Source organism: Rhinoraja longicauda, chromosome 14 (genome assembly GCF_053455715.1).
Source record: "Rhinoraja longicauda isolate Sanriku21f chromosome 14, sRhiLon1.1, whole genome shotgun sequence".
In the NCBI taxonomy this organism is placed as follows: domain Eukaryota; kingdom Metazoa; phylum Chordata; class Chondrichthyes; order Rajiformes; family Arhynchobatidae; genus Rhinoraja; species Rhinoraja longicauda.
In genome coordinates, this window is record NC_135966.1 from 39,433,649 (window position 1) to 39,577,827 (window position 144,179).

The window sequence follows — 144,179 nt, forward strand, 5'->3', positions numbered from 1 at the left end:
AGAAACAAACACTGTTCAAACTTCCCCCATTCTTGGTACCCCCTCCCCACCTATTCCCCCCCTCTCTTCCCTGTGCCCCCCCCCCCCCCCCCTCGGAACTTGCTCCACTTCCACCACCATTCCTTCCTCTGCCTTCACAATCCTTATCTCACACATTTTGTCTCTTCATCTCTGGCCATTGTCTAACCACTTGACTATCAACCCCTCCTCCCCCCCCCCCCCCCCCACCACCCTTCACCTTTCTCCAATTATCACTTGCCAGGCTTTGTCCTGCCCCTCTTCTCTTTCAGTTTAAATGTGGGTCTCGACCCGAAACGTTACCTGTCCATGTTCTTCAGCGATGCTGCCTGACCTACTGAGAAACTCCAGCATTTTGCAGCCTTTTTTTGTAAACCAGCATATGCAGTTTCTTGTTTTACATAATAATTCTATTAATCACTGTCAGAACATATTGGGCATACAGATATTTTACAATGTTGATAATATTTAGGAATCTTTTCTAGGACAAAACAAGTGTAAAAATTCAGGTAACAAAGTCAAAATAACTTTCATATATTAGATATATCAGAATATGTCCCACATTTATAAATTGCAATTGCAGATAGATATGTGTTCAACATTATTTAAGTTATTGACAATATTTCAAGCACATTCTGAATCATTCACATTTTCTGCCTTTAACATTGGATATGTGGTTTTTATTCCACATTGTAAAAGCTTCATCGAGAAACACTTTTCAGCTGGATTCAAAGATCAAAAGGCAGTTGAACCTTCTCCATTCTCCTACCAATGAGACAAATGTAATTGGAAATGAGAAAGGAGTACATGAGATGGGAGGCATGGCATGGTGATAGAGTTGTTGCCTTACAGCGCCAGAGACCCGGGTTTGATCCTGACTACGAGTGCTGTCTGTGTGGAGTTTGTACGTTCTCCCCATGACGGCATGGGTTTTCTCCTGGTGCTCCAGTTTCCTCCCACATTCCAAAGACATACAGGTTTGTAGGTTAATTAGCTTCGGTAAAATTTATAAATTGTCCCCAGTTTGTAGATAGTGCTGGTATATACGGATTGCTGGGTGGTGCGGATTCGGTGGGCCGATGGGCCTGTTTCCACATTGTATCTCTAAACTAAACTAAAGATTTACAGCTGCAGGTAGACTGATGTAGTTAGGTGGGGATGGTACATTGGTAGAGGTAACCAACCTTTATGCTGCAAATTTCTAGGGGTGAAAACCTTAGCCCACATTCAAACTGATGTTGGACTTACAGGCAGTTTCAGTTCTGATGTGAGATCTTCCATCTGAAGCATTAACTCTCTCCTTTCTAGGTAGGTACAGTGAAAAGCTTTTGTTTCGTGCAAACCAGTCAGCAGAAAAACAATACTTAAACATTTATCTGCAATTACCATTTCTACATAGTTAGCAATTGAATGGGATTAATATTTGTAGTTCGGGTCTTATAATGGGAGCGGGCTGAATTTTCTCAGCACATCAGTACGCTCCATGGTGCAGCCAGCATTGGAACAGGAGACCGAGTGGACTGGTACTGCTCGTTTTGGCCAAGAACATCCTGAAATCCAAGCTTATCTGAGTTGTGAGTGGCTAGTTGTGGGCGGCACCCAGAGAACTATTGGGTGACGATCATTCAGTTAATCTGGTCTACTGGTTAATCATTTCTAGAACATCCAGATAAGTTAAAAATACATTCCCATAAGATGTGCATGTAATGCTCTCATCCTACATTGTACTTGAGTAGGGGCAATCAGCTTATATTTGATCCAGTGAGTCTGTGTGTTGCAAAGGTACACTGATGGGAAATGAATACAATGTATTTTCCTATTTTAGAACATCTTTCTTTCTTCTGTGCAGTCAATAAGATTCCATTTTTATTTCCTGCACCTGCTCCTGCTCAAATCATACGAGTCAAGCTACAAGTTTAGGATGAATTTGGGTTCCAACATTTTGACGAGTATCAACTGCATTCAAAATGTACTGAAATGATCAAATGTGTGAAAGAGCCAGGAAGCCCACATGAGTGAACACTGCCATGCTGGCGGTCATTACAACTTCCCTGTGCAGGGAACGCAACCTGATTAATTTATTGCATGTGTAAATGTGTCATCACATCTTCCTTCTCTCCATAAATGAGAGACTAGGTAGACTGCTGTTGAATAAAGGTGCTCTCAACATTATCTCATGTATTATTCAAGCATAAGACGTTCAATGGCTATTTAAAGGAATTATTCCAGTATTGTACACAGGGAAAAGAATATCTGGCAAATACTGTACTTATCACACATGTTGGTTAATGCCTTTAATGTGGCACTTTTAAGGCAAGTTATAAATAAGTCCAAGCAAGCGAAAGAAAGCCCTAATGATTAGTTATTATCCCAGCTAAAAGAGTAGATGCTTTATCAGAAAGAATGGATGGATGGGACAGTGGCGTAGGTATAGAGCTGCTGTCTCACAGCATCAGAGACCTGGGTGTGATCCTGACCTTGGGTGCTCTCTATGTGAAGTTTGCACGTTCTCCCTACCGTGTGGTTTCCTCCAGGTACTCTGGTTTCCTTTGACATCTCAAAGACCTGTGGATTTGTAGGTTAATTATACTCTGTAAAATTGCCACGAATGTGTAGGAAATGGATAAGAAAGTGGGTTAACATAGAATTAGAGTAAATGGGTGATCGATGGTCAAAGTAGACTCAGTGGGCCGCCAGGGCCTATTTCCTTGCTGCATCTCTGAACTAAAATTGTCGGCCACGCAGGATAGACTCAGGCCAAACGCTGGCTGGTGGGACTAGTGCAGATGCAGCATCTTGGTCGGCCTGGGCAAGTTGGCCGAAGGGCCTATTTCTGTGCTGACTCTAACAGGATATAAATCAGGTAGAGTTGTGTAGATTATTGGCAGTTGGAATTTAATCCTGACAAGTGTGGGGTGATGCCTTTTGAAATGCAAACACAGTTAGCATATATACAGTAAATGCTAAGGTGCTAGTAAATATTGAAATGAAAGATCATAGATCCCTGAAAGTGAAAAGGACATATGGTATGCTGTCTTTGTAAGTCAGGGCTTAGAATATAAAAGTAAGGATGATATGCCACCATTTTGGAACCAAGACCTTGCCTGCTCTCAAGTGAAGGTAAATGATCTACCCTGCTTTCCCAGGTCAAAGGACAGGACAGTCCTTGGATATTTTAAAAACGGAGATTGGTAGGTTTGGTTCCAGCTCTGATCTGTTCTGTACATTTCCAACCCCCCAGTTTCCTACTCCCCTGACTCTCAGTCTGAAGAAGGGGCTCTGAAGAACGTTACCCATTCTTTTTCTGCAGAGATGCTGCATGACCCGCTGAGTTCCTCCAGCATTGTGTGCCTCGTCTTCAGTGTAAACCAGCATCTGCAGTTCCTTCCTACACATTTTGTCTCAATTTCCTTGATTAAGCAAATACATCAACTTAAATTAAATTACAATTGATGGGTTCTTGATTAGGAAGGGTGTGAAAGGTTACGGGTGCAAAGCAGGAAATGGGAAAAATATATCAGCTATGATCGGCTGGCGGAGCAGACGCGATGACCTAAAGCTGCTCCAATGTCTTGTGGACAGGTATCACATTTCAACAATTACACCAGTTGAAATATAATATCTGGTCCTGATCACGGTGCTGTTGCTGGGAATGCAGAACACCTTCCCGTACTCATTGTGGAGCCAGCCGGCCACTTTTTACACCTAAACCTCGGGATTAGCAGACGACCCGATGATGTCCTATCTCAGAATGGGGTACTGGTCGCAGTACAGGTAGGTACAGGTAGGTACTGGTCGCAGTACAGGTAGGTACAGGTAGGTACAGGTAGGTACTGGTCGCAGTACAGGTAGGTACAGGTAGGTACAGGTAGGTACTGGTCGCAGTACAGGTAGGTACAGGTAGGTACAGGTAGGTACTGGTCGCAGTACAGGTAGGTACAGGTAGGTACAGGTAGGTACAGGTAGGTACAATGGAAATGGAATATGCAGCGAGGCAGCGGAGACTTTTGAGGGGCTTAGCAGATGACAGTGCGGGAATCTTTCCAAGATTGCTGGGCGACTTGCTGAGCATTTCCAGAATGTTCTTTTCTTTTGAGTTCAGATGTCCCGCATCTGCAGTATTTTGCATGCACACATTTGTACATTGGCATAAGGAGTGAATTTTATTAAAGCACGCAAAATTGTCGAAGTAAACGTTTACTTTTAAGACTTTTAAGACTCGTGCAACGTAACATTTTGATGAGAGATTGGGAAGGGCTTTGAACATGGGGGTTTGCTTCCCAGCCCGGGTGTTGACCACTGCCTGTTTGTGCGGGCGTGCAGTGATACACGATTCTATGTCAAGCTAGTGAATAAAGCGGCTTTCTGCTACCGTAATGCATCGAAACGAACGGCCCATAATAATCAGACTTTTTTTGCAGTACAATTTTAACTTGGAAAAAAAAGTTAAAATGAAAGTATGGGAATTTCAACAGTCAATAGAATAATTTCCCACAATAGAGTTATACAGCATTTAAAAAAACAGGCCCATGTCAACTAAGCTTCCCCATCTACACTCATCCCACCTGCCTGCATTTGGCCAATATTCCGATAAACCTACCCTGTCCATGTACCGAAGATAGACACAAAAAGCCAGAGTAACTCAGCGAGACAGGCAGCATCTCTGGAGAGAAGGAAAGGGTGACGTTTCGGGTCGAGATTCTTCTTCAGACTGTCCATGTACCTGCCCAAATATCTTTTGAATGTCAATTAAGAATTTATATTAAGCACAGTCTAATTAACCATATCTTTGTTTTAGTAAAACACAATGAAACATGCAACCATGCAACCATACAGGAGTCTGAAGAAGGATTAGGCCTGTAACGTTGCAAGTGCGTTGCCTGACCCGCTGAGCTCCTACACCACTATATGTTTAGCAAAAATTATAGCTCAATCAATTTGTTGGAATTTGTTTCATTACAGAATTGTAGTGTATTGAACACGAGATAGTATAATTTTCCGTTTTCTTCTTCAAAGAGAGATAATTGAGAATCCATCTCAAATATAGCTATCCTCAAAAATCATCAACAAATTCATCACTGACTCCCATTTCTCGAAGCAGTGCTCCACCATCTGAGGATCCAGGCATCAAACCCAGCACCAAACCCATGGTCTAAGCTGTGGCAATGATTCCCATCCTCCTGCATGTACTGGAACACTATTACCCTACTGTTGGCACGTTAACATACCGGAGGTACTACAGGATAGGTGAACCAATATGTATTCTCTCCAAGACCAGTGTCCACAGCACAGGCACTTTAGCAGGGCGAGAAATGGGCAGCACAACGATGCCACTGGTAGAGCTGCTACCCCACAGCACCAGGGACCCGTTCAATCCAGACCTCAGGTCCTGTCTTTTTGGAGTCTGCACATTCTCCATGAAACCATGCAGATAGAGTTCCTCTGAGTGCTCTGGTTTCCTCACTCATCCTAAAGATGTGCGCACTGGGAGGTTAATTAGCCACTCTTCATTGACCCTGTGTGTACGTGAGTGTGCAGAGTTGATAAGCTCATTGATAAAGGGATAGGTTTTGGATCAGTTTGAATGGGTGTTTGATGGTCAGTGTGGCCTCAGTGGGCCAAAGAGACTGTTTCAGTGCTGCTTGCTTCTATGACTCCATAAGGAAAAATAATACACATATTTAATTTGTGGAAAGAATATCTTTCCAATGGTCTATTCAAACAAAGCCAACAGTTTCTGCAAAGGAGGCACAAGACTACAGATGATCGAATCTTGAGCAAAAAGCAGAACTCAGTGGGTCTCAATCGGACATACTTTGTTTTGACAGATTTCATCCCCTAATCTCACTCATAAACGTGTTTCCTCGCCACCCAAGAACAGGGTCACTGCAGTTGCACAGGGAGGAAGGGTTTATTAGGAGAAATGTGGCTTTGGAAAGGCGGATCACCACGTGGCAGCTGAGAGAGGTTGCTGGAGAATTTGGAAAGGCGAACAGAGAGCGAGAGGAGGCAGGCAGTGCAACATCCGAGCAGGAGCTTCAGAGTGTCCCGCCGAAGGTGAGAACAAGAAGATCTGGGGCAGAGAATCAGCCGTCTTAATTCCAGCATCCCTCCTTGATCGAGCCGCTGTTCTCGGTGGTTGAGTGTTGCTGACATGCTGTGCTGTGCATATTATCCTGAAGAAGGATCCCGGGGATTTCCTTTCCGCTGTCATGTTTCCCTTAGTTAAGAAGTATGCAAGTATTTACTAACCCTGGACTTGTTTCATCTTCGCAATATATATATACATGTATATATGTATGTGATTTTGCTGCGATTACGTCTTTTAAATATATATAAAGACGTAATCGTAGCAAAACATGTTCTATGGTGTTCGACTCGGTCTTAGGCGAGGCGTTGTTGCTCTGATGTTTTGCGAGTAGTTTGTTCCAGTGTGTGTTAGAGAGGGAGATGTTTTGCTGACTGCCTCCAGTAATCTGAAAGGGGTTTAACTGTTATACTGTAGCCCAAGGCGGCATAAATGTGCTGGTTTGAGGTTAGGTATGTGTGTGTGTGTGCATGTTTACATATTCTGTTGTGCTGCAGCAAGTCAGAATGTCATTGTCGTATCTGGGACATATGACAATAAAACACTCTTAACTATGTGGAGGCAACTGTGAGGATGCTTCCGGCACTTATTCAAGCTGTCTCCAGCTGTGCTGGTGTGGACATGTCATGGTATGAACTCGGTGAACACAGTTTTATCGTCAAATAAACAACGGCAGGTCTGGCGGCAGTTTCACTGCGCTTGAACTCTGAATTACCTACAGACCACAGCCAAGACATTTGGCCCATTCAGTTTGTGCCAGTTGGAGTAACTCGGGTTGTCTTGAACCCCTCAGCTCTTCCCCCACGTTCCCGAACTCTGCAATGTTCGCAGTTTCACCCCTTATTCCATCTCTCCCCATCCACCCCCCATCAGAGGGGTCAATAGGAGGCGCTGCCTCAAAAAGGCATCATCAAAGACCCTCAACACCCTGGCCATGTTCTCATTTCACTCCAACCATCGGGATAAAGGTGAGAACCATGACCACCAGTTCAAGAACTGCTTCTTCCCGATAACCACCAGGCTCTTGAGCACTACAAACACGAACTTGACTATGAATTATGACTGTCTTCATTGCACTAAGGACTTTGGGTTTTTTGCACTATTGGTGGTGGTTTTAATTTATTGATTTTGTTTTTGTTTATTATGTTAACTATGAGTAGTGTGTTTAATTGCCTGTTGTGCTGCAGCAAGTAAGAATTTCATGTTCTGTTGTTGGTACATATGACAATTAAACACTCTTGACTCTTAAAGTCAGAACTAGCAGAAGTACACCTACAAGGGTGAAGACCAAATCTATTGAGAATCAACTGCGGTTTCAAGTCTTTGTTTTTATTTGCGTGGATGGGAATGAGATGCTGCAGTCAGGTCTTTGTTCAGAGTATGAGCTCTTGCCTTCTCCTAAAAGGGATTTTGTGTAGTAACCCCTTGAGCATGGAAACGGCAGCAGTGGCTCGGATGGAAGTTTGGAAGTAACTTTATTATCCTCACTGTAGTAGAAATATGTGATGAATGGTTCGGGAAGCCCCTGACTGTCGCATCAGTTTCAGAGGTATGGCAGTGGCTTTTGAGACGATAGCATTTCAACCAAAGTAGATTAACATGCACCAACTTGTCGGGGAATGAATGGGAACCTGCCACCTGCCTGGAGCTTCTGGCTCCAGCTGATACGAGCCATTGCAGGTTATTCTGAAGAGAAGAGTGTTGCTGCTGCCAGTTGCACTGAGCAATAGGCTACTATGTACTTGCATGGATTACTAAGCACGATGCGGTAGGTGAGGCAGGCTGGAAGGAGGCACATGGCATTTAGCAATGGAGTAAGACGTGTCCTTGCACTGTAAATTCTGAGGCATTCCAAAGCTTTCTTTTTTCAAAGCACGACAGTGTATTAAATGCAAAGTCATTAAAATACGGCTAAATAAGAAGGGTCTCAACCCGAAACGTCACCCATTCAGATCCAGAGATGCTGCCTGTCTCACTGAGTTACTCCAGCATTTTGTGTCTGTCTTCGGTGTAAACCAGCATCTGCAGTTCCTTCCGACAAATCAGTTTTGAATATGCTGTATGTCAACACATTGGGAGTTGAGTAGGAGGATAATTGAAGTTGGGCAATGGTGGGGAAAGGGAAAGGTGAAGGTACATGACATTGTGCACTGGAGAGAGGGCCAGGATCTTCAACTGAGAGATCAGCTTGGTGGGGCCCACAAATTATTATACATTTAAGACCAGGTGTTATAGCAGTAAAGGATGGTTAGGAATTGATAAATGATCCCATAGTGCCTTGGTCAGTAGAGCTGTACAGCACAGGAATGGGCCCTTCGGCCCACAAGTACTTAAATATGAGTGTTCTGCCACTGCTGGACATCGAGGGGTAGGGACTGGTGCGGACACCTCTCAAACAAGGGGAGGGCTGAGCCACACAAGTGGCTAGTCTGCTTTGTGTAAAGATAGGTGCTAACACTACTGGGTATGACACTGGCAATACTGAATGTATACACATGAAGTGTGTAGGAAGGAACTGCAGATGGTGGTTTACAGCGAAGATAGGCTCAAAATGCTGGAGTAAATCAGCGGGTCAGGCAGCATCTCTGAAGGAAAGGAATAGATGACTTTTCAGGTACGAGACCCTTCTCCGAAGACAGGAAGGATGGATTAAGAGTTTTTGCATGGTGTTTGTTTTATGTCTTTATTATTACAAATAGTTTATTTTTAAGTTTAAAAAAAAAATACCTGCGTCAGGCTGTGCTTTCTCCCACTTTCTTCCCTTGTCCCAAGGTATCTGGCTTGGTTCAGTCGCTTGGCAGGCTGCAAAAGGCGATCTTGATCTTTGAGCTTCCCCTTTGGTCTTGTGCCTGGCCTGTGACCAAATGAGCCATTTGACCTCGATATCACCAAGAACTGCAAGTTTGCACTGTGTTACCAGGTCATCATGGACTGCAGCTTCATTCCGTTCCAGCCATAGATTTTGAAGAAGTTCCCCTCATGTGTTTGGCAAACATACCGATTCCTCAGTAGAAAATTGTGTTCTCTGGGTATGCCCTGCATTAAGTTGACTATTAAAAGCTAGCGCTCAGATTGGAAGGCACTTGAAAATAAATTGCTGCTTACGACCACAGCTGAAATGAAGCAATCCTGAAACACTGCAGTAAAGTGCTGATAACTGTGCCAAGCGTAGGTTGGGTTGAAGTGCAGCCGTGTGGTATTTGACAATCGGGAAAATGGGGCAAGACTCAACAGATTAGGTGCAGCTGCTAAGGAAACCAGACAAATTCTCCAGCAACCAGTGTTTGGATAATGTTAGTCATCTCTGTAAAACTTTGAGGATTGATGTCATATTTTGGCGTGACTTGGGAGTTGTGTTTCAGTTACATAAATAGTTCACGTAGGTCAAGGGAATTCTGAGACTGCACTGCAGATGCTGGTTTACACCAAAGATAGACACAAAATGCTGGAGTCACTCAGCGGGTCAGGCAGCTTCTCCGGGGAAAAAAATAGCTGATGTTTCAGTCTGTCTGAAGAAGGATCTCGACCTGAAATATCACCTAATCCTATTCTACAGAGATGCTGTCCGACCCACTGAGTTACTCCAGAGCATTGTATATACCTTCCCCCAATTTATGATCTCACTTTTCAAAACTCCCTGTCAATTAAGGGAAAGATTTACAATTGCAGAGCACACTTCCCAAACTTGCAGCATTCCAAAATGCTTACAGCCATTGAAGTTCATTTTAACGTATAATGAATTGGAAATTCCAGCAACCAAATTTTGCATGTTAAAAATTCTCAAGTAGCAACATGATATTGGGCAGGTTAAACATTTCTTTCAGGGATTATGGTTGAAAAGGTTTGAACAGGATATCGAAAGGAGCTTTGTCAAAATAATACTGTGCCGCCCAATGCTTGAAGTCTATTTGATAACTAAACAGGCAGTGCTTAATTATGCATCTGTGCGACAACCTTTCTGGGCAATATGGCTGCTCAGGTTGGGAGGTGAGATGGGGACAAGAGTAGGCGTCATGAGATGGGTGCGGATTATTTAGTTCTTCTAATCGGTCTGGGACGATTGGCCCAATATGTTTCTATCACAGTACAGTCATTAATAAGAAGATGATGGGTACTTGGGGAATGATTAAAGAGGATGTGGGAGGAGGTAGAGGGAATATTGGTGGTGACTCCATGGGGAATTTCACAGATTGGTTTCCTTAACCTAGAATGTCATTTGAGAACCATCTGTATTGAGAAGTTTCAGTAACAGCCAGCATTATATTTACACATAGCTAATCCCATTTGTTTACATTTGGCTCTGATTTCTATTCGCCCAAGGCTGGTGTGAATCAGAGGAAAAGCATTAAGTTTGGATCGTTGATGTACAGAGGAGAGAAAAAATAAGTTCAGTCACAGATTTTTATGGTTCTGCTGCTTCTTGTGATTTTGAGGAGTTGGTTTAAGGAAGTTCTGCCGCCCTGGTTGGAACATGCAGAACGTTACCAACCTCAGGCTCAGATGGGAGGAAGTGGCAACACCGTGGGGGGGTGGTGCAGCGTAGAGTTGCTGCCTTACAGAGCCAGAGACCCGCGTTCAATCGTGACTACAGGTGTTGTCTGTACAGAGTTTGTATGTTCTCCCTGTGACAGCGTGGGTTTTCTCCGGGTGCTCCCATTTCCTCCCACATTCCAAAGACGTGCAGGTTTGTAGGTTAATTGGCTTCTGTAAATTGTCCCTAGTTTGTAGGATAGTGCTAGTGTATGGCATGATCGATGGTCGGCGTGGACTCAGTGAGCCCAAGGACCTGTTTCCACTCTGTATCTCTAAATCTGAATCTAAAAGAAATCTACAATTCAGTTCAATCAATGGGCCTGCAGCAGTTTTATCTGATCACACTTCTGCACAAATGTAAATTGCTCAATCTGGACTGAGAAAGGGTCCCAACCTGAAACGTCATCTGTCCATTTCCTTCCACCAGCTGAGTTTGTTTTATATGCTTTTAATCTTCTCAGTGCCAGTACTATGGGACTCTCTTTTAATCTGTGCAACCAAACTCTGTTGAAGGAAGCTGTTATATAAAAAAAATACATGATGGTGTGGCCCATGAGTGTTTGTTTTAACCATAAGCATCAGGCTAACAACTAAACTTTGATGATCGAGAGCTTGGCTCCTTGCTGCAGCATAGACAAATGTTGATTCTTTTGCCAAAGCTTCCTCCCTAAATATTTGTTCCAAAGACATAGGGGAACGTGGCTTTCACATGCAATAATATTGTCTGACAGGAGAAGACAAACACATTTGGTTATTTGCTTCAGTGGAACTGAATAAAAGTAAATATAACCAATTTCCCCATTAGTTCTAGCGAGGCCAAAGATGAATTACACCCCTACAGAGTTAATACATGTGCGGGTATCAAACTGTTCAAGGGTGGTTGAAAAGAAATAAGGCTTAAAAATTAATCTCACAGACGTCAGAAGTGATAATTACGATATGCAATAATGTTGAGGGTACTTCTTTAGTATGCTCATCACAGGCGCAATTTATGATGAAAGTGGTTCAATATAATCCATGTTAGTGGTGTTTAGTTGGTAGCACTTTGATATAATACTGTGGACTTTGTGACTCCTTGTACTTTGCTAATGTCTCTGCTGTTTTGGATCATTTTGAAATGAATAAATGTGGCACTTTGTCTGAACTGTATTGACTACATGGTCCAAATCATTTCACCTCCACCAGTGTTGATGGGCCAAGCAAAATAAGCTTGTGTGGAAAAATCAATGGTCCGCTTCCACGCTGAGGGAAGGATCTACTGAGGAGGCATAATTTAAAGTAGCTTGCTTGCTTTGAGCTGCAGTTCTGATTTTAAACTTTGATTGATGTCAGCGTGGAAAAGTCTGCTGATCAAATCGGTTGCTGTTCAGTGTGGATCAGGGGTTAAATTCTTCAGATGTTGTAGCTGCAATTTAACGACCTACTTGTTGAGGAATGTGCTGTTATTTCTGCACCAATCTATCACTTGGAGAGCTGAGAAGGATGAACAATCAGTAAACTCTCTCTGCAGTACTGGTTGTACAACAGTTAGTTGACATTGGCCACTTGAGGGATATCGAAGCTGTCCGACAAAACTTTTAAAATAGCCGCTACAACCAGAGATTTGTCTCCAAACGGAGGAGATGAATGAAAACTAGAGTTTGACCATTTAGTTTATAAACACAACATTGAAACAGGCACTTCGGTCCTGTAGTCCTGAGTGCTATATCCTATACTTCAACAAATGTGAGTTTTGTGTTGTAGGATCTTTCACATTGATTTGATTTGTGAGGCAGCCCAAAGGCCAGCACAATGGCGCAGCAGTAGAGTTGCTGCATGACAGTGCCAGAGACCCGGGTTCGATGCTGGCCATGGGTGCTGTCTGTACGGAGTTTGTACGTTCTCCCTGTGACTGCGTGGGTTTTCTCCCAGTGCTCCGGTTTACCCCCACATACGAAAAACGTGCAGGTGTGTAGGTGAATTGGCTTCTATAAAATTGCCTCTAGTGTGTAAGATAGAACTGGTGTATGGATGAGTGCTGGTCGGTATGAACTCGATGGGCCAAGGGGCCTGTTTTCGCGCTGTGTTTCTAAACAAAACCAAAATATGACTCATATGGCCACCCATTACTATCACTCCTATCATCGGAAAGAAAGCAGGGGAGTCTGAAAATTGTGACCCAGTAAAATAGCTTCTTCGCAGCAACCATCAGGCTCTTGAACTGCACACACCACCAACCAATTAACTATGGACTGTCTTTGGTTGCACTTCGGGCTTTTGTTTTTGCGGTTATTAATTTTTAAATTTAAGAATTTTTGTTTATTATATATTATCTACGTTTATTGTGTTACAGGCCTGTTCTCTGTTGTCAGTACACATGACAATAAAACACTCTTAATCTTAACCAAGTAGCTTGGAATTCATGAGCTGGAACCGGGGTAAAGTGTCAGCAGTGATTACTGCTGAAATCTTAGAGCCGTACAATGTCACAACCTTCTAACCCTGAGGCAAGAGTGCCATTAAATTAGCAGGCTGACACTAATCCTGGCACACAAAATTCCACATGCTTTCTCCACAGCCTGCCCTTTTGCTTCCTTTTTCAGTGAATGTGAAACGTCGAACTCTGCTGGATGATCATCAACTCAGTGAAAGATGCACTTGAGTCTGCTTAAACCATGTTGGTCTTCTAGTACAACAAGAAGTCCATAAGCAAATGACCATAAGACGTAAGAGCAGAATTAGGCCATTCAGCCCATCGAGTCTGCTCTGCCATTCGATCATGGCCGATCTAATTTTCCCTCTCAAACCCATTCTCCTGCCTTTTCCCCATAACCTTTGATGGTTTTACTAATCAACAACCTATCAATATCTGCTTTAAACATGCCTAATGACTTGACTTCCACTGCCATCTGTATCAGTGAATTCCACAGGCTCACCACCCTCTGACTAATGAAATTCCTCCTCATCTGCATTCTAAAGGTATGTCCTTTTATTCTGAGGCTCCCCCATGACTGGTAACATCCTCTCCATGTCCACGCGACCTAGACCTTTCATTATCCAGTAGGTTTCAATGAGGTCCCTCCTCATCCTTCGGAAGCTTGGTGCAGTCAACTCAACTCAAAGCACTTTGTGAGGAAGGTCTGCAGTCTACGGTTCTTCTGTCACAGACACTGACGGGTGAAGCCCTGTGGAGAAGCTTTTCAAACGCTTGAAGATTTTACTGTACCAAGAGATGAGCGGTGCTCTGAACAAAGAATGTACTAACACGACAAATGTATCGAAGCAATAATGTGATGAATTTATAGACTGAACGACATTATGAATGTAAAGAAAACCATGCACTGCTTTTGTATTTCTTTATATTTTTACGAGGAAAGCTTTTGTTCAAAAAGAATATCATAGAAACAAATTAGAAATAAAAGGTGACATTGTAGCGACCATAGAGATTGGTCCTGGGTGTCGAACCCTCAGATTGGCCAGCAAGGTCACGTGTGGGTGCGACCGTAGGGATTGGTTCAGGGTGTGAGACCGCTGATTGGACAGCGTCGTCACGTGTGGTTTTGGCGCCCAAAAACCAGTAGTTGGGAGACTTCTTCGAAGTGAACAGTTAGAATTAATGGTTGTCTGTAAACTTAATGGTCGTTCAGTAAACTTTGTGATCGAATATTGCTGTCGCAATAAACTTCTTCAACAAAGAACGAGCCTCCAGACTCGCCATATTGGTGACCCCGACGTGATCCAGCCGATCATTTATCATGAGTGAACAAGATGCCTCGTCTTTGGCTCCTAAGCCCGGCACACCGCAGCTAAGCGCGGTCAGCGTTCACCTTCCGTCGTTTTGGGCACATCAACCACAATCTTGGTTTGTCCATGCCGAAGCCCAGTTTCACTTAAGAAACATATCAACGGACGCGACAAAGTACTACTACCTCTTCAGCGCTCTACCGCCGGAGACGACCGCGTGGGTGATGCGGTTCATCATCAACCCTCCGGCAGAAGACAAGTACGAGGCCATGAAGGCACTGTTGTTACGGACCTTCGGGTTCAATAGGCATGACCGAGCTAAGAAACTTATGCACCTACCGGTTCTCGGAGATCGGCTGCCGTCCGTTCTCATGGCTGAAATGTTAGCGCTAGCAGGTGAACCCACGAAGTGCCTCATGTTCGAGCAGGCATTCCGAGAGAAGCTTCCCGAAGAGGTCAAACTCATGCTCACGGATTGTTCTTTTAAGGACCCCGTGGCATATGCAGAAAAAGCTGATGCGCTCATGGCTTCCAAATCAAAAAGAAGCAGTTCGATCAACAAGGTCTCGGCATCAGTGGGTGAGCCACAGCGGCAGCAAAATGGCGCCGCGTCTCCCGCCATTTCTCCAAAAGCCCGCCGAAAGGATCCGCACAAGCGCGGCTGATGTTATTACCATCTACGATGGGGTGGAGAATCCCGCAACTGCCGCTCACCTTGTACCTTCTCGGGAAATGCCTCGGCCGATCGTACATAGAGGCGGTTGTGATGGGCCAGAACCGACGCCTCTACGTTCGAGATCGATTCACGGACACAGAGTTTTTGGTTGACACGGGAGCCATAGTCAGTATCGTACCGCCGACCGACCTCGAGACCAGATCGGGTAAGACAGGTCCTACCCTCATCGCGGTTAACGGCAGCCCCATCCGCACGTATGGTACGCGGACAATGTCCCTGGCTTTCGGCATCCGCATGTACGACTGGCCATTCATTATCGCGGACGTCAGCCAGGCGATCCTAGGCGCAGATTTCCTCTGGGCCTTTTCACTAGTCCCCGATGTCCGCGATAACGACCTCCGACCCTCCGCCAGCAGCGATGAGCCTGCCGCTCCGCCGGCCGCCACCCCGCCCAGGCCAACTGTCCAGGCCGTCGTCGCGGCCCCCGACCTGTATGCTGAGGTCCTGGCGGAGTTTCCAGAGCTGCTCGTCCAATGGTTCGACGCCCCTTCTGTCCGGCACGGCGTAGTCCACCACATCCGCACCGAGGGCCACCCCCGTTTTCGCTCGGGCCCGGAGGCTACCGCCCGACAAGCTGGTGGTGGCGCGGGCAGAATTCAGGAAGATGGAAGAAATGGGCATTGTCCGTCAGTCCGACAGCCCGTGGGCCTCTCCGTTGCATATGGTCTCCAAAGCATCTGGGGGGTGGAGACCATGCGGCGATTACCGGCGCCTCAATGCCGTCACCACGGCCGACCGCTACCCCAAACCGCACCTCCAGGACTTCTCGTCTGGACTGGACTGGAAGGTGCCGTGGTGTTCTCCAAGATCGATTTGGTGCGGGGCTACCACCAGATCCCTGTGCGTCCGGAGGACATACCAAAGACTGCCACGATCATTCCGTTCGGGTTGTTCGAATGGTTGTGTATGCCTTTCGTTTTAAAGAACGCGGCACAGGCCTTTCAGCGACTCATGGACCGTGTGGGTCGAGATTTGCCTTTTGTTTTCATTTATTTAGATGATATCCTGGTCGCCAGCCCCTCGGAGCAGGAACACCTGGCCCACTTGCGGACCGTATTCCGGCGGCTCCAAGACCACGGGCTCATCATCCAACCTTCCAAGTGTCAATTTGGCCTCCATTCTCTTGATTTCTTAGGGCACCGAATCACCCCAGCCGGGCATTTCCCAGGCCCACCACAGTGAAGGGTCTGCAAGAGTTTGTGGGCATGGTGAACTTCTACCATAGGTTCGTCCCGGCAGCAGCACGGGTCATGCGCCCGCTGTACTTTCAATTCAGCCAGTGGAGCAGCAACTTTTATTATTGATTTACAGTCCAAATTTAGTCTTGCTCAACTGATGATGTCGATTCCCCAGCAGACTTGTGCCTGGTGTTAATGCTTATGCAATGTGTTAATGGACAGGAGGCAACAGAGATGTTCAAAGGATGTGGAATCCTGGACTATGACTCCAGAGATGTGAGTTCAAATCCGGTCATGGCAGCTGTTGAATTAAAAATTTGACCAATTTAATAAATTGGGAATTAAATGCTGGTGTCAGTAATGTTGAACTTTTAAACTATTGAATATTTGTTTATAAAAAAACATTTGATTGACTTAACCCCAGAAGTATAGGAAGAGACCAGATGGAGTGGGGTTGTAATGCTTGGATCAAAGGAGAAATTTAATTGATGTATGTAAAATTAGGGAGGGTGAAAAAAATGATCAATACCCCACAGGGGAGAGGTCCATAATGAGGGGCCTTGATTAAAGTTGGCAGCATGACAGGGAAGTGAGAGTTGAGGAAAAAACATGTTTTTGTACTGTGTAACTCTGACCAGTTAGGTCCATGTAACTTGATTTAATACTTAGGGGGAAAAAAAACTGCAGATGCTGGTTTAAATCGAAGATAGACACAAAATGTTGGAGTAACTCAGCGGGTCAGGCACAATCTCTGGAGAGGAGGAATGGGTGACATTTCGGGTTGAGACCCTTCTTCAGACTGAAGGGTCTACCCGAAACCTCACCCATTCCTTCTCTCCAGAGATGCTGCCTGACCCGCCGAGTTACTTCAGCATTTTGTGTCTACCTTTCTTTTAATGCTTATTCATCATGTTTTTTAATATTTAAAAAAAGGCCACAGTCAGAATGAGAATGCAATTTTGAACTTATTCTAAAACACCTCTTTAAGGGCGTCTTACATTTATACCATTATACCTCGGAATGGTATGTGAGGAACTTAGTCATGACATTACCATTCAACTTGTTGGAACAAGTTCAGTCAAGAGCAAGTGCATTCCAGCTCTGTTTAAAGTTGCTGGAAGTGCCGTCACTGATTCGGATGAGCCGATGCTTAATTTACTCTGCATGCCCCAGTGCAGTGGGAGCAGCGAAGGATTGCTGGGAGCTGCTTGTGTTTCTTTTTTAATTTTCTCATTCATCTTCCATATATGTGGATATACCACTATGGATCTCTCTTCACATGTGGTTCTTGGCAAATCATCTTATTCCCGTGGGCTTTGTCCCCTTTGAATTTTGATGCCCATCGGTTTAGTTCTGCTGTCAGTGAGAGGGAGCAAGTTGTTATTGAATAAAGCATATGCAAGCTCGTGAACTTGCTTGTCAGCGGGACCATAAGAACATTTCTTCACGTCAAGACATATGTTAGGATCCGGAAAAGATAGGGAGTGACTTGTATATCTATAGTACCTTTCATACCCATCTTGTAATGTTCTCTAGTGCTTTGCAGACGTTGACGTACTTCTGAGTGTGGGCTCGCATGTAGAGGAAGAATTGGAAGCACCAATTGTCAACAAACACAATATTGAGCTATACCGAATAATCAGTTATGTTGTTTAGGGATAAATATTGGTTGGGATTCTAGGATAACTGCAGCATCTATAGTATGGACCCAGGAGGGATCTTGAATTTGTGTCCCTTCCAAAAGATGACATCATCAACAGTGCAACAGCCCATGAGTACTGTTCCGAACTAAAGTTTCTGAAGTGGAGTTTAAACCCACAACTTGATTAGGAAGCAAGAATGCAACTAACCCAATTTATTACTGGCTACATTTGCACCTATTAACAGAAGGCAGCACCCGTTGATTTAAACAATGTCAACGATGGACTCCTGGACCTTACTGTCATGGTAACAGGTTTTTCATATTAAAGATCAACTATTGGCAAATTTAGACACAAAGTGCTGGAATGACTCAGCGGGTCAGGCAGCATCTCTGGAGGACATGGAGTAGCCACGTTTTGTGTTGGGACCCTTCTTCAGACTGATTGTAGTAAGGAGGAGAAAGCTGGAAGAGAGGTGGGAGTGGGACAAAGTCTGGCAAGTGATAGATACATTTGAATGGCAGATGGCTGGGCAAAGGCTGCAGGTGAAAAACGGGTATCAGATAAGGAGAGGAGTGAAATGTGAAGCTAGAGGAAGGGATATTGTTGGAAGGGGACATGGGTGGAGGGGACGAGGGGAAAGGGGGTGGGATACTGGGTGAAATGGGTGTGCATCCAGGTGAGGCACAGGACAGTAGGGGGGGGGAAGGGGAAGAAAAGTTGGGGGGGAAGGGGGGGTTGTGGCAAATATTGCAGGTATTGTCTGGGCTTAATTTTGTTCTGCCCTTGTGAGTTTGAATGTTAGGACAGGTTTGTATTCTGCTCTGATTCTCTCTGCAGTTATTATCTTCTCCTAACTAACTCATTTTGGAAAGTTATGTGATAAACGGCATCCTTGGCAGCTTACTAAGCCAAGCGTTCCAAGAAAGAGAGGAACATTGGTCAAAACAACAATGTTGTTCCATGATCCATGATAATTTAATCCAATATGCTTCAAGAATTGTGTAACGTGCTGTTTTGACAGTGTACACTGTCTAACTCTGACGGTGTACAGTGATCTGTGTTTTGTCATCTTCTGAGGTCGGGGAGACACAAATATTTTCCCATGGCCACTGATTCACTGTGTGCTGAGACAGGCAATATTTGTGGTTTTCATTACTGTGGACAGTTGTTGTGCAAATTCCAGATTATTAACGGAAATTAAATTCCAGAGCAGCTATGGTGGGAGTTGAAATCTAATGGCTGGATTGTTAATCAGGACAAATTGGTTATAAATTGGACATCTGAACCACTTTGGCACAGTTGTATTTTAGCAATTGCATCAAGAGACTGAACAGTATATCAGAGTTGGGGTGAAGAAATAATGGCACAATGGAGTCTAGTTATATGGTGCCTTCCCTTGTTTGTAGAAACATGGAACTGCAGAAGTTGGTTTGCAGAAAACGATTAAATCAGACAAAGTTTTATTTCCGCATCTCCCCCCCCCCCCCCCCCACCCCACCCCTACAATCAACCTGAAAAAGGGTCCCGACCCAGTGTCAGAGGTTATGGGAAGAAGGCAGGAGAATAGGGTTAGGAGGGAGAGATAGATCAGCCATGATTGAATGGCGGAGAATTGAAGGGCTGAATGGCCTAATTCTACTATCACTTATGATCTGATGAAACGTCACCCATCCATGCTTTCCAGAAATGCTGTCTGTCCCGCTGAGTTACTCCAGTACTTTCGGGTCTGCCTTCTATGTGGGGATCTTGTCAAAGGCGTTATCTCTGCTCTGTATCTCGAAACCAAACTAAAGGGCCTGTCCCAGTTAGATGATTTTAAGCTGTAGCCGAACATTCGCCGGGGTGTCGTGGGCATGATCGTGAGGAGTCTTCAATGAATCGTAGCGGATCTTGGCGCGTCACGGAAAAATTTACCTGCTAGAAATTTCTCGGCGACAGCTGGGTTGTCGCCAGGTATCGTTGCTGATTGCGGGCGCTGTCGCATGCTGTCCCCAGGTTTGCTAGGTTGTCGCAGATGCATTTAGCAGCACGTAATATTAAATTAAGAAAAGGCTTTTGAAGATACCAGAAGATAGTTTTGTTTAACCAATTTATTTACCGTCAGGACATTTGACAGGTAGATTGGAGGCGACAGTTTGACGGTCAGGTAAGTGTGGGGATTTTGCGATGTTTCCAAAGACGGTGTAATCTCTTAGCCAGGTGCTAGTTTCACAAAAAAAAGTAACTTGTATCGACCTGACTCGGCATTGTCGTGGTCATTGTCATAGGGTAAAAGGAAATTTCGGCGATCTGCTACGACTTTGACAGTTGCCGGCAGTCGCCTTAAAAATCGTGTAACTGGGACAGGCTCTTAAAGTGTAGATTGGAAAGACCCATTTTCCTTTGCTGAAGGGAATGAAGGGTATGAAGGGAATGAAGATTTCAGGCAATAAGAAGGAGAGAAAAATGTATTTCATGCACGGGATGCCTTGCCTGAAGCTTCAATGGAGGCAGAAGCCTCCACTGCATTTTAAAACATGCTTAAATGTGCCCTCCAGCACTTTTTGTCCATGTGTCGCTTTAAGCATTACAAATTTACACATCTCTGCAGATTCCTCTGGCAGCCTGCTCCAAACACCCTCTGTGTGAAAGAGTTGCACTTAGGTCCTCTTTAAATCTTTCCCCGCTCGCCTATAGTTGAAACCCTCCAGTTTTGGATTTGCCCACTTTTGGAAAAAGACTGTGCCTATCATATATATATGCCCTTCAATTTTATATCCATCCATGCGATCACCCCTCAATATTTACACTCCAGGGGGAAAAAGGCCTCGGCTACTCCTAATAACGCGAGCCCTTCAGTTCTTGTGGATTGTTTCTGCATGTTTTCCCCTTAATCACATCCTTCCTCCAGTGGGCATCTGGAACTCTGCTCTCTCATCCACTTTATCACTTCAGTCCCGTTTCCCCCACTTGTATCCCTGGCCTAATACAAATGTGATGGCGACCTTACAGAATGAACACTCTCCAGAGAGTTCAGCTGCTCAGCTGGCCTTAAACTGGACCATCGAAGCACAACGTCAGTTCTCCGTGATGTCCTAGCCAATATTTATTCCTTAACCACCATTGCTAAATAAAAGTTTATTCAGTGTCACGTTACTATCGGAGGGTGGCTTGCTCCTGCAAATTGATTGCTGTTTATTCCGCGTTCCAGCAGTGGCCACACTTTTAAATAACTTTTGGCTTCCCAAAGCAGTTTGCTGCTAATTGAGGTTTTGAAGGATAGAGCCAAAATGGAGGATTGTTCTTTCAGTCATTGCCAGTGATCATTGTACCTCATCATGTCTTGTTTTCTGATGTAATAAGAGGCCATTTGGCCCATCCTATCTATTCTGGCTTGTCTTTAGTTTAGTTTGGAGATACAGTGCTGAAACAGGCCCTTCAGCCCACCGAGTCTGTGCCAACCAGCGAACCCCATTACACTAGCACACATTACACACTAAGAACAATTTACAATTTTAACCAATTAACCTACAAGCCTGTACATCTTTGGTGTGAGAGGAAACCGGAGCACCCAGGGAAAACCCACGTGGTCACATGGAGAACGTACAAACTTCCTACAGACAGCACCCATAGTCAGGATTGAAGTCTGGTCTCTGGCGCTGTAAGGCAGCAACTCTGCCGCTGTGACTTATGACTTATTATGCCATATTGAGTTGTGATAATTGCATCAGTCTTGTTTCCCCCCCCCTCCCCCACATTTTCTCCTGTGACCTATTCTCTCTCACCCAGCCATTAGTTCCCTCCGTGGCCCAACCCTGCTACCCCTGGTCTCCATCACCATGGTGTAGTGTGGGTAGCGCGCTGGATAAAGGGTTTAAGCACTGGTTGCATTGTACTGACTAGGAAATGGAGGACATCCAATTAATCATATCCTGCAGGAAGAACACGTCTATTGTAATGCCTCTTTACCGTAGCCTTTTCCTTCTCCCTACAACAGGAGCCTGTGTTTGGTTGTTTCTGATAAGAGACCCAGTTCCTGAGCACAGCTTGCCTCTCATCAGCCCATTGTCCCTTCCCTTTATTGCTGGCACTGTTATCAGAGGGTTAATCTTTTTGAAGTCCCTCAAACTCCTAATCCCTGATAAACAGTCCTCGGATCCCTCGACAGATGGTGCCTGAACTGTCGAGTTCCTCCAGCACTTTCTTTATCGCTCAAGATTCCAGCACCTGCAGTCCTGAGTCTCCCTGATAAATAGGCACGTACTTGAGTCATGACCTGCAGGGCGATGAGACTGCCGCAAAGTACTAGGTTGGTAGCTTGTTTTCAGATGTGATGGGTTAAATCATGGTACCATTTCCATGCTTCCATTTTGAATTTACCACTTGGGCTTATGAATTGAATCTCGGAAATTTCCTAAGACATTGAGATTTCAACTTTGCCTTGAATATGTTGGCTGCTTTCCTGAGGCATCATGAAGTATGTATGGAGTTGGTGAGGATGAGGGGGGGGGGGGGGGGGGGGTTGAGGCTGGTATGTGTGATGGACTGGGCTTCATCCACAACTTCCTGCAAATTGTTATGGTTTGGGACAAAGCATTTGTCAAACCAGGTCTGATGCATCCTGTGGTGCACTTTCTTGGCCATAGCGTCAATGTGGTTGTATCAGGACAAATTGTTGGTGATATTTAAGCCCTCGACCATCTCCACTTCAGCACCATTGAGGTAGACCGGGGTACCCCACCCTGCCACCTGAAGTCAGTAAGAAGTTTCTTCATTTTGCTGACATCCAGGGTAAGGTTTTTCTCTTGTCTATCTCCTTCCTGTACTTCATCTCATCGTTGTTTGAAGTCCTGTACTGTGGTGTCATCTGCAAACTTATAAACGGGGTGTATGGAGAGTCTTGTCAGGGGCTGCGAATGCAGCCTTGTGGGCACATGAAGGATGTTTTATCACCAATCCTTGTTGATTTGGACTCTGAATCCATTTGCAGAGGGGGGTGCTGACTCCTAGATCCAAGAGTTAGGAGATGTGTTTGTTTGGGCTTATGGTGTTGAAGGCAGAGCCATTGTCAACAATAGGAGTCTGGCGTAGGTGTCCTTGTTGTCTAGATGAATAAATTCCTTGGCATAAATAGTAAAAACAATCTGTCATAGATCAACCACATTGAAGTAACAGCTGATAATGCACACCAACATCTCAAAATCTTCAGGAGATGGAAAATTCAACATAGCTCACAACGACTCTTACAAACGTCCACAGATGCAAGGTAGAAAGCATGGTCAGGTAGCATTGGTGTTTGGATTGGGAACACCTTTGCCCAAAACCGTAAGAAATTGCAGAGAGTTGTGGAAGTAGCCCAGTCCATCAGACAGACTAGACTCCCCGCCGTTGACTCCGTCTACACTTCATGTTGCCTTGGAAAGGCAGTCAATATGATCAAGGACATTCTTCTCACCTTGGTCGTTCCTTCTCCCCACGCCCATTGGGCAGAAGAATCAGAAGCTTGAAAGCACATACCACTCTAGAACAGTCCTTCCATGAGCAAGGTTACAGTCCCGATTCCCCAACCTACCTCATTGCAAACATTGGACTTTTTCTCTGCAACTTTTATGCTACAATGTTGAGAAACTATATTCTGCTCTCTTTATCTTGCCTCTCTGCCTTTTGTATTTTGTTTGGCTTGATTGTATTCTTACAGAATTATCTGATTTGATTGGACAGCATTTCAATGTACCTTGGTACCTGTGATGATGATAATAAACCTAAGCCGAAGATGTGACAGGCTGGGTTTGCACGAAGCAATTAAAAAAAAAAAAAGTGTTCTTTCTTGTTAAGCTGTGTGATTATTCCATAACAAAAACCTCTTGGTTAATTTTCAATTATGTCAATTCCTTGTATAAACTGCCATGATTATTTGTCATACTTCTCTTTAAACTGCATTGTTTACCATGCTTCGAGACACATTTCCTAATATCTCTTTATGGTTCAGTGAGAAAAATGTTTGTTGAATTTCTAGTAGAGCCCCTTGGGATGCTTTACTGAATTGAAGATGCTGTACAAACTGTGCCTTGTTGCTGGAGCCAATGAAACAGATATCATTGCCGTATTTTCACCCAAAACCCCTGTGACATTTTGTAAGTGTGCTTCCCTCCTCTTGCTACATCCACCAGTTTAGATTCAAACGTGAAAATTGCCTCCCTTGAGTGGGTCCTCAGTACATCATTAAATTATATTGATCTTCTTGGGAGCGATGTTTGACTGTGTAAATTGCTGCTTTCCTGACCTCCTCGACATGATATCCTGAGTCCCTGGAGGTGTTCACACAGAGTCCTTGTACAAATCATTGTTTTTTACCCAGCTCAGACTTTGAAGCACTTGTAGTCAGGAAATTAGCCTTAACAGTCTGCAATAGATCCCTGGAAAATGGCAAGGTAACCCACTTGCAATCGCTTCGTGTTTGATTTAAATGAGCACTGTGCAGCCTGTGCATTATACCTTTCAGAATACATGGTTTCCACTGATGCTCTTGACATCTCACCAATGAAAAGACTTCTGTGCGTGAAATACAATGGGTAGCAAAAAACTTTCATGAAGCCCGTCTATTTACACTGTGACTGAATGTTCGATCAGCTAACAGTATTTTTGATGTTCCTGGGCATAATGGGAACTCAAATGAAGTAAAAAAAATATAAGTCGACTGAGAGTCGAGAGGATTTAATTGCCATAAGCACCGAAACGGAATAAGGACATTCTTACTTGCAGCTGCATAACAGGTCTGTACACACAGTACCTAATAGCAAATATAATAAACAAACAAAAAAGTTCAATAAATTTTAAAATATGCTTATTAGAACAGTGGAAATTTGGTTGTGTTAAACCAAGTTGGGGAATTAGAAGAGTTTGCTATTTAATTAATCGCACAATAAGAATGAAGTAGGATTAGAAATTAATTTACATGCTGTCCTTGCATAATGAACAGGTTCTGCTTTGATAGGCATCCATAGATTGGAAAATACACAACCATTTTTGATATAATAACCATACTGCTATCATTAAGACTGATAGACACAAAATGCTGGAGTGACATTAGCAGACAGGCAGCATCTCTGGAGAAAATTGACTCGGGTGACATTTCGGGTTGGAACCCTTCTTCACGCTGATTGTAGTAGGGTGAGTGGGGGAAAAATCTGGAAACAAAGAAGAAGGGTCCTGACCCGAAACATCACCTATCCATGTTCTCCAGAGAACTCCAAATTCATGTTCTCTGGAGATGCTGCTTGACCCACTAAGTTACTCCAGCATTTTGTGTCTATCTTTGGGATTGCAGTCACCACATCCAAACATTTGGTTTCTGTAACTTCCCTCTCAGACTTGCGCGGGCAGAAATGCTGCAGGGAAAAAAAGAAGTTCACTGGGTGCGAAATTAATTTAAAAATTAGGAAGAAATTCTGACAAAAAGCTGGTTCCAAAAGCTGTCTCCAGGCAGGCCTCGCGGGAATCACACTCTCCGACGTTTATTGTAGGGACATTGTTGGTCATTTCTCACTTGCATGTGTGACCTCTGAAAGCACTGACGTGAGCTGGCACTTGCAAAGTCAAAGGCAAGGTTGGGCTTCGACACCTGGCCTTGACACCCTGTGATTTGTTACTGTTGATATTTATCACCTCGGGCACTTTGCTGGCTGCTGTGTTACAGATGTAAAACAAAAGCTCAAATGCTGTGGTGGGGGACCCTTTGATGTTTGGAAAGTGCCCTTATTGTGACGAGAGTTGGGGGAAGCATTTGTCTGCTTTGCAGGTCTCCCCCAAGGCAGACATTTGAAGAGGACCCTCACATCCTTGCCAACTCCTCTCTCGCAACTCTCTGCTTGAAGGAAGCACAATGGTTCAATTAGTGCAGCTGCTGCTCATAGTGTCGGGAGCCACGACCGCCCCGACGTGCAGCGGCAGCGTCTTCGCCCGCCCCGAATCGTGGGGCTTGGGTCGGCCCGCTGCGGACCTTTCACCGTCCGGCGCGGCCTGGAACGTGGCAACTTCAACAGCCTGACCGCGGGAGAAGACGGCAGGGGAAGGGAAAAGACATTGTGGCCTTCCATCACAGTGAGGAGGTGACTGGAGGAGACTCACTGTGATGGATGTTTCTTTTTGTTTGTTTGTGTTGGTCTATATTAACTTTATTAACTTTATTTATATGCTGTAACTGTAATTCTTTTTTGTGCACAATCCGCAGGCATTGCCATTTTCATTTCACTGCACATCGTATATGTGTATGTGACAAATAAACTTGACTTTGACTTTGACTGTGTGTGTTATTGCTTATTTTTATTGCTCTTGTTGTTGGACTGGGTAATCTTTCATTTCACTGCACATTTATGTGTATGTGACAAATAAAATTGACTATTGACTATTGTAAGTTTAGTTCAGAGATACAATGTGGAAACAGGCCCTTTGGCCCACCGAATCCACGCCGACCAGCAATCACCCATGCACTAGTTCTAACCTACACACCAGCAACAATCAATCTGCATGCCTTGGAATGTGGGAGGAAACCAGAGCACCCAGAGATAACCCACAAGGTCCAAACAGACAGCACCCTGAAGTCGGGATTGAACCGGGGTCTCTAGCGCTGTAAGGTAGCAACTCTACCTCTGCGCCACTGTGCCGCCCACAAGTATAAAGTACCTTTAAAGTATAAAGTACCTTTATGTCATCCAAAAACATGTTTTTGGACGATATTACGTCACCCACAGTCAACAATGAGAGGCAATAAAAAGAAAGCACTAAAACACACAATCACAAAAACCAACATAAAACAAAAAACTTCCATCACAGTGAGTCTCCTCCAGTCACCTCCTCACTGTGATGGAAGGCCAGAATGTCTTCTCTCTTCCCTGCCGTCTTCTCCCGCGGTCAGGCAGTCGAAATTGTCACATCGGGGCTCCCGACATTGAAGCCCCCGCCGGGCAGTGGAAAATCCCGCGGCCTATTCCTCACCACGCCGGACGGTGAAAGGTCCGTAGCGGGCCGACCCAAGCTTCTCAATTCGGGGCGGATGAAGCCGCTGCCGGAGCCCCCGAAGTCGGCCCCCACCCGGGGACCTGCGAGCTTCAGACGTCCACATGGCCCGTGGCCAAAGCCTCTGAAAGCGAGTCGCAGTCGCACTCGCAGCGCCACCGCAGTCTCCAAAGACAGCCAGCTCCGCTGGTGGTGGGTACAGTCTGCGGGCTCTGCGAACCAGAGCCCCAGGTGGTCCCAGCTGGAGGCCGCCAGCTCCAGGTGTTTGGCCGATGGTAGGCCGCAGCTGGAACGGAGACATGACCCAGAAAAAGGTCGCATCGTTCGGAAGAGACAAATTTTATAGTCGTCGTCCCCCCCCCACACATAGTACACAACCACAAAAACGACCACATCACATCCAACACTGTGCCAGAGACCCAGATTCAATCATGACTTAGGTGCTGTCATTGTGGAGTTTACATGTTCCCACTGTGAGTGTTATCCTCTGGGTGCTCCAGTTTCCTTCCACATTCCAAAGAGTCAAGAGTGTTTTATTGTCATATATGTCCCAAAATGGAACAATGAAATTTTTACTTGCAGCAGCACACAAAACATGCAGGATAATTGGTTCATTGGCCTCTGTAAAATGTGTCCTCTATTGTGCAGGGAGTGGATGCAAAAATGGGATAACGGATAACTAGTGTGAAGAACACTTTGAAGAAGGCTTCCACAATGTGTTCACTGTTCCTTAGCTCCCTCTGCAGGTTCTAGTGTAAACCTCCACCTTTCTCTACCTTCTATGACACCACTGGAAGGACTAGAGCACTTGTTCATCCCACATCCATATTCCTCAGTCCTTGAAAGAGTGAATATTTCTGGATTTGAGTTCTGGAGGTCATGGGTTCTGGAAGCATGAGAAAAGTTGGTAATGACCACTGTTCCTCTATCTTCTTGGGGGATTTCAGTGTGGGATTAAGAAGTTTGCTCATGCCATTTTACCACCAGAAAGACTGCAGATTTATTTATATTTGGGCAGGGATTCTCATTTACTCTAAATGTTTGCTCCAGAGCAGTTGGATAGGATAGGTTTTAAATGGGTAGACTTCTAGCATGGAAACAGGCCCTTCAGCCCGCAATGTCCGCGTCGACCAGCGATCACCCTGTATACCTACACACTACAATTTTTACCAAAGCCCATTAATCTACAAACCCATATGTCTTTGGAGTGTAGGAAGAAGCCGGCGCACCTGGAGTAAACCCATGCGGTACAGCCGAAGGGCCTGTTTCCATGCTGTATGACTCGGACTATTGCAGTTTGTATTGTCAGTAAGTCTGAATCAAAATTTGCAAACAGCGAATGCATTTTCGATTATTCCAGATGACAGAAGTTTTGCTTTCTTTGTGTGGGGTTCTGTAATAGGATGTGCTGCTTATTGTTGGGTTAGTTACCTTTGGCCCAGAAGAGGAGTTGAGGCCATGGATCAGTCACGATCACGTTAAATGGTGGGACAGGCTTGATGGGTCTAATGGGCTTCTCCTGCTCCATTTTTCAAGTGTTGTTTGCAGGCTAGAACATGTGGAGCCAATCGATTCAAGAATGTTGTGGGCGGTAATGATAATTACATCATAATTCCCCAGCGCATGTTGGTTTAATTATTCTGTTTAAGTGAACTATTGAATTTGCTTTAGAAATAACCCAATAGACTTGTAATTATTGTACTTCAGGTTCATTTGTAATCAAGATCCATTCATTTGTAATCAAGAACCACTGATACCCAGGTCATTCTCTCTCTCTCTCTCTCCCCCCCCCCCCCCCCCCCCCCACCATCGAGAAGTAGATACAAAAGATTGAAACCACATGCAAGCAGATTTATGAACAGCTTCTTCCCTGCTGTTATCAGACTCTTGAACAGACCTGCTAAAGATGCATTTTCAATCTTCCAATCTACTTCATTGCAGCACTGGGACTTTTTTAATCCACCCTTTCTCTGTAACACTATCTTCTGCCCTCGTTTTTGCACTACCTGTTCTACTTATGTATGGTATGATCTGTCTCGATGACACGCAAAAAAACCCTTATTTTACCATATCTTGTTGCATGTGACGGTAATAAATCTGCTCTGATATGTGAGGTAAAACATGGCAGACTGTTGGTGTGACAGGAGTAAAATTAGGCCATTCGGACCATCAAGCCTACTCTGCCATTCAATCATGGCTGATCTACCTCTCCCTCCTAACCCCATTCTCCTGCCTTCTCCCCATAACCTCCGACACCCGTACTAATCAAGAATGTATCTATCTTTGACTTAAATATATCCACTGACTTTGCCTCCACAGCCTTCTGTGGCAAAAAATTCCACAGATTCACCACCCTCTGACGAAATAAATTCCTCCTCATCTCCTTCCTAAAAGAACGTCTTTTAATTCTGAAGCTATGTCCTCTAGTCCTAGACTCTCCCACAAGTGGAAACATCCTCTCCACATCCACTCTCTCCAAGCCTTTCACTATTCTGTACATTTCCAGAAGTTCCCCCCTCATTCTTCTAAACACCATTGAATATAGGCCCAGTGCTGCCAAACACTCATGGTTACAGTAGATCATGGTCTTCATTGAGAAGCTGTGCTCAGGTTTCCCTGAGAAACAACACCACTTCCATGGTCCTCAATGGTAACAGTGTGTAGCACTTGGCAAGGAAGCTAAGAACTCGAGGACCAGTCCACACGCGCCACCTACAAAAAACAACAGTATGTGAAGAATGACTGACGAAGGGAAGGGAGTGCGCATCCAAGTCCACTACCTCTACTCTGGGCTAAATCTAGAGAGCTATTTTTATTCTCTCTCCCCCTGCCCCTCCCCCTCCCCCCCCCACCTCCCCCAACCTTCCCATCCCCCAAATATTCTGAGAACAAATTTCAATGTCAAATTGACTATTTTTGGGACGTCCTTGAGTATGAATACAGATGTCTTATTTTGGCTTATTATTGTTACATGTACTGATATGAAAAGGGTTTGTTTGGGTGCCATCAAGCAAATCAGATAATACTATGCATTAATAAAATCAAGCCAAACGCAAATGGAAGGTACTGTTCAAATGTCTCATTTTATAAAAGGGGAAGAGGCTGTTCCTGAGTCTGGTGGTGCACACTTTAAAGCTTCTGTATCTTCTGCCCAACAGAAGGGGGAGAAGAAGCGATGATCACAGTGGGAAAAGTCTTTGATTATGTTGGCTGCTTTCCCGAGGCAGCATCAAGTGCAGATGGAGTCAATGGTCGGGAGTATGTTGTGTGTGATGGACTGGGCTACATCCGTAATACTCTCCAATTTCTGGCGGAATGGGCAGAGCTGTTCCCAAACGTTTTTGTATTCCACTGGGACAGGCAAATAAGGACAGTGCAGCATTCACTCCAGAGGCTGTATCGAGATGGTGGTGTAATTTATGCAGTTATTATTATAGGACAAGCCATGTGGAGCTAATTATTCAAGAACGCTACATGTGGTCACAATGACATACTTCCCAAAAGCAAGTTGTTTCAATTATTGACTCTACTTCAGTGAACTATATTTTTGTATTTGTGGTATAAATAATATCGACGCAATGAAATCATGGTACTTCTCATAAATTTGATTGATGATGAGAAATCAAAGCCTTAAAAATTTGTTTTGGGGAATGTTTAAAGGACGTGATGGGGCACGGTAACACTACCTTCCACAAGAGCCAAAGTGATTGTAATCGTCCTTTACATGTAGATTGGTGAGGCTTGTGAACAGAATATCCTTCTGACTTGGCTAACACTAAACATAATGCATAATGGCTAACATTGTATTTGGCCTTTGCTGGCAATGACTGTAGTACTGTTTGTGCAGCTTATTCACCATGTGATAGACACAAAGTGCTGGAGTAGGTGGTGCAGCAGTAGAGTTGCTGCCTTACAGCACTAGAGATCTGTCTGTACGGACCGCTTGGGTTTTCCCCGGGATCATCTGGTTTCCTCCCACACTCCAAAGGCGTACAGGTTTGTAGGTTAATTGGGTTTGGTACAATTGTAAATTGTCCCTCGTGTGTAGGTAGTGTTAATGTATGAGGATCACTGGTCAGTGCAGACGTGGTGAGCAAAAAGGCCTGTTTCTGCACTGTATCTCTAAGCTAAACTAAACTCAGTAGGTCAGGCAGAGTGAGGCCGCAAGCAGATTGGAGGAACAGCACCTCGTATTTCGCTTGGGCAGCTTACAACCCAGTGGTATGAACATTGATTTCTCCAATTTCAAGTAACCCCTGTAATCCCATTCCTCCCCCTCCTCCCTCCCCCAGCCTAGTCATCCTACTAGTTCCACTGTTCGCATCCTTGTATTTCTTCGCTTTCACTTCTTACCTAGCCAATAATGGGCCTTTGTGGGCCACCCTTCCCTTGGTCATCTGGTGCTCCCCTCTACTTTCAATCTGAAGAAGGGTCCTGACCTGAAATTTCGCCCATTCTTTTTCTCCGGAAATGCTGCCTGACCCGCTGAGTTACTCCAGCACTTTGTGTCTACTTTCGGTATGAACCAGCATTTGCAGTTTCTTTCTACACGTTACTAGAGATGTGGTTGATCTGTAATGAACCCTTGGCTAAGCTACATTTAAAATACTTTGTACAATGCTGGCTCCCTATTATCAAATCAGATATAGTGGCACTGGAAAGGATGCAACGATTCACATGGATGATATCAGGATTATCATCCATCTTAAAACTGAAGTGAGAAGAAATTTTTTCACCCAGAGAGTTGTGAATTTGTGGAATTCTCTGCCACAGAAGGCAGAGGAGGCCAATTCACTGGATGAATTTAAAAGAGAGTTAGATAAAGCTCTAGGGGCTAGTGGAATCAAGGGATATGGGGAGAAGGCAGGTACGGGTTACTGATTGTGGACGATCTGCCATGATCACAATGAATGGCGGTGCTGGCTCAAAGGGCCAAATGGCCTCCCCCTTCACCTATTTTCTATGATTGGGAGATCATGTATATCTGGCACAGGGGTCCAATGTTATGGTCATTATGGACAATAGAGTATCACTGCTGTGATCTCAAAACTCCTGTCACAATAAGGCAGCCTTTTAAGGCACTGAAGAACTCATAGGCTTGGGACTCGTAGAAAGGAGTGAAAGATGAATTAATAAATGTCTTTAAAGTTTTGGAGAGGTTTGATAGAGATGTTTTTTAATAGCAGGTGGTTCAGTGAATATAGGACAGTCAGTCAAGCATACTGTCTGGTTGCTTCACAGCTTGGTTTGGGAACAGCTTTGTCCAAGGCTGCAAGAAATTGCAGAGTTGTAGATGTAGCCCAGTCTATCTCACAGACCAGATTTCCCCACCATTGACTCCATCTATGCTTCACGCTACCACAGAAAAGCAGTTAACATAATCAAAGACTGGTTCCACCTCCTATCATTCCTTTTTTTCCCTGCTCCCATCAGGCAGAAGATACAGAAGCCTGAAACCACACACCACCAGACTCGGGGACAACTTCTTCTCCTCTGTTATCAGACTTCTGAATGGTCCATAAGCTGGGGTACTGTCCGGTTCACCTCAAATTCATTGCGGACATTGGACTTTGTCTCTGGGACTGGTGCACTACAATGCTGAGAACTATATTCTGCAGTCTGTATCTTGGCCTTTGCTCTGCCTATTGTACTTGAATTTGGCTTGATTGCATTTATGCACGGCGTTATCTGATTTGATTTGGGAGCATGCCAAACAAAGCCTTTCACAGTACATGTGACAATAAAAAAAACTAAATCTAATAAACCTCAAGGGATTTCAAAAGACCATTTATGGAGAGTGTAAGAATGTGGAACTTGGAGTAGTTTCTGTTCTTTGGCATTGATGCAGTGAAAGGGGACATGCAGGAGAACAGAGTGTGAGCTATTCATAGGATTAAAGCATGTTTTTTGGAGTTAAAAAGTCTGCCACAGACCACAATCAATAAGGCCTCTTTCCCTGCCATGGATTCTCCAGATCAGTTGAACAATTCTGCTTTATGACAATTTCTAAAGATGCAGTCTTATTCCCTTTTCCTCATTACATTTTAAGGTGATGGAGGAAAGATTTAATGAGAATCTGAGGGATAACTTTTTCACACAAAGGGTGGTGGGTGTATGGAACGAGCTGGCAGAGCAGGTAGTTGTGGCGGGGACTATCGCAACATTTAAGAAACAATTAGACAGGTACATGGATAGTGTGTGTAGGAAGGAACTTAAGAAGGGTCTCAACCTGAAACAACACCTATTCCTTTTCTCCAGAGATGCTGCCTGACCGACTGAGTTACTCCAGCATTTTGTGTCTATTTTAGGTATATGGATAGGACAGGTTTGGCAGGATATGGGCCAAACGCAGCCAGGTGGGACTAGTGTAGATGGGAAATGATGGTCGCTGTGGGCAAGTTGGGCTGAAGTGCCTGTTTCCCTGTGTATGATAGACTGTTTTTAGAAGCCATGTCATATGCAGACTAGGCAAATGGCTTGCCATCACAATGAGAAGAATGAACATTACCATTCCATCATGGAGATTTGGCTGTGATCCAAGACTTACATTTCACAACTGGGAGAAGTGGAGCGCCTTTGAATGCACCCTCTTTGCAAAGCTTGAGAATAAAGCTTGTTTCAGAATAAATTGTATCTTATATACAGGAAGAAACAAGTCTACTTTAAATTTCACTGATGGTAGCCAATCAGTTCTAAAACTACAATAACTGAATGATGATTATGAGGATCCTAAACTAAATTTAAACAACCAAATATTTTCAAGACCTATGAAAGTAAATCGCTGCATGTTTGGTAGTAAAACAGCCTGCAATTCTATACTGAGCAAGATTACAGGATGCTGATATAAATATAGTCCTCTACTGCTTTTTTTAGATGCAGGAAGTTACACAGGCTCTATTAAGATGAAAATAGCGTCAATGTGGTCCTCTGCAGCGGAAGGATGTAGAACACATGGAACAGTTAAGCAATGAAGTGGACCTTTTGGCCTAAGGTGTCCGTGCTGATTCTTTTAGTCACACTTGTCTGCATTTTCACTGCAGCCTTCCGAAGGAGAATGCATTGTGGAGATTTCTTTACAGTGCCACGTGTAAGAAGTTAGATGTTTTCCTCAATAAGTTGGAATGCAATTGCCATCTTTATCAGGATAAATCAGCACAGTGGCGCAGAGCCATAGCCTCACAGCTCCAGTGACCCAAGTTCAATTCTTACCTCCGGTGCTGTCTGTGTGGAGTTTGCATGTTCTTCCTGTGACCACGCAGGTTTTCCTCCAGGTGATGCGGTTTCCTCCCACATCCCAAAGACATGTGGGTTCATAGGTTAATTAGCCTCTGTAAATTGTCCCTGGTGTGTCGGGAGTGGATGTAAAAGTGGAATAACATAAAACTATTGTGAACAGGTGATCGATGGTCGTCGTGGGCTGAAGGGTGTGTTTCCATGTTGTATCGTTCAGTCAATCAATCAATCCCACTCCTCTGGAGAGAGAATTTAATTTAATTTGGGTTAGAACCCAAATTCTAGAAATTAAAGAGAAATATCAAACCCACCGAGCTCCATAATGGTTGATGATTAATGCCAAGTTTTGAAGATCATTTGTAAGGTAAATCTTGCAAATGAATGGGTGTCTGATTGAAGAGGTTTGGTGATGAAACAATTGGTTGAAACATTGTTGCCACATCTGTCCACCAACATTGGGGGCCCTTGATGTTCTTGGCATCTGTCCATCCCAACCTGCCAGTAAAAACCTAAAATAAAGTGATTAACCCTATGATGATTCCTGTGATATAAGAAAATAACTGCAGATGCTGGTACAAATCGATTTATTCACAAAATGCTGGAGTAACTCAGCAGGTCAGGCAGCATCTCGGGAGAGAAGGAATGGGTGACGTTTTGGGTCGAGACCCTTCTTCAGACTCCATGATTCCTGTGATGTTTGTTTGTTTGTCCTATCCATGTCAAGTGATGTTTGAGATCGAAGGACCACTTTTCCAGCCCTATCCTCCCCCTGAGGGTGGGTCCATATTGTTCATGCCATCGTTGGGAGATGTGACCGTATGTTATCAACTCCCCCTGGTGGGGACATCATGTCAGAACATTGAGGCGGATGGTTTAACCACTCAGTCCTGTTGTATCCAGTCTGATGAACGGTCCCGATTCGAAAGGTCACCTATCCACGTCCTTCGGTAATGCTGCCTGACCAGCTAGATTACTCCAGCACTTTGTGTTTTATTCACGATTCCAGCATTTGCAGTTCCTTGTGTCTTCTGTTGCACTTGACTCTTCAGAGAATTGATAACAGAGGATGAAAGAAGGTTTTTCCGGGGTGATGTTGCAAATAAGTCCCATAAAAACAGAAAACTCTGGAAACACATAGCAGATCAGATAGCATCCATGGGAAAAGAAACAGGAAACAGTCCAGATCAAAGGAATTGATTGGAATTGAGAAAGTGAGAAAATAAGTTAGTTTTAGATTGCAGGGAGGATGGGACAGGAGAGGGATGTACAGCACCTGCAGTTTTTGTTCTGTTTTCAATCTTAGGATAATTGTTACTTCCCTTTTATAAGTTATTGGTTCCATCTGGAGCTCTAGAGTGGCAAGGTACGATGAGGTTGGTTTACAGAATTGGCAGCTTGTCAATCCTCTAATTTAACAATTCAAAACACTCTAATCCCTTTGTCTCACATCTTTGTGTCCATCTCCGGCCTTTGTCTAACCATCTGCCCATCAACCCCCTCCCCCTCACCTGTGTTCATTTATGACCTGCCATGCTTTGTCTTGCCCTCCACTCTTCTAGCTTTCTTCCCCCCGCCCCTGCAATGTCTGAAGAAGGGTCATGACCCAAAAGGACACAACTACCCATGTTCCCCAGGGATGCTGTCTGATCCACTGAGTAACTCCAGCATTTTGTGTCTTTCCTAGGTAAACCAGCACCTGTAGTTCATAGTCATGGAGCGATACAGTGTGGAAAGAGGCCTCTCGGCCCAATTTGCCCACACCGGCCAACATGTCCCAGCTACACTAGTCCCACCTGCCCGCTTTTGGTCCATATCCCGCCAAACCTGTCCTATCTAAATCCCTTCCTTGTTTCTGCATCTTTACCGAGTTCTATTTCACTGCTTCTGCGTTTTTGAGCTTGTTGTCTTGGTATACTGCCAGTCAAAATGACCAAGAGTGATGACCTTTGATGACCATCGATAGTTCAATTGAAACTGGGATTAAACATATAGGAATAATATTAAACATGTAGGAATAATAAACTTCCATTCCACTGCAAATTGCATTGCAGAAGGGAGGAAATTATTTAGCCTTGCCTGAAGTGGAATGTTTGTAATGGATGATAGCTGATCCAGGCACGCAAGGAGTTGTCTGTAAACAGATAGAGGTTGACGGATTAACTAACAAGAGTCGTGTTGTAGACAAAGTAAATGTTGATAAGACAAGATTAACCCTTCTAAATAAATTACAATTCACACCATTTAATGAAAATTATAATTCAGGATTCTAAGAGTGACTCTAATGACAGGGTTTGCATATTGTCACTTAACTACAGTACTTGCATTCAATTAAAATTGGTCTGCTATTCAAAACAGCAATGAGCGGCAATAATGTTGCATCAATTTACTAATTAACTATGTGTTGTTAATTTGACACTGCAAGATCCCCTGAAAGGAGAGGTGTGGCACAGTGGTACAGCTAGGAGAGCCGCTACCTCACAGTGTCGGGCATCCAGGTTCAATTCTGACCCTTGGTGCTGTCTGTGTGAAGTTGACATTCTCCCTGTGACCATGTGGGTTTTCTCCAGGTGCTCCTGTTTTCTGCCATCTCCCAAAATCATGCGGTTTGTTAGGTGAATTGGGCATTGCAATGTGTGTTGGTGAGGACAGAATCTAAGAGAATTTGATTAAAATATGGGATGAATGTAGGATTAGTGTATGTGGGTTAGTAGTCGGGCATAGAGGTTCACCATCGATTTTCCAGCAACTGATTGTTCGGCGCCTTCTTTAATCCAAACAAAATAATGAGAGCACTTGAAATCCCTCGCGGAAGTCCCCATTAAAATGTGGCGCCTAGGCTGGGTGGATCTCAACCTCATCGAGAATTTAACGATGATCAGCGGGTGGAATTTGCTCTGGAACCTTGGCCCAGCCATAGCCGGCAGATACGTTCCCATAGCCAACTTCCAAGGCCGACTTTACGGGTGGGGTACATTAGCGACCTGGGCGGACTGTTTTGGTACCGTTGGACTACTCTCGGAGGCCTTGACCTCTGTTGGTCCGGCAAAATTGATAATTCTGAAATGTTCTTGAACCAATTATGTTTGAAAATCGGTGGTGGACCTGTACTCAGTGGCCTGAAGAACCTCTTTCTGTACTGTTTCTGCCTGTGGATAGGAGTTATCACCGTTTCACTTTCCTTGCATTCCTTTGCTTGACAGGAGAGTCAATGAGGATTTGGGCATGTACCCACTTGAGTATTATGATCAATTTGAACATAATGCCTAGCATTCAACATTCTTTTCACCAGCGCTCTATTCAGGAGGTTGAAAAGGACTAAATTCTGATTTTTCCAACATTGATATATTTTGCAGAGGAAAAATAATATTGTGTGCTTTGCAGATTTGCTACTTGCAAGTGCTTAATTTGCAAGTTTGCTTTCATTATTTTGTGATCGATTTGCTGTTTATATGATGGCTGGGTTGTTGACTGCAGTTTGCAGTGTCGTGAGATCCGTGATAGATGGCAATGCACTGCAGTATGGCACGGTTATCTACTAACTAATCAGTGTTAAGACTGGGTTTTGAAATCAATGCAACACTGACTCTCCGTACAGTTTATCAGAAATGCATCAAGTGCATTTATTCAGATTTTGAAGGTTTCTCTGCATTGGATGTCATTCACTTGCTTTGTCATTGTTGCTTATTTAGTGGTCTGGTGAAATTTGAGGGCTGCTTTTCTTCGCTTAATGACTTTACTGTAAGAAGTAGATGCAAATTGAGATTGCAACACTGCTTTACAGAAACATTCAAGGATAGAATCTTCATCGATGCTAATGGAAGCATAGATCAAAAATAAACCTTCAACATTACAAGACAGATCCTTCAAACCACACTGCTATTGGTTCTCAGTGGACCAACTGAATTTCAACAATAGTGCTGCTCTACATACGAGAACATGTTTTTTTTAATGCATTTAATGATTTGGGCGACGTTATTCACTCTGGGTATTTTACATGCAGCATGCTTTGTTGTGTTTTTCTATTCGAAGGCAAGTGCCAAAAATATGGAAGAAACATGCAGCTGTTTTTCTAACTGTTGAGTTTTGGAATTTGAACGTGTTTCAAAGCAGCAGTAATTGTGTCCAAACTTTGTGCAATCCTATTAAACACAGTGCTTTCAGTTCCCCTGTAACACAATGTTAAAAGCATGACTCACCCTGGCCAATTGCTGGTGTTGGGTTCTCTGATGAAAGTTGTGTTATTCATCTCATTACAGTGTTTCTTATTGATGTGTTGAAAGTTCTTGTCATTTTCGGTATTTAGTATAACAGGTGAAATCCCTGCAGTCAGTTATTAAAAAAACATGGCTCTTTGTATTCTGATATGAATGAATAGATGTTCCAGTGTTGGTACAAGGGTGCTCCAGGACATCTGAGGATCCTGAATAGGTTGGTAAGGATCACTACCCATTGCAGACATGTCCATTGTGGTAGAAAATTATGGAGATCCTCCAGGGTTTCAGAAAGATGCTCCTGACTTTCATTTCACAGAATTTCCTTATTCTGAGTACATATAACAATTAAATAGTCTTGACTGGACACTATCAGCGATGACTCTAAAGGACATGAGTGCAGTCTCCAAAAACCTTCATTTTGGGGGAGTGTATATGATCATTCCATTCCACATGTAGGCTGAATGCAAAGAGGGTGAAGTTTCTATGAGTATGGAGTCTAGTGACCTTCGCTAATGTGGCAGTGATCCACTGATTGTAAGTTGTAACTGAGTTCAGTTGTTGCAGCTTGGAACAATCGAAAGGCCATGAAGCTGAGAGTGAGACACAAGCAATAGCAGAAGCTGGAATCTAACAAGCAGTGGGTCAGGCAGCGGAGGGAATGACAATAGACAATAGGTGCAGGAGTAGGTCATTCGGCCCTTCGAGCCAGCACCACCATTCAATGTGATCATGGCTGATCATCCACAATCAGTACCCCGTTCCTGCCCTCTCCCCATACCCCCTGACTCCGCTATCATTAAGAACTCTATCTAGCTCTCTTGAAAGCATCCAGAGAATTGGTCTCCACTGCCTTCTGAGGCAGAGAATTCCACAGATTTACAACTCTCTGAGTGAAAAAGTTTTTCCTCATCTCTATTCTAAATGGCCTACCCCTTATTCTTGAACTGTGGCCCCTGGTTCTGTACTCCCCCAACATTGGGAACATGTTTCCTGCCTCTAGCGTGTCCAATCCCTTAATAATCTTATATGTTTCAATAAGATCCCCTTTCATCCTTTTAAATTCCAGTGTATACAAGACCAGTCGCTCCAGTCTTTCAACATACGACATTCCCGCCATTCTGGGAATTAACCTAGTGAACCTACGCTGCACTCCCTCAATGGATAGATGATGTTTTGAATCGGAACCCTTCTTCAGGCTGAAAATAACCTTGACCTTCTTGGGCAAACCAGCCTATTCGTGTGAGGTTGTACTTGAGGTCACAGAAGCTCAACAGATATTAATTTGGACACGCAATGTCATTTATAAATAACCTATTTTCAGGAGAACAGATTAACTGACTGACATTGAACTAAATACTAAAAATGCAGGAAATGCTCAGTGAGTCAGGTGGCATCTATGGAGAGGCAAACAAAGCTCTGATGATAAATCATCAATCTGAAAAGTTAACCCTGTTCCTGTATCTGCAGATGATATATGCTCTACAGCTCCATGCTGCTAAATGTTTCCCCATATCTATTCTTATTTCTGATTTCCTGCATCTGATATGTTCTCGCCTCTTAAGTTATTGGTAAAATATCATTGTTCTGTAAATAAAGGCCAACATGTTGTTCTCCAGACCAACAGATTAGGCTTGAAGTTCTGACCTAGTCTTGTTCCCATGGCCCTTTGAATAGATGTCGACAATCAGGATTAACTTTAAGGCAACATTGTTGATGGGATGAGGAAATCTCCTTGCAGACACATTTTGCACGTGGTATGACTGTTGATGTAATTTGGGGAAGATTTGTGCCAAAACAAACGAGCTCACCCAAGTAAAACACCATTGAGGAAATTCCGGGATACGTGGACACTCAGAAATGTGCTCAACATTTTTCTGAACTAATTTTCAACTCCATCTCCACAGCAAGATTACAAATGTTCCAAGGTCTTTTGAGGCCAATTAACAAAGTGTTTCCGAAGATAGACACAAAAAGCTGGAGTAACCTAGTGTCTCTGATCTTTGGACATCTCAACATGATTCACATTCAATTTTCAAGTATTAGAAAAATGGAATACAGTAAACCCTTACAATAACAGACTTCTATATAGCAGATTTTGGTAATAACAGGACATACTTCTGGATGCGGGAGCAGAGAGAGGGAGCAGCATGAAAGTGTTGAGTACCGGGCCTGGCCCTGACGCACTGCGTGAGGGGCTGGGTGCTCTGCAGCTCCCCACTCTCTGAATTCCTGCTTGTTGGAATTCCTCCTCCCCCCCCCCCCCCACCGAACCTCGGCCTTGGGTTAAACATCACCCCTTTCATTTGGTTGGAGTGAACAATCGCCAATGACAGACATTACAGACATCATGTGCGTGAAGGAATGGGTGACTTTTCGGATCGAGACCTTTCTTCACAGTCTGAAGAAGGGTCTCGACCCAAAACGTCACCCATTCCTTCTATCCAGGGATGCTGCCTGTCCTGCTAGGTTTTGTGTATATCTTTGGTGTAAACCAGCATCTACAGTTACTTCCTACACATGACAGATACCATCCTCCCAATCCCTCTCTGGTCCATTATTGCGAGGGTTTACTGCAATTACTTTTTGCAAATTGCTATTAGAAATTGCAAGGAAATAATCAGATATAGCCATTTAGTCCATATCGTTTTGTGAAATAGCTTGATGTTTCTTAAAAATCCCTGACAGGTAGAATCAAAGCTATTTATTAGCAGATTTAGCAGACTTGACCCATTACTAGTCTCAAACAGAATTGTTACTTTGATCCACGTGGAGATAGCTGGGTACACTGCTAAATTGAATAGTGATTGTCTAATAATGTGTTTTGTCTGAAGAAGGGTCTCGACCCGAAACGTCACCCATTCCTTCTCTCCTGAGATGCTGCCTGACCTGCTGAGTTACTCCAGCATTTTGTGATACCTAATAAGGTGTTTGTGTTTTAATTCTTTAGGAATATTCTACCGACTTTGAACATGAGAATCTCGGCATTCTCCTTTCTATGGATAAACTGTTGCTATGTGTGGCAAGTGAAAGCAGAATTCTTCACATCCATAGGTAAGATTTATTGGAATATTCATATTTTTGAGGAATTCAAAGTTTTCCTAACCTGTGGTGTCACTGGGAATTTCTGCAGTCATTTTTGTTCAAACCAGAAATAGTATAGTTGTACTGCTATCATTTTCAATTAAAATGCATTGTAATAGTTGAATTTAAATTTTTTTTATCATGAACTACTTATGGGTAAAGCCCAATCTTCACAGCCTCTTCTGTTGGTTTCAAGAGGCTTCGGAACTGCTGCATTGTATTCTTGGGGAAGTGTCTTGAATTTGGTATAAGGTTAGTAGAGAAGGCATATGGTACGCTTGCCTTCATTGGTTGGGGCATTGAGTATAAGAGTCAGGAAGTCATGATGCAGCTTTGTAGGACGTTGGTTAGGCTGCATATGGAGTATTGCATGCAGTTCTGGTCGCCCTAATACACGTAGCATGTGGAAGCTTTGGAAATGGTGCAGAGGAGGTTTACCAGAATAATGACTGGATTAGAGGGTATTAGCTACAGGGAGATGTTGGATAGATGGATTGTTTTCTCCAGAATGCTGGAAGTTATGAGGAGATCTGATAGAAATATATCACACCATGAAAGGCAATAGTAGGATAGAAAGCCAGAACCTATTTCCAGGTTGAAATATCAAATACTAGGGGGCATAGCTTTAAGGTGAGAGGGACAATTATGAAAAATAATATATTTGCCTTCTCTTTGATGGCCGAGAAGGGTCGGGTTTCTGCTTAACTACTTGAAAAGCTGAACTTGAATTCTGCAAGCTCTCCATTATTTTGAATAATTTTAAATTGACCTCCTTAAACACCCATTGAAATTAATCTGCCTACCATGAGTTCTGGGTCTACACTTATTGATAGTGACCACTGGGACACCTGAGTTCACTAAAGTTATCATAGCAAGACATGTTGTGTGGGAGATAACCACTTGAAAGTGGTCATCATTCATTTCATTTCACAGCCAGAAAATCGGTGTTGGTATCACCTTATCCTACTGAGAGTCCCAGATGTTATTGGATGAATGCTGTGAGCACTGTGAAAACATTCTGTTGTATTCCCAACTGCACCAGATCAAATTCTGAAATAACATCATGCTGTAAGATTATTGAGCTCCAAACACTTATCGATCGTGCCCTGTGTACTAGGCGTAGTGGAGATGAACTCTTTCTCTTCTCTTTCCCCCCACCTCTTCCCTCCCCCACTCCCTCCCCAATTAGTGCTTAGTTCAGTTCTGAAATGAAGGCCAGAATCTGAACATTCAGCCATTTTCCAAGACGTCCACAAAATGTGAGGACGTGCAAGCTTATTCTAAATTGCTTTCAGGTTCTGAATATTAATCCTCTCGCTGACCTAACAATAGTTGAATCTGCCTGAGATTTTGTTGCTTACACTTACAGGTGTCTCCAAGTCCCTTTCATTAAAGAGTAACTGGCAACAACTACAAATAAATCAGTTTCAATACTAGTATTTCACAGCCATTAAAAGTATTAAGCTAATGAAATCTCCAGCTAGGATGGAGCACCCATTAATGAAATGTGTTCCTTTTATAACTTTTTAATTAATTCACAGGACGTGTCCATTGCTGACTGGCCCCGCTTCACTATGATTGAGTGGCTAACTATGCCAGTTGAGGGCAGCTAAGATTCGGCTACATTGCTGTGCCCTGAATTCATGTTTAGCCAGCTGGGATGAGTTTGAGGATGGCAGATATTATTTTGGTGGCCCAACTGAGGTTTTCCAATCATCCATAAAAACATAGAAAATAGATGTAGGAGTTGGCCATTTGGCCCTTCGAGCCACCACCGCCATTCAATATGATCACGGCTGATCATCCTAAATCAGTACCCCTTTCCTGCTTTCCCCCCATATCCCGTGATTCTGTTGCTAACAGTGATTTGTAGTGATTCACAATGACCATATAGTGGCCAGAGGCTGGAAGGCAGGAGTGGTGGGCTGTGGAATGTAGAGGGAAGCGGCCGAGCCGGCCCCTGCTCTGCCCTCGAGGATGGGAAGGCTGGAGAGGAGGATGGAGCGAACCGGCGATGGCGGACGCGGGGATTGGGGGCCGATAAGAGAGTAAAACGGGATCCGACCTTCCGCACCCTCCAGGTCGGCTGTGGGAAGCACCCCCGGAGCACCATGGCTGGAGGTGGCCGGGCGAGGAGAGGGATGACAGTTCGCTGGACGATCCGGATAGTGGCGATGACTAGAGGCCCTGCAGCAGCCTGGGGCTCGCCTGGATCCGGCACTGCTCCTGAAGACCGAGTGCACAGACTGGACTGGACTTTGAAAATGTCACTAAAACTTGGCGACTCTTGCATGGACTATCTCTATGCTCTTTGTGCTAATCGGAGATTGTGCTGGGGTCTGATGATACTTTATTGAATTCGATGCAAAAAAAAAAGAATTTCACTGTATGTCTGTACTTGTGATAATAAACAACTATTGACACATATTGTCTCAGGAATACCTAACTCCTGGGACACCATGGTCCAAATTCTACTGCAGTGGTCCAAATCTTCCTGGCAATGTTCTAAAAATGTTCTAAAAAGTGCGTAATTCTCTGTGGGGGATGCAGTAGTGCAGGAGTAACTGGCGACAGGATGCCTGGTCAAATTTTCAAGATTATGTGAAATTCTTGGAAATTACTTTTATTAATATTTTGGGTGGTGGAAGGGAAGGAATTGATTTTTAATTTGCATAATAGTGAAACATAACATTATTTTGCAATTGAATTGACGAATTGTAAAGTCCAGTTTATATATTGTTTATGTGCGGGTGCACGTGAAGGATGTAGTATTCTGTGCACCAGTCAAGACATTAGTGAAATCCCCACCGCTGGTTTTCAGTATCCTGCATTGGGATCCTTTTACATCAACCTAATAGACAGTGTCACCAAGTGTGGCACTCCGCAGAGTGCACTGGAAGATTGGCCTGGATTTTTGTGCTCATCTTGCATATTGGATTGGATTGGATTCGAGACTACAGATCCACCATCGATTTTCCAGCAACTGGTGGTCCGGCACTTCCTTTACTCCGGACACAAATACAGGAGCGCATTTGGAATCCTCCTCACAAGTCCCCCGAAAGTGTGGCGCCCAGGCTGGCTGATCTCAACCTCATTGGGACTTCCGCACCGATCAGTGGGTTGAATTTGACCCCTCTGGAACTCCGGCCTGGTCCTTGCCGGCAGATCCGTTCCCATAGTCAACTTCCAAAGCCCCAACGTTAAGGGCCGGTATCTTGGCTTTTTGGCAGCATAGGTCGATCGTTCCAGTACCGTTGGAATCCTCTCACAGGCCGTGACCTCTGTTGGTCTGGCAATACAATACAATACAATACAATATATCTTTATTGTCATTGTACAGGGGTACAACGAGATTGGGAATGCGACTTTCATTCGATGCAATAAATTAATTAGCTAATCTTTGGACAGTCCAGAGAAACAAAATTAGAAACAGTTAAAACAGTATAAAGTGCAATTGTCGCTGTGCGACGTGACCATTCGAAGGAGACAGTTCATGGGGGGGGCGCCGGACCGGCTCAGAGCAGCTATAGCTCTGGGGATGAAGCTGTTCCTAAGTCTGGAGGTGCGGGCGTAGAAGGCCTTGTAACATCTTCCGGATGGTAATCCAGAAAGGCTCTGGAACAAAGGACGCTGGGAAAATTGGTGGTGGACTGTATTAGCTATGAGTGGAAGGCTGGACAAATTTGGATTGTTTACCACCTATTGAGCATTGCAGGTTGAAGGCAATCGGCTAGGAGTATAGAAGATTAAAAGCTTGGATTGGGTAGACACACTCTTTCTTCTTGCATTGAAATGCCAAAAATTACAGGATGTAGGTTCAAGTGGGGAAGTATAGGTGAAAAGCGTACAGTTTTTTAAAGGGGATTTGCGAGGCACGTTTTTTGACACCAGGAGTGGTATGTGTCTGGAATGAACTGCTGGGGAGAGGGTGGTAGAAACAGATGCGACAGCAACATTTAAGAGGCATTTGGAATGACAGATGTACAGGCAGGGAATAGAAGGATATAATTCTTCTTTGTGGTTTTCGAAGCAGAATGATTTGTGGCCATGTGGTGGTGAGGAACAGTGTGATTGGTTACATGTGGTGGGGAGAACAGTGATTGGTGGCGACATGGTGGGGAACAGTGATTGGTCAATATATGGTGTTGAGGAACAGAGTGATTGGTCACCGTGTGGTGGGGGAACAGTGATTGGTCACCGGGTGATGGGCAAACAGTGATTGGTGGGCATACGGTGGGAGGAACAATGATTGGTCACCATGTGGTGGGAGAAAGATGACTGGCCATGCAGTCACAGGCAGTTTTGGAATGATGGGGAATATAGGTTGATCATCACCTGACAACGTAGCTCCTCTATATTTATACCTCCTGCATACACTGCTTGCTAATCTGGTGGCATAATGTGGTTGGTTTTGCTGCAGCTTGCAGAGAAGGTCACGTGCATACCTGTTCAATATTTTGCACAAGGAGGCCATTCAGCACATCGAATCCTTGCTGGCCCCTCTGCTCCATTCCCCGCTTATTCTCTCTCACATGTCCATCGACTACCACCCAGCCACAGTCACCAATTAATCTGCCAGCCAGCACATCTTTGAAATGTGGCAAGAAGACCAAAGTACCCAGAGATACCCACATGGTCACAGGAGGAAAGTGAAATTCTACATAGATGGTACCCGAGGTCGGGTTCAGTCCTGGGTCACTGAAGCTCTGAGACAGCGGTACTAGCAGCTGTGTGACTATGCCATCCATCATGGTGGAGCATGTTGGAAAGCGGATTTGGCTTGCAATGGACAATTGTGTGACAATAACGTCAATTGCTTTGAGCCCAGTGAACATGTGTTACTCTACTAGCAAAGTCTTTAAGAGCTGAGAGCCTGGGTCCATAGGAATGGAAATTCCTGGTAAGCAGGATTTCCCCAACTCCAAGGGTTATTTTATCCCTTACTTTTCATTTAACTGTTGTGGTTTCAAAGCTCGACATTGTCTGGAATATTGCAGGTCCCTCTGAGCGTACACGAAAGTACAGACTTGGGAACCTGTCTGGCTGGCAGGCTGTCATCACTCCCCACAGTGAAAGAACATAAAGCTCATTTGTTTCACTTTTAATAGCAGTTGGCTTCCTGGTTCTTTCCACTAGTTTTGTTGCTCACGTGAAGTCCATTCCACTGATGACACAATGCAGGATTGACTCTGTGAGGTTGTCTTCAACTGAGAGTTTTTTAGTTTAGTTTATAGATATAGCATGGAAATGGGCCCTTCGGCCCACCAAGTCCACGCTAACCATCGATCACACTAGCATGTTTTCTAATTTTCTCATCCACTCACACCATTAGGGGCAATCTTACAGAGGTCAATTAACCTACAAACCTGCACATCTAGGGGATGTGGCCACACGGAGAACATGCAAACTGCACACTGACAGCACGAGGTCAGGATCGAGCCCAGGTTTTTGGTTCTGTGAGGCAGCGGCTTCACCAGATGCACACTGTGCCACCTGTTGTAAAGCTTTTCCTCTGTGACAAGGAAAGTTGGATTTCTGTATCTAGAATTCCAGGCTTTCCAATCATTTTGTTCAACGTGCAAAAAGTCTTAAGTTAAACGTGAAAATTAGTAACCGAAGCTTTGCCTCAACATGCAAACGCATGCACGCCTGGCTTAGGACCCGCAGAACAAATTAACTGCCAGCAGAGGTTCCACTAAATGTTTCTAGTAGAACCTTTGACGAGATTCCAAAAGTTAAACTGGATCTCTGCGTCACAAGGTTTCTGAATGTATTTTTAAACAAAATATTTGGTCTTCATTACAATGGAAATATTCCTGCATGGTTTTCTAAGTCGCTTTCGGTGATTTAAGATTGGCTCACTTCCAAGTGGAGTTTGAACTGCAAATTAAAAGCATTTTCTCTTTAAATCCACTTACACTTAAGTCAATCCAGCTACCAGGACTGCCAAGGTTTAAAAGAAAATTGCAAAATGAAAAATAAAAACAGAACCTATTGGGGGAAAAAAACAGGCTAGGCAGCCAGAGCAGATGTGTGGGGGTATTTTTTTTAGAGTGGTGAGTTCCTGGAATGTGCTTCTGGCAGTGGTGGTGGAAGCAGATTAAATAGTGGCATTTAAAAAGCTTGATGATTGGCACGTGGACATGCAGGGAGTGGAAGGATATGGATTATATGATTATATGCCGGCAGATAAACGTTGGTCTTGGCATCATGTTTGGTACAGACATTGTGGGCCGAAGGGCCTGTTCATGCACTGTACTGTTTTGTCTTCTGTTTTTTTCACTGGAGGAAGAAACGGAGTTGATGTTTTGCATCAAAAACCTTTCATCAGAGAGGTGGAGAATATTGAATAAAAGTTTGTTCTAGATTGCAGGACTGATAAATATCTCTTATTGGGTGAGGCTGGAGTTGCTCTGGGGATGAGCTGCAGATAAAGTCATTTGGTTGATGATTGAAGTTGGAGACAGGGATTTGGAATGTGGGAGGAAACCAAAGCACCCAGTAAAAAAAAACACACAGTCACAGGAAGAACATACGTACTCTGTACACACAACCCCCATAGTCAAGATCAAACCCGGGTCCTTGGCACTATAAGGCAGCAACTCTACCGTTGCGCCACTGTGCGGCCTCAGAAAGTTGTGCTTGCTGATTTATCCTAGTTCATGACAAGTTGTGTGAAGGGAAACACAAAATACAATCCAGTTAGAAATTCCGCCCCAGTGGTTTAGTTTTAACTCCGATTAGTAGCATTTTTCCAATAGGTGAATTGTAAAGGGTGTCGAAAATGTCACTTTGACTTTGGTATAGATGAGGGTAGGAGTACTTGGAGATACCTGTGAGGTATCGCATCCAATTTGTTTTTTTCGGATCTGTCTCAAGGCTTGATTCAAGATGCTAGTGTAGCTGACTCCTTGGTCTCGGGGGGACTGGAGTAGATTAGATGGCATCAATCACAATGGTAATCGAAAAGTGCAGTTTGTCAGCAGTGAAGATAATAAAGTACGTAAGTTTGGTTAATTGGAAAATAAGTAAATTTGCAGTTCCCTCAAAGGTATTTCCTTTCATTTGAAATGATTAGACGCATTGATCCTGTACTTGGTCTGACTTGCTGCAAATTCAGTGGGCAGCTTCGCCAATCAAAGACGGTAGTAGGCAGATTATAGGGGAATTGAAATAAATTAGTGTTCCACCGCAGAGGCACCAGTGTAGAGTATAATTGGTAAGATACCTTGCAACCATGGAGTTATACACCTCAACTTGTCCATGCTGATCAAGATGTCTATCAGAGTTAATCAGGATATTTGGGACATCTTGTGTCAATGCATGCTTGAGTGGATATCTCAACCTTTGTAATACTTGGGGGCAATGTTGGGAGTTCAGCACAGAAGTAACTGCAATGTTTCTCAGGAAAAATCCATGTCATTGTGCAAATGCAGAAGGCGTTGAATGAATTCCTCTCTGGTCTACGTTATATCAGGTGATCTGTGTTGTATTGTAATCAGAGTTAATTTAGACGTGGAACCTTACTAATTTATGGAATGGAAGAAAACCACTTTGCCCATCTTCTCCTTGCCATTCAACCAAAAGCAAATGAGGTTCATCTCGCCTCCAGCTCGTAGCCATATTAGCCATGTGTCTTCAAGTACTCTAGTAAATTTTGTGCCAAAGTAATGAAGATTTCTGCCTTCATGTTGCTTCTGTCTCCTTTTGTTACAACAGTAAGTACCATGTAACACAATGAAAACAATGTATGCTGTCAGTTTTGTACTGGAACACAACTCTAAATTTAACATGAAATAACTAAAACCTTTGGTGTAATCAGTATTGTCATGTAGTGATCTGCAGTTGTTATTTTCCACACAGCAAGATCGTACAACATCAGTGAGAAGAATTTCCAGTTAAAGTTAAATGTTGTCAAGGCTCTCTTCCACTCTTCATGTGGTGATGTAGCAGCTTGTAACATTGCCCGAGAGGAGAGACCGCTTTTTAATATCCTCCTCTAAATTACGACATCTTTTGAAGTGCATCCAAAAGGGCAAACATTTTGGTGAGGTCAGACTCGGGGTTTGCTGGATCTTGGTAGCTAGTGATGATATTCACTTCTTGTTTATCATTTTACTGGGTATTTTTTGCAGCAAGTTCTCTTTAGTAACTGCCTTGTATCACACCTACAGCCACAGTCTGCCTTATGTCATGGACAGCAAAGCGACCAGGTGGTGGATATTCAGAGAAGCTCGCCACACAAATGGGCCTATTGCTAGGAGTAAATATCACCAGCAACTTGTCCTGTTCCACCCATATTAAAGCAATGACCAGGAGAACATACTAATGCCCCTATTTCCTTAGAAGACTTAAGGGCCTGTCCCACTTAGGCGATTTTAAGGCGACTGCCGGCGTCTAGGCTGTCGCCGACAGCTCGCCGGGCATGATCCTGAGGAGTCTTCCAAAGATCGTACTGGATCTCGGCTCGGCGCATCGCTGAGAAAACATCCGGTTTGAAATTTCTCGGCGACAGCTGGCTTGTCGCCAGGTATCGTTGCTTATTGCGGGCGCTGTCGCATGCTGTCCCCAGGTTTGATTGGTTCTCTTAGATGCATTTAGAAGCACATAATATTAAAATAAGTAAAGTAATTTCAAAATACCATAAACTGCTTGTGTTTAACCAATTTATTTACCGTTCGAACATTTGAAAGGTAGATTGGAGGCGACAGTTTGACGGTCGGGTAAGCGTGGGAATTTTTGCGATGTTTATGGCCATCAGCCATCACATTTAAAGTGGGCTCCCAACCCAGATATGCAACCCAGAAACCAGATATGCATCTCCGTATATTTTCAAAGAATGCCCGCACTCCGCACACAAATCCACTTAACCACTTATAAAATTATTATTTTTAATACAGCTATTAGTAAACTGGAAGTAAATCCAGTTTATTCCTTGTTATCGTGAAGCTTGGTTTTCAAGTAACCCGTACAAGGTGTTATAGTTCAAAACTCTCAAGTACTTACCGACTTGTCAGTGATTTCAGCGAAAATCAGGACGCCGGAGAAGCATTGACAGCGTGGGAATTTTCGTGATGTTTCTGAAGACGCTGTAATCTCGACCTGACTCGGCATTGTCCGACTCGGCAAGAAAATTTTGCCGAACTGCTAAGACTTTGACAGTCGCCGGCTGTCGCCAAAAAAACCGCCTAAGTGGGACAGGCCCTTTAGGGGGTTTAGCATGTCCCCAACAACTCTCACCAACCTCTACAGGTGCACCGTAGAAACCATTTTATCGGTTTGCATCACAGCACGGTTTGGGAACAGCTCCATCCAAGACCACAAGAAATTGAAGAGAATTGTTGGATGCAGCCCAGACCATCACACAAATTAACCTCCCTTCCATTGACTCCATTTACACCTTGTGTTGCCTGGGCAAGGCCACCAGCATAATCAAAGATGAGTCCGAACCTGGACACTCCCTCTTCTCCCCTCTCCTATCAGGCAAGAGGTATAGAAGTGTGAAAACGCACACCTCCAACTTCAGGGACAGTATCTTCCCAGCTGTTATCAGGCAACTGAACCATCCTACCAACAACTAGATAGTAATCCTGAGCAACTGCCTACCCTCTGACTATATTTAATTCAATTTTACTGAACTTTTATCTTACACTAAACATCATGCCCTTCATCATGTATCTATACAATGTGGATCAATGTGGATGGCTCAATTGTAATCATGTATAGTCTTTTCGCTGACTGGTTAGCATGCAACCAAAACTTGTCACTGTACCTCGGTACACGTGACAATAAACTAAACTTATTTGGAACCATGATGACAATGGCTGCGTCTTTGGTTTTGCAACAGCAATGAAATAATGACAAGTAATGAATACACATTTGTTTCGGTGTGTGTGAAAATCTATCAACACAATTGAGCATTGAACTGAAGAAAAAGTATGCAGTGACTTGTAAGGTTTAATAGTCCAATACTGAATCTATCCCGTTATCCTTGCCGGCAATTTTAACACTCCTTTCCATTCCCATTCCCATACTGGCCTTTCTATCCTGGGCCTTCTCCATTCGCAGAGTGAGGCCATGAATGAACTGGAGGAACAGCACCTCATATTCCGCTCATGTAGCTTATAACCCAATGGTATAAACTTTGAATTCTCCACTTTTTAAGTACCCCACTGGGTACACACCCATTTCTCCCACTTCCGCGCTTACTTCCCACTTCCCCCATTCTCTCCCATTTCGATCCCTTCCTCTGGCTTCACATTTCACTCCTCCTTATCTTACACCCTTTTTAATCTCCATCCTTTGTCCATCTGTCTGCCAGTCTAACTCCCCCCCCCCCCCTCACCTATATCCACCTATCTATCACTTGTCAGGCTTCATCCTGCTCACAGCTTCACCTCCTCGTCCCCAACTACAATCAGTCTGAAGAGTCTTGACCCAAAACATAACTTAAGTCCACCTGCAATGCTGCCTGATGTGCTGAGTTACTCCACACATTGTGTTTTTTTGTGAACCAATTCAGCGGTTCTTTGTTTCATTGTCATCCAGCTATATGCTTGCACACATGGGCAGAGAGTGGATGGAGGGGGTAACACAGGGATGGACAGAGACACACGGATGGGGGGAGAGATAAGGATGGAGGGGGGGGATACAGATGGAGGGGTGGACATGGATGGAGAGAGAGAGAGACTCGTATGCAGATAGATGGAAAGACGTGGACAGAGAAATAAACCTGAATGGGTGTGGGGGACAGGGACGGAGAGGCACTCGTGGATGAAGGGGGGCATGGGCAGAGAGAGAGAGAGGGGGGGCAGAGAGAGGGAGAGAGAGGGGGGGGAGGGAGAGAGAGGGAGGAAGGCAGAGAGGGAGGCAGAGGGAGAGAGAGGGAGGGAGGCAGATGGAGAGGGAGGCAGGGGCAGAGAGAGAGAGAGGGGGGCAGAGAGAGAGAGAGGGGGGCAGAGTGGGGGGGGCAGAGAGAGGGGGCAGAGAGAGAGGGGGGGGCAGAGAGAGTGGGGGAGCAGAGAAGGAGAGAGAGGGAGGTGGAGAGAGAGAGAGAGGAGGGGGGGCAGAGAGAGGGAGAGGGGGAGCAGAGAGAGAGAGAGAGGGGCAGAGAGGGAGGGAGGCAGAAGGAGAGGGAGAGAGGGGCAGAGAGAGGGGCAGAGTGAAGAGACACTCAAGTCTTGATACTGCTTGAGTGTATTCGATACAACCCAGTGCTTGCAAGTGAGCCAGGACTACAATTTCTTGGTTAACAGCCTTCCAGGATTTGTGGATACAGAACACGGCTTCCATGTGCGGCCAACTCTTCACTTTAGCTGACCAAACATCAGTTAAGCCCTGGAACACTACTAAATGTCAAGCTTGGTTACTCAGTTGAGCACATTTGATTGTTGGTGGTTGGATTATATCTTCATTTTAGAGTCATGACCTGCTCAAAGCCAGCAGTGCATAAAATGCTGGTCACAGCATTCAATCTTAACCATGTGTGACAGTCACACATGATAGTCAAAGTCAAGACTGCTCCTGTGCAGCAGAAACTTGAAAGTACACGCCACCAGACTTGGGAACACATGATAAAGGTTGGTACTGTTATTCTAGATTACCACGAGTGTTCTTCATGCAATAAATTGTTCCTCAAAGTTGATTTAAGGCTATGCAATGGAAAGCAGCCAAAAATGATGCAAGTTTGGCGATTAATCTTTTCAGTTGGTGCAAATTCTTGACTGACACTATTTTTAGTTCTTGTTAATAGTCCACAGTCAAGAATATAACTTGATAGATTGATATTCTTCAACTTTTTTTTCAATAAAGTAAATTCCCTTTTCCTTTAAGGTCAAATGACGGACTTAATTTTCACGGAAAAAGACCTGGTCAAATCGCTGAAGGAATATATAACTGCAGAAGAGACAAAGTTGACAGCAATTAAAAGGTATTCATTGACAACATATATGGAATTTATTCTAGTAAATTTAAGTATAATGTAGTTATATAATGTAGTCATTTACTTGCAATCTGCTGTAGCTTTCCTATATTCAGGGTAACTATAGAGCTTTGATTGGTTACCTCCAGCATCTTCAGAAGGGAGAAGGAGAGACACACGGAAATACAGGTCTTAATACTCCTTGAGTATAATCAGTAAAACCAGGTGTTTACAAGTAAGCCAGGTCCACTATTCCCACCAGCCTTACAGGGTCCTTGATCACAGCGGGCCTCTGGAGAGTGGAAGTCACTGTGTTGGGCCCATAATTTATATAACTGCTACAAATAACCTAATACGGTTGATCATTTAAACTTAAGAGCGAAAACGCCTTGGCCAAGTGGTGTATATGCATCTTCTCCGTGCGTCAGATAATGCTCCCCCTCGCATGTTAGACCATAAGACGTAGAACCGATTTAGGCTATTTGGCCCATCGAGTCTACTCTGCCATTTGATTATGGCAGACCTATTTCACCCTTTTAACTCCATTCCCCTACATTCTCCCCATCACCGTTGACACCATTACTAATCAAGAACCTATCAATCTCAATTTAAAAAATACCCAATAACTATGCCTCCTGTTTGTGGCAATGAATTCCACAGATTCACCACCCACTGGCTGAAGAAACTTCTTCTCATCTCCATTCTAAAGGTATGTTTTTTTATTTTGAGGCTGTGCTCTCCAGTTCTAGACTCTCCCCACTACTGGAAACATCCTTTCTACATCCTATCTAGGTCTTTCACTGTTGAGTAGAGAATCCTTTGTTCTCCAATGCTGTTCTATTACTTTCACTCTGTTAAACACATATTAGTTCCAAACAGAAGTGAATTTGTCCACTTTATATCAAAGCAACACTTAGTTATAAAATCTTGCGTGGAAACAGGCCCTTTGGTCCAATTTTCCCACACCGGCCAACATGTCCCGTCTACATTAATCCAACCTGCCTGTGTTTGGTTCATATTCCTCTAAATCTGTCCAATCCATGTACCTGTCTAAATGTTTCTTAAACGTTGCGATAGTACCTGCCTCGACTACCTCCTCTGGCAGCTCGTTCCATTCACCCACCAGCCTTTGTGTGAAAACCCACTTCCCATAATTAAAACAAATGGCTCTCATTTTACTTTGCAATCCCCAAATCCCCTCGTAAATTATTCTGTGCCATCTACAAAGCTGTTTATACGAAGGCATTGACCACTTATCCACTCACCCAATCCTTTACATTTTTCCTTACTACATGGAACAAAACCATATGTGTCATCAAGCAATCCCATTCTCCCGCTAATTTCCCCTGTAGCTATCCCCATCAACTTCCTCCGACCTCCAATTAACCTATCAACCCACACCTCTTTTGGATGTGGAAGGAAACCCATGCGGTCACAGAAAGAATGTACAAACTCCACACGGACAGCACTCAAAGTCAAGACTGCTCCTGTGCAGCAGAAACTTGAAAGTACGCGCCACCAGACTCGGGAACGGCTGCTTCTCCTTTGTTATCAGGGCGTGCAGCGTAGGTTTACTAGGTTAATTCCCGGAATGGCGGGACTGTCAAATGTTGAAAGACTGGAGCGACTAGGCTTGTATACACTGGAATTTAGAGAGATGAGAGGGGATCTTATCGAAACGTATAAGATTATTAAGGGGTTGGACACGTTAGAGGCAGGAAACATGTTCCCAATGTTGGGGGAGTCCAGAACAAGGGGCCACAGTTTAAGAATAAGGGGTAGGCCATTTAGAACGGAGATGAGGAAAAACTTTTTCAGTCAGAGAGTGGTGAATCTGTGGAATTCTCTGCCTCGGAAGGCAGTGGAAGCCAATTCTCTGAATGCATTCAAGAGAGAGCTAGATAGAGCTCTTAAGGATAGCGGAGTCAGGGGGTAAGGGGAGAAGGCAGGAACGGAGTACTGATTGAGAATAATCAGCCATGATCACATTGAGTGGCGGTGCTGGCTCGAAGGGCCGAATGGCCTACTCCTGCATCTATTGTCTATTGTCTATCAGGCTTTGGAATGGTCCTTCCTTGAGCAAGAGTACTGTCCGATTCATCTCTACCTGAAAATGGACTTTAGACTTTGTCTATGTGACTGATGTGCTACAATGTTGAGAACTATATTCTGCACTCTGTATCTTCCCCTTTGAACTACCTATTGTACTTGAGTTTGACCTGATTGTATCTACCATTATAAATGGCAGTTCCTATCTGTTTGGAGAAAATGCAAATGTTTTTCACTGTACCTCAATATAAGTGACAATAATGAAGCTAAACCTAAACCCAGTTCATTTTGGCTTGGAAGCTGCCGGCCTACTGGCTGTGCCTCTGTGACATCCCTCGTTCCTTTTTAAAGCTACTGAGTTGAATAACGTAGACACAAGGAACTGCAGATGCTGGTTTACAAAAAAAGACACAAAGCGCTGGATGTCGACAGGTGATGTTTATGGTTGGGTCCGATCTTCAGACTGTCTAAAAAACTGTTCAGGCCCAAAATGTCTCCTAGCTAGGTTCTCCAGAGATGCTGCCTGACCCGTTGAGTTGTGCCAGCACATGGTGTCTTTTCTAGAGTTGAATAACTGTTCCAGAACACAGCAGGGCAGGGCTCTCAGACCCTCAATGTTGTACATGATGTTGTGATTACTTAAAGAATGCTCCCCCCCCCCCCCCCATTCTAATTACTACACTTCCTGCAACATTTGTAGCTGGGCTGAAAAGCTGGATGAACTGACACACACATCAACGTCTGACCCAGAAGGATATCTGGGCCATCCAGTAAATGCATACAAGCTAATGAAAAGGTTGAACACGGAATGGGTAAAGCTGGAAAGTTTGGTTCTGCAGCATACTTCTGATGGTAAGTGATGGAAAATGTCACCATTGTGATAAAGCGCCAGTGGTCGTTTCGAGTCTTGCCTTTAGCATTAATACCGGAATCCAGTGCAATCTTTGCTCTGATATCCCATGGTGGGCTCACTTGTGAAATCTGGTGTCGTGCAAAACCTTCACGATATAAAATACTTTCTGAAACTATCCTTGTGAACAACAAATGTAGAATACATTTTTTAGACCACAAAAGGGAAAACTTGGAACTCTTCCATTCCCTACCCCCTCACCTCTACATCCACACATCAAGCCATTGCCACTAGAACTCTTTTCCCTCCACTTCCTGTGTGACATAGTCATAGAGCATGGAAACAGGCCCGGCTAGCCCACACCAACCAAGGTGCCCAAGTATGCTAATCCCACCTGCCCGAGTTTGGCCTATATCCCTCTAAATCTTTGTATCTATCCAAATGTCTTTTAAATGGTGTTATAGTTTCTGCCTCAACTACCTGCTCTGGCAGCTCATTCCATGTAACCACCACTAAAAACATTGTTCCTCATATTCCTATTAAATCTCTCCTCTCTCATCTTAAACGTATGTCCTCTGGTTCTTGTTTCCCCATACTCTGGATAAACGTCTCTAAGCATCTACAATGCCTATGAGAAACTGAGTAATGCTACTCCAAGCGGTTCTGCTTCTGAAAGTAGTGGGATTGCATTGTGTTAAAGAAAACATTCTTCTCTTGGTTGTGCATTATGGACTGTTTGCATCGCCGCCTGGTTCGAGCACCTGAACATCCAGGAATGGAGGAGATTACAAAAAGTGGTGGACACTTCACGGTCCATCACGGGTTCTGACTTCCCCACCCATAGAAGGGATCTATAGGAGGTGCTGACTCACAAAAGCAGCCGGCATCATCAAAGACCCACTCAACCCTGGCCACGCTCTCATTTCACTCCTATCATCGGGAAGGTGGTACGGGAGTCTGAAAACCTTGACCACCAAGTTCAAGAACAGCTCCTTCCCAACAACCATCAGGAGCTTGAACACAACGCAACACTAACCTCGGCTATGAACTAAGGACTTCAAGCTTATTTTTGCACTAGTATTGGGGTTATTAATTTATTGAATTGGTGTTTATTATTTGTTATCCATTTGCCCGAAGTGGTGGTGGAGTAAGATTCAATAGTGGCATTTAAGAAACGTTTGGATAGGCAGTGAATGGTGGGATATGGATTATGTGCCGGCAATGAAGGGTTGGCCTTTGCATCACGTTCGGCACAGACATTGAGGGCAGAAGGGCCTCTCCCTGTGCTGTACAGTTCTGTGTTCTATTACCTGAGCATATTGTGTTGTAGACCTGCTATGCTGGTGCAAGTAAGAATTTCATTCTTCTGCTGTCGGTACATATGAGAATGAAACACTCTTGATAATTCTTGACATGCTTGTATTTGTTGCTGGCGTTTCTCATGAGTGCATTTTATTTCTATTCCTGGCCAGGCTTCATTGCCAATCTCTCGATTCAGCGGCAAAACTTCCCTACAGATGAAGATGAGAGTGGAGCAGCAAAAGCTCTCATGCGTTTGCAAGACACTTACAAGCTGGATTCGGACAGCATTTCCAAGGGCAGGCTGCCAGGTACCTAAAGCATCGGGTTTCCAGTTACTACAATTTAGTTGACACCCTGGACAACCCATATGTTATTAAATTTCTGCTGCTTGGCTTGAATCAGAAATTTGCTTCAACGCAGAGGTGAAGAAGTCTCCACCTTGGGTATTTTGATACAGTACCATAGTCATTTGGTATAACAATCAGGAAAAATGATCAGTCTGAAGAAGGGTCTCGACTCGAAACGTCACCCATTCCTTCTCTCCTGAGATGCTGCCTGACCCGCTGAGTTACTCCAGCATTTTGTGTCTACCTAGGAAAAATGATGAGTTATCTATCGTAGCAAAACCAGGCAGATGGGCTAAGAATGGCTTCCTTATAAGAGCAAAAGAAATTCAATGCCAAGTACGTTATTGAATCAGTGGTCACCTAAAGAGGGTAGTGATTTAAAAGACTGCATTTTTTTTTACAGCATATGATTGTACCCCTTTCCAACACTTATTCAGTTGAGACTCCAGTAATTGCGTGTATTTTGGCAGAGGTGTTGGGATGAAGGAAATATAAATGACTCTTCCCAGATGGCTGAGGTCTGATTGTATTTTTTGCTGAATACAAATGAAATCATCAGTTCGCTGCCTATTATACATTATCCACCATTCAGCCAAGTGTGCCTAAATCTAAGGATTACCGCTCGTTAATTTGCCATCCTACTTCCATTCTGACCTCGGCTCATACATTGTTCAAGTCAAGTACAAAGTAAGAATGGTCCTTTTCTGTTCAAGTTGGCCCATTCTGTAGGGTCTACATTACAAGATCCTAATCAGGAATTCCCTGTGTAAATGTTTTGACCTCTTTATGAGCAGTAGAGCTGCAGCCTCACGGCGCCAGAGACCCGGGTTTGATCCTGACCTCGGGTGCTGTCTGTGCGGAGTTTGTACGTTCTCCCTGTGATCGCATGGGTTTTCTCTGAGTGGTCCGGTTTCCCCCACATCCCAAGGACATGTGGGTTTGTAAATCAATTGACTTCTGCAAACTTGCCCCTATGGTGTTGGAAGTGGATGCAAAAATGGGATAACATAGAACTAGTATGAACAGGTGATTGATGGTCAAAGTGAATTGAAGGGCCTGTTTCCACGCTCTATCTTTAAACTAAACTAAACTCTATTGAAACTTTTAATCACTTCACTTCATATGACGCAAAGTCACATTTCCCTTGGTATTGCTCCTTTTGAAATTGCTTGATTGCAGTACATCAGATTAAAAGGTGGTCATTGTTGTCTACACTTCCCAACTGTGTCTTGTAGGTGTGGAGCACCTGGTCTATCTCACAGTCGAGGACTGCTTTGAGTTGGGGATTGTTGCTTATAACGATGGCGACTACTACCACACTGTTCTGTGGATGGAACAAACCCTGAAGCAGATGGAGGAAGGGGAGTCTGGAGCGGTGACAAAAGCTGATGCCTTGGACTATCTCAGCTACTCCGTGTATCAGATGGGAGACCTACAACGTGCCGTAGAACTGACGAAACAGTTGATAGCTGCTGGTAAGAGCAAGAATAACTCCCGCAACAACCTATTGTAGTGTTACTGGATTAATATAGGCATCTTGCGTTTTACGAGTGCTAGATTTACGCGTCTTTAGAATGACACCTTTTTCTAATTACTAACGAAGTTTCATTCACATATTCGGAATAACGTGCTCAAATTTGTGCCCGGCAGCGTTGTTGCACGCGTTGCCCGGCGTATGTTTGATTTACGTGCTTTTGATGTACACGCTGCTTTTGACGCATAATAATGAGGTGCCTGTCCTCCCAATGTATGATTCAGTAGTGTTACTGGGTTAGTAAGGCAGTGCCACATGTGGGATAGTGTTAGTGTATGGCTAATCCGGTATTAGTTGTACCATAATGTCACTGGATGTAATCCATTAGCAGGGTGGAGTCGTGCTATGGTATGCCTAACCCAGTAGTAAGGATGCACCTAATATCCCTAATGAAATAAGGGATCGGGTGGTGGGTGGTGTTGGACTAATTATCCATTAGCATGGGTAGAGGAGTGCTTCCAAACTCAACACTGGTCTTCTTTCATATATGACATTGTTGATATTTGTCCAATAATTTAAAACTAGTTAAATATTTCAACATATTTAAAAATGCTGGATCATAGGACTGTGCCGCACAAGAACAGGCCCTTCACCAACAGTTTCTGTACCAAACATAATGTCAAGACCAACTCTCATCTGCCTGCACATAATCCATATCCCTCCATTTCTCTGCACATCCATATTCCTCTCCAAAAGTCTCTTAAAACACCACTATCGTATCTGCTTCCACGTTTGAAAGTTCAAATATATCCCATGAGCCAGCAATCACGTGGTGAGATGTGGCTTTATTATAATATTAAAACCATGTGAGTAAAAAAGGCCGAAACAAACCTCTCAAGAACCTAGGACACGGTTTAAGGTGATAGGGGAAAGATTTGTTAGGAACCTGAGGGGCAACTTCTTCACACAAAGGTTGGTAGGTATATTGATTAAGTTGCCAAAGGAGGTAGACAAATGCTGGAATAACTCAGTGGTATGAAATGGTTCAGAACAAATCACTGATGACCATGGAAAGGTGGAGCCCACAATGATCAACTGTTGGCTGTGGAAAAGGTGGTAATGAAGGGATATATGTAAGCAAACAGTGGAGCTAGCAGCATGATTAGGGTGGGGGAGGGGCAGAGAGAGAGAGGGAATGCAAAGGTTACTAGTAATTAGAGAAATCAATGGGTTGTAAGCATCCCAAACAAAATATGAGGTGCTGTTCCTCCAATTTGCTTGTGGTGGAGGTACCAGAGGAGTTAGAAGAGTGAGTTGATGCAGGTACTATTACAACATTTAAAAGACATTTGGACAGGTACATGAATAGGAAAGGTTTAGAAGGATCTGGGCCAAACAGAGGTAGGTGGGACGAGTGGAGATGGGGCATCTTTGATCAGTGTGGGCAAGTTGGGAGATAGGCCTTGTTTCTGTGCTGTATAACTCTGTGACTTTTAATATCCACTTGTCTGTAGAGAAGTGAATCGATAAAGCTATCAAGTGAGACTGCCAATAAAACCTTGGCCTCTCGTGGCCATTGTAAATTGAGAAGTTTACTTTTGGGTGAGGAAATAGGAAATGAGATCATGTTTTACAGATGTGCCCTTGCCTGCGGAAAGGCCAGTTTGAAAGCCTGGGACTTGGACATACAACAACCTGTACACACTGCCCTTCGGTAGACACACTGCACGTGTGACAATATTGACAGCTAAAAGTTTATGTGAGGCTGTCAACTCTCTAGCTTTGCCCTGAGGCTACCTGATTTATGAACTGATTTCCAAAAGCAGCCACAAAAATATATGATGTGCGCTTTTAAAATTGTCTTTGTATCATTTCTTATGAGGTAATTCTTTTTCCCCCTCCTCTTAGAACCTGGCTGACCTTGCACCAATTTCTTCCCTCTCCCTCACCCTCCACCTGTATCATTTACAACGGATACACAATTCACACAATTCACAGGAACTTTTCTATCCCTGAGCTTAACAATTCACAACTTTTTATCCTCTCAAACTGACACCTACATCTCTGGCGTTTGTTCAACCATCTGTCTATCAATTAACCCCCTTGCCTCTGTACACCTATTACCGGCTGCGCTCTGTCCTGCCTCTCCTCTCTTCCAGCTTTCTTTCCCATCCCCTACAACCCGTTCAAAGAAGGGTTCCGACCCAAAACATCACCTATCCATGTTATCCAGGGATACTGCTTGACTCGCGTGTTACTCACGCATTTTTTGTCTGACTTTGGAATAAAATGACATTTGACTGAGAGAGTAGGGCCATTCATTTTGCTGCCACAGTACTTTGTATGTATGTGTTCCAAAAGGTTGAGGATAGGCTGTGTTCTCTGAGGAAGAATGCTAATATTGGGAGGATGGGGCACAGGGTAGATGGAGGACCTGGTCCTGGGATAGAACACGAATGTACAGAGTAGGAAAACTGAATTTTCAACAATGTTTGAATAGATACAACAGCCTTATCATATTTTTGCTACCCAGCAGTAATTTCCTGTATGACAAGCAGGCAAACATGCATTGCTGGCAAAGGTGGATTAAGCCTTGTTTGCAAAGAGACCGAACAAATGCTTCATTAATGAGCTGTTTGCCATCGGGCTTGGAGGCACAGGACACAGTGCTGGCTACATGGCTGCCTTGCCATCTATTCCTTTTCTCTGGAGATGCTGCTTAACCCACTGTTACTCCAGCTTTTAGTGTCTTATTCAATCAAAGGCCTGTTGTTTGAGTTCTTCACCAAAGGAAATCGAGCAAAGCGGCGCTCAAGTTGGGGGCTCGTGAGGGTTACAGGATTTGAGATGGAGTAAGAGCGCATTAGTTTGATTTAAATAAAAGGGGTCAGTGTTGGAAATTTGTAGTCTGGGGAAATGAGTAATGGGATGCAATTTGTGCCCAGGATCTGGGCTGTTGTAGCGACCATAGAGAATGGTCCAGGTAGTCGAACCCTCGGATTGGCCAGCGAGGTCACGTGGGAACGCGACCATGGGGATTGGTCCAGGAAACGACATCGCTGATTGGCCAGCGATGTCAGGTGCGCGTTTGGCGCCCGTTTTAGCCAGTTCGGCGAAGTCTTCAAGGAAGACAGTAAGTTTATATTGGTTGTCCTGTAACTTGTTGTTTTGACTCTGTATTCGTGTATTGCGGCTGCAATAAACTTCGTCTACAACTAGCAAGTTTCGGACTCGCCATATTGGTGACCCCGAACGTGATCTGGACGATCACCAACTGAACAGGAATCAACGCCTCGTTGACGATGACCGAGCAGGGCGCACCGGAGTCAAGCGCGGGAGGCGTGCATCTTCCGTTATTTTGGACGTACGCACCGCAAGCTTGGTTTATCCACGCCGAGGCTCAATTCCACATAAAGAAGGTGTCGGACGATGCAACGAAGTACTTCTACCTCGTCAGCGCTCTATCGCCGGACACAACCAAGCGCATGATGCGGTTTATCATAACTTCACCTGCGGAAGACAAATATGAAACCATGAAGAAGGCATTACTGCGAACCTTCGGGTTAAATAAGCATGGTGGTGCGGCAAAACTTCTGCACCTACCGGAGCTTGGAGACCAACTGCCTTCCGTCCGCATGGCCGAAATGATGGTGCTAGCCGGTGAGCACACGGATTGCCCGATGTTTGAACAGGCATTCCGCGAGAAACTTCCCGAGGATGTCCGACTGCTGCTTACGGATTGTTCTTTTAAGGACCCCGAAGCATATGCAGCGAAAGCGGACGCGCTCATAGCGGCAAAAAACAAGGCAGGGGATTCCATCAACAAAGTCTCGACATCAGTGACCACGCCACAGCGACGGCAAGATGGCGCCACGTCTCCCGCCAATTCTCCGAAAGCCCGCCAAAAAGATCCGCACAAGCGCGGCTGGTGCTACTATCACCTACGATGGGGGTAACGAATCCCGCAACTGTCGTTTGCCTTGTACCTTCGCGGGAAATGCCTCGGCCGATCGTACATAGGGGCAGTTACGATTGGCCAGAACCGGCGCCTCTATGTCCATGATCGATTCACGGACACAGAATTTTTGGTAGACACCGGAGCCATCGTCAGCATAGTGCCGCCGACCGACCTCGAAACCAGATCGGGTAAGACAGGTCCCACCCTCATCGCGGTTAATGGCAGCCCTATTCGCACTTTCGGCACACGGAAGATGTCCCTTGCGTTAGGCCTCCGCACGTACGAATGGCCATTCATCATAGCCGACGTCAAACAAGCGATCCTGGGCGCAGATTTTCTCTGGGCTTTTTCACTGGTTCCTGATGTCCGCGGTAACGACCTCCGACCCGCTGCTGAAGACGAGCACGTCGCTCCGGCAATCGCCTCCTCGCCCAGCCCTACTGTCCAGGCCGTCGTCGCGGCCCCCGACTCGTATGCTGCGATTCTGGCAGAGTTCCCAGAGCTGCTCGTCCAACGTTTTGACGCACCTTCAGCTAAGCACGGTGTGGTCCATCACATCCGCACCGAAGGCCCTCCCGTTTTCGCTCGGGCCAGGAGACTACCGCCAGACAAACTGGTGGTGGCACGGGCGGAGTTCAGGAAGATGGAGGAAATGGGAATTGTTCGTCAGTCTGACAGCCCGTGGGCCTCGCCGTTACACATGGTCTCCAAGGCATCTGGGGGGTGGAGGCCATGTGGCGATTATCGGCGTCTCAATGCTGTCACCACGGCTGATCGCTACCCCATACCGCACCTACAGGACTTTTCATCTGGACTGGAAGGAGCGGTAGTGTTTTCCAAAATCGATTTGGTGCGAGGATACCATCAGATTCCGGTGCGACCGGAGGACATACAAAAAACTGCAACTATTACTCCGTTCGGGTTGTTTGAATGGTTGCGTATGCCTTTCGGTTTAAAGAACGCGGCACAGGCTTTCCAGCGACTGATGGACCGCGTGGGCAGGGGTTTACCCTTTGTGTTTATTTATTTAGACGACATCCTGGTAGCCAGCCCCTCAGTGCAAGAGCACCAGGCCCATTTGCGGACCGTGTTCCAGCGGCTCCAAGACCACGGGCTCATTATTCAACCCTCCAAATGTCAATTCGGCCTGCCTGCTCTCGATTTTCTAGGACATAGAATTACCCCTGCCGGCGCTGTCCCTTTGCCAGAGAAGGTGGAGGCTATCCGGGCTTTCCCCAGGCCTACCACAGTAAAAGGGCTGCAGGAGTTCGTTGGCATGGTTAATTTCTACCATAGATTCGTTCCGGCAGCGGCGCGAGTCCTGCGCCCGCTTTTCCAATGCCTTGCAGGTAATCCGGTAGAGTTGTTGTGGTCCCCGGCCGCAGAGTCGGCTTTTACGGCAGCTAAAGCAGCCTTGGCAGACGCCACCATGTTGGTCCATCCGAGCCCCTCCGCCCCCACGGCCCTGACGGTTGACGCCTCTGACGTGGCGGTGGGTGGAGTTCTGGAGCAGCAGGTTGGTGGCCGTTGGCAGCCTTTAGCGTTTTTCAGCCGGCAACTAAATTCGGCCGAGCTAAAATATAGCGCATTTGACCGAGAGCTTCTAGCTCTCCATTTAGCTGTCCGTCATTTCAGGTATTTCCTCGAGGGCCGCCCATTTGTGGCATTTACAGACCACAAGCCATTAACATTTGCTTTTTTGAAATTGTCTGACCCATGGTCGGCCCGCCAGCAGCGGCACCTGACTGCTATCTCAGAATTTACCACAGATGTCCGTCATATCGCGGGTAAGCTGAATGCCGTTGCTGACGCCCTGTCTAGACCTGCTTTTCCCCCTATTTCGGCGGTGGACTGCGAAGTGGATCCCCAGGAGCTTGTGGAGGCACAGCTCCTGGCGGATACCGTTTCGACGTACCAGTCCACCACTTCGGGATTGAAGTTGGCCCAGGTAGCTTGTGGGTCGGAGGGCACGAAAGTCTGGTGCGATGTTTCTCTTCCTCGCCCCAGGCCGGTAGTACCGCCCTCCCTTCAGCGCCGGGTTTTCGATGCCATTCATGGGCTGGCGCACCCGTCCATCCGCTCCACCTCTGCCTTGGTGGCAGCGAGGTTTGTCTGGCATGGCCTGCGGAAACAGGTAGCGGGGTGGGCACGTTCCTGCGTGCCCTGTCAGACCGCTAAGGTCCAGCCCCACGTCCAGCCCCCCGTACAGGATTTCGAAGTCCCGGCTTTTCGTTTTTTCCACATTCACGTGGATTTGGTCGGGCCTTTGCCTTCCTCCCGGGGCTACACCCACCTCCTCACGGTGGTGGATCGGTTCACCCGGTGGCCAGAGGCTTTCCCATTGTTTGACATCTCGTCAGCGTCTTGTGCTAGGACTTTGGCCCTTCATTGGGTAGCTCGTTTCGGGGTCCCGGCAGTTATTACAACTGACAGAGGACCACAGTTCACTTCGTCCCTCTGGGCCGCGCTGGCGGAACTGTACGGGTCCAAATTACAACCCACAACTGCATATCACCCCCAGGCAAATGGTCTCGTAGAGAGGTTCCACCGCCAACTTAAGGCGTCCCTCAGTGCAAGGCTTGAAGGCCCGGACTGGGTAGACCAACTCCCTTGGGTTCTTTTGGGCATCCGGACGGCTCCTAAGCCAGATCTCGGTGCGTCGTCCGCAGAGCTGGTATATGGCTCGACCCTTCGAGTACCTGGAGATCTGTTTCCGGACACTTCAGCACTGCTCCCTACAGTCCCAGCAGCGTTAGCAGCTCTCCGGGAACGGGTGGGTTCCCTGGCTCCAGTGCCGACTTCACGTCATGGGTGTTCCATGGTACATGAACCGTCTTCCCTGAAGGACTGTGAGTTTGTTTTTTTGCGTAAAGATGCCCATCGCGCCCCGTTGCAGAGGGTCTATCAAGGGCCGTTTCGGGTTTTACGTAAGGGAACGGCTACTTTCACCTTAGACATGGGCGGCAAGAGTGAACTCGTCTCGGTGTCCCGGCTCAAACCTGCCCATTTGGACCCGGATCAACCAGTCCTGGTCGGTCAAACCCCTAGAAGAGGCCGACCTCCGTTAGTTCCGCCCAGTCCACAAACCCCCATTCCGACAGTTCCTCCGGGACCCCCAGTTTCGGCAGTTCCCCTAGGACCCCCCGTTTCGGCAGTTCCTCCAGGACCCCCCGTTCCGGTAGTTCCTCCAGAACCTCCCGTTCCGGCTGTTCCACCAAGTCCGGAACCTCCGGCTCCTGTGGTTCAGGCTGTCCCTCTCCGTACTCGTTATGGTCGCGAAATCCGGCTCCCTGCTAGGTTCCGCACCTCGGGTTCTGGGGGGGGTCATGTAGCGACCATAGAGAATGGTCCAGGTAGTCGAACCCTCGGATTGGCCAGCGAGGTCACGTGGGAACGCGACCATGGGGATTGGTCCAGGAAACGACATCGCTGATTGGCCAGCGATGTCAGGTGCGCGTTTGGCGCCCGTTTTAGCCAGTTCGGCGAAGTCTTCAAGGAAGACAGTAAGTTTATATTGGTTGTCCTGTAACTTGTTGTTTTGACTCTGTATTCGTGTATTGCGGCTGCAATAAACTTCGTCTACAACTAGCAAGTTTCGGACTCGCCATACTGTAATGTTAGATTACTAGACGAGTGGGGGAAGAGGGTTCAGATAATAATCGTACAAATGGGAGAGGAGTGCTGTGGCCACTGTAGTTGGGAGGGAGAGTTACAGGGACTGAAGGAGAGCCAGGTAATTTGTAAAGAGCATCACTGTGAATCAAAGTCTCAGCCACAGCTAAGTTTCCATGCGGGGAAAACACCCTTTTAAGAGGCACAGTCACTAGCCTCTGGTGCAATAAAGACTCTGGCCCCGCTGAATGGATTGTGGTCAGTGCAAGCAAACAATTAGAGAGGAACACAAGGAACTGCATATATTGGAATGTTGCATAAAACACAAAGTGCTGAAGTAACTCGGTGGGTCAGGCAGCATCTCTGGAAAACCTAGATAGGCAACATTTTGGGCCAGGACCCTTCTTCAGATTCTTACTCATTATTCAAAATTATAGAGAGGCATTTGCACATCTGTGGACAAGAATGCACAGATAATGATTACTTTGGGAGTTGACACTATGATTGTGTGGCTGCACTGACCAGAGGCGATTCAGCAGAGCCAGAATTTTCATTGTGGCAGAAGTTTTCAAACTTTGCCTGGAGATCATGGAAAGAAAATTGCAGGCTTCCTGCTGCTTCCATGAAGGCCCCGCTTGCCAATAACATTCTTATTTTTCTGTCAGCAGAATTGATTTGCATATAAAGCGGTAATGTGATGCCATGCAGGCTTATCTCTCAACAATAACAGATAATTCTTTCATCCTTTATTACTGGAACATTTTGACCATGTACCTGTCCAAGATATATGACTTAATATAGCACAGTGCTGGGAGTTTGTACAACATTTTGACAGCAAACATCTGTGAAGGAAGTATGGTTCTATTTGGAAGCAGTCCAAAAAGTGTGTCACGTGTAAATGTTGAACCCACACACTCGGGTCTCATCGAAGAAATGTTCCTGTTATGTTCTGTGTTTAGTGGGTAATCTTTTAACCATTAGCAAAAAACTTTCATCACATTTCTACATTTTACCTGTTTGTATTATCAGCAACGATTTGATTTCTTGTTTATATTTGTCACTTTATTTAGAGAGTCATACAGGAGGGAAACAGGCCCTTCGGACTAACGTATCCATGCCGACCAGATGCCCCATTTAGATTCTGGCTGAGGATTGCTGGGAATGTTATGGCTGAATGTTTGCATTTGTTAAAACTACTTTGTAGTTGTTTAGTGTTATTTAAAAAAAACTTTTTAGTGTTATTGTTTGCTAACACTACATGCTAGTAGTGTCTAATCCAAAGTGGTTTGCCATTCCAACTTCATTTGCTGAAGAGAATTTGAAAAAAAAGAAATTGTTTTTAATAAGATCTCATTGCCTCCCTCCATGTTTAGATCCAACACACTTGAGAGCAAAGTCTAACCTCCACTACTTTAATAACTTGCTGAGAGAAGAGGCGCAAGCAGATCAAAGGACAGATGAAAAATCCTCTGAACATTCGGCAGGGGGGAGCTATGAACGGCCAAAAGATTACTTGCCCGAGCGGGATACCTATGAAGGTCTGTGTCGAGGGGAAGGAATTAAGATGGTAAGTACACTAGAGCATAAGGTCATAAGGAATAGGAGTAAAATTAGGCCACTCGGCCCATCAAGTCTACTCCGCCATTCAATCATTGCTGATCTATCTCTCCCTCCTAACCCCATTCTCCTGCCTTCTCCCCATAACCCCTGACACCTGCACTAATTAAGAATCTATCTCTGCCCTAAAAATATCCACTGACGGCCTCTACAGCCTTCTGTGGTAAAGAATTCCACAGATTCACCACTCTCTGACTAAAGAAATTTCTCCATTCCTCTTCATCTCCTTCCTAAAAGAACATCCTTTAATTCTGAGGCTACGACCTCTAGTTGCAGACTCCCCCACTAATGGAAACATCCTCTCCACATCCACTTTATGAAAGCCTTTCACTATTCTGTACGATTCAATGAGGTACCCGCTCATTCTTCTAAACTCCAGCGAGTACAAGCCCAGTGCCGACAAACGCCGGGCAATGACAAAGTACTGAAAGAAATGAACTATTTAATGTTGTATAATAGAATTATTTTGCTGTGTGTTGAGTGGGTAATGAAAGGGATGGATCTACGCCTTGCAAATGCCTTGTACATAAAATCATAGATGGTTAACAGCATAGAAGGTGTCAAGGTGTGGTTGTCAAGTCTATGCTAGCATTCGGTAAGACCAATCCAGAAGGATACACTTCCCCCGTTACCTTTTTTCCCTTTCAAGTATTGATCCTGTTCCTTTCTTGAAACCCCCATTTAATTTGCTTCCATCATCTTATTAGTCAATGTATTCCAGGCGCTAACAATATGGGTGCATTTTACACTTCCTCCTCACACCCCTCTGGTTCTTTTATCAGTCTCCACAAATTATTCTTGCTTGGTTGTTGACACTTCCACCAAAGGGAACAGGCTTCCTACTGTGTAGACCCCAAATGTTTTGGTTGCTTCGAAATATTTCATCTCAACCGTCTCTTTCACAAGTCACCACAGTCTGATCTTTTCCCTTGTGCAGAAAGTTTAATTGTGCAGATAGGAATTTCCGCCATTCCGATTTCACCTCACATTTTTCCGCAAAACAGCCGGTAATTGCAATTTGTCAATTCGGCCACTAGAGGTCGCTAGGGGTTCCGCGAGAAATCACCCCGCACTGGAAGTCTCCCCGAAAATGTGCCACCTAGGCTGGGCAAGGCAGCCAAACTCGACCTCATCGAGACTTCCAGGCCAAACGGTGGGTTGAATTTGCAACCTGCGGCCGGGGCTCTGGAACTCCAGCCCAGCTGGAGCCAGCACATCTACACATCTATCCCCATAGCCGACTTCCGGCTGGGTAAACTAGCAAATCTCTGCAACCAAGAGTGCCAGAAAATCTGTGGTGGAACTGTAATGAGTAAATATTAAATTTAAGTGCTAGATTATATAACATATTAATTAATTAAGAGGGGATTAAAATATAAAACACATCAGGAAAGCCAGTTACCACCTTTTTGGGCTGATTGTCAATTAATGTACAAATCAAGTTCTTCCATATGCTTAGTCGAGTCGCATATATCAACTCTTTTGTCATAACTTAGTCATTCATTTTATGACCATTGATCTTTTAATCAATATCAAGAGAATTGGAATGTGTAAGGAAAAAGCAAAATAGAAAAAACAATACAAAACACTTTTTTCTTTGTGTTGCAAAAAGTATCTCTGTTCAATAACTTTTCTATAAATAGCAGAATAGACTCATGATAGGCCTGACATTGTACATGTAGTCCAAGAACTACAGACTGTTGGAATTAATAGTCGTTTTCACACATGAATGTAGGGCAATGCGTATGAATGCGCATCTTGCGTGCATATCTTTTCTTTTGCTGGAAAAACTGCATTAAGCACCCTATTATGAATTGTGATGTAAAATTCTGAATTTTTGACATCAAAATTACGAATTTATAAAATCAAATGTTGGGAGGTCTTTACTTTAGAGTAAACTACAGAAAATGTTAGGCACAAAATAGGTGATGCTTCGGGTCAGAAACCTTCTTCAGACCCACATTTAATTTTGATAGCAGTTCTTCTGCACAAAACAAAGAATGACCATGTTCGGTTGTTAATGGTTAAGTCTTACATCCAGAAATCAAAAGGTCAAATTTTTAGACAGGAGTTAAATTTTCACCACAGCAACTGCCGATATTTTTTGGGGAAGGATAAATAAAAACATAGAAACATAGAAAATAGGTGCAGGGGGAGGCCATTTGGCCCTTCAAGCCAGCACCGCCATTCATTGTGATCATGGCTGATCATCCACAGTCAGTAACCCGTGCCTGGCTTCTCCCCATATCCCTTGATTCCGCTAGCTCCATGAGCCCTAACGAATTCTGGAATTTAGGAGCTTCTATCAGTAATAATTACTATGTATACTGATTAAAGTGGAAAATCAACACATCTACTAATGTACTTTAGGGATGGAAATTTGCTGCATCAAGAATATAAGTGACTCTTAACAAGATGAATGCTTATTTGCCTTCTGAAAAGGCTGGGCAAACCCTGTCAATTCAAGGGTAGTTGGGGCCAATCTATATGTAACTTTTAAGGTAGAGATTGATGGGTTCTTGATTAGCAAGGGCATCAAAAGTTATGGGGAGAAGGTAGACACAAAATGCTGGAGTAACTCAGTGGGACAGGCAGTATCTCTGGAGCGAAGGAATGGGTGACATTTTGCGTCGAGACCCTTCTTCAGACTGAGAGGTTACGGGGAGAAGGCAGGAGAATGGGGTTGAGAGGGAAAAATAGATCAGCCATAATTGAGTGGGGGTGTAGACTCAATGGGCTAAATGACTTAATTCTGCTCCTATATCTTCTGGTCTTATAGAGACTTTTGATTTTTGTAACCAGCTATTTTGAAAAAGAAGAACCATCTGATGTTAGTGCATATAGATTCTCAATAAGCAACCAGTAAGGTGCTGCACAGGAGGTTATTACAGGAAGACACGAGGAACTGCAGATGCTGGAACCTTGAGCAAAACACAAAGTGCTGGAGTAACTCAGCGGGTCAGTCAGCATCTGTGGAGGAAATGGACAGACAATGTTTTGGTTCAGACCTTCAGATTAATTGTAGAAGGGGGGAGGAAGTTGGAAATGAGGTTGGGGCAGGGAAAAACCTGCAAGTGACACGTGGACACAAATAAGGGGGGTTTAATTGGGTATACACTGGGGTGGGGTGAATCATAAGATAGAGGGAGGATGAGGAGGGGTGTTAGTGAAAATTGGAGGATTTAATATTCATACTATTGGTTGTAAGGTAACTAGGTGCAATATGAGATGCTGTTCCTCCAGTTTGTGTGAAATTAGAGTTCATGGGATTACAGTAGAGAAAGGATTTGAGGTGGATGGACAAAGACTGGAAATGGAAAGGAGAACAAGAGGGTGTCAGATAAGAACAGAAATGGAATGAAATGTAAAGCCACGTGGAGGAAAAGGTGGAAGGGAACAGAAGGTGAAGGGAGGGGGTGGATAGTGGGAGAAATGGGCGTGCACTGGGCTGGGGATGGGGAGTCATAGGAAAGAGCTGTGGACCTGTTGTGGCGAACTGAGTCAAGGTTGCTTGGTAGACTGGATTTACTGTGTTCCATAACCAATCAACCTCTCAAAGAACATTCATGATGGTGGAAGTCCTGGTGACTGGAAGGTAGTTGTTAAAGCATGAGATCTTGCTTTTCTTGATAGTGGTTATAGTGGTCTTCTTGAATTGAATCAAAGAGTTGCAGAGATGAGAGATTGAATGGACTTCTATGTGCTGTATCATTCATTAATCCATCGTGCATTTTGGCAGGATGTTCGGAAGTGTTCCTGTCAGCAACTGATGAGACCAATCACCACATAATACAGAAAAGAGTGTGTTGAATCTGCATTGGATTTGGCAAGGAATTTTTCATTCAACTTTTTACTCTTCTGCAGACTACTCGACGGCAGAAGCGATTGTCCTGTCGTTACCACAACAACCACAACCATCCACGTTTACTTTTGGCCCCCATCAAAGAGGAAGATGAGTGGGACAGTCCGCACATAGTTCGATACTATGAGGTGTTGTCTGATGCAGAAATCAAAAGGGTTAAAGAATTAGCCAAGCCCCGGGTGAGTGAACTATATCATAGAAACATAGAAAATGGGTGCAGGAGTAGGCCATTTGGCCCTTTGAGCCAGCACCGCCATTCAATATGATCATAGCTGATCATCCAAAACTAGTACCCTGTTCCTGCTTCCCCCCCTCCTCCCCATACCCTTGATTCAATTAGCCCTAAGAACTATATCTAACTCTCCCTATCATTTGAACTCCAAAATGTACCTAAGTACTAGTTTGTATATCTCATTGCAAAATACAGTTCGTCACAATTGTTTGACGGCTTGACCTTGGGGCTGTGTTATGGAGGGCCTTTTCCTCAACAAGGAAAACTGTGTTCGTTTTCTATTGCACAGCTCTCACTGTGATGTTGGGCTTCACTTTGACCTTGCTGTGAATGATGCTTTCATTGGTTCTGTATTAATTTACGTCCATAAATAATCAAATGGAAAATACTGCACAAAGTTCCAACCAGTCAATAGACAATAGACAATAGACAATAGGTGCAGGAGTAGGCCATTCAGCCCTTCGAGCCAGCACCGCCATTCAATGCGATCATGGCTGATCACTCTCAATCAGTACCCCGTTCCTGCCTTCTCCCCATACCCCCTCACTCCGCTATCCTTAAGAGCTCTATCCAGCTCTCTCTTGAAAGCTGTCATTAGATAATTGTGAAACCCGATTAATCCACTTGGAAGAAATTTATAAAATTGGCAACCAACAGTTATTATTGGGAAAGAGAATTTTATTCTAATCAAATGGTTCAACAGCAAATTCCTTGGCTTCCTTCCAACACCAAACATTTATTACGCAGATTATTGTGCAATTCTGGCCCTAAAGCCGAGAGACAAAGCCAATCATTTGCAACTTAGCTGAAAATGCATTGTGCTTTGTTATTAATATTTGTTTGGAGGAGAATGAAGACCATATAATCTTTGTGCTTACTTTACAGAGCTGCCCCTTCAGGTTTGTTGTGCTGATCCCACTATTGACAATGTCTTGACGTATTATCTGCCATTTTGTGATTGGCTTTGGAAGGGAGCACTGGCCCAAGCACTCTCAGAAATCTTCTCGAATAATGGCAATAAGGACAAAAATTCCATCATCAAGGATCAGCTCCCATGCTTCTACCAACTCCACTTCCCAGCTTTATAAATCGCTGAACAGTTTAATATTTGACTATTATTAATAATAATACAAGAGCAAAGGGTAAATGGAGATGAGGTTTGAATAGTTGACTGAGGCCTAAGGTAATGCTTGAAGAGAAACAGAGGTAATGTTTCAGGTTGTGGGCCTTTCATTAGAAATGGGATGGAGAGAGGAAAGGCTCGTTAAACTGCAGGGAGAATGCGGAGATGTCTCTGATAAGGGTGCCCCCATGCTGAGCAGTTCCAGCATTTTCTGCTTTTATTTTAGATTTCTAGCATCTATAGTTTTTTAAAAATTATTGTTGAATATTTAACTAGAACAAATTATGAATTACATAACCACATAACCACAGCAACAGTTTCTGGCATTCAAGCTTTGTGCCAGAAAATTTGATCCAATTCCATCGGTGTGTCGAAACGAAATGCAGATGCTGGTTTATACTGAAGATAGACTCCAAGTGCGGGAGTAATGCTGAAATCGAAAGGGTTAAAGAATTAGCCAAGCCAAGGGCGAGTGAACTATATCATAGAAACATAGAAAATAGGTGCAGTAGTAGGCCATTCGGCCCTTTGAGCCAACACCGCCATTTAATATGATCATGGCTGATCATCCAAAATCAGCACCCTGTCCCTGTTTTCTCCCAATGTCCCTTGATTCCGTTAGCCCTAAGAGCTATATCTAACTCTTAGATGTAAGAAAATAACTGCAGATGCTGGTACAAATCGAAGGTATTTATTCACAAAATGCTGGAGTAACTCAGCAGGTCAGGCAGCATCTCGGGAGAGAAGGAATGGGTGACGTTTCGGGTCGCGACCCTTCTTCAGACTCCTAGATGATGCTGGCTGCCTTTTTGTGGCAGAGTCTCCTTTAGATCTCTTCGATAGTCTGGAGGATAGTACCCGAGGACCGTGTTCACCACCTTTTATAATTAAGTACATAAAGAGTTAAAATAAGCGATGCTCATTTCACTGCACATCTTGTATATGTATGTGACAAATAAACTTGACTTGACTTGACTTGGCTAGAAATCTGAATCCAAACTGAAAATGCTGGTAATAATTAAACAGATCAGTCGGAATACATGTTGTGAAATGATGAGTTTAATTGTACTCTGTACCTAAAGTGTAAGAAAAGTCTGAAGAAGGGTCTCGACCCGAAACGTTACCCATTCCTTCTCTCCTGAGATGCTGCCTGACCCGCTGAGTTACTCCAGCATTTTGTGAATAAATACCTTCGATCTGTACCTAAAGTAGTTGCCTCACTGTTCACATTGAAATACCTGACGTAAGTCAGGGATCAGTGAGAATTCAGCACCTTTTAATGGATGTGTTATTCATGCATTAATAAAATGTTGGCATGATGGAACAAATGGTGCATTTGAGTCCCGATTCCAGTTGATCATTAACCCTCTGTTCTCTGTCACTCCTCATATTTTTAGCCTGTGTCAATGCAAGATGAAAAATAATGATCTTAAGGCAAGTAGTCAAGGTGACTTGTACATTGGTGTCCTGTTTTTTGCTCTTAATGAGAATTAACTAGCTGCAGAATCAATCGTGAGGCAGTGCCAAAACCTATAGGCGAAGGAATCGTGATAAACCACGCATGCGGCCATTTAATTGGTAGTCATTATGGAGCCCTGGTCAGATGATGTGTAGGTTGGAGCTTTGCCTTTGATCAGTTCAAATGTATTTAATTGTGAATCAATTGTTTGTGTGCAGAGAGCCAACTTACCTTCTGATCTTTCAATCTCACAGTTGGCCAGAGCCACAGTTAGGAACTCAGTCACTGGGATCCTAGAGACAGCAAACTATAGAATCAGTAAGAGGTAAGAGTGATTGCCATGGCAACCAAAGCAGCCAAGGTTTTTGATTGGCTTCGTAGCCCCTTTAAAATCTCTGCTGCCTAAACGGAAGACCAATCAAAAGTAAAACCTGGAAGCTTTGTTTGTTGTCTTTGTTTTGTGTGTGTCCTGTGATTTATTGCATTTTATTTCCTTAACACAGCTGGCTCGAGCAACAGTGCGTGACCCTCAAACGGGTATTCTAACTGTAGCCCATTACAGAGTCTCTAAAAGGTAAGCTTTGAACAAACAGCCAGGGGTCTCTGCGGGTCAACGCACAGACTACCCTTAAGGCCACCTCTGTGGTGGGAGAAGAAAAATGGCATGCAACATTTCAGTAACCGCATGTGAAGATGTCAAGATGAAAAGCTTAATGCTAGCATTCGAAGCTGCTTTCAAAATTCTTCTCTGTTTCAACCTGGCATTGTTTCAGTGGCAAACAGAGCTGTTTTCCCCACTTGCATCCTGGATACACGCATGTGCAAATGCATTCACGCACGCTGCTTGTAAAATCTCAATATACATTTTGAAGTCCTTGGAAAAATGAAGCAGCTACAGGATCTTCAGCACATTAAGACTAAAGATGATTTTTGTCCATTTGCCTTCACAAATGTTTTCACGTTCCTCTTTCTCAAGCAACTGCAATAATTCCCTATTTAATGGATGTTTCTTCAAAGGCAATGGCCATCGCTGAGCTTCATGGTTACTATGTTGTGTGGCAGAGTTCTCACCAGGTGATTCTAAGAAAGAGAACAGTTACGGTGCTGTTAAGATGAAAGATCAAAGTCCAGGTGCCGGCGCCAGAGTTTGTTGAGCCTCAGACAAAACAGCTTCACTTCTGAAAGGGAAAGATTATATCGAGAAATATAAAGTGGAGCCAAAGGAACTGCTGCAAGGTTGAGCAAAGTGGGAAGATAAATGAGTTTAGCAGTTGAATTCAGATTCTGGGTTTTGAAAGAAAGGACTCACGGAGAGTCCAAGCATTCCATATGGTGACACACCTTGCAAGTTAATAAGTACAACAGGTAGTATGCTGGCTGACATATACAGTGCATTCAGAAAGTATTCAGACCCCTTCACTTTTTCCACATTTTGTTACGTTACAGCCTTATTTTAAAATGGATTAAAAAAATTTTTTTTATCATCAATCTACACACAATACCCCATAATAAAAAAAGTGAAAACAGGTGTTTAGAAAAATTTGCAAAGTAATTAAAAAGAAATAACGGAAATATCACATTTACATAAGTATTCAGACCCTTTGAGATGACACTCAAAATTGAACTTAGGTTCATCCTGTTTCCATTGATTATCCTTGAGATGTTTCTACAACTTGATTGGAGTCCACCAGTGGTAAATTCAATTGATTGGACATGATTTGTAAAGGCACCACCTGTTTATATAAGGTCCCACAGTTGACAGTGCATGTCAGAGCAAAAACCAAGCCATGAAGTCGAAGGAATTCCCCGTAGACCTCCGAGACAGGATTGTGTCGAGACACAGATCTGGGGAAGGGTATAAAACAATTTCTGCAGCATTACAGGTCCCAAAGAGCACTGTAGCCTCTGTCATTCTTAAATGGAAGAACTTTGGAACCACCAGGACTCTTCATAAAGGTGGCTGCCCGGCCAAACTGAACAATCGGGAGAGAAGGGCCATAGTAAGGGAGGTGACCAAGAACCCGATGGTCACTCTGACAGAGCTCCAGAGTTCCTCTGTAAAGATGGGAGAACCTTCCAGAAGGACAACTATATCTGTAGCTCCACCAATCAGGGCTTTATGGTAGAGTAGCCAGACAGAAGCCACCCCTCAGTAAAAGGCACATGACAGCCCACTTGGAGTTTTCAAAATGGCACCTTAAGGGCTCTCAGACCATGAGAAACAAGATTCTCTGGTCTGATGAAACCAAGATTGAACTCATTGGCCTGAATGTCAAGCGTCAAGTCTGGAGGAAACCAGGCACTGCTCATCACCTGGCCAATACCATACCTATGGTGAAGCATGGTGGTGGCAGCATCATGCTGTGGGGATGTTTTTCAGCGGCAGGAACTGAGAGACTGGTCAGGATCGAGGGAAAGATGAACGGAGCAAAGTACAGAGAGATCCTTGATGAAAACCTGCTCCAGAGCGTTCTGGACCTCAGACTGGGGCGGAGGTTCACCTTCCAACAGGACAAAGACCCTAAGCACGCAGCTGAGACAACGCAGGAGTGGCTTCGTGACAAGTCTGTGAATGTCCTTGTGTGGCCCATCCAGAGCCTGGACTTGAACCCAATCGAACATGTCGGGAGGAACCTGAAAATAACTGTGCATCGACGCTCTCCATCCAACCTGACAGAGCTTGAGAAGATCTGCAGAGTAGAATGGGAGAAATTACCCAAACACAGGTGTGCCAAGCTTGTAGCGTCATACCCAAGAAGACTTGAAGCTGTAATCACTGCCAAAGGTGCCTCAACAAAGTACTGAGTAAAGGGTCTGAATACTTATGTAAATGTGATATTTCAGTTATTTCTTTTAAATTACTTCGCAAAAATTTCTAAATACCTGTTTTCGCTTTTTTATTATGGGGTATTGTGTCCAGGTTGATGATAAAAAAAAAGATTTTAATCCATTTTAAAATAAGGCTGTAACGTAACAAAATGTGGAAAAAGCGAAAGGCTCTGAATACTTTCTGAGTGCACTGTATAAGATTTTATGATGACAGATTGGATCATTGATAGTTTCAAATCAAATTAGCTGCCTTAAAACGTACATTTATGTCACTTGAGCATTTAATTAAAGTGCAGAAATTAAAAATAAAAGTCAATTGAAAAATGGGGATTTTGTTTTCGCTACACAAATAGATTTATCTGGCATGCACAGTCCAAATGAGAGTTGGAAGCAAATTTTACAATGAATTGGAGAAGTTCCTAAATCTGGTGGTACATACTTTCATGATAATGTACCTTCTGCCCCCCCGAGAAAGAGGAGAAGAGGTAAATATCCAGGGTAACAGTGGATTATGATTAGGTTGAATGCTTCCCACAGGCATGTTAATGGAGTCAATGGGGAGGAGATTGGTTTGTGTGATGAATGGGCTGCATCTACAACTCTACAATTTTTTGCGGTACTGGATTGACTAACATGAAGCATCGTGATAGCATGGTTTCTATGGTGCTTCTGTAGAAATTGGTAAGAGTCATTGAAAACATGCCAAATTTCCCAAGTCGCCTGAGGAACAAGAGCCAGTGGTGTTTCTTTGGCTTTCTTGGCCATAGCATCACTGTGGTTGAACCAGGACAGATTGCTGGTGATAATTAAACCTGGATACTTGAAGCTCTCGATCATCTGCACCTCACACCGTTGATGCTGATTGGTGCGTGTACACCATCCCATTGTCTGAAGTCAATGACTAGCTCTTTCATCTTGCCAACATTGAGGGAGAGGTCGTTCTCAACACCATGTTACTAAGCTTTTTATCTTTTTCCTGTTTTGGGTCTCGCCATTGTTTGAGATCCAGCCCTCTCTGGTGATGTCATCTGCCAACCTGTAAATGGAATTGAAGCAGAATTTGTTTGTGAGCACACGGAGAGTAAGTATAGTCAGAGTCTGAGAGCACATCCTCACGGGGCACCCTTGTTCAGTTATTGTGGAAGGTGTCTTGTTGCCTAAGCTGATTGATTGCGCTCTTTGGGTCAGGAAGTCAAGGATCCAGTTGCCGAGGTGGGTACTGAGTCCTAGGTCCAGGAGTTTTGGGATGAGTTTGGCTGAGATTATGATGTTGAAGGCAGAGCTATAGTTAATGAATAGGAATCTGGGAGAAAAGATGAGAATGTAGGAAAAAAATGGAATTAATATAAATGCTTGATGGTTGGTGTGGACTTGGGCTTGTTTCCATGCTGTATCTTTCTAAAACTATATGAGTATTTGCTGCCAGCATTCCCTGAACAAATGGACTTGCACCAAACAGTTTATGGAGAATAAGATTAATTGATTTAATTTTAAGAGGAGAAGGAACAGAAACTGCAATAACTTTTCCCAATAACGACAGACTAATTGCTCAGGAAATTGGCAGTGAATGAAGGACAAAAACAAATCTCAGTCATTTAAACCAATGTTTTTACCAAATATGGTTAACAGAGGAGTTTAGTATGCCATCAACACTGCCCAGCTGTGGAATGTTATATGCCACTGATTTGGAAGAGAAATTCTGCTTGGTGCTGAGAAAAAGCAAGAATGTGTTTTTAAATGGTTAAATTTCTCCAGTGTAAGCACAAGCATGTTGGACCCCATAACCACCACCACCTGTTGCATGATATGTTTCTCCGGTGTGATAAATGTTTCAATTAGCTGCCTCAGCATTAAACTTCCTCAGCATACTGAAAGTCAAATAGAGTTTGCAGCACAGTAGATAATTTGCAGCAGTGGGCTTTGATTTTCACCAGGTGGCAACCTAAAGCTATTCAGTTGTGAGATGTTATTGTTGGACAAAAGTACAAAGGTTTTCAGCATTGATACTTGAGCATCAATGTGCACAAGTATTGATGTCCTGGCTGCTCAGGTTAAATTAACAGACATGAGTGAGGTATGATGCTTGTGAATCCTTGTTCCTGAGATATCTTGCGTGTCTGTCAGCTTAATTGTCCATGCACATAAGCTACACGAGGCCTCCTTTGTTTCTTCAGATCTTGGCATGAGAATATCGCTACAAGGCCAGCATTTATTGCCATCCCAAGCACCTTTTTGACTTGTTGTGTTCAATATGTTTCCAAAATGCTTTTGATCAGGATTTCCAGGAGTTAGTCAGAGCAATGACGAATTTTCAAGTCCAGTATTGTGTGTGAACTTGAAGGTAACTTGGTAAGGTTGACAATCACGTGTGCCTCCTGTCCTTGCCCTTCTTGCTGATATTTGCCTTTTGAGAGATGATATTGGCATAGTCTAGGTTACTAGAACATGATATTGGCAGAGTCTAGGTAACTGCTGTGCATAAGGTAGGTGATAATACAGACATTGTGAGATGGAGGTGGGGGGAATGAATGTTTCGAGTGGTTGGCAGGGTGTCGGTTAAGGGGGCTGCTTTGTCCTGGGTGCTGTTGAAATGTTTAAACCTTGGGTCAGCACTCAACCAGGATAGGAGGGAATGCTCCTGAGTTATGCTTTGACTGTAAGAATACTTGCACAACAGAATATGTAAACATAGCACATAGGCTTCCCTTTGACTTAGAAAAAGCAGGTGATTGTAAATTGGCAGCATGTTTTACACAATGAAGTCAATGGAAAATGGCTTAGTTTTTTTTTGTGTTTTTCATAATTTTCTCTTCCTCGCGGTGTACAACATGAGAGGTCTCAGTGAAGTTGTTAAGCAGCTGTGATGGCATTGGGCACTTGCGGGCACATTAATGAGAACAAAATGTTTGGCCCTTTTTATCTGACCACCTTATGTTTGCTACAGAAACAGCTCTCAATTCAGCCTGGAACTTCATTAACATGCCTCCTCTCTGCTAACATGCAATTGGCAATCTGTTGTTTTGCTTGGCTTTTCTGAAAACAAACCTAAAAGAGGATAATGTTGAACCAAATAACTTGCTGGCTTGAGATGATGTCACTGGTCAGTGTGTTGCTGTCACTCGGTCAAAGTGATCATTTTACAGCCTGTCCTTGTAATTTATTCTGTCACATTTCCAGACTCCTTTGTAACTCTATTAAAGTCCTGCTACGTTCTATTTCCAGTGATGCAGTCCAGATGTTACTGCATGTGTTCTGAGTCTGAATCCATAATATTAATCAAGCCTACCATTGAGGATGGGAGCAGCTTTTAACCATCATCAAATTGTTTGGTCCAACATTAGAGTCTGGATTCCAGCAGACAATTGATTGTGTACTTTTTTTGCTTTATCAGCATGGTCCATCCAGTAACTGCAGGATGAAGGTTATTCATTCCTGTTTTGATTGTGCACTGTTTCCCAGATGGCAGCATCTAGACAGGCGCCTAGTGCCTTGTTCAGCTTTGTTTTGTTTGTCACTTCCTCTCCAGTGCCTGGTTGGATGATGAAGCAGATCCTGTCGTGCACCGGATCAACCAGCGGATAGCCGACATCACGGGCCTGGATGTGGAGACAGCCGAGTTACTTCAGGTACTCTACCCAAGGCTCTGAGTCTGTGGAGCAAGATGGTGAGGACGTCATGGAGTTGGATTAGTCCCACCCCGGTCACTCCCTCTTCTCCCCTCTCCCATCAAGCACGAGGCACAGAATTTTTGAAAACAGCTACTTCCAGATTCAGGGAACAGTTTCTTCCCAGCTGTAACGGTCCTCTCTTCAACTAGAGTGCGGCCCCATCTATTAGAGACCTTTGAACTATCTTTAATTGTACTTTATCGGATTTCGATGTTATATCTTGCACTAAATGTTGTTCCTTCATCCTTTACCTGTGGATGGCTTGTTGGTATTCATGTGCATTCATTTGACTGGATAGCATACAAACAAAAGGTTTTCATGTGACAATAATAAAGTAAAGTGAACATTTATTTCACACAAGGAGGCCATGCAGCCTCTCATATCCATATCGAGGTTTGAGACAATAGGTCGGAAATGGCCAGGGCAGTAAGGGCTCACAGAAAAAGCACAAGGACTGAGGCTTACCCAAAATTAGAATGCCAAAATTAGGCGTTTGGTATGCTTGCCTTTATAAATCAGAGCATCGAGTATAGAAGTTGGGATGTAATGTTGAAATTGTACAGGGCATTGGTGAGGCCGAATCTGGAGTATGGTGTGCAGTTCTGGTCGCCAAATTATAGGAAGGATGTCGACAAAATGGAGAGGGTACAGAGGAGATTTACTAGAATGTTGCCTGGGTTTCAGCACTTAGGCTACAGGGAGAGGTTGAACAGGTTGGGTCTTTATTCTTTGGAGCGTAGAAGGTTGAGGGGGGACTTGATAGAGGTTTTTAAAATTTTGAGAGGGATGGACAGAGTTGACGTGGGTAGGCTTTTCCCTTTGAGAGTGGGGAAGATTCCAACAAGGGGACATAGCTTCAGAATTGAGGGACAAAGGTTTAGGGGTAACATGAGGGGGAACTTCTTTACTCAGAGGGTTGTGGCTGTATGGAATGGGCTTCCGGTGGAAGTGGTGGAGGCTGGCTCGATTTTATTATTTAAGAGTAAATTGGATAGGTATATGGATAGGAGGGGATTGGAGGGTTATGGTCTGAGTGCAGGTAGATGAGACTAGGTCAGGGAGAATGGTCGGCGTGGACTGGTAGGGCCGGACAGGCCTGTTTCCATGCTGTAGTTGTTATATGTTATATGTTATATGGGAGCAGATAATGTGGGATTGCAGCTCCTTGCATTTGGGCTCTGTAGCCAATAAAAATGACTCTTGATTCTATAGAAGAGCATCAAAATAAATATGTAAGTCCGTTTTTATTGGTGATCTTTGGTTAGGCACCAAATTCTGAAAAGCCCAAGTAGCTAGGGCACTTTTAGTTTCATCAGTCCATAAACTGTTGGTCATTGAGATATGAGTATCTATTATGGGATTGTAGTAGATGGCCTCTATTACGCAGCTAAATTATTAGTCTGCCATCATGGATGCCAGAACTTATAAAAAGAATATGTTAAGGGCAGCACAGTGGTGTAGCTGGTAGATCTGCCACTCACAGCACCTGAGCCCTAGGTTCGATCCTGACCTCGGGTGCTGTCTGTGTAGATTTTCCACGTTCTCCCAGTGACCACATGGGTTTCCTCCGGATTCCTCTCACATCCCAGAGACATGTGGGTTTGTAGGTTTATTGGCCTTTGTAAAATTGCCCCAAGAATGTAGGGAGTGGATGAGAAAGTGGGATAACATAGAACAAGTGTAAATGGGTAATTAATGGTTGACATGGACTCAATGGGCCGAAGGCCAGTTTGCATGCTGTATCTCTAAAACTAAAACTCAACTAAATACCTGTGTTAGAGCCATGTATATTAAAACATGTGCCAAGAATCGGTATCTGCTACAAGAGTACTTCAGATATTTATTATGGCTTGAAGTCAGCAGGGATGGGAGGAGGTTTTCTTATTATCATGGGGATAAACAACTCCATTAAATTTGTCAACGAGGCAGAAAACTTCTACTGACTTCTTCATTCAGGCTTATCCTGTCCCACATTTCCTGTTGTTGGGGAGAAAAATGTACCTGAATATTTTTTTCCAAAAGGAAGTTGGTAATTCAGAGAACAAATAAGACTGCAGACGTTGGAATCTGAAACAAAAACAGAAATGCTGGAAGAACGTAGGCAGTCAAACAACCTCTGGCAAGAGAAACCAGTCAAAGTTTCAGGACCGCAGCCTTTCTTAGAACTGGTGGTCCTCCCAAACCAAAGAATGGCAGGAGCCACTGTTGGGGGTCAGAGCTGTCTATTTTAAGTTGATTTCATCTACAACAGCATGCCAAGAAAAATAAGTGTCCAATTATCAAAGTTGGCAAGGCCATGGTGGAGAGGTGTGGGTGCGATAGAGTACGGACTGGGGCTTGCTTTCACGGCACAACTATTGTGGGGTTAACAGCTTCCGTGCTCATGGTTAGGATTCCGAAATCTCCAAACTATCCATTCAGGGAGGAGGTGAGAACCATGGTTAGGATTCCGAAATCTCCAAACTATCCATTCAAGGAGGAGGTGAGAACCAAGGATGAGCTATCTGCCCCCTGGTGTCCACACCTGGAAAACATCCTGGACATGGAGGGCCAGCCCTGGCCAGTTAGTGAGAGAACAAAGAAATGCTCATAGACATGACTAACAAGGAGAGGGAAAAGAAAGCCTGCCTTACCATGAATATATGCTTGCCATTTCTTCAATGCAGGTGCAGGTGACTTGGGAAATCTTTGCTATCTTGGTAGAGTTTGATCCCAACCTCGGGCGCTGTCTGTGTGGAGATTGCATATTCCCTGTGACTGTGTAGGTTTCATTCCTGGTGCTGCTGTTTCCTCCCACATCCCTAAGATGGGGTAACCCCTGCAGATTTGTAGCTTAATTGGTCTCTATAAATTGCTCCTAGTGTCTAGGGAGTGAATGTGAAAGTGGGTTAACCTAGAATTAGTGTGAACGGGCGATCTTTGGATGACTTGGACTCGGTAGGCCTGAAGGACCTGTTTCCATGCTGTATATTTCCAAATCAATTCAAAGAACTTGAAGAAAAACCAAAGAGCTAGATGAACTCAGCGGATTAGGCAGCACTTGTGGACGGAAATGGACAGATGATGTCTCAGGTCGGGACACTTCTTCAGCAGTTTTTTGCGAAAAATTCCAGCATCCGCAGTTTTTTGTGTCTCTTCAATGGAACTTGTATTTCACAGGTAATTGCGCATGTTATCTTAACCTACAACAGAATCAGCCCAGTGATATTCTATTTTGTGCACTGACTTTTAAACTGTATCTGAGATGTGCTGATACTGAGTTGCTGGCTGTGCATTTTTTCATCTCTTGCTGATGTTTTATCTTTGTTGCAGGTGGCAAATTATGGAGTTGGAGGGCAGTACGAACCACACTTTGACTTCTCCAGAGTAAGTGGTGACAATATCCATTCCAGACTTGACTCCTAAATTCTTCTCCACAACTAATCCTAAAGCTCTTCTGGAATGCAACTGTTGGGACTCGGGGGCCTTAAGCTAAAAACCTTAATCATTTCATCAAAATCTGTAACTCTACCCATGATGAGTACAGTGGGAGTTAAATTAAATTATGGGCCTTTTTATTCCAAACGGAACAATGTGCTGAAATTGGCTCCAGCTGTCATAGAAATGATATTAGCTTCAACCCTCAAAACACTGATTCAATCAATTATTGTTAATTTAAAATAAAGCAGAAGGTGATGGATATATTCAGCTGGTCAGGCAGCATCACTGGAGAGGGAGCCTGAGTTAATGTTTCAGGTTGATCACCTAGAGTGGGGAAAAACAATGAGCATTAAGATCTTGGGAAAGGGGAGAGAATTGAAGGAACCATAAATATGTCTGATGGAGAATGGTCTGTTTTCCATTCATCTCCTCCCCCCTCAGCCTTTCCGCATTGTCAAACTTGTAACATCTCCAATTCGTCATCAGAATCAATAAATGTTCATTGCAAATGTTAACTGTTCTTCTCTTCACCAATGCTGCCTGGCCTGCAAAGTATTCCTAACATTTAGAAACAAGGAACTGCAGACGCTGGTCCACAAAAAAGACACAAAGTGCTGGAATAACTCAATGGGTAAGGCAGTATCTGTGGAGAACATGGATAGGTGACCTTTTGGGTCCAAACCCGAACCGTTGCCCTCCATGTTCTCCAGAGATGCTGCCTGACCCGCCGAGTTACTCCAGCACTTTGTGTTTTATTTTATTGCTAATATTTTCTACTTTTGTTTTAATATCGTGCATTTACAGTTTATTTCTGCTTTTATGTATTATTCTGTACTTCCCTTTGACCAATGCTCACACAGATCATTTATACTGCTTCACTATCTTATGGTATCAGTGGCCTTATGGCCAAAATGTCTGGTACCCCTCCCCTCTTTAGTCAGGCTTGAGCCAACCCTCCAGGATTTCTTCAGGGATTGAACTTTAACCTTTTGAAGTACGACTGTGAACAATGACTAGGAGGGCAATAATTTTTTTAACTTTTTTATTTATTGTTAATCAAAATATTAGAGGGAGAAACTGGAGGTGTATAGCTTGGTAGAATGTTTAGAGCTACTCAGCCTCCTGCACTCCAGGGAAAAAACATTCCGGCCTCTTCTTATAACTCAAGCTTTCAAGTCTTGGCAATGACACCAGGTTAATGACATCTTTCCCATAGCCAGACGAGCAGAACTGCACGCAATGCTCCAAATGTGGTTTCACAGCACTGGCGTTGAGTCCTGGTCCAAACTGTGATTACGTGCAAAAGTTAAGTTGAAACTCACTTGACATGAATATGAACAAGCTGTGGTCCCACTTAATATTTTATAGCAGCTGTTCTTGCTGAGCAATTAATTTAACTCTTGTTGTCTCATCATTGACATAGGTTTTAAAGATAGCTCACTCAAACTTAAACACTGCAACCACAAATATTGGGTGATATTCTCTCCATTACTTGAGCAAAAATTGACCATAGGCATCTTTACATTAAATACAGGTACTGATTTTGGGTTTGGACAACTGTGGATTTAAACTAACTTGCAATAAACCATTACGGAAAATGAATATTATTTAGCGGGAGCGATCGGTTCAGCCCGAAATAAGGCTAGACGCCAGGTTAGTCCAGTCGGGATGGCTTTATTAATACAGCAAGCTGCCAACACACATGTTCACTCTCCTCTCTGTCCACAACCCCTGCTGGAGAAACCCCATGGACCGGGCAGTGCCCAGACCCTGTCAGTCTCGGTGCTGAGGGTTCGACCAAGGAGTGGCCTAACTCTCAGGAGTTGCCACAGGACCCCCCCCCCCCCCCCCCCACAGAACCGAAGGCACGAAACGAACCGGCGGACGAACGAGGCGGCAGACCTCGTACGCACATCCACTCGGGCCAGCGTAAGCACAGGCAGGAGCGGCCGGGATTGAGGACGCCCCCGACGACGAGGTTGGGCCACCTGCTTGGGTTGACTGATGTCCAAATGGGCCGGCTTAAGGCGAGCCACTGACACAGTCTCGCGCCGGCCCCCTATGTCCAAAACGAATGTGGTAGGCCCAGTCTGCAGTACCCGGAAAGGGCCCTCGGAACGGCCGCTGCAGCGGTGTCTGGTGAGCGTCACAACGCAGGAACACGTACGGATAGTCCTGGAGAGCTGACGGGACGTGGGGATAAATCACCCCATGGTGAGACGTCGCGACAGGAGAGAGCGTGCCGATGACGTAGTAGAAACGGGTCTCGTCGACCGTGATCCCGCGGACATGGAACTGGGCCTCAGACTGCTGAAACCATACGTGCGGCTTGGAGCTCCAAAAGGTCGGTAGCTTCAGGGCGACCATGTTCAGCTGGGCCTGGTCGGCCAGAGCAGCGGGGAGCTGGTTGCCGTCTTGCATGTTGTGCTCCAAAATGACGAGTTTGGAGCGTCGGGGTCACTAATGTAGTGGGAGTGATCGGTTTTGCCCGAAATAAGGCTAGACGCCAGGTTAGTCCAGTCGGGATGCTTTATTAACATAAAGCATGCTGCCAGCACACTTGTTCACTCTCCTCTCTCTCCACAACCCCTGCTGGAGAAACCCCGTGGACTGCGCAGTGCCCAGACCCTGTCAGTCGCAGTGTCGAGGGTTCGGCCAATGAGTGGCCTAACTCTCAGGAGTTGCCACAATTGACTTGAAATTACCTCAAACTGCAGGTTAACATTCCATGACCCTTTCTAACCTTTTTTTTTCTAATTTTGCAGAATGGCCCCAAAATCATTGTTCAAAGCGACTTTTCAGTTGAGAAATTGGAGTAATGAATGCAGAGTAGATGATCATGCCTCTTCCCAAATTGAATTCTGGGACGTACAATTTTGCTTCCTCCCTTCATCCAAAAATGTCCCTTTGTCTCTTGTGCTTCCATCTCTACTGTGCTACCAAACAGTGCCAATGGCAAACTTGGATATAATCCTTTTGTTCTCCAGTAAAGAAGTTGGAGTGTTTCTTTGCTGTTATTTCCTTTCAGTCCTTCATAATCTAAAGTACACATAAGAAGCGGATGATTCCATCATGGAATACCAAAAATAAAATTAAAAAACTGTTTGTATACAGCTGCGGCTCCTGTGCAATCTTGTAGTGCTGATCTCTTTGTTGTTTGGCCATATGTTAGAAAGTAAGACTACTTTCCAGCATACTACATCAGCTGATTCACCCTTGAATTCTGGTAGCTGCACCATAGAACATAGAACATTTCAGAGCAGGAACTGGCCTTGGGCCTACAATGTTTGTGCCGGACATGATGCCAAGTGAAAATGAAGTCTGAACAAGGGTCTCGACCCGGAACGTCACCCATTCCTGGAGGTGTATGGCTTGGTAGAATGTTTAGAGCCAACATCAAAGGACAAAATGTCCAAGAAGGCTGGAACTGTGGATGCTGGAATCTTGAGCAAAACACAAAGTGCTGGTGTAACTTAGCAGGTCCGGCAGCATCTGTGGCAGGGAAAGAATAAGAAGGAAATGTAATTTGTTCATTCCCTTCACAGATACTGCTTATCCCACTGCATTGCTCCAGCACTTTGTGTTTTGCTCAAAGGAAGCTTCTGTCCAGAGTTTATCCCAGATGAAACGAGGGGAGTGCAGACAAACCCATCATTTGCTACCATCGCCTGGAAATGAGAGCCTTGCAAGGATATTTCACAGGATTGTTAAGAGTCGAACTTTGGGTTGGAAAAGAATTTCAGCCAAACCCAGTGAGGCAACCAGATTTCCTTCACTGAACACATTGGTGAACCAGACAAGTTTTTACAATGGTTTAATGGACGTCCTTAATTGGCGGCACGAGAGAAGGAAGATGCCACAATCTAGAGCAAAAAGCTTGTGACATCTGCCTTTTAGCAGATATAGGAAATAGAGGGATACAAACTAGGTTGGGTTGACTTAAAATGGCAGCATGGTTGTGTAGACATGGTGGGCCAAAGCTTCAGGTGGACTGAGTCCAGAAGTAGGGTCCATACTCAAAATGTTGTCTGTCCATTTCCCTCCTCAGATGCTGCCTGGGTCGCTGAGTTCATCCAGCAGCTTTCCTTTTTTGTTGACCCTTATTGGTGCCACATTATGTTTTGGAATGATTTAATTGAAACTGATTTCCTTAGCTGCCATTTTGGGATTTGAAATGTTATCTCCAGATCATTGATGAAGACTAGTGAGATTTTTATGTGCCAACATTTTTTTTATAGCCAAACTTGTGGCCTATTGCCCTGTTCTCCATCTAATTGGTAACTTTGAGTTCAAAGGAGAATTGCCCTAAAATGATTGGAAAGGGATCAATATTCTTGCATCTGTGGATTAAGTGATGAGTTCTCATCTCTAATACACCAAAGGGTGAGCAGACAGTCTCGTCGGTAACGTTTCTCTGGAATCCCAGAGGTTGTGGGAAGAGACCTGAAGTATATGAAATTATGAGAAGTATTGTTAAGGTAATTTTTGTGAATGTCAGAGACTAGAAGAGCATAGCTTTTATGTGAGAGGGGCAAAGTTTAAAGGAGATGTGCTGGGCAAGTTTTTTCTATATACATAGAATGGTGGGGGCCTGGAGACACCCTCAACGACACCATGCGGATCGTCACTGGCTGCCTACGCCCTACTCCGACGGATCTCCTGCCTTTGCTCGCAGGTATCGCACCCGCCAAGCTTCGCAGAGAGTTCTTCACTCATCAGCTGGTGTGCAAGGCCCCATCGGACGCCAAACATCCTTTGCACCACCTCACCCAGGATTCACAGCAACAGGGGCCTCAACGCCTGTCATCTCGTCACCCTTTCTCCCATCACACAGCGACCCTCTGTGGCTCTGGTTTCAACATACTAGGAGCAGGGAGAACAGACATCACGACCTCCTCAATTCACTGTCGCACCGAACACCACAGCCCCACCTGGCTCGGACGTGCCCCGCAATGAGTGGGTCGCCCTGAACCGGCTCCGCACAGGGGTCGGCCGGTTCAACGCCAACATGCATCATTGGGGATTGCGTTCATTAGCAGCCTGCATGTGTGGAGCGGACCAGCAAACAGCGCAGCACGGCATTTTCGACTGCACTGTCCTCCGCCCCCCTGGTGGAGGGGTAGACCTTACGGCCCTCGACAACAGCACATTGCACTGGCTACAACGCCTGGAGGGCGTCACATAATTTCGGCTGCCTCAAACGCGAAGAAAAAGATTTCTAATACATGGAGCTCCTCGGTCATTGTTTGGTTTGTTTCTGTGGCATTTACTTTTTTTTTAGCAAACTTGGTTTCCCTAAATCAATTGTACAGAATGGGCTTGATTTAATTGCCCATGTACTATGTTTCTCCATGTAACCATTACCTAACCATCAATAAACCAGTAGCAAAGTACAACACAGGACCAGGCCCTTCGGCCCACAATGTATGTGCCAAACATGATGCCATGTTAAACTAATCTCATCTTTCTGCACATGATTCATATACTTCCATTCCAGGCATAACAATGTACCTATCTAAAAGACTTTTAGATGCCACTATTACATCTACCTCCACCACCACCTCTGGCAGCATGTTCCAGGCCCCCACCATTCTATGTATATAGAAAAAACTTGCCCAGCACATCTATATACTAAAGCTCTCGTTTGTTATCTTGTTTATGACTGAACTTCAGCCAAAACGGTACACGATAGTGGGACAATTTTAGGCCCACCTTAATCATCATTGTCACTTTAGTGATAATGCAAGTAGTTTTATTGAAATCGGTCTGATATTTTTAAAGTTATTCACATTTTAAAGTTTAAAAGGAGGGGAGGGGAAGGGGAGGAGGGAAGGAGAGGGGAGTGGGCGAGAAGGGAGAGGGGAGTTGAGGAGAGAGGGGAGGGAGGGAGGACAGGGTGCTGCACCAATTCACATTTTAAAGTTAAATCTATATCCTAAGGAGGGAGAGGGGAGGGGTGGGAGGGAGGAAGGAGGATATGGGGGGGTTGAGGGGGATGGAGTGGGGGGATGGGGAAGGGGAAGGGGAGGAGAGGGGAGGAGAAGAGGGGAGGGGGAGGGGGGAGAGGGGAGGGGGGGAGGAGAGGGTGCTGCACCAATGCAGGAGAAGTTTGGGCCCAATGGGTCCACTTGGTCTAGTCTCCTTTAAACTTTGCCCCTCCCACCTAAAAGCTATGCTCCTCCAGTCTTTGACATTCCCAAAAATTACCCTAGCAATACCCCTCATAATTTCATATACTTCTATCAGGTCTCTTCCCACAACCTCTGGGATTCCAGAGAAACGTTATAGACGAGACTGCCTGCTCACCGTCTGTTCACCCACTGCTTTCCAACCCCTCCATTGCCTGGAGTATATCTCTCTGCATCACGAGCAGAGCCTGGGTTTGACATGGACATATTCCTGACAAGATGCTTGTTGAATTTGGACATGATACCAAAGGATTGCACAGCTGTAACACGCACCCATCAGTAGAGCAAGACTTCCAAAAAGCTGCTCTGTTACTTCAGATGTTTGTGTCAGTTTTTATTGGTAGGCACAGAAAAAAAAAGAAAATATTTGCAGAAGATAAAAATAAATCGGCATGAAAGACCCATTGATGATTGGAAGTACTGTTTGGTTATGGGCTCGGAAGCAGTTTCAATGCTTTGAACCAGCCAAGTGCTAAATATGTACCAAGTGCTCTTTCAGACCGGATTTGGACTTCTTCACTCATACATATCGTAACATGATCCTGTTAAGAATTCTCGTGTAATGCATTTTACTGCAATTCTTGACCTCTGTGTTAAAAGGGGCACAGTAATGAAGTAAAGTACTTACACATAGTTAATTATCACAGGAATTAATGGTAATAGAATTGTACAACATTAAAACATGCCTTTCTGCTCAACATGTCCAATCAGACCAGGTTTTATAACCGTGCTTGACACATTTGCCTCATTTGGCACATATCCCCTTAAATCTTTCCTATCCATGTTCTTGTCTAAATGTCTTTGAAACACTGCCATTGTACCCCTCTCTGCAGTTTCTGTCAGCTCATTCTGTTATCGCACCACACTCTGTGTGAAGAAATTACTCCATGGGTCTCTTTTAAATCCTCCTCTCTCACATTAAATCTATGTCCTCCAGTTGTCCTCTCCAACCCTGGGAAATAGACAGTGGCCAATCAGCTTATCCTTGCCTCTCTTGATTTTGTATACCTCTGTAAGGACGCTACTCAGCCTCCTGCACCCCAGGGAAAAAACATTCCGGCCTCTTCTTATAACTCAAGCTTTCAAGTCTTGGCAATGACACCAGGTTACTGACATCTTTCCAATAGCCAGACGAGCAGAACTGCACGCAATGCTCCAAATGTGGTTTCACAGCACTGGCGTTGAGTCCTGGTCCAAACTGTGATTACGTGCAAAAGTTAAGTTGAAACTCACTTGACATGAATATGAACAAGCTGTGGTCCCACTTAATATTTTATAGCAGCTGTTCTTGCTGAGCAATTAATTTAACTCTTGTTGTCTCATCATTGACATAGGTTTTAAAGATAGCTCACTCAAACTTAAACACTGCAACCACAAATATTGGGTGATATTCTCTCCATTACTTGAGCAAAAATTGACCATAGGCATCTTTACATTAAATACAGGTACTGATTTTGGGTTTGGACAACTGTGGATTTAAACTAACTTGCAATAAACCATTACGGAAAATGAATATTGTTTAGCGGGAGCGATCGGTTCAGCCCGAAATAAGGCTAGACGCCAGGTTAGTCCAGTCGGAATGGCTTTATTAATACAGCAAGCTGCCAACACACATGTTCACTCTCCTCTCTGTCCACAACCCCTGCTGGAGAAACCCCATGGACCGGGCAGTGCCCAGACCCTGTCAGTCTCGGTGCTGAGGGTTCGACCAAGGAGTGGCCTAACTCTCAGGAGTTGCCACAGGACCCCCCCCCCCCCCCCACAGAACCGAAGGCACGAAACGAACCGGCGGACGAACGAGGCGGCAGACCTCGTACGCACATCCACTCGGGCCAGCGTAAGCACAGGCGGGAGCGGCCGGGATTGAGGACGCCCCCGACAACGAGGTTGGGCCACCTGCTTGGGTTGACTGATGTCCAAATGGGCCAGCTTAAGGCGAGCCACTGACACAGTCTCGTGCCGGCCCCCTATGTCCAAAACTAATGTGGTAGGCCCAGTCTGCAGTACCCGGAAAGGGCCCTCAGAACGGCCGCTGCAGCGGTGTCTGGTGAGCGTCACAACGCAGGAACACGTACGGATAGTCCTGGAGAGCTGACGGGACGTGGGGATAAATCACCCCATGGTGAGACGTCGCGACAGGAGAGAGCGTGCCGATGACGTAGTAGAAACAGGTCTCATCGACCGTGATCCCGCGGACGTGGAACTGGGCCTCAGACTGCTGAAACCATACGTGTGGCTTGGAGCTCCAAAAGGTCGGTAGCTTCAGGGCGACCATGTTCAGCTGGGCCTGGTCGGCCAGAGCAGCGGGGAGCTGGTTGCCGTCTTGCATGTTGTGCTCCAAAATGACGAGTTTGGAGCGTCGGGGTCACCAATGTAGTGGGAGTGATCGGTTTTGCCCGAAATAAGGCTAGACGCCAGGTTAGTCCAGTCGGGATGCTTTATTAACATAAAGCATGCTGCCAGTACACTTGTTCACTCTCCTCTCTCTCCACAACCCCTGCTGGAGAAACCCTGTGGACTGCGCAGTGCCCAGACCCTGTCAGTCGCAGTGTCGAGGGTTCGGCCAAGGAGTGGCCTAACTCTCAGGAGTTGCCACAATTGACTTGAAATTACCTCAAACTGCAGGTTAACATTCCATGACCCTTTCTAACCTTTTTTTCTAATTTTGCAGAATGGCCCCAAAATCATTGTTCAAAGCGACTTTTCAGTTGAGAAATTGGAGTAAAGAATGCAGAGTAGATGACCATGCCTCTTCCCAAATTGAATTTTGCTTCCTCCCTTCATCCAAAAATGTCCCTTTGTCTCTTGTGCTTCCATCTCTACTGTGCCACCAAACAGTGCCAATGGCAAACTTGGATATAATCCTTTTGTTCTCCAGTAAAGAAGTTGGAGTGTTTCTTTGCTGTTATTTCCTTTCAGTCCTTCATAATCTAAAGTACACATAAGAAGCGGATGATTCCATCATGGAATCCCAAAAATAAAATTAAAAAACTGTTTGTATACAGCTGCGGCTCTTGTGCAATCTTATCGTGCTGATCTCTTTGTTGTTTGGCCATATGTTAGAAAGTAAGACTACTTTCCAGCATACTACATCAGCTGATTCACCCTTGAATTCTGGTAGCTGCACCATAGAACATAGAACATTTCAGAACAGTAACTGGCCTTGGGCCTACAATGTTTGTGCCGGACATGATGCCAAGTGAAAATGAAGTCTGAACAAGGGTCTCGACCCGGAACGTCACCCATTCCTTCTCTCCTGAGATGCAGCCTGACCCGCTGAGTTACTCCAGCATTTTGTGTCTACCTCCTAGTGAAACTGATCTCATCTCCCTGTACAAGATCCATATCTCTCTATTCCTTGCACTAAAAGCTATCTAAAAGCTGCTTAAGCGCCACTATTGTATCTCCTTTTAACACCAGGCCTGGCAAGGCATCCCAATGGCAATTCAAAAGTCATCGATACTGATCCCTGATAATGTAACATTGTGTTACTTATCCAGTAACAGATTACTTGCAGCCGAGCTTTAATAGATTTCACCATCACTTGTATCCAGTTCCAACAACAGCCCCATTCTGCGCTTGGAAAAGAAAGGATGATCTCATGACTTCACTATTGGAGCCTTTCATGGACACTCTTCATTTGGACTTCCTCCAACAGAAAGTAGCAGATGTGCATCTATTGAACACAAATTTTATCCACTCTTGTCAGCAGCTGGGAAGTGGAGAAGTCTGTGAAAGATTATGTTCACTCTTTAAAAATATAAAGGAAGAAAGGAACTAAAATATTCAGACTCGCATCAGTCTGAAGGGTCTCGACCCAAAACGTCACCTATACATTTTCTCCACTCAGTTACTCCAGCATTTTGTGTCTATCTTTGGTATAAACCAGCATCTGCAGTTCCTTTTTTATTACATATTATCTGTAACTTTCTCATTTCTCCATGTAATTCTCCATGTAATCCTCATACATGGAGGGAGGAGCCAGCGCTGCCGTCGCAGCTGCGGCTTGCCTACAGTCCGTCTGTCTTTTGTGTTTTTTGTTGGTTTTGTATGAATTGTAGTTTTAATATGGTGTAGTGTTTGTATGTTATGTGTGTGTGTGTGTGTGTGGGGGGGGGGTGGGGGGAACGAGAACTGTAAAATTCTCTCTCCCGAACGGAGACGCGACCTTTGTTTCTGTGTCGTGTCTCCGTTCCCGCTGCGGCCTACCATCGGCCATGCACCTGGGACCACCTGGGGCTCTGGTTTGCAGAGCCCGCGGCCCGGACTCGCCACCTGCGGCGCTGGCTGCCTGCGGATGCTGCGGGAGCGGCTGCGACTCATCTCCGGAGGCTCCGGCGCGGGCCGCGTGGATGTCGGAAGCCTGCAGGCCCCTGGATGGGGGCCGACATCGGGAGCAGCAGCAGCGGCAGAGGCAGCGTGTTCGCCCACCCCGAATCGCGGGGATTGGGTCGGCCCGCCGCGGACCTTTCACCGTCTGGCGCGGCCTGGAATAGGCCGCGGGAGTTTCACCACCCGGCGGGGGCTTCAATGTCGGGAGCCCCGACCGCCCCGACGTGGCAACGACAACAGCCTGACCGCGGGAGAAAACGGCAGGGGAAGAGAAAAGACATTGTGGCCTTGCATCACAGTGAGGAGGGACTGGAGGAGACTCACTGTGATGGATGTTTCTTTTTGTTTGGTGTTAGTTTGTGATTGTATGTGTTATTGCATTTTTATTGATTATTCTTATTGGTCTTATTGTTCAACTGCGGGTAATGTTTCATTTCACTACACATTTATGTGTATGTGACAAATAAACGACTATTGACTATTGATATTGACCCCTTATTTCCATCATCGGTGCCCTGCACCTTCAGATATCCTATTTCTGTACTTGAATGTATTTGCCTGACGTACACTGCCGTTTGCCAGCAAGAACCCAAATGCTTACAAGTGCTTGTTCCTGCAAATAATTTTAGAGAATGTCTTCAACAATCTAAATTCCAGATTGAATGGAACAACTCCTAATAAAAATGGAATCTAATTGCTGGCCAGCAAAGTAGTGCAGTGGTGGTGCTGCTGTCTTACTTTGCGAGAGTCCCTGGTTTGATCCTGATAATGGTGCGGTCTGTATGGAATTTGTATGTTCTCCTTTGACCGTATGGGTTTTCTCCTGATGCTCCCACACTCCTCCCACACTCTAAAGACGTACAGGTTTGTAGGTTAATTGGTTTCAGTAAAATTGTAAATTGTCCCTAGTGTGTAGGATAGTGTTTGTGTACGGCGTGATCGCTGGTCAGCACGGGCCTCGGTTGGCTCTTAGCTCTGTACTATATCTCTAAAGTATAAAGTAAAGCTTGTCCTTACAAAGATTCCTTTTCCATAGTCAAAGATTGGCTTCGCCACAGCAAATGTAATCAATTGTTGCACATTAAGATGACATGCGCTGTTTGTTTTCAGCTGTGCTGGCATGGTATCCTGAATGCATCCAGATTCTCGCCAAAATACCCCAAAGACAAATCTCCTTTTGTTATCCAATAAAACTATCCAAGTTGTTTTTTTTTGCCTGAGCTCTATGGCTACGAAATTATATCGGGGAAGCTATCTAAGTCTGTTTAGCTTTATTTATCACAAGGATATAATCAATCAAGAAAGCTTTCAAACTACATGTGTTCCAGCACAGGAGACATTGGAAAATTGGAGTAAAGAAATCTCGAGAGATCTTGAAACTAATTTGCTCATATTGTAGGAAAAACATGAATTTTATTCCATTGCACTTGTGTCCAGGAGATGGCAGGGAATTATAAAGGGAAGATATATCATCCATGTTTTAGCTATCTTGACTATTATTGAGTTGAATAAGGAGTTTTACAAAACCACAACTGCCTTCATTGTTGTCAAACTATGGTGGAATAATGATTTTAAACATTGTGCTAGGAGATTGAGGGGGGTCATTGTATTTGTAGGGTCAGTCTTGAGTGCCTTTGACTTCATCCTGTCCAGCTGCTTGTCATCAGCTTTTAAATAATGGTTCATGTTCTGTTACTAACAAAAAAATACAAAATGCTGAAGGGGCTCAGCGGGTCAAGCTGGGAGACATTAATACGTGACATTTTGAACCGGGACCCTTCCTCCATCTGAAGAAGGGTCTCGACCCGAAACATTACATATCCGTGCCTTCCAGTGAAACTGCTTGACCTGCTAAGTTACTCCAGCACTTTGTTTTCTTTTTGTAAACCAGCATCTGCAGTTCCTTGTGTCTATGTTCCTAACAGATGGTTGAGGAAAACCTTTGGCTATGATTGGCTGGCATCCATGTAATCTTGATGCTGGTGTTCAAAATCCTAAAACATTCTGAAGAATTCGATGGAAAAGAAAATCTGTTCAAACAAATTGTAGATATTAACCCAGAATAAACGAGTGTTCTCAACCATCTGGTCTGGTTCATTACCTGAGTGATTCATAGTATAGAATAGGGGTCTTTGATGCCCTCTGTAGCCCCCATGTGATCTCCTATTACTAAGCTGTGGTGCTCCAGACACATGGTCTTAAACCAATGCTTAATTCCATCACCTATTTACATACTTTGGTTAACCATGTCATCCGCTCAAATCCCTGTGAAAGTTGCAATGAAACATCTCTTCAGGTCAATTTGAGTCTCATGACTTTATTATTCTGAGTGCCCCCAAAGTTATTCCTTCTTTAACATCCATCCATCTATCAAGAAATATGTGTCTGTGTTGTATGTCAGAGGCAAATTAAAAATTGAAGGGGTATTTCAAAATTGAAGGATGAAAATTCAAATACAACTTTGATGGGATTTGTGTGGTGTAAGCAGCTGACATGGACTTCAACCATTTACAGAAGAAACCTCAGATAAATGTATCTTTTAAATAAAATCTGTTGCAGCGTCCATTCGACCGCAACCTTGCGACGGAGGGGAATAGACTAGCCACGTATTTAAATTATGTAAGTACCCATTAGTGCTCGCCCATAGTGCGGGCTCTTGGTGTGTGTGTGCATTCATTCTCATTTCGTTTTATAGAAAGATGAACAAGATGCTTTCAGAGAATTAGGCACTGGAAATCGCCTTGCTACTTTTTTAAATTACGTAAGTATATGAGATGGTCAATTGGGTAGGAAGGATGGTTGATAGTGGAATGGGTCAGCATGTAAGCCTTATTACCCTTTATTGCCCAACCTGCCGAGTTTACCTTTCTGATTTCTTGTGCTGTTCAACGTGAAAGGAGCCAAATGTGAGGACAATTTCTTTCTGTTTTGTGTTTGAACATATTGGAACATCTGGGTGCAGTGCTGAGAGAGAAAGCAGTCATACCAAGAGGAGTGCCTGTCCATATTTCTGTTAATCCATTTGAATGAGGAAAATTCATCCCATTGTGTTGCACGCAATTTAATTTAATTCCTCCCCTCCACCTCCTGCTTATTTTCCTCTGAAGCAACGTACTCTATGCATTCCAATATAAACGTATTCAAAGTATTATCTGTTCCTGTATTACTTTGTTTCATCTAATATTAATGGTAGTATTTTCTATGTTGTATTAATCTAGTACATAGTTGCGCATCCAATTTTCCCTGGCTAGCTTTCCAATGCCCATTGTGTGACTTGTCCATTTATGCATGTGTTTACAGCACTCTTCTCATTTCAGAGTACTTTACAAGTGGGGTAGGTAGATATCAAATCAAAAAGTTTTAAAAAAAGGATTTACCAGGCAGAGTAGGAATTCTAGGAATTTTTGAAAATCTCGGGAAAAGAAAATACCTGCAGTGGAGCAGAGTAAACAAGGATTGAGGGTCAAAGGAAGGTATGGAGCACCCTGCTGTTTCAGACCAGAAGGGATTTCCAGCACAGAATAGAGTATGGTTGTCAAAATACAATTTGTTTTAATTGCAATTTCAGTTGCAGTTGAAGCATTAAAATTTACATTGATGAGGGATGGGTTGTAATCATGAAGAAGACCTTTGTTCATGTTTCAGCAGCAGATGGGGTTCAGCGCATTTTCTACTCCCTCAGATTCATACACTCTTTTGAAGTGCTCACTGCGACTTGATCTTAACTATCCACCAATTGCATCTGCTTAGGACAGCAAACGATCAAAGGCATAATTGATATGTTTTACATCTGATAGTACGAGGGCTTCGGATTCTGCTCGGTACTAGCATGAATAGGTAGAATGGATATGAATTTCCATGGCTATTTGGTCTTCAGCTAATTCAGCAGCGATGGCTGCATGTTTGGGTACTAAGAGAGAATGCATGCTCACCTGCTTTGTTGGGCTGTATTTTCCTCCATCCTTCACTTACTTTAACTCGAAGGAAAAAGAGCTCCACTGCGATGGTTGACAAGTGCAGGGATCATGTTAGAACTCCATTCAGATCAGGGAATATGTATTAGTAATTCTGTTAATCAAATAAATGTGCCAATTGGTGTCAATACATGGATATATTAATATTGATAAATAATGAATTTTGTAAGTGGTTTACGTCCGGAATGCAGCCAGGCAGTATTATCAGTGGAAAGGACATTAATAATTCATTGAATTAACTTTGAATTGTTCCAGGCTCTCTGGTATCCGCATGCTTTCATTTTCATTGACCGATATTATTCTGAGAAAAAGTCCTTTCATTAATAAGTTACTTGTTATATATATATATACCAAACACTCAGGAAACTGAGTGTTTGGTGTATATATATAAAAATATTATCTTCGCCAATGCTTATTTAAACTTTCATATTTCAACAAAATTCAGTCTGTCATTGATCCAAAGCAACATTGTATACCATATCGCAAACTATGTGTTATAAGGTTTCACAGCTAATGCGCAAAATGTGCTATGCTGACTTTATTATACCATTATTGGATGTATAAAATTATGGATCGGATCCTTATATTGCGATATGCTAAATTGTATTTACTTGAGAGTAACTGCCTTAAGAAATAGACATTCTGTCTGCAGTTTTACCTCTGCTTATGCAAAGGCACAAAGAAGCCCACAGACATTGCATTGGCAAGGGATGGCATATTGCTGCTTGAGTGAACAGCAGGATAATGGTCTGGTGATCAAAGCAGAAAGTTTTTGTAAAGAGGAGTAGTGATGGCAGGTGGTACACATGGGAATAATGTTGAGGAGCTCAACACATAAGAGTGGACCGTGCTGTTCACCTGTGTGCGGGATGATTTGAGGTGTTTCTCAAGGTGAACAATAACATCCCAGCAGAGGACCCGGAACAAATGAACATGATGTAGAGATGTGGAAAGTGATCCTTTTTGCTGGTAGTAGGGTTGGAGGTGCATGAAACCGCAAGTCTATTATCGCCCAGAACTACGAAGGATGAAATGCTGATCTTGAAGGGACGTTCCAAGTTGAGCCCATGAGAAATTATTGAAAGAATTATTTTAAAGTCCAGAAACGTAATGGATGAGAAAATTGAAAGATTAGTGCTGGAGGGCGAAATGTATTTGAAGGTATGCGCTAATTTCATCGTGGGCATGTAAAGGACTGCAAAAGAAGGTGGTTTGAACTCCACCATGAACAAAGGAGAAGTTGATGGACCCAGAACAGAGAGGACAACCCAGGGAGTTGTGGCAGAACAATGTTTGTCCTGAAGTTTATTTATGCAAAATGACATTGGTTGACCTCAAGGAAGTTACCTAAAGAAGGATCCCAACACGAAACATCGCCTATCCATGTTCGCCTGACCCGCTGCGTTACTCCAGCATTTTCTGTTTGTTGCTCAGGAATCCAGCTTCTGCAGTTCCTTATCTCTACCTCTGTGGGATAATGCAAGCAATTGAAATTCTGGTGTCCTGACTGCAGAGAATCTCAGCAGGTTGTATTTATTGAATCTGAATATGAAAGAGCTGTGGAAATAATATTGGAGCAAAGCCAAGTTAGAAGAGAAGAGTGTATGAGAAGAGTCAGAAGATGGGTCCCGACTCAAAATGATCACCCATCTTTTTCTCCAGAGATGCTGCCTGACCCGCTGAGTCATTTCAGCACTTAGTATCTATCCAAGATATAAGAATTCGTTCTGAAGAAGGGTCTCGACCTGACACGTCACCTATCCATGTTCTCTAGACATGCTGCCTGACCTGCTGAGTTACTCCAACACATTTATCCATTTTTTGTAAACCAGCATCTGAAGTTTGTTGTTTCTACTATAGGAGTTTAAAAATAGCTTCCATATTTTTTCAACATAGGAGGAGGCCTCACAGATCATTAAGTCTGTGCTACATCACAGAGCAAACCTATTTCCTCAGTAATGTTTCTCTGTGATCTATTCTCTCCTCTGGTTATCCAGATTGTGGGCATTAAAATGAATGACACAAGGAAGAGTTGTAATCAAAGTCTCATCTTCCAGGTGGGCACAGGATGTAATCGTTATCTGTGTGGGACATCATCAGTGCCTGAGTAATTGAGAGGAGCATCTTTTCAGGAATTGGCTGAGGAACTAGCCTGAATTACATTGCAAGACTCCTATGTTAGAGTCATGGAGGTCTACAGCACAGAAGCCAGCCCTATGGGCTGTTGTTGACGCTGACCATCAACGACCCATGTACCCTAATCTGACATTAATCCCAATTATCATTCTTATTTTTTTATTTTTAATGTTTATTTTTTAAGTTTTAATTTAATTAATCACAGTGCATATAACAACAACAGTAAACCCCATCCCTCCCCTTCCCTACATAGTCATGAAAACAAACAAACAAAAACAAACAACTAAATAAATAAAAATAAATTAAAAAAAAAACATAACTACAATGTGACAAAAAAGACAAAAGCACAAAAACATGAGTCAAAGTAATTTTTACAAGTCAAATATTTCAGTATCATTCACAAGTCAATTATCATTCTTATTAACTGTCCCCTAATTTTAATACTCACCTTGGTACAATTTCTGGTAGCCAATTAACCCATCAAAGTGGCAAGTTTCACTTACTTTAGAGATACAGCATGGAAAAGGACCCTTTGGCCTACCGAGTCCACACCGACCATCGATCACCCGAGTTCTATATTATCTCATTTTTTGAATTCTTTACAAACGAGGGGCAATTCACAGAGGCCAATAAACCTACAAACCACCACATCTTTGTGATGTGGGTGGAAATCCAGGGCATCCTGAGGAAACCAGAGGGTCGCAAGGAGAATGAGCAAATTCCACATAGATAGCACCCAAGTTTGTAATCGAACCCGGGTCTCTGGCAGCAGCTCTACCAGCTAGGCCACAGTGCCAGAATGCAATTGAAGTCAAGGATGATCTCTTTACAGCTCTACATTTGCTTATTTGCTTATGCAAGTGGAACAGAGGGCCCGACCGATAAGATGTGTTAAATTCGAACCTGTGGGTTTCCTGGAAAAAGCAGGCTCCGTTCAGCACAGCTGCTGCCACTTTGAACTGCAGCAACCTGGTAATCAGCCCTCAAAGACATTCACACTAGTTCTATATTATCCCACTTTCTCATCCACTCCCTTAGGGGCAGTTTTACAGAGGGCCAATCAGCCTACAAACCCGCACGTCTTTGGGATGTTGGAGGACACCGGAGGAAACCCACACAAACCTGCAAACTCCATCTGGATATCTTCCGAGGTCAGGGTCGAACCCAGGTCTCTGTTGCTGAGAGGCAGTAACTGTGCCAGCTGCGCCTCTGTGCAGACCCAGTGTAGTTGTTTTGCACTGCTGGGCCTCTGGATGAATACAGGCAACAGAAACTCATTCTGAGGAGACTTATGATTTTTTGCTCTTCTATCCTAGTACTACTCATTATATCTCAGCCGACTATAGAAGTTGGGAGGTCATGTTGCAGTTATGTTAGATGCTGGTGAAGCCGCATTTAGAGTATTGTGTTCAGTTCTGAGCACCATGTTATAGGAAAGATGTTGTCAAGCTGTAAAAGGTGCAGAGAATATTTAGATGTTACCAGGACTCGAGGGTCTGAACTATAAGGAGAGGTTGAGCAGGCTGGGACTCCATTGCTTGGAGTGCAGGAAGATGAGGGGTGATCACATAGAGGTGTACAAAATCATGAGAGGAATAGATCAGTCTCTTACCTGGAGTAGGGGAATCAACAACCAGAGGACATGGGTTTATGGTGAGCGGGGAACGATTTAATAGGAACCTGAGGGGTAACTTTTTCATACAAAGGGTGGTGGGTGTTGCCGGAGGAGGTAATTAAGGCAGGTACTATCGCAACGCTTAAGAAACATTTGAATAGGTACAACGAAAGGACAGATTTTGAGATGGTATGGGCCAAATGCAGGCAGGTGGGACTAGCGTAGATGGGACATGTTGGTCGTTGCAGACTGGTTGGGATGAAGGGCCTTTTTCCACGTTGCATGGCTCCATGGTGTGATTGGAGATTACACTGGTGGGTGTAGCTAGCAAAGTACAGGGGAACCTTTTATCTCATGATCCATGACTCAGACAGTGCTGACGTTATCCAGCAGTGTAGACTTCGTCAGAGTGAAAGACTCAATTGTGCTTCTTGAAAACAACATTCACCGTCAGGAAATCCTTCATCTGATTTACATCAACCTGCATATTAAGGGAGTAGAAAACTTTCCTGTTCATAAGCAGAGCTGTGCTTTAACCCTTAAAGAGCACATGAGTGCAGTCAGTGGCTGCCTCCCTCACAAGAAGCCAGCAATTTCACAAATCAGAGTGCTTGAGTTGTCGCTTTTTCTTACGGAAATCGAAGTGGGTGAAATAGTTTCTCCAGGAATGCAGTGTCTCATGATCTCTCTGAAGGCAGGGAGAGCAGCAGATTGGGAGACCACTTGGAATGATCCTGCAGCGTGGAACTTTGGTGTCCATGAGACCTCGACCAACAAGGGGATAGCAGTCCAGGCCCAGACATAGTGGGCCGAAGGACCTGTTCCTGTGCTGTACTGTTCTATATTCTAAGAGCATGGTCATAGGGCTTCTAACAAAACTTTTCTCAACAAAAGTTTTGGAAAACGTGAGTCTGGCAGGACATTGTTCACCTGAGGAATTCAGGTAGAATGTGGTATCTCTTTAGATTCTGTGGAAGAAAGCTTGTTGTAGATGGGCAAGTCTTTGCCTCCTGTTATAAGTTCCTTCTGCCCATGCAAGTGGGTAGTCATGGTCATAGTGTCGGTGTGCTGTCCACGACATTACTACCTCGGCACTAACTTTTGTGGGTATCTTAGTAGCTATGTGCTGGAGACAAAGCTCACTGTTGCTTGTAATGTGCACTGTGTACCTTGGATGGTGTTGACCAGCCTGTAGTCGGTTCTGAAGCTACCCAGTTAGTTGACGTAAGGTAAACAGAGTATCTTTTTAAATTGCAAGGGACAAATCAGCCTGATGTGATCTGAAATTCTCTGAGCCTGTTCCCGAGCAGTTGTAATGTGGAAGCTGGTGTTTCATTCCTGTCAGTATGGGCAGAAATAGGCAATGCATGAAAAGTGCAGTCAATAGTTGTAACTCTGACACCAAAACTAGATCACGTCCACCACCATGCGGCACGGTGGCGCAGCGGTAGAGTTGCTGCCTTACAGCGAATGCAGCGCCGGAGACTCAGGTTCGATCCTGACTACAGGCGCCGTCTGTACGGAGTTTGTACGTTCTCCCCGTGACCTGCGTGGGTTTTCTCCGAGATCTTCGGTTTCCTCCCACACTCCAAAGACGTACAGGTATGTAGGTTAATTGACTGGGTAAATGTAAAAATTGTTCCTAGTGTGTGTAGGATAGTGTTAATGGGCGGGGATCGCTGGGCGGCGCGGACTCGGTGGGCTGAAGGGCCTGTTTCCGCGCTGTATCTCTAAATCTAAATACAGCACGGAAACTGTCCCTTTGGCCCACGGAATCCGCACCAACCCGCGATCCCCGCACACTAACGCTATCCTACACACACTAGGGGCAATTTACAATTATACAAAGCCAATCAATCGACAAACCTATACTTCCTTGGAGTGTGGGAGGAAACCAAGAGATTCCAGAGAAAACGCGCGCAGGTCACGGGGAGGACGTACAAACTCCGTACAGACAGTACCCATAGTCAGGATCAAACCCGGGTCTCTGGTGCTGTAAGGCAGCAGCTCTACCGCTGTGCCACCATGCTGCCCATTTTATGATTGAACAAACGTTTATGATTATGTAGAATTCCCAGCATTGAAACAGGCTACTTGACTAATCTAATCTTTTCCAGAGTCAATGCAATACTCAAACCCCTTCACATTCTCCTCTACCCATCTCCCTCTGGTATGTGCCACACCTTCTGTTAACTACACGAACCCTATCTTCCTAGACCAACAATGCTGAAGCAACACCTTTAAGAAGCAATCAGTTGCTTAGCATTTAATTGCTTATGAACAGATTTATACAAAGATACCAGCCTTAGTTGCTTTTCCTGGAAGTTGAATGTAACCACTTGAAAAATGCTGCGCTGATGCTTATTCTGCAGAAATATCAGAATGAGTGGTGTTGCCTTGGTCGTTTGTTAAAACCTATGGCTGGTTAAGGTACTGATTAAAATCAAGTTGCTGCAAATTTAGCAGCTCAGTCTGGTTTAAAGTTTGCTCATTCCTTAATCTGTATTTTCATGACTCATGTAACGGACCAAAAAGACACCCAGGCAGGTGGGTGCTTTGTGGAAAATTTCTTTCAGCAGGTGTTCGGACATTCTGTGAGGGGGGTCGTGGTCCATATTGATACCAATGATATAGGTACAAAGAGAAATTAGGTCCTGCAAAGAAAATGTAAGGAGTTAGGCAGTAAATTAAAGAATAGGTCTCCAGGTTGTAATCTCAGGATTACTATCCATGACACAAGGTACTAAGAGAAGAAATAGAAAGATAGCACAGTTCAATACGTAGCTAAGGGGCTGACCCAGGAGGGAGGACCAGATATATGGATTATTCAGCTCACTTCCAGAGCAAGTGGAGTGGCAGAGCAACGCAAATCAGAGCTGCAGGTCAGCAAATGGAGGGACTAATAAGAAGATAGAGGTTATGACAAGTAAGTCCAAAAGGAAGGACAGACAGGGGTCAGTTAATGAACCATGAGACTTTTCACCTCTGCCTCAGTTGTGATTTCCAGCCTTCTGGATAGTAACAGAGACTCAGCGAGTTCAGCCTCTTAGTGAATAGTGTATTCTGGTTTCATGGGGACATACTTTATTCGGAGAATTCAGTGACAGAGAAGCCTAATTGTCTAATTATGAGAGTGTTAATGGCAAATATGAACAAGACACAATGGCCAAGAGAAAGGGGGTTGCAAATGCCCTGAATAGGTGGTAAGATCCATGAAAGCAAATGGGGAGAAGGCATGTGATAACTGGTGTTTATTTGTGGCTTTGCTTGAGGTTTTCTACTGATTCTATTTCTGCATGTTTTGCTGTTATTTCTGATGACTTGCAAGATAACATAAAATATTATTTGTCATAAGCCATTTTAATTTTATTATTTTACACTATGCATGGGTTTGTTTATTAATGGTTGTGGCAACGTATTTAACCCTTCTTAAATGCAATTTTATATATTTATTTTGGTGCTGAACTGACATTCTGGCAATGGGACTAAAACGTCAAGCAGCGAATACAGGAAATGCACAGTCAGCATCTGAAAGAGAAAAATGGGCTGTTGCATTGACATCCTTCAACTGGTTAGCTCCAAGTTCCTTCATGAAATGACTAGGATTAATCCTAAAGCATAAAGGGGAGAATGGAGGGGCTCGTTACAGATTGTCAAGTGCTGACGTCCATTTGAGAGAATGTGCCATTTCCATGTGCAAATCCCTCCTGTTGTGAAATTATGACCAATCAAGTCAGAATGTCAGCTTGGCTCTGAATTGAATCACTGTTCAGTGCTAAAGAGGTGGCACAGTGGAGCAACTCTTAGTGCAGCTGCCACACAGCGACAGAGGCCCGATTTAATCCTAACCTGGAACTGTCTGTGTGGAATTTGCATGCTCTCTCTGTGACAGCATGGTTTCCTCTGGGTGCTTCAGTTGTGCCTCGTATGCCAAAGGCGTGTGTTTTTATAGGTTACTTGCTACTAGTGGGTAGAGAGAGGATGTGAAAGTGGTTTTATCATAGAACTAGTGTGAATGGGTGATCAATGGTCAGCATGGACACTGCCAAAAGGCCTGTTTCCAAGCAGTATCTTTCAATTAATCAGTCCTCGATCCCTCCCCCACCCATTGCACTAGCTTCTCGTTTTCAGCCTACAAACAGTAATATTATGACTGAAATCTGCACAATTAGATCTTGGATTGAGAAAGCTCCTTTGGTGTAGGAAGACATCTCAAGACATGAAAATTAACATTGGCAAAGGAAATATTCATTTCAGCTGACCGTGCAGGAACAGGGAAAGGTTTGAAAGAGTGATTATAAAGCTGATATCACCCATACACATGTAAAACTGGACTCTCTGGTTTTCAGATCTCAGCAAGTTGATACAAGAGAGGACCTAAGATAAATATGTTGTGGTCCCCAGAGGTAATGGTGCAGGAACAGGTTGAGAAGCCAAAGGGTTCTCTCCACACGGATGGAGGGATAAGGGTGGAATCTAGCACATACAACCCTACTCAGCTGGGTAACATGAACGAAGGAATACTTAAGGAACTGCATGCAGGAAGGTCAAGATAAATAGTGGGAAACTCAACATAGTCACAGGAACTAGTTTCTGAGTCTGACCTTCCCGTTGTCCCAGTCAGTGTCTGACTGGAGAGGATCAAACCTAAAACACAGCAGACAGGATTATTTCCACAACAGCCTGTCCTGTAATTTGGCTACAAATTCCATGCACATCCTTGAAGACTTGCCTTCTTTATTGCAGGACTGCCCATTTAAATCTTGTACATGTAACATTGTCCAACAAGATCTGTTTCCAGGGAGGATCAAAAGTAATGTTCCCTATTGAAGTGAATGGTCTCTCCTCATCCATCTGTTTTGTTGGTCGACTCTAACTAATCCTTATAAATCCGATTAAGATCATCTCCAGTTTGAACACGCAGAATAAACTCTTGCAATAAACAACTAACAAACAATTCTGAAGCTGACCAATCTCTATGTCTATACAGTATCTTCTGTTTTTTTTTTTAATGCTGTGCACTCATTCATTTTAATTATAAAAGTGCTTATTTACTCAGTTGGCAGATAAGTCAAGTCAAGTCAAGTCAATTTTATTTGTATAGCACATTTAAAAACAACCCACGTTGACCAAAGTGCTGTACATCTGATTAGGTTCCAATGGAAAAAAAAAAGAAACATACAGTAGCACGCAAACAGTTCACAGCGCCTCCTCAATGATCCTCAAACGCTAGGGAGTAGAAATAGGTTTTGAGCCTGGACTTAAAGGTGTTGATGGAGGGGGCAGTTCTGATGGGGAGAGGGATGCTGTTCCACAGTCTAGGAGCTGCAACCGCAAAAGCGCGGTCACCCCTGAGCTTAAGCCTAGACCGCGGGATAGTGAGTAGCCCCAAGTCGGCCGACCTGAGGGACCTGGAGTTAGAGAGGGGGGTTAGAAGATAAACTGTGACCCAGGCCATAATGCTCAAATAGCACATTTTCAAGTTTAAATTTTTATGTAACCCAAGAGGATTTAGTTTTTTCCCTTCAATACCTGAATTTAGTGTGGCTTAAACATAAACTGGGCCGTCTTCACAACATGATTATGAATATTCAAGGAATCTTCCCGAACAATGTCAGTGGAAGATGCATTAAAAATTGGGGTGTTGTTAAAGCCAATAAAACACTCCCAAATTCACCTTGACAACATTTTACTGCACATTAATGCCACCTTTCTGAGAGTTGGTCCACGAGCCTTTGTTTTCTCTTGCATGGAAAGTTTTTGTTAAGAAGGATTCAATGTAATGCAATGTCCGCCCAGCATTCAGGTACTTACTTTTCATCTCCCATGTGCAATTCCTAGAGCTGGTGCAAGAGCCTTTTGTTTTCTCCAAGCATTGAAAGTATTTGTGAAGAAGGATTCAATGCAAAGTGATGTCCGTCCAGCATTCAGATACTTACCTTTCAACTACCTTGTGCAATTCCTAGAGCTTTGTTTTCCAACAGTACTCCGTGGGATCTTTGCCAGATCCCAGTGACTCAGTGTACAAATTCTCTGTATCTGCTCCAATTCATCGTGCCACCCTCCACAAATATCCAATGTTTAGGGAAATGTCTGATTTCTTTTTATTGAGAGTTTTTTTATTGAATTCAACAAACCCCACCGAGATTGTGATATGTTACAGGTGAATTTATACAGTGCTTGCAGTATATTCTGTAGATTTTATTCATTTTTTAAATGGGGGTTAGGTGACTCGGACTTGCAGGCATGTTATTTCTCTGCTCACAGATGTGTACAATGGATAAACCAATTTAGAAGAATTTACTTACTGTGGAGAATGGGGAGAGCCAGAGGACCTGCTCTATGTAGATTTCCAAGAGCTGCATCAAAGAAAGGTGTTTGATGAAAATAAAAGATTATGATTTAAGAAGTATCATAGTGGTGTGGATAGAGGTTGACCAAGAGAATCAGAGTAAAGGCTTAAATAGGACTTTGTTCTGGTTGATGATATGTAATGAGTGGTGTGCCACAAAGATAAATCCTGTGGCCTCAACCTATTATTAATTTATGTTAATGTCTTGGATGAAGGCATTAGATGTATGGTTCCTAATCTTGCTGGTGACACAAAGTAGGAAAGTAAGTTGGGCAATTGGCATTTAAAGGCAATCAAGGGAATTGGGTAAGTTAAGTGAATGGGAAAACGTCTGGCAAATATAATGTGGAAAGTTTGAAATCATTCACGCCGGCCGGAAAAATGGAAAGAAAACATCTTATCTGAATGAAGAGAGGTTGTAGAGTTTCCTGGATGCAGAGTAATTTTGATGTCTTCATGCATGATTTGCAATAGACTAATATTGAGTTGCAGTAAGTTAGTAGAATTTTATTATTTATATTTAATTGGGGAATTGATTGAAATGTAAGGAGATTATATTTAAATTATACAGAGCATTAAATTATACTCTCATTTATGGATTACTTTGCATGGTATTGATTTCTTACTTTAAAGAAGAATGTTATTGCATGGGAATGTGCTCAGAGAAGGTTTACTTGACTGGGCCTGTTGACTTACGACGAAAGGTTGGAAAAGCTAAGCATGTATCCTTTGGAATTTAGAAGATACAACAGTGCCTTGATTGAATCATACAAGATTACGAGGGGACTTGACAGAGTGGATGTTTCCTTGCAGAAAATCTAGAACAAGGGATCAGAGTTTAAAACAATCTTCTAATGAAGATATGAAAGAGGTGATTGTTTTTTGTTGAAAAGTAGATACTTAAAATTTTTTATTAAATTAAACTTTATTCAGAATTTAAAAAAAATACAAAACAAACATTGTGCAAAAAAAACCTCTTCACACCATCTGTGTCTACACATCCAATGCATTGAGTAATGGTCACACCTATCTCCATACAAACCATCCTTGCCAGTCATGTGGCCCCTGGAGTGATATCCCTTCCCTTCATGGAGGAGTGTCCCCACCAGACTCTGCCTTTCAATGTCCAGCAGCGGAAGGACCTGTAGACCTACATGAAGCCTTTGCATTGGCTGCACTGAGCTTCATTGCGTCCCTCAGCACGTACTCCTGCAGTCTGCAAAGGGCCATTCGGCAACTTTCCCTGATGGATATCTCGCTCTGCTGGGAGATCAACAGGTTTCGGGCAAACCAAAGGTCATTGGGAAAAGACTGGAAGCCTTTATCTACTGGCTGCGTTGGTGTCAGTCAGCATACAATCGTCTTATTATTGATTGCATTTTTTTAAAAAATTAACCCAGTAACGGGACTGGAATGCAGTTGATGTCAAAACAATGCTGTCCGTTTATTAGTAAGGACCCGAGGCAAAGTTTTACTGAGGGATACGGTGTGACAAAATAAAAACAAGGTGTTGCAAGCCAATTAGCATCTGGAAGTGAACACTAGGGCAATTCTGCCAAGAGCCTGCAACCGAGAGTCAAAGACAGGTTGAAGGCCTTTTTACACTGAGGGGTTCAAAGGCAGAGGGTTGGTTTATCACTTTGAGTCAATTAGGCAGTGTTGGCACGTTACCTCTGTCTCGCCATCTGTTGCTTTCTATGTGTTATACACTTCTTGCAGGTCACTTTGTGACTGAGGGTACAGTCTGTGCAACTGCTGGGACGTATTGCATCAGCTGCATGCATTTAACATGAGAGTGAATGTCAAGCACAATTTCCATTATTCCAGCTGCATTAATTTAACATGAAAGCACCGTCTCACCATAAAAAGCTGGCACAGTATTGATGAATCTGTTTGTAATTCTCTCTGGCAGATGAGTGACGTTCCAGCAGGCGGAGCTACAGTATTTCCCGACTTTGGAGCTGCCATATATCCAAAGAAGGTAACTGGACAAGCTTTTGTACAATTTTGCTAACCGAAGGTTTCAAGGTTTGTCTATTGTCACTGTCAGTGAAGGTGCAGTGAAATTCAGATTGCCACACAGTCATACCAATAAAGGTCAACAAGACGCCCAAATAATTTTTTAACATGAACATCCACCACAGCGACTCCCCCACATTCTTCACTGTGATGGACGGCAAAAAAAGTTCCATCTTCTTCCCTTCTTTGTTCTCTCGCGGTCAGGGCACCCGAACCCTCCGTTGTCAGGGCGATCTTGGCTCTCGCAACCGGTGGTCGAGCCCTCTGCATCGGGGCGATCAAGCTCCCGCATCGGGGAGATCTCAGCTCCCTGTGCCAGTCGATCGGACTCCCGAGTCGGGGCTGGTTGAGCCTCCTGCGGGTGGCTTGGAGCTTCCCGACATCAGTCTCTGCCCGAGACTGCGAGCTCCTCGATGTTGAAATCCGCAAGAGCGTCGATCCCGCACATGGGATCGCAGGCTCCGATGGTAAGTCCATGGCCCCGACTTTGTGGGGGGGGGCTCAAAGTCAGTCTCGAGTAAGGTCGTCAGCTCCATGATGTTAGGCCGCAGAGCGACCGGAGATACGATCCAAAAGGTAAGCGATTGAAAAAAAGCTGGAAGAGAGGTGAGGGCAGGACATAGCCTAGCATGTGATAGGGCCGGAGAGAAGAAGGGTCTCGACATGAAATGTCACCTATCCATGTTCTCCAGGGATGCTGCCTGACCTGTTGAGTTAGTCCAGCACTTTGTGTTCTGGTAAGTGGGAGATGGATACAGGTGAGATAGGTTTTTGATTGGCAAATGGGTCAACAATGGCCCGAGATGAAAAGAAGACTAAAGATGTAAGTAAGATAAGTAGAGAACAGACGTGAAATGTGAAGCCAGAGGTGGAAGAGGACAGGGAATGGGAAAGTGAGGCAGGATAGTCGGAGAAATGGATACACATCAAGATTGGGCACAGAAGGGAAGGGGAAAAAAAAGAAATAAGAGGGATTGTTGTTTAATTACCTAAAATTGGAGAATTCAATGTTCATACGATTAGGTTGTAAGTTATCCAAGCAAAACATGAGTTGCTGTTCCTCCTGTTTGTATCTGGCCTCTCTCTGACAATGGAGGAGGCCCAGGCCACTAAGATTGGTATGAAAATAGAAAGGGGAGTTAAAATGGTTAGCAGCCGAGAGATCCAGCAGGTCTGCAAGAAATCAGCCTAGCTTTAATTCATTGATAAACTACAAGGAAATTGCTTCATTGGAGTCCCCAGAATCAGTCTGGGGAAAGGTCCCAACCCAACACATCACCTGTCTATTCCCTGCAGAGATGCTGCCTGACCCGCTGAGTTACTCCAGCATTCCAGCCACTGCCTCACAGCCCCAGCAACCTGGGTTTGATCCTAACTTTGGGGGCTGTATGTGCGGAGTTTGCACGTTCTCCCTGTGACCGCATGGGTTAGCTCCGGGTGCTGCAGTTTCCTCCCAGACGTACAGGTTTGTAGGTTAATTGGCTCCAGTGAAATTGTAAATTATCCCTTGTGTGTAAGATAGTGCTAGTGCATGGGATGATTGCTGATTGGCATGGACTTGATGGGCCAAAGGGCCTCTTTCCAGGCTGTATCTCTAAAGTCTAAAGACCCTGTTACGCCACTTTTGCATCAACTCCCTACACACTCAGGGCAATTTTACAGAAGCCAATTAACCTGCAGATTTTCACGCCTTTGGGATGTGAGAGGAAGCCGGAGCACCCGGACGTAACCTAAGCAGTCACAGGGATAACGTGCAAACTCCATGCAGACAGCACCCGAGGCCAGGATTGAATCTGGGTCTCTGGCACTGGGAGGCAGTGGCTCTACCAGCTTAATGTGCTTCATGGATACAGGTACAGGTAAATGGGTACGATAGAAATGTTGATGTGTTCATCTGAGCAGAGAAAAACAGAATAAACATTTCAGGTTGATTTTTTTTTTCATCACAACAGTTTGTATTGATTAAATTGCATCTTTACCATGATTTTTTAAATGTATTTCCAGGGAACAGCAGTCTTTTGGTATAACCTTTATAGAAGTGGAGAAGGAGATTACAGAACGCGACATGCAGCCTGTCCAGTATTAGTAGGAAGTAAATGGGGTAAGTTCCTTGAACTAGGTTCTGATTAAGTATCTCTTGTTAGTGGAGTGACAAAGATAAGGACCTGCATCCACACTGGGTGCTTGCTCTGCTCTTTATGTTTTGTCGAAACCTCTTTTAAGAGTTTTGAGAAGTGAATTTGAGTGAAGAATGCCTGTGCATCAGATTGAAATATTTGATTCCGTCCTTGTCACTCAGGGAGATGGTGTGAATGGTTCAATTATGCTTTTATTGTCACATGTGTGAAGTCAAAAACGCACAGTGAAATTCATTTCTTACAAACAGTCCAGTAGAGTATTGCCATACCCAAGCACGTCCCCGGTTAGCAGGTGTACAGAAATAGTCCACTTATCCCGCATGCAAGACGCACCATGTTTTGGCGCCATTTCAAACTCCAGTCCGCGCTCTGTTTCTTATGAGCAGTGCACGTTCCAGGCAAGCCCCAGGCTGTTGCTGGCCTCCAGCCATCGCCTACATTGGACATCTCGATTGAACAGCAAACCAAAGTCCCTCTCTTCGCCCATCCACCGTTGCTCCATTGTGAATGCCCATGTTTAAATATAGGACCACCACACTCCCCCAGGATAACACTCCCAAATTCAACATATTTTGCTCTTCAAGTCTTCACATCAGTCATGTTTGTGATCTCCCGTGAGTGAGATTCATACCTTGTGCTGGGAGATAAACGTGTCTCTGTAATGAACGCCATGTCCCCAGATATTCCTCCAGCATACATCTTCATACTGTTACTTCTGTAAAGCTGTGTGTCCAATACAGTGTCCAAAGAACTGTTCTACGAATGAGAACATTTTCTGCCAATACCTAGCTTGACAATGCTGAATATTTGCCACGGTCATAGAACAGTACAGTACATGAACAGGCCCTTTGATCCACAATGTTTGCGCCAAACATGATGCCAAGTTAAATTAATCTTCTCTGCCTATACATGATCCATCTCCCTCCATTTACTTTAGAGGGCAGTGCAAACTCAAAGACGGGTCAAACTCACTAAGAGAGGGCAGGTTTCCCAGCTGGCATTGGTAAGCCAGGTGTTTATTTTGCAATGGTCCAACACCTTTATAATCACTTTTGCAGATACCAACTTCTTAATTTTAATTTTATTTAACTAATCTCAAATTCTCAATTTAACTCGGTGCGAATTGAATAAAACATTCTGCAGTTTATCAGAGTGAAAGAAACTCTTCGGCAAATCTTCATGCCTATCCATGCTGTCATTCTCTATCTTTCTGTCACGCTCGTTCAATGCCTGTCCAATTGCCCCTTAAATGGTGTTACTGTTACTGTTCATGGCTATGCCACCTCCTCTGAGAGCTCATTCCAAATCTATATACTAAAACTCTCATTTGTTTGTTCGTTCCTGAACTACAGCCAAAACGGTACACGATAGCACGACAATTTTAGGCCCACCTTACTCACCGTCATCCCTTTGGTGCTAATGGAAGAAGTTTAATTGAAATCAGTGTTATATTTTTAAAGTTATTCACATTTTAAAGTTTAAATCTATCTCCTAGGGAGGGAGGGAGGGGTTGGTGGGAGGAAGTGAGAGGGGAGGATAAGGGGGGTTGAGGGTGATGGAGTGGGGGAGAGGGGGGAGGATGGGAGGAGAGGGTGCTGCACCAATGCTGGATAGGTTTGGGCCCAACGGGTCCACTTGGTCTAGTAGCAACTAAACGGTGTGGAAAAATGTACTCTTCCAATCCCCTTAAAGCTCCTTCTTCTCATCTTAACCCTATGCCCTCTAGTTTTAGATACCCCTCCAATAGGAAACACACAATCTACCCTCTCTATGCCTCATAATTTTCTATAGCTTTATCTTGTCACCTCTCGGTCTCCCTCACTCGTGGAAAAACAGACCGAGCCCATCCACTCTCTCCTTTTGCTCTTAATATATCTATAAAATTTCTTCGGATTCACTGTATCTTATCTGCCAGTGTATCTCAAGGCTTCTTTTTGCCTTCCTAGTTTCCTTCTTAAGTGTATCCCACCATCCCTTGTACTCTTCAAGCAACTCACTTGATCGCTTTTGCAAGCTTACTCCTCAATTTTTTTTTTTCTTTCAAGGTTCCCTCGGGTAATGAAAGATAAATGCAATGGCCGAGCCTCATTAATTATATGTCTTTAGTGGGTAAAGGAAGGTTTCGGTAATAAATGGAGTTCCTCTCAAATGTTGTCTCATTGCTTCATCGGTTGTTGCTTGATGAAGTGAGAACCCTGCTGAGGTTAGATTGGAGGGTGATGCCTTTTCTGTTTTGCTGGGAGGGCACCATGGATATTAGTTTGATTTAATATGTACGATTAGCTTGTGTTTCAGCTCTTCGACCTCTTTTATTTTCATTCAGTTTCCAACAAATGGATCCATGAGAGAGGACAAGAGTTCAAGAGACCATGTGGATTGACAGAAGTGGAGTAAACGTGTGGACCGTTCTGTCTTCCCACTGTATTTCCATCCCTTCTTTTATCAAGACAAGCAGAGTCAAGATTTCATTTTTGCCTTTTGAGTGCCAATCACCTTCTGCATTCCATTGATCTTTTATCTCGGCGTTGCCTCCATTTTGTGTCATTCTCCTTTGCGAACCTAGACGTACTATGATATTCATCGGGGAAAGAAAAACGCTCTGTGTGGTATTTTCTATCGGTGGTCCATTGTGTACATGAAGATCATTCATTCGTGGTGTCAAAAAAGTAGAGCTCTTGGGTAGAGCAACCCAGAGAAGACAGCAAGCTTTTCATTTTGGGGAAAATTGTGAATAAACGCATCAGTGTAATGGCGTGGACCTTCATCATTTCTTACTGACTTCAATTGGAACAGTGTAGTTTGGACATGTCGTTCCACCACATGATCACTACATCCTGTGCACTTTGCCAACCTCTCCCTTTCCAGGCCATTCCAACATAACAGGGGGTTTTTTTCACAAGGAGAGTTTTGTGTTATCATTCTGTTTGCTCATTCTAACTTTGAAGATCACCAGCAGACTTGCGTTCATTTTTCATCACCAGATATTGATTATTGCAGATGGTAAAGTGATCCCTTTGAGAAGCTAGAGAAATCCCAATTGCTTCTAAACTGAATTAAAAGTAAGTCACAAACACAATATGACCAACCAATTTGTTATATAAAGAAAGTGCTGGAAATCCGAGGCAAGTTGGACAAAGTCTTTGAGTTAACGTTTCGGTTAGTGAACAGTCGACAAGGTCATCAACCCTGAATTTTGACTGTGTCTCTAGAAATGCTGTTTGACGGCTGAATATTTCCAGCATCTTCACGTTGGCTTCTGAACCAATTTATTTTTGATTCTCTAAGGACTGTGAAATGAGTCCTGGTTCATAGATTCATGTACAGCGGCCCAATAAAGATCAGTGAGGAAAAGGGAACACGTGCAGTCTTCACAGCCACAGATTTTGAATGGCAATTGATTATCCAGCTATCAAATTAATCGTAAAGCAGAAACAGGAGGCAAAGGGAGCTCTTGCAGTGAGCAGGAGTTGGGGAAATGGTGTTCCACAGAACTGATGCTGAGAACAGCTTAAAACATATCTGTGGTAAATAACATTTGCATTGGGAGGGGTGGTGGAGGGTTGAGGTTAGTATAATCATGCCTGTGACCACCAGGGTTTCATCTGGATGCTCTAGTTTGCAGCTTGGTGAACTGACTATTGTCAAGCAGTATAACTCACCATTAGTTAAATGGCAAAGCAAATCAAAGGGGAGTTGAAGGGCAAATATGAACAAGTAGCTGGTTGTGCAAGAAACTAAAGATAGGGAGAATGGGACTAATAGGATTACTCCCCTGGGAGCCAACATGGAACCACAAATGGCCTCCTCCTGCTTTAAAACTAGGATAACAAGGGTGAAATCAAAGAAAAAGGCCAGATAACAAACGGCATGCATCACAGCAGTAGAGTTGCCTGATCCTGTTCACGGGTGCTGTCTGTACATCATTTGTACGTTCTCCCTACGACCGCATGGATTTGCTCCAGGTGCTCCGGTTTCCTTCCACATTCTAAAGACATACAGGTTTGTAGATTAATTGGCTTTGTTAAAAAAATTCCCTAGTGTGTGTGTGTGCGGGATAGTGTTAGTGTGCAGGGACTGGTGGTCGTTGTGAACTCAGTAGGCCGAAGAGTCTATTTCCGCTCTGTGTCTCTAAACCCAAACTAAACTAAAAACAAAGTGCTGGAGATGCTGAGGGGAAAAATTTCTGTGGGGAAAAAAGAGTATCAACCTTTTAGGTCACAGTTGTGACGGGTTTCCAACCTGACTTTGTTTCGATATTATAAGAAAATAACTGCAGATGCTGGTACAAATCGAAGGTATTTATTCACAAGATGCTGGAGTAACTCAGCAGGTCAGGCAGCATCTCGGGAGAGAAGGAATGGGCGACGTTTCGATATTACAGCCTAAATTGGCCTCTGTTTTGGTTGATTCTTGAGGGTAAGCACTTTGGTGATTCCTTCAGTTCAATTGCTTTATGTAAACCTCAAGAATTTGTGTCCCGGCTTATTAGTACCACATTAGTTCAAAGAATTTTAAAAAACCATCCATGACTTCTTGAAAGGTGAGATCTTTAGGTTGGATGTGATGGTGCAGGTGTAAATCAACAATTGCATGCAGTGGAACTACAATCTGCAATGTAATATAATAATAATAATAATGTATTTTATTTATATAGCGCTTTTCATATACTCAAAGACGCTTTACAGAGATTTAGAGAACATAGGGAAATGAATAAATAGATAAATAAGTAAATAAATAAACGAACAGAGAAAGGAGACAGAAGGTGAGGTGACCTTCAGTGGTTGAAGGCAGTACTGAACAGGTGACAATAGACAATAGACAATAGACAATAGGTGCAGGAGTAGGCCATTCAGCCCTTCGAGCCAGCACCGCCATTCAATGCGATCATGGCTGATCACTCTCAATCAGTACCCCGTTCCTGCCTTCTCCCCATACCCCCTCACTCCGCTATCCTTAAGAGCTCTATCCAGCTCTCTCTTGAAAGCATCCAACGAACTGGCCTCCACTGCCTTCTGAGGCAGAGAATTCCACACCTTCACCACTCTCTGACTGAAAAAGTTCCTCCTCATGCCTTACTTATTTGAATCTTTCAAGAACTTTATATTGCAATGTGAATGTAAACAAGACCTCAAGTGTAAACAAACCCCGCACGTGCTTCTTCAAGTCTTTCCTTTCATCCAGTATGCCAATTGAGCTGCTTATTGAACAGTAAATGGTCCCCCAAATTGTCACTCTCTGCAAATATCTAAGTTAAGGATCGGGTGAGGTAAAAGAGTGTTTCCCACACAGAATTAATTTGATCGGGTTGTTGCAAATGCAGGAACTTACTGTTAAGTTTTCTTTACCTCTGGTGTTCCACAGTGCAAGTATTTTGTTTAAATACAGACTGACATTATTAGGTATGTAGGTTAATTGGCTGGGTAAATGTAAAGATTGTCCCTAGTGGGTGTAGGATAGTGTTAATGTACGGGGATCGCTGGGCGGCACGGACTTGGTGGGCCGAAAAGGCCTGTTTCCGGCTGTATATATATGATATGATATGATATGATAAATGTTTTTCAAATTCTAATTTTATTGATTTTGTTCATAGTCATTTTTTAAAAATGGAGCATAAATCACACAAAGTGATTAAAGGAATGTATCTAACGTTACTGTACTTGAATGAATGAGTAAAATAATTTGAAAGACTCCACACAGACAGGACTCGGGGTCACCGAGTTCCATCCCGACCCTGAGTCCTGTCTGTGTGGAGTTTGCATGTTCTCTCTGTAATGATGTGGGTCTCCTCCAGGTGCCCCATTTTCCTCTCACATCCCACGGAAGCGGTGGTTTGGAGGCGACTTGGCCTCTATAAAATCAAAATGCCCCTAATGTGTAGGGAGTGCATGAGAGAGTGGGTGATTGATGATCAGTGTAGACTTAGTGGGCCGAAGAGCCTATTTCCATGCTGTATATCTTATATCCAATGCCCTGGCCAATGAAGGCAAGCACACCATAAACCTCTTTTACTCCTCTATCTACTTGTATTGCCACTTTCAAGGAGATATAGACTTGGACCCATACACTTAGCATTTCATGGGGCTCCCAATATTGAAATAACACAGAAAATATAGGACTCACTCAGCGAGTTAGGCTGCTTCTATGAAATGGGAAGCAAAGTTAATGTTCTATGTCAACGATCCTTCATCAGTATTGCAAAAGATTGAAAACACATTTGTTTTAATTGAAGGGAATTTGGCTAGAGGATGCATAGGATAATAGGAGTATCTCAGATCGGGTGAGACCAAATGGATTAATGTGACATTTAGATGCAGAGTATGTTTGCCATGTGTTGCTATGAGCCGGTCTGTTTGACATTCTCAGTCGTTCTGACTCCACTAATGGAGGGAGATGAACTAAGCCATATTTACAGAAAGATGACTGGGGAAAGTGGCCAGTACTGATAAAGGCAAAAAGTGTGCATTGCATAAAGATGGGCAATTTGATACTGACTCCAGAAACCCAGACAGAAAATGAAGTGTTGTTCCCTAGGCTTGTGCCAGGCATTGTAACAGAGCCAGAGGCTACAGACACAGAGAATGGAATATGTCACTGATCGGAGCCAAAAAAGAACCCTGCCAACTTAATCATGCCCTTATCAATTGGTTGTAGAAATACCTCCCGATCTCCCGCCCTTCCAAACTCATGTTTGTTGGTCTGATTGTAAATCTGGACAGGTTCCAACCAAACCTGCAGATAATTCATTCACATCCACTGCACGGGACACTGCAACCTCCCTATATTACGTGGCACAAATAAGATGAAGGGTAGCACAGTGGTACAGCTGGTAGAAAAGCCTTCTCGGGCTGCACAGTGGGCAAGCCTTCTCAGGCTGCTGAGTCAGAGCACCAAAGATCCTGGTTCGAACCTGACCTTGGCGTCTGTCTGTGTAGGATTTGGAGCCCCCAAATAAGCAAAGACCCTGGTGATAATGTTAACAATTTTTTGCTCACAATTGGGAGTGGGGAGATTCAATATAATCCTCATAGTGCTAACAATGGAGCAGATGACTGCAGTTCAGTAAGTTTAAAGGAATCACTGGAGAGAGATTGGAATATTTGTTTTAATACAAGGGTCCAGTCTGAGGGAACTCTGTGAGGTAGGTTCATTTCAAGATATGTTTAGGTTAATTTTGAGGTACAGCAAAGAAACAGGCCCTTCAGCCCTCTTAGTCCATGCTGACCAGTGATCATCCATACACTAGTTCTATCCTACACACTGGGGACAATTTACAGAAAACAATTAACTTACAAACCTGCACGACTTTGGAATATGGGAGGAAACCAGAGCACCCAGAGAAAACCCACGCGGTCACAGGGAGAATGTACAAACTCCATACGGACAGCACCCATAGCATCAAACCCTGGTCTCTAGCGTTGAAAGGCAGCAACTCTACCACTGCACCACTGTGTGACACAGTGTAGACATGCAAAGCTACAGAACTGTCCAGTGCTAGGTTACAAATGTTGGATGTCCAACAGAAGGACAGATAAGATGTGAAATATATAGCAAAGAGCTGGGAAAGTGTATCCAAGGTGGTTTAGGTGTAGTAGGCATTGTAGATGGCAACATGAGTGTCTGAGAAAGAAATGTTATGTGCATTGGAAAATCATTTCTTATCACCTTAATTTAACTTGTTGATAAAAATTGAGAGCAATGTGCTTCAGCACCAATCTCTGTGGTACACCACCTATCACACCCTCTTAACCTAGAAATGATGTCTTTATACATACACTTCGTGTTTGATCCATTAACCAGTCCTTAACCCACATCAGTAATATGCCTGCTACACCATCCCATTCCAAGGGCTCTAATTTTCTTACCACATCTTTGGTGTGGCACCTGGATCTCTTGAAAACCCAAATATGCCAAATTCACTGGTTACTCCTTATTTATTCGGCAAGTTAAATACCAAGAAATCTCTTAACAGTTTAATCAAACATAAATTTCTTATCAAGATTGAATGTTGGTTTCTGTTATTAATTTCCAAGTAGCCTGTTACCACTCCCTTTATAATAGGTTCCACCATTTTCCCTACTAATATTGTCAAACGATAATCTATGATTTATTTTTTTGACTCCTTTCATTTTTTAACATTCAGTCTGGTAATTATTCTGTACTCTGCAGCATTTCGGAAGATTACAACCAGTGTATCCGTTATCTGCAGAGCCACTTCTTTCAAAACCCTGGGATAAAGATAATCAGGTCTTGCGGATTTATCATACTTCAGTCCATCAAATCCTCCAAAATTTTGTTCTTGTAATGCCATTTCTTTTGTTTACAAATTCATAACTTTAAGGATCTGGATTTGCCCTCTTCTGAGGCTTTCTTTTCAAAAAGGGTAAGAACATCAACATATTCAAGCTTTCAACCTGTAATCCCTCAATTAAATACCGATTGCAATGTTATACTAATGAAGGATCTTTGACCAGAAATGATAACTGCTTTTCTTTCCACAGCTGTCGTCTAACCTGATGAGTGTTTGTGGAAATTTCTGTTTTCATTCAGTAATTTCTCATATTTTCATTGTAACTATTATCTTTGTTCTTTTCCCAGAGCCTTTTGTATTTGATATTTCTCCAAAGGCCATGACCAGCTTTCCATATGCAGCCAGAATTGAGAACAGCTTTAGAGTCTTTAGACTTCAGACATACAGCGCAGAAACAGGCCGTTCCATACTCCAAGACCCCGCCGACCAGCGCTCGGCCCGTACACTAACACTATCCTATACACTAGGGACGATTTTACCAAACCAATTAACCTACAAACCTGTATGTCTTTGGAATGTGGGAGGACAACGAAGCACCTGGAGTAAACCCATGCAGTCACAGGTAGAATGTACAAACTCTGTACAGACAGCATCCAAATCAGGATCGAACCCGGGTCTCTAGTGCTGTAAGGCAGCAACTCCACCACTGTACCACCAACCTAAATAGCACATTAAATCAAAACAGTTAGAGCTCTTCTCAAACTTTACAAGTCCCCCATCTTCAGGCTAACTTTGTTCTTGGCAACGAATCCATTGGAATGTGTTGTGACCAATATATTGCCATATGTGACTGCGGCTGTCCAGAAGCCGGCAGTCTGACCTGTGCTGTGGTTTTGAGATACAGATTAACAGACCTTCCGGTCAGATAATTGAGGCAGGGCTGTTCTTTTTATAAACTTTTTTCCTACTGGACAATTTAACCCTAGCACCATCTTGGAGAACGGATATCACACTCAAGTCAAAAGCCGATGCACTGTTTGGGTCTTGAAGGATCACATCTACTAAAGGTGCACAGCTGGGTAATATTCTTCAGGAGAGTCTTACCTATGGACAACGCTGTTTTAACATTTATCACAATGTTTGATAGGGCCTCTGGTTCCTTTTTGCGGCTGGGAGTCAAGGCGAACATTAGTTCTCTGTCGGGTGGGTTAAAAAGACATGCAGATAATATAGGAACAATCAATTTCTAGCAGAGAATTCATTGTTCCACATTCCGTTAGACTGCCCTCTGCACTGGGAAGAATAAAATGACCAAACCTGCAGATAATTCATTCAAATCCACTGCACGGGACACTGCAACCTCCCTATATTACGTGGCACACATAAGATGAAGGGTAGCACAGTGGTACAGCTGATAGAAAAGCCGCCTCGGGCTGCACAGTGGGCAAGCCTTCTCGGGATGCTGAGTCAGCGCACCAAATATCCTGGTTCGAACCTGACCTTGGCGTCTGTCTGTGTAGGATTTGGAGCCCCCAAATAAGCAAAGACCCTGGTGATAATGTTAACAATTTTTTTGCTCACAATTGGGTGTAGGGAGATTCAATATAATCCTCATCGAGCTAACAATGGAGCAGATGACTGCAGTTCAGTAAGTTTAAAGGAATCACTGGAGAGAGATTGGAATATTTGTTTTAATACAAGGGTCCAGCCTGAGGGAACTCTCAAGATATGTTTAGGTTAGTTTTGAGGTACAGCAAAGAAACAGGCCCTTCAGCCCTCTTAGTCCATGCTGACCAGTGATCATCCATACACTAGTTCTATCCTACACACTGGGGACAATTTACAGAAAACAATTAACTTACAAACCTGCACGACTTTGGAATATGGGAGGAAACCAGAGCACCCAGAGAAAACCCACGCGGTCACAGGGAGAATGTACAAACTCCATACGGACAGCACCCATAGCATCAAACCCTGGTCTCTAGCGTTGAAAGGCAGCAACTCTACCACTGCACCACTGTGTGACACAGTGTAGACATGCAAAGCTACAGAACTGTCCAGTGCTAGGTTACAAATGTTGGATGTCCAACAGAAGGACAGATAAGATGTGAAATATATAGCAAAGAGCTGGGAAAGTGTATCCAAGGTGGTTTAGGTGTAGTAGGCATTGTAGATGGCAACATGAGTGTCTGAGAAAGAAATGTTATGTGCATTGGAAAATCATTTCTTATCACCTTAATTTAACTTGTTGATAAAAATTGAGAGCAATGTGCTTCAGCACCAATCTCTGTGGTATCACACCCTCTTAACCTAAAAATGATGTCTTTATACATACACTTCGTGTTTGATCCATTAACCAGTCCTTAACCCACATCAGTAATATGGCTGCTACGCCATCCCATTCCAAGGGCTCAAGTCAAAAGCCGATGCACTGTTTGGATCTTGAAGGATCACATCTACTAAAGGTGCACAGCTGGGTAATATTCTTCAGGAGAGTCTTACCTATTCATATATATACAGCCGGAAACAGGCCTTTTCGGCCCTCCAAGTCCGTGCCGCCCAGTGATCCCCGTACATTAACACTGTCCTACACCCACTAGGGACAATTTTTACATTTACCCAGCCAATTAACCTACATACCTGTACGTCTTTGGAGTGTGGGAGGAAACCGAAGATCTCGGAGAAAACCCACGCAGGTCACGGGGAGAACGTACAAACTCCTTACAGTGCAGCACCCGTAGTCAGGATCGAACCTGAGTCTCCGGCGCTGCATTCGCTGTAAAGCAGCAACTCTACCGCTGCGCTACCGTGTCACAATGTTTGACTCTGGTTCCTTTTTGCAGCTGGGAGTCAAGGCGAACATTAGTTCTCTGTCGGGTGGGTTAAAAAGACATGCAGATAATATAGGAACAATCAATTTCTAGCAGAGAATTCATTGTTCCACATTCCGTTAGACTGCCCTCTGCACTGGGAAGAATAAAATGACAGCGTGATGCCTGATGGTGAGTTTGAGGTACTTTGAGACATACTGAGATATTATTACTCAGCTCCCTCTAGTGAACAGATAGTGACACAAAATTTTTTAAATGTTTTGCACAGGGAAAGTGCATGTGATCTGCTGAACTATTGTCATGTTTTCACCTGATAACTACAGTCTCTGAATGATTTAAACATTCATTAGCAAGGGCTGCCTCTGTTCCAGTGTGTCCATTTTGGCCCATGCCGTGGACTAGGTATAAATGGAAACGTGGTCGGAAGAAGGGTCCCAACCCGAAACATCCCTTATCCATTTTCTCCAGAGATACTGCCAGACCTGCTGAGTTACTGCAGCACCTTGTCCTTTTGTGTAAACCAGCATCTGCAGTTCTTTGCTTCTTCGTTGAAATATGGTTATTGATGATTATAGAAAGGATGAAAGTGGAACGAGAGGGCATAATAATTGATCAATTGAGAGCGGTCACCTGTTCACACGAGTTCCATGTTATCCCACTTTTGCATCCACCCCCTTCACAAGGCAGGTAATTTAGAGGCTCATTAACCCACATACCTGCACATCTTTGGGATGTGGGAGGAAACCAGAGCACCCAGAGGAAACCCATGCAGCCACAAGGAGAACGTGCAAACTCCACGCACACAATACCAGAGGTCTGGATCGAACCTAAGACACCATCGCTGTGAGGCAGCAGTTCTGTCAGTTGTGCCATTGTCCTGCTCCCTGAATCTCGTATCTCCTTCAGAGGTCAGTATCAAATTTCAGCTGAATTACAGATAGCACAAAAATGTAGCACAAAAATAGATAGCGCAGAACAAAGCCATTCAGCCCAAAGTCTCAACTGAAAAGCATCACCCATTCCTTCTCTCCAGAGATGCTGCCTGTCCTTCTGAGTTACTCCAGCATTTTGTGTCTATCTTCAGTGTAAACCAGCATCTGCAGTTCCTTCCTACACTAGAGGATTTATTGTTCCACGTCCCTGTAGGTCACACTGGTATCAAATTCATACTTGCTATGGCTTTACCAGCATATTGAACGCAACAACACCACAAATACATATACAAAAATGATCAGTTATTCTTTGTAGGCCTGACCACGATTGTGCAAGACAAATTAAGTAGTGTGATTGTCTCATGCTGTGCTGTCCTAACATGATCATGTTTGATCCCGATTGTGAAGTTGTGAAATTAAGAACTATCTCATAATTCCTTAGCAACTACTTGTGCTGCTCTGCCAATAGACAATAGACAATAGGTGCAGGAGGAGGCCATTCGGCCCTTCGAGCCAGCACCACCATTCAATGTGATCATGGCTGATCATTCTCAATCAGTACCCCGTTCCTGCCTTCTCCCCATACCCCCTGACTCCGCTATCCTTAAGAGCTCTATCCATCTCTCTCTTGAATGCATTCAGAGAATTGGCCTCCACTGCCTTCTGAGACAGAGAATTCCACAGATTCACAACTCTCTGACTGAAAAATAAATACAATGTTCACCTTTGAGGCAGAGATTCTTACAGGACATGAAGGACAGTGAGATCAGTGAGTATACTCAATGGTTCAATGGTCCTTTATTGTCATGTGTACCATTTAAGGTACAGTGAAATTTGATTTACCATACAGTCATACCAGAAAAAAGCAACATGACACACAACTACATAAAAGTTAACATAAACATCCACCACAGCGGCTCCCCCACATTCCTCATTTTGATGGAAGGCAATAAAGTCTTATCTTCTTTCCTCCTTATTCTCCCACGGACAGGGGCAGTCGAACCATCCGCACTCGGGGTGATCGAAGCTCCCGCAGCCGGCGATCGAAGCTCTCGCGTCGGAGTGATCGAAGCTCCCGTGATCGGGGCGGTTGATGCTTCTGGAGCTCCCAAAGTCGGTCCCCGATGCTCCACGTGAGCTCCACGATGTTAAGTCTGCAGGCTCCCGCGGTTAGAGCTCCCAAAGTCGACCTCCAGCAAGAGGTCGTGAGCTCCTCTATGTTAGGCCGCGGCACGGATGGAGATACGATATGGAAAAAAAGTCACATCTCCGTCGAGGAAAGAGATTAAAAAAAGTTTTGTCCAACCCCCCACCCCCCCCACCCCCCACCCTTCACATAATAAAAAGCTAAAGACACACAAAAAATACATTTAACAACATACTAAAACAACAAAGAAATAAAAGGACGAGACAGACTTGGCGAGGCTGCCATTGTATGGCGCCACCCGGTAAAATATACACATACTTAGATACAAGGGCAGGTGTAGGGGCTTTTGAAGAGCATTAAGGTTGATAAATTCGCAGGGCCTGCTGGGATCTATCCCAAGTTATTGAGAGAGGCAATAGAAGAGATTGCAGGATTCTTGATGAAGTTCTTTGTGCCTTCTCTGGCCACAGGCGAGATTCCCGGAGATTGATGTGCAGCTAATTCTGTTCCTTTGTTTAAGAAAGTAAGTAGGGAGAATGCAGAGAATTAATGGTTAGTGGTAGGGGAACTATTGGAGAACCACAAAGCAGAAGTTTTAAAGCACATACAAACAAGTCCAGGATCAGCTTCTTTCCCACTGTCATCACACTACTGAACTGACCCCTCCTAAGCCTCGGGTCTAGTCCTGATCTCCCAACCTACCTCAATGCAGCCCTTCAACTTTTTTCTAAATTTGCACTTTCTCTCTAATTGTAACATTATAGCAGTATAGGTCTATATTCTACACTCTATGCTTTTGGTCATACCAATGTAAAGGAGGCCACATTGGGAGCACCGAATGGAATAGACAAGGTTGGAAGAGGTGCTTGTGAATCTCTGTCTCGACTGGAAGTGTTCCTACCTCCTACCCACCCCTTCTCTTTTCCCATCACCCCCACCACGCCTCAGCCTCTGCACACATTTCTCCACCACACTGGTCACCCTGCTCCTTTGTCCTCCTCCCTATGCTCATCTTCCAATCTGAAGTCCCACGTTTCTCTTTTATCCCCCCCTCTTTCTCCTCTCCTCTGTTCCCTTCTATCCATATCCCCCCCCCCCTCCTCTGGCTTTCATTTCACTCCTCTTTTTCCTTAACTGACATTCATTTATCTCATATTCATCTCTAGCCTTTGTCACTTCCTCCATCCATCTGTCAATCACCCTCCCCCGCTCCACCTGTATTCACCTATTACTTGCCAGATTTTGCCCCAAATCTCACCTCTCTTTAACATCTTTTTCTCTTCTACTCCATCAGTCTGAAGCAGGGTCCCAACCCAAACTATTGTTTGTTCATTCCCTCCATAGACGCTACCTGACCCGTTGAATTTCTTCACCACTTTGTGTTTTTTGCTCAAGACTCAGCATCTGCAATTTATTGTGTCTCACTCTTTAACATGCCCTTCAAACATACATTTTCGACTAGGTTTTTTTAATCTACTTGCATATGTATCAATCTTCCAATAGCTCTTTATTTTATTTTCGGGTGGCATAATGGCATAGTGGTAGAGTTGCTGCCTTACCTTACTGCACCAGAGACCTGGGTTCGATTATGGGTGCTGTCTGTACCGAGTTTGTATGTTCTCCTTGTGACCGCATAGGTTTCCTCCAGGTGCTCTGGTTTCCTCCCACCTTCCAAAGACATGCAGGTTTGTAGGTTGATTGGCTTCTTTAAGGTCCCTAATGTGAAGGATGCGAAAGTGAGACAACATAGAACTAGTGTATGGGTGATCGTTGGTTGGTGCGGACTCAGTGGGCCAATGGATCTGTTTCCACACTGTATCTCTAAACTAAAACTAAAAACGTTGCTAAGTGATTGCAAATGCTGGAAGTAACAGAATAAGAAACCATTCAATTTAAGAGTATCTGTAAGTTATGCCCATCCAGTCTAAGAGTATCTATAAAGTTTGAAGCGGTGAAATGCAAAGGTCCCCAGTCACCTTTGTGGTTTTCAGAATGCAGTGGATAATTGCCCATTAAGACAGCCTGGGCAGGGATTTATTTTCTCTGTCAATGCTCATTAACAAGTCAATTCCAGTTATTCAGACGGTTGCATTGTCCTGGAAATAAGCATGGCGTCAGCAATCTGTGACTGCTTAGTTAACCTGACCACCTTTCAGCACAGACTGACATACAACACATAAAAATAACACAAACATGGAAATTCACAGCAATTTAATTTTCCCCTCTCAAATGGATATTTTTTGTTACATTGAGCACACTATGGAAACGTCTTTTACTCTCAATAAAATAGAGTATGTTGCTAATGTCACGGTGGCACAGAGGTAGAGTTGCTGCCTTACAGTGAATGCAATGCCGGAGACCCGGGTTCGATCCTGACTACAGGTGCTGTCTGTATGGAATTTGTACGTTCTCCCCGTGACCTGCATGGGTTTTCTCCGAGATCTTCGGTTTCCTCCCACACTCCAAAGACGTACAGGTTAATAGGTTAATTGGCTTGGTAAATGTAAAAATAATTGTCCCCAGTGGGTGTAGGATAGTGTTAATGTGCAGGGATCGCTATTCGGCACAGACCCGGTGGACCAAAGGGCCTATTTCTGCACTGTATCTCGAACCTAATTTATTAAAATCTGAATGCCCATGTATTACTGTCTGAAGAAGCATCTCGACCCTCAACGTCACCCATTCCTTCTCTCCAGAGACGTTGCCTGTCCCGCTGAGTACTCCAGCATTTTGTGTCTACCTTCAGTTTAAACTAGCATCTGCAGTTCCTCCCTACATATGTTTTAATGCAGTGTTTATTTAGTATGAGTGATGTTTTGATTGATATCTAGCAGCCCTTGACAAATTCCTGGTGTGTTGAACACGTAATACCCGCTGAGAAATGTAATAATTACTGAATATGTAGTGCAATAGACAATAGACAATAGACAATAGGTGCAGGAGTAGGCCATTCAGCCCTTCGAGCCAGCACCGCCATTCAATGCGATCATGGCTGATCACTCTCAATCAGTACCCCGTTCCTGCCTTCTCCCCATACCCCCTCACTCCGCTATCCTTAAGAGCTCTATCCAGCTCTCTCTTGAAAGCATCCAACGAACTGGCCTCCACTGCCTTCTGAGGCAGAGAATTCCACACCTTCACCACTCTCTGACTGAAAAAGTTCTTCCTCATCTCCGTTCTAAATGGCCTACCCCTTATTCTTAAACTGTGGCCCCTTGTTCTGGACTCCCCCAACATTGGGAACATGTTTCCTGCCTCTAATGTGTTCAATCCCCTAATTATCTTATATGTTTCAATAAGATCCCCCCTCATCCTTCTAAATTCCAGTGTATACAAGCCTAATTGCTCCAGCCTTTCAACATACGACAGTCCCGCCATTCCGGGAATCAACCTAGTGAACCTACGCTGCACGCCCTCAATAGCAAGAATATCCTTCCTCAAATTTGGAGACCAAAACTGCACACACTACTCCAGGTGCGGTCTCACCAGGGCCCGGTACAACTGTAGAAGGACCTCTTTGCTCCTATACTCAACTCCTCTTGTTACGAAGGCCAACATTCCATTGGCTTTCTTCACTGCCTGCTGTACCTGCATGCTTCCTTTCAGTGACTGATGCACTAGGACACCCAGATCTCGTTGAACATCCCCTCTTCCTAACTTGACACCATTCAGATAATAATCTGCCTTTCTATTCTTACTTCCAAAGTGAATAACCTCACACTTATCTACATTAAACTGCATCTGCCATGTATCTGCCCACTCACACAACCTGTCCAAGTCACCCTGCAGCCTTATTGCATCTTCCTCACAATTCACACTACCCCCCAGCTTAGTATCATCTGCAAATTTGGTAATGGTATTTTTAATCCCTTCATCTAAGTCATTAATGTATATCGTAAATAGCTGGGGTCCCAGCACCGAACCTTGCGGTACCCCACTGGTCACTGCCTGCCATTCCGAAAGGGACCCATTTATCCCCACTCTTTGCTTTCTGTCTGTCAACCAATTTTCTATCCATGTCAGTACCCTACCCCCAATACCATGTGCTCTAATTTTGCCCACTAATCTCCTATGTGGGACCTTGTCGAAGGCTTTCTGAAAGTCGAGGTACACCACATCCACTGACTCTCCCCTGTCAATTTTCCTAGTTACATTCTCAAAAAATTCCAGTAGATTTGTCAAGCATGATTTCCCCTTCGTAAATCCATGCTGACTCGGAATGATCTTGTTACTGCTATCCAAATGCTCAGCAATTTCGTCTTTTATAATTGACTCCAGCATCTTCCCCACCACTGATGTCAGACTAACTGGTCTATAATTACCCGTTTTCTCTCTCCCTCCTTTCTTAAAAAGTGGGATAACATTTGCTATCCTTCAATCCACAGGAACTGATCCTGAATCTATAGAACATTGAAAATTTATCTCCAATGCTTCCACTATTTCTAGAGCCACCTCCTTAAGTACCCTGGGATGCAGACCATCAGGCCCTGGGGATTTATCAGCCTTCAGTCCCATCAGTCTACCCAAAACCATTTCCTGCCTAATGTGGATTTCCTTCAGTTCCTCCATCACCCTAGGTTCTCCGGCCCCTAGAACATTTGGGAGATTGTGTGTATCCTCCTCAGTAAACACAGATCCGAAGTAACGGTTTAACTCGTCTGCCATTTCTTTGTTCCCCATAATAAATTCCCCTGCTTCTGTCTTCAAGGGATCCACATTTGCCTTGACTATTTTTTTCCTCTTCGCGTACCTAAAAAAACTTTTGCTATCCTCCTTTATATTATTGGCTAGTTTACCCTCGTACCTCATCTTTTCTCCCCGTATTGCCTTTTTAGTTAACTTTTGTTGCTCTTTAAAAGAGTCCCAATCCTCTGTCTTCCCACTCTTCTTTGCTATGTTATACTTCCTCTCCTTAATTTTTATGCTGTCCCTGACTTCCCTTGTCAGCCACAGGTGTCTCTTACTCCCCTTAGAGTCTTTCCGCCTCTTTGGGATAAATTGATCCTGCAACCTCGCATTATTCCCAGGAATACCTGCCATTGCTGTTCTACCGTCTTCCCTGCTAGGGCCTCCTTCCAGTCAATTTTGGCCAGCTCCTGTCTCATGCCTCTGTAATCCCCTTTGCTATACTGTAATACCGACACTTCCGATTTTCCCTTCTGCCTTTCCATTTGCAGAGTAAAACTTATCATGTTGTGATCACTGCCTCCTAATGGCTCTTTTACCTCTAGTCCCCTTATCAGATCAGGTTCATTACACAACACTAAATCCAGAATTGCCTTCTCCCTGGTAGGCTCCAGTACAAGCTGTTCTAAGAATCCATCTCGAAGGCACTCTACAAACTCTCTTTCCTGGGGTCCATTTCCAACCTGATTTTCCCAGTCTACCTGCATGTTGAAATCTCCCATAACCACCGTAGCATTACATTTGTGACACGCCAATTTTATCTCCTGATTCAACTTGCACCCTATGTCGAGGCTACTGTTTGGGGGCCTATAGATAACTCCCATTAGGGTCTTTTTACCCTTACAATTCCTCATTTCTATCCATATTGATTCAACATCTCCTGATTCTATGTCACCCCTTGCAAGGGAATGAATATCATTCCTTACCAGCAGAGCAACCCCACCCCCTCTGCCCACCTGTCTGTCTTTTCTATACGTTGTGTACCCCTGAATATTCAGTTCCCAGCCCTGGTCCTTTTGTAGCCATGTCTCAGTGATCCCTGCAACATCATACTTGCCCATGACTAACTGAGCCTCAAGCTCATCCACTTTATTTTTTATACTACGCGCATTTAAGTACAACACTTTAACTTCTGTATTTACCTCCCCTCTCACGTCGGTCACAAATGGCCCTGCCCTTAATCTCTTTTCCCCTCTAGAACTTCTGTTCCCATTCTTCCGAGAGCCTTCTGCAATATCTCCTGTATTCCCTTTAACCTCATCTTCATATTCCCAATTTGTTAACCCCTCCCCCCCACTACTTAGTTTAAAGCCACAGGTGTCGCACTAGCAAACCTGCCTGCCAGAATGTTTGTCCCCCTGCTGTTAAGATGTAACCCGTCCCTTTTGTACAAGTCACCCCTAGCCCAGAAGAGATCCCAGTGGTCCAGAAATCTAAATCCCTGCTCTCTGCACCAGCCCCTCAGCCATAAATTCATACCCTCTATCTCTCTGTTCCTGTCCTCACCAGCACGAGGTACCGGTAGCAGTCCAGAGATAACCACCTTCGACGTCCTACTTCTCAGTCTTTTTCCTAACTCTCTAAACTCCCGCTGTAGCACCTCCTTCCTCTTCCGCCCGACGTCATTCGTGCCCACGTGCACAACGACTTCAGGTTGATCGCCTTCCCTCACTAGGATTTTCTGAAGCCGGTCCGTGATGTGCTGAACCCTGGCACCAGGGAGGCAACAGACCATCCTCAAGTCCCTCCTGCTGCCACAGAATCTTCTGTCCGTCCCTCCATATGCAAATGAAATAGCCCTATTATGCCCAGGAAATAACGTCTGGAATAAACATTTAAAAAAATCCTGTCTTATTGGTAATGAAGATGGAATCTAGTTGGTATTTTGCTTTGTCATAGTGGGGGATTTTTGATTTACTCCTGACACACCACTCCCTGCCATTTTCCTCATAGTATCTGTAACTTGCAGCGGGGCTTGGGTCGGCCCGTTGCGGACATTTCACCGTCCGGCGCAGCCTGGAACATGGCAACGACAACAGCCTGACCGCAGGAGAAGACGGCAGGGGAAGAGAAAAGACATTCTGGCCTTCCATCACAGTGAGGAGGGGACTGGAGGACTGTGATGGATGTTTCTTTTTGGGGGGTTTTGTGTTGGTTGGGGTTGTGTAATTTGCTTATTTTATTGCTCTTATTGTTGGACTGTGGGTGACGAAATTTCGTCCAAAAAACTTGTTTTTTGGATGACAAATAAAGATATCTTGATCTTGATCTTGATCTGAGGTTGAGACAGGATGGAAGTTGATAATGATGAGGCATAGTGTAAACGGTTAGACCTGTTAGCCAAGGTGGAAATGGCAAAGACGAAAGGTCAAAGCTTTTAGGTGAGAGGGGCATAGTTTAAAGGAGATGTGAGAGCTAAGTATTTTATGCAGAGTGTAAGATTTGAGAAATTTTCCCTCATTCTGCAATCAACAAAACCAAAGAGCTGCAGTTTGGACATTTTATACGGGACTGGGGCTGATAGCGGAGAAAGGCTGCGGTCAGTTTTTAACAAGGGATGTCACAATCAGTGGATCCCAAGATGGCCGCGGGACCTCGTGACCAGCCACAAAAGCAAAAAAAAACCCACAGCCCAGTCTCTAGGTTTCTGCAAAGCCACGGCCAGAACAATGGATGGATATTGGCCGTGCAGAAACCCGTGAAACCAGGTCGAAGTCCAGACACTGGGGCGCTGACATCAGCATGCTTCACAATGCCCCAAGCCGACCTGCACAGTTAATCCCGTTAAGGGGGCACAATAGCCCATAGAAACCTACCTGGCAGGTGATGGGAAACCAGTTAAACCCATCACCTCTTAACGAAAAACAGATTAACAGACCGTCTAGCCATCACCGGTACCCCCGGACATAACGCAGAACAAAGAGAAAACTCGAAACCTATCTTTGAAACAAAGAGATCCCGAGATCTGGCGGGAGATAGGACGGGTCAGAATTAGTATAACTGGCCACGATTTTTGGGTTTTAGAACTCACGCAAGACACACACGGGAACCGAAGCACAGCACGGAAAAAGAAGGAAGAACGGAAGGTAGAAACTCACGGAACAAGCACGGCACTCACGGAAAACAGCGGAGAAGCAGCACGAACAGCCAGTAACCCCAGTAATAGCCCCATGGTGAGCATGTACCCCGATCCTGCACATCCTGGACATAGTTTAGTGTAGAGGGGAGGGTGGTTTAATTAACGTGGGTGTAAGTGAATATGTGTTGGCCAATTTTACGATGTGTCGTACGTTCCCCATCTTACAGTCAAGTATATGTCTTATAGAACATTGCGTTTATGATTCAGAGACGAAGTATTCATGTAATTTTGCCTTTTCCACTGTAATTAGCACTTACTTTTCTTCTCAGCCAATGGGCGCCCTTGCTCTGCTCCCGGACTTTTCAAACTGACTACTAGCGTCCTCTTGGCGCTCTTTTTAAACTGCCTTTTCCACTGTAATTAGCACTTACTTTTCTTCTCAGCCAACGGGCGTCCTTGCTCTGCTCCCGGACTTTTCAAATACTCAAACATAAAAATAGAAAGACTTTGGTAGAGACTTTGGTAGAGACAGAGGAACTCCCCATGTTTTGCCACTGAAAAAGTTATCAGCAGAGCAAATCAGCTGCTTCCAAATTGTAGTGCAGACTCTGGCCATTTAGGGGCGCTGCAAACATGAAGTTGGCTGGATGTCAACAAGAGAGAAAGGCAGGGGAGAAGAACCTGTTGCTAAACACAATCTTTTCCAACCTCACGAAACCATTTGCCACTAAAGCATCTGAGAAGGTTTGAGGAGCACCATTTTCAAATTTTAGGAGTTCAGTTGGCGATTTCAAGAAGCATGTTGGAGGACATTTCCCAATCAGCAACATTGGCGCTGAAGTGGAAATGCTTGAGAGCTTCAAGTTCCTTAGTGTAAATATTATCAACCATGTTAAAGCCACGGCCAAGAAGGAACATTGAGGAAGTTTGGCATGTCTCCAATGACGTTTATAAACTTCAACAGGTGCATCATAGAAAGCATACAGTCGGGTTGAGTCGCAGCTTGGTTTGGGAACAGCTCAGTGTTGTGGGTATAGTTCAGTCCATCACACAGACCAGACTCCATCGACACTTCGCACTGCCACAGGAAAGCATCCAACATAATCAAAGACCTTTCCCACACCAGTCATTCCTTCTTCTCCTGCCTCCCGTCGGGCAGAAGATACAGAAGCTTGAAAGCACACACCTCCATATTCAGGAACAGCTTCTCCTCTTTCTGTTGTCAGGCTTCTGAGTGGTCCTTTCATAAGCTAGGGTACAGTGCGATTCTCCTCTACCGCATTGAAGATATTGGAACTTGTATTTGGAACTGTTATGATACAATGCTGAGAATCTTGAGGAATTACAACATATTTATTGACTCCTGGGAATGCCTGGCTCATGATTACTTATCATCATATCATATATATACAGCCGGAAACAGGCCTTTTCGGCCCTCCAAGTCCGTGCCGCCCAGCGATCCCCGTACATTAACACTATCCTACACCCACTAGGGACAATTTTTACATTTACCCAGCCAATCAACCTACATACCTGTACGTCTTTGGAGTGTGGGAGGAAACCGAAGAAGTGGAGGAAGGGAATTGACTTGAGCCCATGTGCTGGGCACATACAGAAGCCCAGCATAAACAGTGGAAGCGGAGCACCACCTTACAAAGTACCCACCTGCTTATCCCACCAAACTCTCTCTGACCCATTTTAGTTCAGTTTAGTTTACAGATACAGCATCTGCCCCACTCCCTGCACACTGGGGGCAATTTACAAAGGCCGATTAACCACAAGCCCCACATATTTTTGGGATGTGGGAGGAAGCCACATTTGCGAATTCCGCACAGACAGCACCAGAAGGTCAGGATCGAACCCAGGTCTCTGGTGCTGCAGAAGGATCGGAGGTCCCCAATAATTGCCTGAGAGAGAATGAAATAAAACATGGTGTTGAAAGGCTGAGATGAAGTTAGTGTGGGGGTGGGGAGTGGGGGGGTAGGAGATGATCTGGAGCATAAAAATCAATTAGCGAGCTGAAGACTTTGTTCCTGGGTTGTAAATCTTATGTGATTCTTGTAATTTTGTGGAGTAACGTTGACTGAAGTGTTCCTCTTGTGTGCAAGATCATCAATCTTCCCTTCCCACAATAAATGGAAATCCATCCAACCATTTGGAAAAGATCTTTTCATCATAAAACCAACACGAGTCGATCCCTAGAAGAGAACATGGGTAAAACTGGAGAGCGAAATGGTGTGTGACGGTGGTTGCTAATGACAAGAAACAGACAAAGGCAATACCATGGGGAAAAAAGGAAGGTATCTGTCAAATGAACGAAGACAGACACACAATGCTGGAGTAACACAGCAGGACAGGCAGCATCTCTGGAGAGAAGGAATGGGTGACGTTTCGGGTCGAGACCCTTCTTGGGACTGATTTTGTGTCTATTTTCGGTTTAAACCAGCATCTGCAGTTCCATTCTACACATGTCAAGTGAACAATATGCTTTTCTCAAACCATCCAAGAAACATAGTTACAGGGCCATGTACATTGGGAGGTCTGATTGTGTCCACATTTTCACTCAGTTCTGTAACCATCATGGCAGTAGTTGGGTACATGAACATATCTACCTCACAGGTGGGAAAGAAAAGGAATGCACACAGTGTAGCCTTTCTGTTTAGTTTTTAGGTTTAGTTTTCAGCATGGAAACAGTCCTAATGCTCAATGCATCCATGCTAATCATTGGAAACAGGTCCTATTGCCCAATGCATCTGTGCCAATCATTGGAAACAGGTCCTATTACCCAATGCATCTGCTACAATCATTCGAAACAGGTCATATTGCCCAATGCATCCGTGCCAATCATTGGAAACAGGTCCTATTGCCCAATGCATCCACGCCAATCATTGAGCTCCCATTCATGCTAGTTTTATGTTATCTCACTTTTGCATCCGCAGAGACCAATTAACCTACAAGCCCCATGTCTTTGGGATGTGAGAGGAAACTGGAGCACCTGGAAGAAACCTATATGGCCACAGGCAGAATGTGTAACTCCACACAAACAGCTCCTGGGATCAGGATTGAAGCCAGGTCTCTGTGGTGTGAGGCAGCAGCTCGACCAGCTGTTGCCACTGTGCCACCCTAGTCTTTAATAAGTGTCAAGAGTTTAAAAAAATATATTTATCAGCTGAAAATACATTTGGCAAACCAGTAATACTTTATTCTTTAGATGGATAGTAGATTCAATGCACCATTTGTTTAAAAAATATTTGTGTGGTTAAGTGAAGGTCAATGAAGTTAAATAACCCAAATAGCATGTGGGCAAAGGACCTTGCAATGATAATCACCCTCAAAGCTAACTTTTTACTTAAACTGTGATGATAAAATTGTTTAAAGGATAAAGCCATCACCAGGTATTTCAGCAAAGGATGATCAGAAAGAACTATTCAACAAGCCATACAGTAAGATACTGCAGATAGACACAAAAAGCTGGAGTAACTCAACAGGTCCGACAGCTTCTCTGGCATTTCTTTTCTCCAGAGATGCTGTCTCACCTGCTGAGTTACTCCAGCTTTTTGTGCCTATCTTCGGTTTAAACCAGCATCTGCAGTTCCTTCCTACATTGTAAGATATTGCAACAGGTAAATGCTTATTTAAAAAGGAAATAATAACAAAGCATCTTATAAAGGAGGCAGAGGTTCATAGAGGCCAAACCCTATGTGCTGGAGATGCTGCCTCCTGTGGTGGGGCAATCAAAGTAGATGGTGCATGAGAGCTCCAGGTTGGAGTAGAGCATAAATCTCCACTGACTGTAGGGCTGAGAATGGTTGCAGACTTAGAGGGGGTGAGTTCATGGAAAGGCTGAACCAAAGGTAAAAGGTCTGTCCCATTTAGGCGATTTTAAGGCGACTGCCGGTGACTAGGCTGTCGCCGAACGTTTGCCGGGGTGTCGCGGGCATGATCGTGAGGAGTCTTCAATGAATCGTAGCGGATCTCGGCGCGTTACTGAAAAAATTTCCAGATAGAAATTTCTCGGCGACAGCTGGCTTGTCGCCAGGTATCGTAGCTTATTGCGGGCGCTGTCGCATGCTGTCCCCAGGTTTGCTAGGTTGTCGCAGATGCATTTAGAAGCACATAATATTAAATTAAGAAAAAGCATTTGAAGATACCAGAAGATAGTTTTGTTTAACCAATTTATTTACCGTCAGAACATTTGACAGATAGATTGGAGGCGACAGTTTGGCGGTCAGGTAAGCGTGGGAATTTTGCGATGTTTCCGAAGACGGTGTAATCTCTTAGCCAGGTGCTAGTTTCACAAAGAAAGTAACTTGTATTGATCTGACTCAGCATTGTCGTGGTCATTGTCGTAGGGTAAAAGAAAATTTCGGCGATCTGCTACGACTTTGACAGTCGCTGGCAGTCGCCTTAAAAATCGCATTACTGGGACAGGGCCTTAACTGTTTGAAAATTGGAGGGGCTTAATGAACCAGGAACAAATGCATTTCATTTATTGAAGCAAACAAAGTTTACAGTGGTTCCTAACATTTAGCATATAGGTTGTCATTTTCTATATTAATAATTTAATATGACATGGAGAGGAAGGGTGCCGGTAATGCCGACCATGTAATTCTGGTGAAGGGTACAATAGCTGACATATATGTTTTAACTACTCGATGGTTGTGGTTTCCTGAACATGAATTAGATAAATTATATGTATGCTGGCAGTTGGCATGCCTTGGATGGATTGACAATGATAATTGTAGCAATTGATTTTAAGTGATGGATAATCGATATCCCCTAATGCTAATGAATGTTGTATTGAATCTGGCTTCTTTCGATTCCATTTTTTCCGTTTCCTGTCCTTAGAGACCACTTCTTTAAAAATTCATTCTCAGGATGTAGGTGTTCTGTGAAGGTCAGCATTTCCTTCACGCCATTAGTTCCAATGGTTTGCTACAACTGTTTGGCTCAGTCGGCCATTTCTAAAAGCTCTTTACAGTTGTCCATGAAGTAGCTAATCTACAGTCAGAAGTTGGTTGTAGGTATTTTCATGGTTTCCATCTACTTTAAAGCACTGCAGAAAATGGCTCCAGAATAAGGTGATGCTGAGAAGGTTGTTGGCAATGGAAATAACTGCGGCCCCAACTCGTTATGCTGATTATACTTTGGCTCAATATCTTTCTTTTTAGCCCTTCCTTGCAGATATTCCAAACCAATGTAACACAGACAAGCTTTAGCTCTCCCACACAAACCATTACAATCAAGTTTGTTATTTTTTACAACAGTTAAACAATTAAAAATTCTCTAGTTTTAAGTGACTTCTACTAACATTCCCCTCCCTTCCCACATTGCCCCCTTGCTCCACCCTAGTCGTTTAACCAGTTCCACCGTTGTATCCCTCTTGAGATCACACCTTCCCTAGCCAACAATGGGCCTCCCAGTGCACCCCCTTTCCTCAAGTCATTTGTTGTCATCCCAGGTTAGTCTTGGTCTTTTCTCGCCACCAGTTCTTCGACCCTCCACCTCCACCCCCTACTTTCACTCTGAAGAAGAATCCTGACCCGGAACATCACTCACCCTTTTTCTCCGGAGATACTGCCTGACCAGCTGAGTTACCCTGGTACTTTGTGTCTATCTTTGGTAGAAACTAGCATCTGGAATACTTTGTTTCTACAGTTATGCATATGTTTACTTTCCAACTCAATGGAAATATTTGGGACAGAGTTAAAGTTTGCTTCATTAACCTATAGTCCAGAAGTATTCTGTGTAAATTACGGGACTAGTATCCAGAGGTTCATTCTTCTATGGAAATAGTTTTAAATCCCACAATGGGCCAATGGGAAAATTAAATTCAAGTAACTACAAGCTCTTGACATCCTTGTGGTTGTTTAATATTATCCACCACAGAACGTTTTGATGATAATGAAAATTGGGAGATAAAAGGTATTACAAACATGTTGTTTAATGTCATTTAATGAAGCGATTACACTGGACACTGAAGGAAAGACAATTAATAACAGCAAATATTTTGTAGTTTCCCCCAATTAAAAAAAAGACTTCCTATTGGTATTAATATTGGTTCAGCATTGTCATTGTGCTAAGGTACAGTGAAAAACTTTGTTTGCATTCTTTCTAGTTAAATCACACCATCAGTGAGTACATCAGAGAGTGCACAGGAGAAATTAAATAGAGTGCAGAATGTAATGTTGCAGTTACAGAGAAAGTGCAGGTAAAAAAATGCAAGGATCGCAACACGGTAGATTGGAAGATTGGAAATTCATCCAGCAGCTCTACCAGGTATGACCAGGCATCACTGGGTTCAGGTAATTCCATGGTTTCCATCAGGATCTTTCTACTTAAAAGCTTCAGACAAATTGTCTGCAGAATGAGGGGACGCTGAGAAGGCTGATGACAATGGAAGTAACTGAAGCCCCTGCTCTTCACACTGATTATACTTTCCCTTGGTTTCTTTCTTTTTCGCCTTCCCTCACATCCAGATATTCCAAACCAGTTTAACACAGACAAGCTTTATCCATCCCATACAAAGCATTACAATCAAGTTTGTTCTTTTTTACAACCAACGGTTATGCATTTAAATTCACTTGCCAACACAATGGAAATAATAACCAGGACAGAGTTAAAAGTGGGCGTTGTTAGTATATAGTCCAGAAGCATTTTGTTTAAGGATACTGAACTAGTACCCAGAGGAAATATTGATCTGTGGAAATGGTTTTAAATCCCACAATGGGCCAATGGGAAATTTGAATTAAAGTAATTACTAGCCCTAGACATCCATGTGGTTGCTTAATGTGTAAGAAGGAACTGAGATGCTGGTTTAAACTGAAGATAGACACAAAAAGCTGGAGTGACTCAGTGGCACAGGCATCATCTCTGGAGAGAAGGAATGGGTGACGTTTCGGGTCGAGATCCTTCTTTAATATTTTCCACCACAATGGCTTTTTGATGATACTGGAAATTGCTAGGTAAAAGGTACTGTAAAAATATGGTGTTGTTCATTTAATGAAGCGATTACACTGGACACTGAAAGAAGGACATAAAAAAGCAAATATTATGTAGTTTCCCCCAATTAGACTTCCTATTAGTATTTGGTATTGATTTATTATTGTCACTGTACCGAGATACATTAAAAAAATACTTTGTATTCTGTATTTTCCAGGCAAATTATAACATACATAAGTACATCAGACAATGAAAAAGAGAAAATAAACAGAGTGTAGAATGTAACATTACAGTGAAATTAAAGTGCAGGTAAAAGAAAAGTGTAGGAGCCATAAAAACGTTGATTGGAAGATTGGGAATTCATCCTTAACATATGAGAGTGTGTTCAAGAGTCTGATAACAGTGGGGAATAAGCTGTTTTTGAATCTGGTGGTACGTGCTTTCAAGCTTTGGTATCTTCCGGCTGATGGGAGAGGAGATAAGGGAGAACAACTAGGCTGTGAATGGTCCTTGATTATGCTGGCCACTTTCCCAAAGCAGTGTGATGTATTGATGGAAGTGATGGTGGGGAGGCTGTTTTGCTTCATGGACTGGTTGCATCTATAAATCTCAGCAATTTATTGGGCAAGGCAGTTGTCATACAAAGTTGTGATGCATACAGATGGAATGCTTTTTATGGTGCATTTGTAGAAATTGATGAGTCATTGGAAAGTTGCTGAATTCCCTTAGTCTTCTGAGGAAGCAAAGGATTTTACTGTGGTAAAGAGCAAGATATTCTGGAAACGGATCTGCAATTCACTGGAGGTTGTGTGTGTTTGTGTTTATATGTGTTTATGTGTGCGTGCATGTGCGCAGGTGTGTGTGCGCGTGTGTGCACGCGAGTGCATGTGTGCATGTGTGTGAATACTGTGGTATATATTAAAATACAAGATTCTGGAATTAGGAACTATTGGTTCACTTATAAAGTGACTAGCTTATAAAATAGGTATTAAAGTTGCCCTGACATTCTATACTGTATTGAGGTCATTCTGTGCTAAAATCTGAAAGCATATTAATAATAAATACAGCTCTAAAATTAGTATTCCCCTGAGGTTTATTTTGGTCCAATCTTAAGTGATGAAGTAATAAATTATGGAAGTTTACATGAGTTCACATAAATTCAGTGGCAGAATGTCAAAGCTAGCAACCCAGGTTCAATCTGACCTCATGTGCTGTCTGTGTGGAGTTTACATGTCCTCCTTGTGACTGTGTGTGCACTTTCCCAGTGTGCTTTAGTTTATTTCCAAATACAAATAATGTTTAGGTTGGTGGGTTAATGGACCACTGATGGTTTCCCCCAGTGTGCAGGCAAATGGTATAATCGGGGGGATCATTTTTTAACAGATCCTAGACTTAGCTAAAAGTTTTATGGGGGATTTTATCAAATGTCTTCTGGAAATCTAAAGCAGTAACATCAATCCTCATTTCTCTGACTACTGATGTGGTGCACTATTAAAAATATTTAAGTGGGTTTGTCAAACACGACCAAATTAATAGCAGGTATCTCTGAGCAGTCATATATGTTTAAGGTGTTCAATTGTTCTAGCTTTTGTTCCTGACATAATGTAAGTGGTTGATAATTCCAAGGTCTCTTCCTCCCCTTCTCTCTCTCTCCATTTTCTTGTTGGAGTTTAGACGGATGAGGGGGGGATCTCATTGAAATTTACCAATTAATGAAAGGCCTGGATTGAATAAATGTGGAGAGGATGTTTCCACGAGTGGGAGAGTCTAGGACCAGAGGCCATAGCCTCAGAATAAAAGGACGTTCCTTTAGAAAGGAGATGGGGAGGAATTTCTTCAGTCAGAAGGTAGTGAATCTTGGGAATTCATTGCCACAGGTCGCTGTGGAGGCTGCCAATGGCGTAGATGAACAGATTCTTGAATAGTAAGGGCGTCAGGGGTTTGGGGGAGAAGACAAGAGAATGGGGTTGAGAGGGAAATATATATCAGCCATGATTGAATGGTGGAGTGGACTTGATGGCTCGAATGGCCTAATTCTGCTCCTAGAATTTATGACGATGAACTTTTCATCATCATGACAACCCACAATTAATGGGGCACTATATATGTCAAAGTTTCAGTACACTACTGCATGAAGTTAGCCGGTAAAATACATCAGAGGTAATAATATGAACCTTTGCAGCATATTACAAGATGGATACCTATTACTTAATGCATTAACACAATCAGCCTGATTTTTTTTCTTCTAAAAGTCGTACAGTTGCTCTTTTATCCTTATTTTACGGGCATCACTTCATCTTTAATGTCATCGTTCCATGTCATTATATCCATTGAGGATGTGAGTGGAACTTTGTCTCAGATCGGATAATTGCCAAATCAAAAACATACTGGAAGAGT

General features: G+C 44.0%; 1 protein-coding gene across 4 annotated transcripts; it reads left to right on the top strand.

Moving 5' to 3' along the window:
• The first annotated feature begins 5,980 nt into the window (after positions 1-5,980).
• On the top strand, positions 5,981-116,657 carry p4ha2 (procollagen-proline, 2-oxoglutarate 4-dioxygenase (proline 4-hydroxylase), alpha polypeptide 2). 4 transcript variants are annotated; one of them, XM_078411742.1, is made up of 15 exons: positions 5,981-6,075; positions 41,308-41,411; positions 53,274-53,370; positions 56,111-56,262; positions 57,733-57,870; positions 59,145-59,384; positions 68,327-68,520; positions 72,435-72,611; positions 75,501-75,571; positions 81,602-81,701; positions 85,056-85,109; positions 98,379-98,444; positions 111,673-111,741; positions 113,784-113,880; positions 116,241-116,657. In XM_078411742.1, exons 2-15 carry the CDS (start codon positions 41,330-41,332, stop codon positions 116,309-116,311), a joined length of 1,608 nt encoding a protein of 535 aa, XP_078267868.1. In that variant the 5' UTR covers positions 5,981-6,075; positions 41,308-41,329; the 3' UTR covers positions 116,312-116,657. The 4 variants fall into 4 exon arrangements, with proteins under 4 accessions (XP_078267868.1, XP_078267869.1, XP_078267867.1 ...); XM_078411743.1 differs by lacking the exons at positions 75,501-75,571; positions 98,379-98,444 and adding exons at positions 75,750-75,820; positions 98,243-98,302; XM_078411741.1 differs by lacking the exon at positions 75,501-75,571 and adding an exon at positions 75,750-75,820.
• The last annotated feature ends 27,522 nt before the right edge of the window (positions 116,658-144,179 follow it).

Bases quoted from the DNA above. Each gene is read 5' to 3' on its own strand.
- p4ha2 (XM_078411742.1), top strand. From the start codon at position 41,330: ATGAGAATCTCGGCATTCTCCTTTCTATGGATAAACTGTTGCTATGTG. The intron at 57,871-59,144 runs GTACCTAAAGCA...TGTGTCTTGTAG, and splicing joins TTCCAAGGGCAGGCTGCCAG to GTGTGGAGCACCTGGTCTAT. The intron at 68,521-72,434 runs GTAAGTACACTA...ACTCTTCTGCAG, and splicing joins GAGGGGAAGGAATTAAGATG to ACTACTCGACGGCAGAAGCG.